The 144,179-nt window shown below is 41.5% G+C and overlaps 2 protein-coding genes and 2 pseudogenes across 2 annotated transcripts; 2 read left to right on the forward strand and 2 right to left on the reverse strand.

Annotated features, from left to right (window-relative positions):
• Nucleotides 1–23,586: 23,586 nt before the first annotated feature.
• LOC147895847 (putative glutathione S-transferase) lies at nt 23,587–24,478 on the reverse strand (annotated as a pseudogene).
• A 23,848-nt stretch (nt 24,479–48,326) lies between these two features.
• Nucleotides 48,327–89,331, forward strand: NHL8 (NDR1/HIN1-like 8). The gene is made up of 7 exons (XM_087383131.1): nt 48,327–48,986; nt 50,528–50,605; nt 50,753–51,326; nt 64,847–65,232; nt 88,039–88,265; nt 88,401–88,563; nt 88,816–89,331. The coding sequence occupies exons 1-7, from the start codon at nt 48,459–48,461 to the stop codon at nt 88,948–88,950; spliced, it is 2,091 nt and encodes a 696-aa protein (XP_087239257.1). The 5' UTR covers nt 48,327–48,458; the 3' UTR covers nt 88,951–89,331.
• Nucleotides 89,332–100,043: 10,712 nt separating this feature from the next.
• On the reverse strand, nt 100,044–100,599 carry LOC147895849 (MFS-type transporter clz9-like; annotated as a pseudogene).
• A 16,281-nt stretch (nt 100,600–116,880) lies between these two features.
• Nucleotides 116,881–117,749, forward strand: LOC147895850 (uncharacterized). The gene is made up of 2 exons (XM_087383198.1): nt 116,881–117,114; nt 117,205–117,749. Exons 1-2 carry the CDS (start codon nt 116,937–116,939, stop codon nt 117,489–117,491), a joined length of 465 nt encoding a protein of 154 aa, XP_087239324.1. The 5' UTR covers nt 116,881–116,936; the 3' UTR covers nt 117,492–117,749.
• The last annotated feature ends 26,430 nt before the right edge of the window (nt 117,750–144,179 follow it).

The raw sequence follows: 144,179 nt of genomic DNA on the forward strand, positions 1-144,179 counted from the left end.
CTGACTTAGAGAATAGGATCCAGCTTTGTAGTGGCTAGTAGAATGGTATGAGAGCATGAGGCTGGACCTTTAGACCATGTAAATCCAATGACTTGAGTTCTCCTATCACTCCTCTAGGGCTTGGTTGGTACAAGAGGATGCCAGGATGACTTGATAGTTCTTCTAGACTATCAAACCACACTTGGTAGTAGGGAGACAGCTTCATCATTTAAGGGATGAGGGTGGGCAAATGCACTCAGATCCATAGGAGATTTTGGATATAAACACAAATTTCTATTTGTAGTCCCCATTATTTACCTTGCTAAGCATAGCTTTTCCACTTCCTTATAGTTAGGTAGTTGGTGCTCTCCCAATAAAAGGATGATGAAAAACACTAATAAGAAGCCTCATAATAGTGATATGCTCTAGCAAGGGTAGCTCCTTAAAGACTCTCCAAGTTCCCATTGCAGAGCTAGGTTCCCTCTCCCATGTGGAGTATTGCATGTATCTCAAGAAGCTTAGTGGATGTGCGAAGTCATAAAAAAGGAGATCATTTCACATAATGGGCTATCTATCCCTCTCACCACCTTGATTCTAAGCAAGGACACATGTGAGGGTTGCTCTGAGCTATCATTAGATGATCCTTGCCATGAGGCTTGGGGGGATGAAGGAAGTTAGATATAGGAATTTGTGAATATGCTTGACAACCAACCCCTCTCATATTCTTAGAAGCCCATATGCCTATGTACACTCAAACCAAATACACCATGGAAAGAGTGAGTGGGGCTTACAGAAACGTTTATATCTAAGGTTTCTCATAAGTACTACTAACTAAGTTCATAGGGGTAGAACAAAACTAATTAGATCTTGTGTCAATATCTATCTCTAAGGATGATCAGCTTTGTAAGTGGATAGGGTGGAAGAAACTCGATAATTCAAAGTAATAGAGTATTAGGGTGCACATATTATCATGATCACTCATGACTAGAGTGACAAGTTTTAGGGCTCCCTTGAGAATGAGAATGGACCTATCCAAATTTTCTCTATCACATAGAGGATCTATGGACTTGTCTAAGTAAGGCAAGATGCCAATCCCCAATTGATGTAACAAGTGTCTCCCATCTTTCCAAGCAAGAGTGGAATATCTGTCAGGTTCTTTGGGCCTCTTTGCATCCTCAAATAATGTAACATGGACCTCTCATCCTACCAAACATGCCAAGTAAGGCTAGAGTGGAAATTAACCATAGAGCCAAAGGAACCAAGGTAGGCCCATGACAATTGATGGAATTGGAATTGGGTCTATCCATCCTCATCCAATCACAATTGATAGAATTGGAATTGGGTCTACCCATGACAATTGATGGAATTGGGTCTATCTATCCTCATCCAATCACTAAAACAAACCAATCAAATCAAATGATGAGAAACATCTTCAATTGGATCTTACTATAGTAGTGTAATTAGTCTCCAACCTTATGCTACCTCATAAAGAATTGTCTCCTCCTCCTTGGTTCCAAATAATGCAAATGATCTATAGAGGAACACTTATGCCTAAGAACACACTATTGTACTTGTGGTTCTAGATAATATAGATGACCTATAGAGAAACACTTGTTCCTAATAATGCACTATTGTTTTCTTTCCTTACACAAATGCCAAGCCCCCTCTATCAACCTAACTTTGGAAATCATTGCCAAACTTACCACTTAGTGTATTTGGAGATCCAAATGCACAAGGGCCCTTGATGGGACCTAGACCTTTGCTCCTTAGTCACTCTTAGTGATCTTGCAAGATATTATGCACACCCTCATGGCCACTTGGGGCATAGCTACAAGCTGTGAGTTGAGACTTGGCACACAAAGCCAACCCTAGGAGAGGGTCCAACATGAGAGAGTAGGACCATGGTTTATTTTTCACTTTTGCCATAGCAACCTCATGGCATTTCCACTCTTCCAATTAGTCATAATAGCCTCAGATTTTCTCTACTAAATGTATGAGAGGTTTTTCTCTCATAGGATCTTCTTCCATGTATTTTTGTCATACTTAATATTTCATTTTTTGCAAAAAACAAAAAGAATATGAGGGAGCACCTTTTGCAACTTGTGACATGTGTAGCATTAGGTAGATATACCCATCCTTACTCATGAGACCTTTGGATAGGTTTTCCACTCTTGTTATGCTAGGATACTCAACCTCACTAGAGCAATAGGAATAGACTTTTCAAAATATGACAATTTGTAATATTTGCAAGTCATATAGAAAACTTACCCTAATGCTATGCTTTTTATTTTGTTATGAAATGCATAATCTCCCTTATAGTTTTTCATTCTCTATTGGGATGAAATAATGTGACAATTACCTTTGGTTTTAAAATACTTATTAAGAATTACTTGGCATTAGTAGTAGTTCATCATCATGTATTATTTTCCTTATGAAAAAATGATGCTCTATTAGTTTGTGTCAAACAATGCTTTGTATGGTGTTATTCTAAAGAAAGTTTGCTATTACAATAAACTAGCCTTGCACTTATCTTGGTGAACTTGGCTTGATGCAAAACTAAACCCTTGTCATCATGCACTATATCATATAGCCAACTATTGTGTAGTGGTAATGTTGAAAGGACTAATCTTTTACATTAACTCGGGTGTCATAAAGCTAGTTTACTAGAAGATGGTGCATGGTGTGTAACCTTGAATGGTTGGGAATGTACTCTAAACAAACCTATACTACTCTATGAGGACAAATGTACTAGTCAAATTATTATTATTGGATGATTTTTGGTTAAGGCAGCGAAGGGGTGATGGAGATGGATGATGGGAATGGTGATGGCTTGTCACATCCTCTTCCCAAGCCTCCTCTACGTCTTGAGTACGAAGCTATAGAGGTCACTTTGGCCCCTTTTGATTGGAACCTTACTGCTGAGATAAGATATATTCTTGCTCTTGGGAGACAGAAAGATACTTTTACGGACAAAGAGTTTGCTTTGATTGAATTTCAAGATTCTCGTCTACCAACACTCAAGAATGGCCTCACTAGGTCAGGTATCTGTGAGAGAAGAGAAGTGTGCATGCATCTTACTTGGCGATGGCTATGTAGATGTTTAGAGGTGGGTTTTTCTCTCTTCCCACATGAAAGAACACTCCTCACTTTGTCAACTCCAAGAGATCAAAGGCAATGGGGGGAACATCTCAAGGTCAAAACCTTTAGCTTCAAGGGACTGCCCAAGAAGTGAAAAAGATGAAAGTCAAGGAGGCAAACAAGGAGATCCAAGGTGAATTCCATGCAGTAGTGGTCAAGAAGGAGGTCGAGCAAGTGTGGAGCAGGACCCTCATAGGATGCAGAGGGAATGCACGCATGAAGCGAGCCTATCGACGGTGATGAGAAAGGAGGAGGACCTTTTGAGATGTCTCGCGAAGATTCTAGAACTGTAGAAGGAGGCCAAAAGAGGTCTCTTGAAGCTCAGAGACCAAAGATGCACAGGCACATGCCATCTTTTCTAGAAAGGCAATGGGAGGAGGAGGAAAGAAGGTAGAGGGAGCGCAGAGTATTCCAAGAGAGAGCAAAAGCCCTCCTCTAGGTATGGATGTCACCATGACCATTGATGAGAATATTTTGTCTGCTAACTCAATAGAGTGGTTTAGTACACATGCTCTTATTGGCCATCCCCCTGGTACCAGACCTTGCAGTCATAGAGAATTGGGTCAAGACAAATTGGGTGAGGAAAGGGCTCAATATTACCAATGTGAGATTCTTGAGAAAAGTACTCTTTGTCTTTTTATTTGAGAAACCTGTTATGGCTGCTAGTGTACTTCAGGTTGGTCTTTGGACTATCAAGCATCAACCTTTATATTTAGACATGACTTATCTCTTGATCTTCCCAAGTCTACCAAGACCCCTATCTAGGTAGAATGACACGATTTACCTCTTTCCCTCTACAATTAGTTGCCATCCTTGTGTAGTGGTCTTGGAGAGGTCTTAGGTGTGAATAAAGAGAATTTCATAAATCCTAGAGGAAATCGTCATATTTGCATTAATATGGACATAGCAAAATAACTACCAAGCACTCTTGTAAACCTCAATTGGAATGGTAGTGTTTTCAGAGAGCAACAACTCCTTTGCAAGAATCTTCCAAATTCTTGTTTTCTTTGTGGGTTGTCTAGTCATGTTGTTAAACATTTCCCTTAGAAGAGAGCCAACCAAAGTTTCCCCTTCCCCCAAGGAAGGATCCTAGAGTCACAGAAAAGTGGAAGCCTAAGCCTCCTAGCACCTCAGAAAAGGCTAGTCCTCAAGTGGGAACTAAACCCACTGTAAGGAAAGATGTCTCCTTCTATTATTTCAAAAAATGTTTTTGAGGCTCTTGTGGGCAAAGAAGCTAAAGAGTGGATTAAGGAAAATCAAAGATCTGATATGGAAATTCAGGTTGAAGCAGTCTGGTCTAAGGACTTTGATGATGATATCAACAGAGATGATGCTGACTTCTAAAGATTAAATTGATGATGAGCAGGATGTTTTGAATGTAGGGGGAAATGATATTTCAGTACAAGGTAAAGCTTTCACCCTTGTTGAGAATAAGAGAAGAATGTCTCAGACCAAGGATTCCTCACCTCAGTTGAACAACCCAAACCCTAGGGCAAAAAAGGGGTTAAGAAAGAATGTCAAATAAATATATATATTTTCTATCTCTGAAAGTTAGAGGTCTTACTAACCCTAGTAGAGGACATGAATTGGCTTATTGGCTCCAAGTTAATAATACTAGGACAAAAGTCCTCTTCCTAGTTTAAAGCTAACCCCAAGCTTTTTTAGATTAAAAAGTGTACAAGAGAGTGTAAAGAATATCTAGTAGAGTCTTTTTTAAAGGCTAAATCTACTTCTAATTCTTGGCTAACTGTAGTTGAACAAACTCAAGGGATGTTTTAAAAAGCTAGAAAGGAAAGGGAAAAAATCAGAGCTAAAAGGATTGGCATTATTCAAGATAAAATAATCAGCTTAGAAAAGCTAGCCAGACATGGTGACTTTCAGGCTGAGGCAAATCTTGTTATTAAAAGAAATGAGTTGAGGAGACAAGAAAAAAGTATTCTCAATGAATAAAAAATTTACTTTACAGACTGGTGGGCAGGGAAGGTAGACATACCTACCAGAGAATATTTCAAGCTTATAAGAAGGAAAAGGTCAAATGAAGAAGTACCTTTTATTAGAAAAGTAGATAGCACTCGAATCTCTTCCTCTCGGAAGAGAATGGTGAGATTATTCAAATTCATTTCAAAGCTCTGCTATCTACCTCAATAATTCCTGATAATGAGGTCAACAGAGCTGAAGAGATTCGCAGACTTGCTAGAGAGAGGACTGTTCACAACTTTGACAATGTCTACCTAGAAATGCCCCTAACTTGGAGGAGCTCAAGGAGGCAATGAAAGTGATGGCAAATAGAAAAACTCTTGGGGAAGAGGGGCTCCCCATTGAATTTTATAAAATGTTTTGGGACATTGTGGGACCTTACTTGCTACTTCTTGGCAAGAGAGTGTTAAGGATGAGGCTCTTCCTCCTCATGCCAATGGTGGTGTCATTAAATTGATATCTCAGGAGGGATCTAAGGAGGAGTTAAGAAATTGGAGGCCTCTCACTTTGCTTAATTGCAATTATAAGATATTTTCCAAGGCCCTTGCCCTCAGAATTCAAAAAAGAAAGGATACTTGGATCCTTCAAGAGTAGAGATGTTTCATCAAAGGTAGACACTTACTAGAAGCCATAATCAATATCTAGGAGGGATGTGAATATGCAAGCAAGATATTTATTTCCTTAAATTTTATTTTGACAAGGCTTATGATAGACTGGAGTGGGTATTTATTATTCAAACACTCACTGGCATGGGCCTGGGTCCTATGTATATTTCTTAATTAAGCTGCTACTACTCACTAATGCTTCAACTAAGATCTATGTGAATGGAGCTATGAGTCAACCTTTCACCCTTAAAAGGTCCATTAGACAAGGCTTCCCCATAGCACCCCTACTGTTTGCAATAGCTCTTCTAGTTCTTTGGATTGGCTTCTTTAGAGTCATAGCAAAGGAGGAAATTTGAAGGGCATAGAGTTGCCTTTTGGAAAGCAACTGATATGTCAAGTGCTTGCTGAGATCACACCAATCTTACTCCTAGAAACAATGAGTGGGATATTAAAAGGGTTATGGATTGTTTAGATACTTTTTGCAAGGCCTTTAGATCCAAGATCAACCACACTAAGGCTGGTATGCCACTCTCAGATGATAAGAGTAAGAAGTGCTCAAGGAGGTCAGATGCCATAGAATCAAGCAAGGTACTAGTTTCAAGTTACTTGGGATACCTATGGGTTTTGACAAATCTATGAAACAAAGGTGGGGCTGGTTCATGGACAGTTTCCAAGCAAAGGTTGAAGGGTTTCAAGCTAACCTAGCTGGTAGAAGACTTGACCCTAACCATTGCACTTATTCCATTGTAATTTTTTACCTCACTTGATGGTCTCCTTCTAAAACAAGACGATAGATTCATTAGAATCTATAGATCTTTTCTCTAGGGTAAGAGCAAGAGAATTGCTAAAGTCAAATGGAGTTTTGGTATAAAGCCTAAAGAGGAAGGTGGTTTAGGGATCATTGATATAGAACAAGATGCTAGGAAGCTCTCTTCCACCTAGGTCATTAAAGCTACTCTGCATCCTCAAGGTGATTGGGCTCAGCTCTTTCTCAGAAATGTCATCCATCTCAGACCTATTAGAGCCCCCAAATGGAAAAACTACCTTACCTTGTCTACCATTTGCAATCATGAACCTTGTAAAGCAAAAGCTATTCTATAAGGCTGTGCACCAAATGCATGATTGGCTCAATGCCCTTCTTCAAAGACCAATGCAACATCAAAGAGACCTCGGCATCCAACCAACAAGTGCACTACTTAAAGTGCTTCATGATTGACCTAAGACAGCTCTCAACTAGAATTTTGGACCCCTACCCTAGGACGAGTCTGTAGATATGAACAAGAAGAAATCCCAACTACTATGATAAGCAATCGTTCGCCTATTGGTGACCCATAAATCTCTACCCTTAGGACCTAGCCACTCTTCCATCATATGGCACATTTGATCTCTCATTCAGATCAAACAACAATGAGTTCCATTGCTCCTCCCAAGTGGTAGCAAAGTTGAAGCCCCAAAAGGAATGGGTGGGAAAACTAACTACCCTGATGCAACGGCCTTTGATGGGGATGAAGAATGAGCACCATCGTCTCTAGGGTGAGTGGATAATCATTTGAGACATTGAGTTAATTCTAGGTTCCTAGCCTCCTGGATGGCCATGGGCAAGGGCTACTTTGGATGAGGTTTCAAACTTGCAAGTTGAGCAAAAGGGCCATCTCCCACTAGCTACTTTGTAGGAGCTATGCCCTATGCTAAGAGAGGTTCATATTGGGGCTGCAAAGAAGTGGCCTCAGACTGAGAAGGGGAAGTCTTAGCCTTGCCTTTGCCAAAGACTTGGGCATGGAAGGAGGCTAAGACTTTAGAAGGGGGGGTTGGTGAGATGACGAAGATATAGGGACCACTACAAAGGAGAGGGAGAAGGGGGCAAAGAGGGGGGGGGGGGGGGCAAAGAAGAGGAGGCGGAGGGAAGGTGGTGAGAATGACTATAGTAGGGAAAGGGAGAAGAGGAGGGAGGAGGGAGGAGGGGAAGGGGGGGAAGGAGAGATCCAAGAGGGGCAAGGGGGGAGGGGGGGCAGTGGGGGAGGCCAAAGGGACTAGGAGAGGGGGAGGTGGGGCTGGAGAAGGATCTAGATGCGGTGGGGAAGGAGGAAGGGGGATAGGGGGAATTAGACTAGGTGACTCTCTTGAGGCTTGTCATGGTGCGAAAGCCACCATAAGGCCTGCCTACCATAATGCAAAATTGGAGTAGAGGCATCCCTTGGGGCCTACCATGGTGCATAATCTTGGGAGGTCCTACCCTTTATCACTGACAAGTTGTTTCAATCTAAGGAGTCCCCTTACATCCTTGTAGCTTGAGAGGTATTTTGGGCTCAAGTTCTGGGCTCAAGTTCTACCAATGGTCTCGCTAATATGAGTAGGCAGTTGGAAGCACCTTTCATTGAGGAGCTCTAGGAGGCCCTTAAGGCCCTACCACCCTAGAAATGCCTAGAGGAGGATGGATTGATCCCGTCTTTCTTAGGTGTTTATAGGACCACATCCACACCCCCCCTTTAGCATCTTTTTAAGAGATATCAAAATGAGGCTCCATCTCACTCTTGTGTCCATAGGCAATTATTTTGTGCCAATGGCCTAGCACTCAAATATTTCTCCTCCTCCTTGAAATATTCCTATAGTGTTTTAGGCCAAGAAGCTTGAATAATCTCAACAATTTAAATCAAAATGTTGCATTTGTTTTGTGACATTATAGGAGAAAAGACCCATGGCACATAGTTGATGCTCAATTGGACAAAGCAGTGGCTCATGTAACCATCCATGTAGTCAATGACATCCATGAACACATCACAAATTGTTCATGCCACATTGATCTCTCAATCAAACACTTTCGAATTTCATCCTTTCTACTTGCACAAGGGATGCTAGCTAGGAAGGGTTGGTAAAGTAAACCTATAGTGGACATCTTAGTGTGGTGGTGTGAAGGTAGTCTCATAGAAGGTGAGGAGGCAATCTTGGTCAGTGAAGGTGGGAAGGAAAGCTCACAAAAGTGAAATCAAGCAAGTCTATAAAGGAAAGCATGTGTTATTCTTTAAAAAAGACCCCAATAGTGACTACATTAACCTCAATAGCCACATTTGCCAAGGTTGTGGCCGAGTTGGGTGAGTGGAGTGGCATGGCAGTAGACAAGAAGGGAGAAAAAGTAAGGTATATGGGTCCACCGTGAGAGGCCATTATAAAAAACCAAGAAGATCAAGAAGTGATGAACATGCTAACACAATCACTTATATAAGGCCCAATGACAAAGAAGACAAGTTGGTGTAGATAGTAGAGCAAGGGTGAGAGCTAGTTGTGAGAGCATGAGTTATAGGGTCATCGCATGGGGTTACGTCTTCATCATGGAGAGGCAACATAGGAAGGACTAGGGCATCACTTAGAGCAGCTGGGAGGAAGATGGCATCTTGTGTTTTCTACCTTGAGATTGGTTGCCTCATCATGTACTCCTTGTAGGGTTTGTTGGTCATCTCGTGCCTTTTGTGCGGTCTCAAGCATCATTTGTAGCTGAGCAACTTTGATTGCCACATCTAGGAAGCCTGGAGCCTAGAGCTAGCAACATGCAACTTCTCAACCTCACATTGTATGTTGCCATAATCCCAATGTAGCTCAGTGTGAGTGTGTTAAAGCTAGTTGTGCGTCTGCACCAATTTATCATACACATTCTTTCTGTTATTTTGTAGCTCTTGTAGGAGATCCCGTTCTATGCCAAGGGCAGTTTGTGCTTGTTGGGAATTGACCATGTTCTCCTCTAAGAACTTCATGTACTACTACTCCTGGTATTGTGTCTAAAGGAAAAGATTATGATTGAGTACCTGGGAGGGAGCCAACCAACTAATCGAGGACATGGGCTGCCACAAGCACATTTTCCCTTAGGCAATGCCACTTTCTCTCAATGGCATACCTTTTCCAATGATTGTCCTTGAGAAAAAGAGGATCAAGGGAAAATGGTTCAAGCAAAGGTCTGAGGATGTTGGGAAGCATGGGTAATGTAGCTGAGCTGGCCAAGGCTATGGTAACCACTTCGTCTGATGTTTTTGGCTTGCATTGTGGGCCTGCTTCCCATGTCTTCTGTTGGGGCACCCTGCACTGTTTGACTCAAAACTTAGGGACTGGGAGGAGCCCTCATCATTGTTGTCACCCGGGGCCTTCTCCTACTTTGGATCACTGTCTTTCTCCTCAAACACTTGCACATTGCCTTTCTCCTCAGACCCCTCCTTGCTGTCTCTCTCCTTAGTGTAGAATCTTCTAGGATAGAATAGATGCATCTTAAAAGAGGTGTGAGAGCACAATGAAACAAAATGGTAGTTCTCTATTATGGATTGTGAGAGAGAGGACTCTCTCTTATAGAAAGGGGGAGAAGGTAGTACCTTCCCTACATAAGTGGCAATCAGCCCCTACATCAGTGGGAATCAGTCCCTACATCAGTGGGATTGCCTTTGGCTTACATCATCACTTAGGTCACACACTAGACACATCATAGCACTTGATGTGCCTTTACAACACACACAGACACACATGTGACTCCCCTAGATGCACATATGCACCATAGAGCAAGCCCTTGATCATACTTATCCCAACATACCTCCCCTCAAGGGGTTGCCTCTTGCAGTGTCAAGGATACATCTGGTCTCATAGTTTCTCATGCCATCTCATGGTGGTCAAGGACAAATCTATGGCTAGGATCTCATGCTAGCAAGGGTTCCCAAGGGTGTGAGGTTCACAGAAATGGGACAGTCAAAAAACATGGTCTACATCATATGGTGACTAGAGGTGATTTACAAAAGACATAACATATGATATTCTTTTTGGAGTACTACTCCAGGCAGAGAACCTCAAAATTTGACCAAGTGATGATAAACACAAAAGTGCTTAAAAAGCATAGTCTTCATAGGAGGCCTCATCTTGTGGAGGCACATCAACTGAAAGTAAATTGGCAGTTTCTGGCTTTGTAGTTGCTTCCTTTTTGGCTTTACAATACTTTTCATGGTGATTGTTTTTGCCACAATGTTTGCAAGGATTGATCTTAAAGCAATCTTTTGAGAGGTGATTAGTCTTCCCACAATGTCTGCAAGGTGAAAACTTGCCCTTTTGAGTTTTTATGGCATAGGCTGTGTCATTGCCTCTCCGGAGTTCCATGTGCCTTTCTTCTTCTTGAAGAGCAGTAATAAGACCTTCAAGAGTAGGATTAGGAATATTTTTCAAAGTGGTAACAACATGATCATAATCTTGAGGCATACTTTTGAGCAACACTACCATTGCATCATCTGTAGTTATTGGAGAGTTGATAGAAGCAAGTTGAGTCATGAGACTCCACATGTGATTGACACGAGCAACCAAAGGAGTGCCACTAGCCATCTTCAATTCAAAGAAAGCAATCTTAAGTGACAATTTTGAGATGTGAGAGCTAGCACCAAAAATAATATCAAGCTTCTGCTAAGCTTCATAAGGAGACTCCAAATCAGAAATGTGATGAATATAGTCATCTCCTAAGCCAAGAGCAATGATGCCATAGGCTTTCTCCTCTCTAGCAAGATCTTGTGCCGGGCGTGTCGGAGCTGAGGATTCTCCAGCATTAGAGGCTATTGAAGAAGAAGTTGAAGCAGGTTTGACAAGCCCCCAGAGGTTTTCCCTCATCAATGCAAACTTAACTTTCATCTGCCATGTGTGAAAGCCTTTACCATTGAACTTATCCATATTCAAGAAGGTAGCCATGAGAGGGTCTAACCCAAAATGGGCAGTGTCTACTCTCTTACAAGGCTAGAAAGAGTTAAAAAACTTCAAAGTATAAGCATTTAGTGTAGCAAAGACTTGTAACCAAATTCCATACTACAAATCATAATGGAAATGATGCTTCAACTTGCATGCTTCATAGAGGTGGCTAAATGAAAGTATTCCAAGCAAATACAGGTATAGCAACTTGAAGGAAAGCTGTAGCCACAGTTGTACTGATGCTATTCAACACTTTAAAACATCAAAAATGCTAAAGTAGCATCTAATGTAGCATCAAACTCACAACATTGTCAAAACTGTCCAAAACAGAGGCCTGAACTTGAAGGGTGCAATTCTCATAGCTCATGGCTCTAGTCAAGGGGATTTTTATGTAGACGAAAGGCCTTATACCAAAGAAGGTCCTCCATTAAGGAAGGGCGCAATGTTGCGCCAGGTTGCCATAGCCAAGCTTGAGAAAACCGACTGGTTTTTTGTCTGTTGCACCTCCATTTCTTGACCAAACGAGCTCAGATTTTAACAGCAAGTTGCCTGTAGTGTCGTGCAGCTCGGGCTCAGGCTTAGAGGGATTTGCAAATAGGTAAGCACAGAGGCGGCATTGCGCGATTTATCGACGAGCAGTCTTCGTGTTGGCGTTGCACGTATAGAGGAGAACTTTCTAATTGCTTACAGCTAGAAGGTCGCCCATACGTGAGGAGTTTACAGCTCAAAGGGTTTGAGCAATGGTCGCTTGTAGGTAGAGAACAGAGCTCTCATAGATTTGGGGAAGAAGGAGGAAAATGAAGAAGATGAAGAAGCTTTGAAAAACTAGTAGTTTATGCTAGAGAAAGCATCTAATGCTAGGCTAGGCTAGATCTAGAACCTAAAGCTCTGATACCAAATGTAGAATCCCGTAGGATAGAATAGATGCATCTTGAAAGAGGTGTGAGAGCACAATGAAACAAAATGGTAGTTCTCTATTATGGATTGTGAGAGAGAGGACTCTCTCTTATAGAAAGGGGGAGAAGGTAGTACCTTCCCTACATAAGTGGCAATCAGCCCCTACATCAGTGGGAATCAGTCCCTACATCAGTGGGATTGCCTTTGGCTTACATCATCACTTAGGTCACACACTAGACACATCATAGCACTTGATGTGCCTTTACAACACACACAAACACACATGTGACTCCCCTAGATGCACATATGCACCATAGAGCAAGCCCTTGATCATACTTATCCCAACACTTAGCATTGTAGTTGTCGAATGGTCTTGCTCCAGTGCTAGGTGTGGGGAGGGTGTTCAGCCATTGCACTTCACCTAAAATCAACCTACAGTGCAGCATGTAGAGATGTGGCCCAAGCTTGCAGTGTGCCTGGCCCCTGATAACAGCCTTGAGCAATTTCTCAAATTTTGTATTAATGCTAGTCAAAGGTAGTAATCATCTGCCTAATGTATTGTCAAGACACATAGCCGACATTTGTCTTCAAACCTATAAACTCAAAGAGGAAACAGCAGACCACTCGGAGACCTTGATGTGGGGCTTTACTAATTAGTTATCCCTATGGCGATGAGTAACTGTCTGCCTCAAAATATTTGTCACATCTATCATTTGCTACCAATGGGCATGGTACCATTGGAGTATTCAACTAGAAGACTTCCCCCAACAAGGTTGTGGGCAATCAAACATGAACATCCTGAATAGAGACACCATGAGACACCATGGTCTTCTTCATCATAGGAATCCAAAATCTCCTCTACAAGGCCCTCATCCTAGACTTTCACCCATGGAAGCCTAGCAAACTTTAGCAAACGATTGTGCTTCAAGATACTATTGATGACTTCATTTGTAAACTTTGTGATCAAACGAGGGGGTGCAACCCATGAAGGTGCCCTACGCCTCTTTTGGTGTGGACAGTGTGGGCTATGCATTCCTTCATGATGAAGAGGATGGTATAGACTGCAACAGACAAAGGTGAAGATGAGAGCAAGGGCAAGAAAATCTCAAAGGGAGATGAGAGAAACCATCAATATGATGCAGAGGAGAATAGGAGACGAATGTAGTTGTGAGTGACAAAGATGACGAATGACCAAAGTTAAGTGTAGACAACAAATGGCAGAAGATGGACATCTTGTCACTTGAGTGGTTACATGATTTAATAAAACACCCCCTTCTTCGGTCTCATAAGTTGAATTTATTGCCCTTGTAATCCCCAAACTATCACTTGGCTGCATACAAGTCACTATCTCTGCTATAACTAATCAACTTGTTGGCATACTTTTCCTGATACACAAGGCTCAATCAAGGCACTCTCAACCGAGTGACCTACATCCGAGCCATGTGGTACTGAGGAACTATTTCTTGGTAGGATTTAACTTTTCTCCCATTTTACTACTCAAGAAAGACTCTTCCTTGAAAATCCTTGAGTTGTACTATCTCATTAGGAAAAACTTCAGTTCACCTATAAGGCACATTCCATCCAAGTTTGAGCTTTGTTTTGAGGGGTCCCAACTTGGCACTATACATTAAGATTAACATACCTTTTTCCAAGTGTTTAGGAACAATATGCCAACCATGCCATGCTGTCCTTCTCCTCTGAATGACCTACTATGACTATTTCAAACACAAATTGAGTTGTGCTCCGCCGAGCTGGGTTATCCCGGAGTGCCTTAATTTCTACCCACTTGGGAGCATAATTTGTAGCAACCACAATATACTTATTTTGCATAAACCTGGCAGGTCTGAAAGAACCAACAAAGTCCAATCCCCATCTTTGAAATGCTTCCCAAGGATGAGTAGGTTGCAATGGCATGGCATACGTCAAACTACATACATTTTATTTGAGCATCCTTGAATAAAGTTCCCCAACATAATCCTATTTGCAATTCCTTCCAAGCTATCAAATCACCCTAGAAGTGTCCACCAGATGGGCTTGAGTGAGCTTCCTATAAGTATATAGCACGTTCACATGGAAAGACCCATCGACACATAACACCATCTGCACATTGTCACTAAAGATGCCCACCGATCAAGGTGAATTTGCAAGCCTTCAAGTCTAATTGCCTTAGTTTATCTCTCGGCATACTATCAAGAAATTTTCCATGAGATAAATAGTCTATCAATTTGGCATACTCATTTTCATAATAGTCAATTGCAAAGAGCTCAACTTTTGGAAGCTTAATAACAACCCCTTGAGTTTCTTATGGTGTGCACATAGCCAAGACAAGCGATTGGCCCCCACATGCATTTTATCAGCCATATGAAATCATGTAAAAGAAGCATCCAAGCATCCTTGAATGACAGTCTTATTGATCAAGTACAGCAAAGCCTGATAATCAACATAGAAAATAAATGGTTTGCTAAGCGAATAGTGCTTTATTTTTTGCACAATAAGTATCATGCCCATAGCTTCATGCTCATAGTGCTATAATTAGATTTTTTAGGTGTTAACTAACTGGCATAATACACTGGGTAATGTAATCCACCATTTGGTTGTGCCAATATAATCCCTAATGCATATCTAGAGGCATGCGATCGAGGTTGCCTCGAAATGGGTGGACGCAACTTGAGTTTTCAAGTCATGAAATACAACAGACAGTTGAGAATTCCATTCAAACTTGGCATCCTTCTTAGTTAATTCATATAGCAGAGCTGTAATCTTGGCAAAATATTTTATTAAACTCCTATAACTAGTATTGCACAAGGCGTGGTCCCAATCAGTAGGTGGTATTGACATAGAGCAAGCTATTTCACGTCTGTTTGAATTAGCACTTGAGACCCATTTAAATACTATAAGAAAAGGTGATAGAACAACACCTTTTTAATATTCACACAACAAAAGAGAATGCATTTGTGTTTCTATATAGTCTATATCAAGGTTTGCATTTATGTAGTTGCAAAATTCAACGATAAAAGAAAACCTTTTTTATGTTCCCACAATAAAAACGATATACTTGCCAAAATAGGTCACCCGCCAAAATGACATAGATATAGGTCACCCGCCAATATTTCTATATTATTTTTTTTTTTTCAAGAAATCATATTCATTAAATGACCCCGAGTTCGCTTGAACATCAATCGTTATATCGTTTATTCATGAACCTGAGCTGCTTTTGGATCCTAACACCAGGTAATGAAATTCAAAGGTGCAAAGCTTGTAAAGCAAGAAAAGTTGGAAAGCAATAAGAAAAGAAAAAACCGGATCCAAAATAGCAAAGACAAATAATAACCAGTAGGTTGTACGCTAGTTGTAGCTATTTCACTTAAATCCTAGTTCTATATGATCTAAGGCCTCCAAGCGCAGAGTAGGAATCAATTTTCATTGTTGATTTTTTGTCCACTTTTCATCAATTCTAGGTGATTCACTCGTGACTTGCATCATCCCAAATATGCAGCTCATCTTCACTCAAGATATCAGCACAACAAGCTCAACATCCCCAATGTTGCATTCTGAACTCAAAATGTAGCCAATTTTACAGTGCATCTGATGGGCTTGAGCAAGGAAGATAAACCACAGCTATTGAGGTGCCATTGAACAACGAGGCAGCCAAGGTGATCTTGAACAGTGAGGATGGATTTGTAGTTAAGAGATGAGGATTTGCAGCTGAGAGGTGAGTTTGAATAGTGAGGGAGACGATGGATCCCAGACAGGATCCCAGACAGATTGAGGATGAAAAGATGCCTAAATGAGCTTTAGTGTATGCCTATTGTGCAAGAAAATTATACGACATTAACATAGTACCTGGGAAAGGAAAAATCAAAAAGCTCCTCTATGCTTTTGAGCTTAGATCCACACCATTAGATTTGTACAAAATCAATGTGCATCACTGTGACAAGTGGCTTCATGAGGATTGAGAAAACCCAGAACCTTCTATAGGGTGCCTTGCGTAAAAAATGATAAAAGCCCAAAAAAGAACCTAATTAAGTCAAATTTTTTGGCTCTGGCATTTATTGAATGGCATGACTCAGCATCCCATGTGTTGCATTCTAAACTCAAAATGCAGCCAATTTTGTAGTGCAACTGATGGGCCTGACTAGCAAGGAAGACAAACTGCAGCCATTGAGGAACAATGAGGCGGCCAAGGTGATCTTGAATAGTGAGGATGGATTTGCAACTGAGAGACAAGGATTTGCAGCAACTGAGAGGCAAGCTTGAACAGTGAGAGAGACAATGGATCACATACACAAATTGAGGACGAATAGATGCCTAACTGAGCTTTAGTGTATACTTATTGTGTGCAAGAAAAGTATATGACATTAACATAGTACCTGGGAAAGAAAAACTCAAAAAGATCCTCTATGATTTAGATCCACACCATTAGATTTGTACAAAATCAATGTGTATGATTGTGACAAGTAGCTTCATGAGGATTGAGAAAACCAAAAACCTTCTATAGCCTGCCTTGTGTAAAAACTGATAAAGCCCACAAAAGAATGTAATCAAGCCAAATTTTCTGGCTCTGGCATTTATTGAATGACATTAATTTTACCTAACTCCGTTCGGATACCATCTTGTGAAATCACATGCCCAAGCAAGATACCAAGTCAAACACTAAATGCACTCTTGGTGAGATTAGGTGAAATGCCTGCTTGCCTGCAATGCTGAAAACACTTTTTCCGAAAAGAATAGATGATCTTTATCTATAGAGTACACACAAAAAACATCCAAATAAATGGCTATGAATTCCACAGTCTCTAAAACTCTCAACGATAAACTTCTAAAATGTTGATGGTGCATTTCTCAAGCCAAAAGGCATAACTTGGGTTGCATAAGCACTACATCTGTAATAAAGGTTGTCTTAGATTGATCATCTGGAGCTATAGTGATTTGATTATAACCACTATAACCATCCTTAAATGAATGCATTTTGGAACCTAATCAAGATCCCATCTGTAAATGGTATTGGAAATGGGTCAGGAACAATTTGAGCATTCAATCCACACATACTCAGAGTTTACCATTTTTCTTTGGCACTACCACGATGGGAAATAACCAATCTTGCACTCAATAGCATAAATGAATCCTACTCGCAGAAGTTGATCTAATTCAGCTTTCAACTGCTTAGCATAATTTGGATTCATTTTCTATCTTTGTTGCCAAAGGGGCTTGGCATCTAGTATCAAGGGAATTCTATAAAAAAAAACCTTTGTACCTGGTGAAAAGTTCTTTGATAATCTAAAGTTGCTCAAAAGAAAGATTAGCACTGACCACCACAGTTGTAGGCTTGTCATGTATGCCAAGGTTGAGTTCTTGTGTTGGCTCTAGCACCACCTGATCAGTTCGAGGTGGGTAATAGTGACTGGGGTCTCTGCCATTTCTCTTTCCCCTTCAATATCTTCAGTGAAGTTGCTTAAAAATAGATCTTTCTCTTTTGCAATTTGCTTGACTTCAAGTTTTGCTTAATATCAACACAACCACTTGGAAAATGTCGATTACACTATAGGAAGGATTTGTAATTCCATTAAGCATGACTCTATATCTTGAGGAAATGGGTCTGCAACTTCCAAATCCTTAGGCTGGTAGCTGCTCAATACCTTTTATGGGTTAGAACGAATGCACACTTCCTTGCTATCAGTCTTGATGATCCTTTCCTCTGATCCCCAATTGTGCAGCACCTTAGCACTTTTAAGCCAAGGCCATCCCAGCAAAATAGGATAGGCATTTTGCTCCAAGGTAATGACAATAAGACTAACTGTGTAATGAAAACCTCCTATAGAAATAACAACTTGTAGCATACCATTGGGGTCAACTAGTTGTTGATCTGCCTTTTGCACTTGGAAAGGAGATGGCTTAAATGTCTTAAACTGCAGTCATTTTGCAATATCTTCATAAAATAATCGTAACTCCTGAACCACCCTCTATGAGCACACCTAGCATAGTCTATTTCTTGATTTTAATAGTAATAATTAGTACCTATTTATCCACTATAGGTGCATCCGTGATATGATTAGTAATCAAAGAATCAACCTCCTATGATTGCTTTTTCGATTCCTTGATTTGCTGGGCAAAAAATTCACGGCAATATGGGGCTTTTCGCATCAATTTAGCAAATGTAAGGGTTATTTTCATGCTCTTGAACATTTTCCATTCGTGGGCTAGCTCTATTCTAGAAATTGATGGAGTACTTGGTTGCTGGTCCATACTTTGTTTGTTGGACTTTGAGGACTCGTCTAGTTGAGTTGAAAGTGGTTGAACTACTTGGATGGCATTTTGACTGCGGATGCCTTTCCCTTCCATTCTCTAGAAATTTTAGCAACTACCTCCTTTTGTGCTTGTCAATTAATATCTTGGATTGATGAACCACTATCTATAGAGGTTGCAACCGAACCCTTTGACATGGTGATCACTTGGTCCTCTATTGTGTTGTCTGGTAGCTCAGCTACAATTGCTCGGCACTCTAGATCCACTTCCTTCCGTTCCATATTGTCTTTAAGGAAATTTAGATATTCAGCCTAGCTTGGACACTAAGATCAAAGGTGATTCTCTCCACAACAAAAACATCGGATCTTTGATGGATCTATATTCTTCCCCCTACCATTCTTTATTTTGCTCGGAGTCTGGCAGTTTGCTACTTGTGGGGCGGGTGTTAATTGTCACTTGGTTTGGCAAATACTTGGTGTTTTTTGCCATTGAACCAACACTCGGATTCACTATGCCCAAATTTGGTGCAGGTATTGCAATAGTAGTTTTTTCAATCATCCTCAATGTGTTTGCTCCTAGAACACTTATTACACTATTTCTCATTCTACCTAGTTTCCCACAAATGCCTAGTTTCTTCGGTGCTTTTTTTTGCTCAGATTTGAGCTTGTCCTTCTTTGCTGGTAATTCTTCAGTGTCACTGTTCCTCTTTGTTTTTCTCCTAAGGCCTTCACTCTTTTCCAAAGCTATGGCTCGATCAAGAAACTACTCATTAGTTGGATTTACTATTTCTGGCTTGTGTACTTGTCATCTGGGTGCATCCCATACTCAACTAGGCTCTCATGGACTTATCAACTAGTATAATAGTCAACTAGTCGATAAGAGCCCGCATCTGAAGCATAAAGTCTTGAAGAGACTTACCCTTGCTTTGTTTGAGTTCACTAAGCTTGGTGCGAACATCTTCCTCATTAATTTTCTATCTGAACTGATGCAAGAATGCTTTAGACATAGCATACCAATCACGAAAATACCCAATTGAGAATTGGTTAAACCATCTCTATGCATTTTTTACCAAGATACATGAAAAATAGTCCATATATTCTAAATCTATGGTAGCACCATTTATATGACACACCCGCAATAAAACTTTAAAGATGATTGTATGAGTCTTCATCATCGGTACCTTTGAATTTCTAGAATTTTGCCTTAATATTTGGTGTGGCCTTAGGTTTTCCTATCCACTTAGTCAGCTCCATAACCCGAGTAAGCAACCCGGGTATGATAAATGGGTAAGCAATTTCTTTGATTCAATAACTCTTCGCGCCTAGCTGTGTACACATCTACATCTTCTTTCTAAGCATGTATTAGACATTGTCTAAGTTGTGAATTAGTTGATTTGCTATCTAGATTCTTTTTGTAGTCCACACTCTGGTCTTCAAGCACGTCACCAGACTGCAACACTTGTCTATAGATACTCAAAGGTATTTCTTGTAGTAGATCATAACGCCTAGCAACTACTTCAACTCATTTTGTTGGTCAGCATGAACCTCTCTCAATCAGTATGCACTCAATCCTAAGCTTGCTAAACTCAATCCACTCAATTTCCCTAACTAATAGCACTCAACTCAACCCTTCCCTGGCAAGATCGCCAAATGTTGACGGTCTGATTTGCTCAATTCCCAATGGTTAACTTAGGGGTGTTCGGTGCTCATGAACCATTAGTCCAATCCGTGGAGTGCTCATATGAAGATGCTTGCTCTTGAAGTCCTGGGTGAGTTGTTTATGCATGTGTGCTTAGGTGTGTTGAAAGTAGATGTCGATAAAAACAACTCGTAGGTCAGGTTTGCTATTGAAAGGGAAAACTGTATGATGATGAGGGTTCGAGCTCTTAATAATTCAATAGAACATAACAATACAAATAAGATGAAGAAAAACCACACACTTGTATTCAAAATGTTTGTATACAACCAAGCTGCCTTGGCTTGAACTAAGCACTCAGTCAAGAAATCTCCTATCCTAGCAAGCTAGGTGAGAGAGAGATTGTGACCACAATAAATGTGACTCCTCCCTTTTCCTTGTTACAATGCTTCTTTCTACTAAGTAGAGTAACTACAAAACTTACCTCTATTACTGACACACTCAGTTTGCTAGACCACTGCTCACCATTAGTATACCGCCCTTAACTTCGGGATGACTCACCAATTGCTCACAGACTCGTGCTTATGTTGGCAAGTCTACCTATGTTGGATTGACCCAAGGGCTCTCTCTCTCTCTCTCTCTCTCTCTCTCTAACATAACTTATCTCTCTCAAAGTCTCCTCAAAGTCCATTAGTTAGTGTGTCCTAATCTCTTTCCCCTCAATTACATTTCTCTATGTCCTTTTTTTAACCCTCAATGTCTCCATCCCTTTTTGTATGCCTCTCACACTCTGAATCTATCTCTACATATGTATAGATTATAATGTGTCCTTGTCTCTTTCCTGTCAATTAGCTATGTCTATGTCTCTCTTCACACCCTCAATGTCTCCATCTCTTTCCTTACCCTGTATTAATCTATCTCTATGACTATATATATCATAATCTTAGAGATGACCTGTTGCATGTGTGCCTCAAATGAGGAGGACAACGAGGTAGGTGATAAATGGTATTCGTTTTATTAAGACAATTAGAAAGAGGTATTTGGACTTCTCAAGAAAGCTAAAGTACGAAGATGTATTTCATATTCTCAACAAAGCTAAAATACCATTGAGCATTGAGGACTATCTTCTCAAAATAGGAGTTGTAGATTGGGCTAAGAAGATAGGTTAAGGACTATGTTCTTGAAGATAGGAGTAATAGATTGGACTAAAAAGATAGGTAACCCTGCTGACAAGCTGGATGATGAATTTGAGTATTGATTTAGGGGTTGTCAACTAGAAATCAAGAGCGAATCTCCATCGTTTCTAGGATAGACTTGGGGCATTAGTCTCAATTTTGCTACTAGGAGAGGCTTGGGCTTACCCATCATGGTTTTGCATGGAAGGATATACCATGAAGGAATTTTCTATCCACCCCTATAGTGGAATGTCAATTGTTTCCCACAACTGATCCCCTAAGGATGTATTTTCAATTTTGAGGTTTACATGCCTTGATGTAGGTTGTCCTACCAGAATTTATTCCCAATACCTTATGGGGTTGTCTTGATTATATCCCACATGCAATGTTTATTGACCATTTAGTGATGCCTCACTTTACAAGAAATCGTTATTTAATGTTTCCTTATAGAGTTTGTTTTTTCCAAATACGTACATTTTATCATAAGAAAAATGACACTATACACGAGCAAAGAAAAATGTATCTATTTGATGGGCATTTTTAAATGGAGTGTAAATGGAATGAGAAATGTCAATGCTAGAAAAAAGGGGAAATTCCTAGGCTAACAATTAATTTGAGAAGAATATACTTGGAAGATTATGTAAATGACTTAAGGTCTTCAAAGATCCTGGCTCTTACCAGAACATCAGTTTGGACATCTGGGGACAACACTTCCCAATTGTAGTGCAAGTGTGGAAAACTGATAAAGGAATTGTAGGGACAACATGTCCCAATTGTACACTTAGTGGGGAAAGTGATGAGAAGGAATTGTAGGAGAAACAAAAGGTGAGCCTTTGGAAGAAATAAAAGGGTGGATTAAATGGGAGAGAGAAGGGAGTCATTAAATGCGGCTATGATGTTTCAAAAGGAGGCCTTGAATAAGACAATAATTCTAGGGCAAGGTAATGTAACACCTACTTTTCTAATGCAACCCTGATTTTTCATGCCTTTATTTTCGAGCACAATCAAGATTTACAATTTGTTTTTGAGTAATTGGTGCAAGAAATGATGTATTTTATTTAGGTTCACATTGTTCAAGTTTATAGAGAAATTATTGAACTATAACCCAAAATGCACTTACAAAATTCAAAAAAGTACATGGTCAAGCGTAACCTCTATTATTTGGATCCACCCACCCACCTTCTATATTGTTAACCCCACCCACTTTGCATACATTTTCTTGAACCCCACCTTCTATATTGTTAACCCCACCACCTTGTATATATTTGATGTAACCTCACCCACCTTCAATGAGCCTTCAATATAAGTTACCCCTTCCTCCTTCCCAAAAAACCTCAAAAAGGAAAATTCCCCTACTATAATTTCACATGTATATTCATATTCTCTCTCACAAGGGCATGCACACAATTTGAGGGGGTATGCATTGTGGTGGGGAGAAATGATGGGTGGAAATAAAAAGGACTTTTTTTAACATTTTAGGATCGACATTCATTTACGCTACGGCATAATTTTTTGTGATTACGGTCACAACATTATAACTATGATAAATATTCCATTAATAACTTTCTTAAACCTACATCAAAGAAACAACTAGATGGGCAAGGAGGCAAAGCCCTATAGTTTAATACATTTGTATGAGCGGTTACAAGTTTTGAAGCATTAGGAGAACTTTGGACTCAAAAAGGCCTCATAAGGGGAGAGTAAGAAAAAGGCTAATTCAAGGTTGTGGTGGTAAAGAGAGATTTGATATGTAAATGAGGTAATGTGATTTTGGAGGCATTGTTGGACAGCTAAGATGCAAGTTTGGGTGGCTAAGATGCAAGTTTTGGGGATCTAATGGCCCACTTCTCCACCATGGATCTACATTTAAATCTAATGGGTTGCACGTGCACTTTTTCTATGATGTTGGATCATGTCTTCATCTCACGGTTCACCAAAGCCTTTGTAGATCTATGCATGGAGCCACCACAATAACAAATCTGTCGTGTCACTTCTCCTCCCAAGATCTAGATTTACATCCAATGGATCACATATCACGCCTTTCTTATCACGCCTTTCTTGGAGCATTTTGGTGTGGCCATAGTTACAGTTGTGTTATTGCCACGAAAGCACTCACGCTAACAGGATCAAACCTTACATACAAGCAGCACACCAAAACAAACAAGAACAATCAGAAAGCATTCCAACCCACTCTAGCAGCCATGCAAAGAGTCTTTGGCAAAGAGTTCATGGGCAACTTCTTCCTATGCCTGAGAACCCAGAAACTTCTTCCTGAGCTTCTTCCCAAACTCCAGCAGCTTCTCTGGATCTGATAAAACCTTGTTTACACTCGGATACTCCGCCACCCTCTCCATCCATGCCCTCAAATGAGGACACTGCTTCTCATCGGGTAGCTTGAAGTTGCCCAACACTTCGTACGCATGAAACCAGCACACGAAAGGTGCGAATGCTATATCCGCAAACCCAATCTTGTCCCCTCCGAAGAATGGCTTTTCCCCGGCTATTTCCTTGTGTGCCGTGTCCATCATGATAAAACTTTCTATAAAATCTCGCTTTGCCTTGGCGGATTTTTTATGATTCGCGCCCCAGCATCGTAAAAGTGAGAGCAGCACAAGATGCAACCACTTCAAAAATTGATTCCAAGCGATGCAAAGCTCTTCTATGGTGATTCAAGAAAGAATTGCCATTCGATTTTTTAATTGCGCCTACACTTTCAAATGTTGGTCGTCGATGCCCTGGCCTTCACAGAAATAGAAAGCCCTTGCGACGTTGCAGCCAAGGAATACTAATGCGACGATCATGAGAACTCACCTTCTTGTCAACAAAATCTGCCCAGAAGCGAGCAACTGCTCGGTCGTAAGGTGCCTTAGGCAGAAACCATCGATTGTTCGCGCAAGGCCACGCTTCGTCAATGTATTGAACTATGATGAGCGATTCGCAGACAGGCTTTCCGTTATGAATAAGAACCGGAACCTTCTTGTAGACAGGATTCATCTGAAGAAGCAGATTGCTTTTGTGCTCCAAGTCCTCCTCTTGGTATTCATACGGGATGGCTTTCTCCTCTAGAGCAATAAGCACGCGTTTTCCGAACATGCTAACCCACTGGCTGAGCACCTTGACGTAATCTGAAGCCATACTGGCGGGTAGGGATGAAGCTGAATGAGCAAACAATATTGTAGCAGTGGTAGCACTGGTGCAAGATATGAGGTGATCCAAAAAATTACGAACGAGGTGATAGATATATAAGGAACGTTCATGAGCGAATTATCTACACAACCATGCCAAAGGGTCCAATCGCCCAAATAGCAAGTTCCTCAACAAGAACAGGCCCTATAACTATTTTGGCGCTAGTTATTCTAGATGTTGGGGTGGTGATTGCTTAAGTTCACTTCTTCTTAGTGGGTAATCTCGCTCCACAGCAATATAGGCTCGAGCCACAATGCCCCTATTAGTTAATATAAGTCGCCACTTTCTTTTTTCTCTATCTTTTTGGCCTCGCTAAGGAAGCTTTTTGGCCCTGCTAAGGGTCTATGGAGAGATCGAGAGTTTTTTTGCTAAATCATGCTCATTGTTTACAAGTTACTTCATTTGGTCGAGTTGACCATGTTAATGGGATGTTTAGTGTTAGGATTAGTGGTAGTGTAGGCCATTGTAATGAGTTTTAAGTTTAGGCTTTTGACTTTTTGTGAGGGTCCTAAATGATTTTTAGCTTCTATGATACCACCTTTATTAAAAGCATGTGAAATAAGGGTCTCTTTCCACCAAAATGGCCACATCCCTTCTCATATCTAATGGCTATCCCCTCTTTTATTTCTTTTCTCTCCTCTCTTTTCACTCATCTACCTTTCCCCATATTCATTCACCTTTACTTGCATTTTCTCTTTCCCATTTCTCTACATTGGGACTTAGTGATGTTGAAAGCAAGGCCATGGTGGTGACTTCAACATAGATACTTCTCAAAAGACACCATAATCAACAAATCTACAAACCATGATGGAGTACTTTCGCTTCAGCTTAGAATTCAAAGAACCAATAACTTACTCATTCACATACTCGATAGACCATTGCATTGCATACATTTACGCATAATGCGCACTAACACTTACACCTACAATAACATTCCAAAAGGCATGGCCTTAGTGGGATTCCCGCCTTCTTTTGCTAATCAGATTCATTGTTTAGAAGTTAGTTCATTTGGTCAAGTTGAGCATATTAATGGCATGTTAATGTGTGTCTAGTGTTAGGATTAGTGGTAGTTCACGCCATTGTAATGAGTTTTCGGTTTAGGCTTTTGTCTTTTTTGTGAGGGTCCTGAATGAGTATGGATTAAGTTTTTGGCCTTACATGAGAGGTAGTGAATTATTTTGTCATTTAGCTTCTAGGACACCACCTTTATTAAAAGCATGTAAAATGAGGGTCTCTTGCCAAAAGGGCCAAGTCCCCACTCAAATTTAATGGCCTATCCCCTCTATTGTCTCTTCTCTCCTCTCTTTTCAATCATCTCCTTTCAAATTTAATGGCCTATCCCCTCTATCATCTCTTTTCTCTCCTCTCTTTTCAATCATCTACTTTTCCCCATATTCATTCACCTTTACTTGCATTTTTCTCTTTCCCTTTTGTACATGTTTCATTTCCCTTTAATAAGTTATTGGAAATTTTTATTTAATATATATCCAAGCTACTTTACATTTCCTCTAAATGGGGACTTAGTGATTGTGCCTGGACCATGTTGAAAGCAAGGACATAGTGGTGACTTCAGCATAGATACCTCTCAAAAAAACACCACAATCAGCAAATCTACGAACCAAGATGGACTACATTTTCTTCAACTTAAAATTAAAAGAACCAACAACTTACTCATTCGCATAATGGAGAGACCATTGCATTGCATACATTTATGCATAAACCTACACCTACAATTACATTCCAAAAGGCAGGGCCTTAGTGGGATTCCCACTTCTTTTTTTCAAAGTTTGCTCATGAATAGAACACTAATCCTTGTGTGTGTGCACACGTGTGCGCATGTGTGTGTGACCTGCCCACAGGGTCTTTATCTTATCCACCCACATTCCTCGACTGTAGTACCACACATGCATGCCTCCTTGAGAACTCTTGAGTGTAACTCTTCTCATCATTATGAAGAACTAGTGTAGCTTAGGTGTAATGCACGATCATTGTGTTGCATTTCTTTGAGCTTAATGAGTAATGCAAAGGGTCCTTAGTGTTTAGTTGATATAAAGTATAGTTAGTTTTACTTTAATTTATAGTTGCAAACTTTTCAAGAGATGTAAACCTTGCATATTTAGCACTATGAGTGAACAAAATCATCGACATGAGACATCACACAAGGTCCATAAAGTAATGATCTTTACATCTTTAAGAACTCTAGATTTTTCCTAAGCATAATTGACACCTCCATGATGCCCAATTCAATTAGTTTTGACACAATTAACTCATTACATCTTTAAGAAAACTCTTGATTTTTCCTAAGCACAATTGACACCTCCATGATGCCCAATTAATTTTCTAATTTAGAATCAAATTTTGATCTTGAATATTGATGCCAAAGAGGATTAAAAAGCATAATGTAACATAATGGTATTTTCTTCCCATTCGAATAGTTTTCTAGTGATGCCTTTGTCAAATAGATTTATCTTGGTCAAATAGATTGATCATGGTCAAGAAAACTATCAAATGATTTTGTCTTGAAATAATTATTTTTTTCTATGTTCCCTAATATAAATCCTCACTATACCAACCTGTATATATCATGATGTAGCCATATTTTTTTCCACTCTCGTAAAAGGAGATTGAGCATGGACAATGAAATCCCAAAATAATTTTTTTGTGAGAGATTGTTTTTTTCCAAATGTTTAAAGGGCATCTTCATGTCCTATAGTATTAGGAAACTAATGTTAATGAATTATGATGTCCAAATCTTGACACTTTTGTAAAACTTCATAACGAATACACATGAGTACGGTATTGGTCAAATATATTCCTCAACTCAAATCTTTGAATTGGTGTTGCAAGGAAGATCAAATCCTATTAGTTTCAAAGTGCATCCATCGTGCTCATCCCATTTCATTCCTAGATCACACTCTTGCACACAACAACATGCACCATAAAAGATGGCACATAAGATTGTGAAGGCACAAATTTACTTTGAAAGTTTAGTAAAGTAAAAGAAAATTGAAATATATTTTATTAATATTTTCAAATATAACTTCACAAATATAAAAATAAATTTGAGTATAAATACAAAGATAGATTTATACATATATAGCATTAGGAGAGATTAGCGCTCTCAAAGGGTCCCCAAATTTGTGTTTCCTAAACTTTAGGGATTAGGGAGATACAAAAATATAAATATAAATATAAAAAACTTTGCAAATATTAAAAGAAATGTAAGTATAAATACAAAGATAGATCTATACATACATAGCATTAGGAGAGATTAGGGCTCTTAAAAGGGGCCCAAATTAGTGTTTCCTAAACTTTAGGGATTAGGTATGCACAATATCAATTTCATTGCCCCTTCAATATTATAGATAGTAAACAATGTCATTAGGGGAATTTTGGACTCAAAAAGGGCCTCTAACGGTGGCGAGTCATGAAAAACGACAACAAGTCATGAGTTATCATTTGCAACAGGCTATTATAATTTTTCACTAGTCTTAAATATTGATAAATTTTACAATCTTTTGGAGACATTAATGAGAACTCTTTTTATAACTTTTACAAAATAACCATAGTTTCATACTTCTTTTAAAAAATGTACATATTGCTAATTTAAAGATGAAAAAGTTTCTACTTTTCACATCAAATGACAAATTGGAAAAAAAAAGACCAATAATATGATCTAATATTCTTTGAAACTACTAATAATTCATGCATGTCTAAGTAAAGTATAATACATTATTTACTTAGAATTACAAAAATGTGTTTTTTCTTCTACGAAAACTTCATCCCAATCATTAAAGTTCATCCCAGTCATTGAATTAAAGCATATATTTGGTGTTAAGATAGAAGATTCCCCATGGGCAAATATTCAGGCTACCATGTATCCCTATAGGATTCAATGTCAAGATGAAAGATAGATGGGAGTGGTTCCTAGAAAAGCTCAAAAAGAGATTAAACAGTATCAGGGGACTCCAAGCAAACCTAGCAGGGAGAAGGGTAGTGCTAAATCATTGTATGTATCCAATTGCCATCTTTTATCTCTCTTGCTGGTGTCCCTCTAGAACAGGGTTAGAAAAGTTAATAAGGATCTACAGATCCTTCTAATGGGGTGGGAGTGACAACAAAAGAAGGATAGCCAAAGTTAAATGGGCTTTCTGCACTATACCAAGAAAGGAAGGAGGACTAGGTGTCATAAATATCCAACTGGCAGCATACAAATTAGCAGCTACATGGATAATAAAAGCCATCACTAATCCTGAAATTGATTGGGCTAACCTTCTTCTCAGGAACTTCAAACATGTCAGACCTCTCAGAGCTCCTAGATGGAAGGACTATCCCCTATTAGCAGCCATTGGGAACCCAGAACCTTACACTACCAAAGCGAGCCAGTTGTGGAAATCCTTGTGGGGGGCCTTTGAACAGATTAAATGCCACATGACTCTCTCTGGGAAAGGAAGCTTCATGACTTTAGATTCCATATGGGTATCTACCTTCTTTACAAAACAACAACTAAGTGACAATGACTTTCTGAGAGCATGTCACTTGGTGAAGAAGGGGATTTCTTGTTAGGGGGACCTATGGGACAAGACTAATATTAGATAGAAGAATTGGATGGAGATAAGAAGAGAATTTGGACTGCATAATGTAGACCAAGAGCTGATTATGGGAAGAATCCAATTGTGGGATGGAAACATCACTTGGAAGGGGGGCAAAATTCTTAATTACACTAGAGAGTTTGGATGGGTTGGTAGCTCATCTCTCTTACCTATACCCACACCATCTAAAGGTATAGAGGAGATTGTTACCAAACTAAACTTTAGGTGGAACAGCTCTAATAATGAAAGAAAATGGACACTCAGATTTGAGCTGATATGTGGATTTTGGAATCCCAAATTTCATCGACATAAAAGGAAATTTTTTCCCATCGATGAAATTGGATTCTAGAATCACGCTAGAATCCCAATTTTCATTGAAGAAAAATGGAAACCTTTTTCCGTCAATGAAATTTGGGATTCTAGAATTTGGGAATCCCAAATTTCATTGATGGAAAAAATTTCCGTTGACAAATTGAAATTTCCATCGACGAAAAAAAAATCGTCGACAGAAATTTTGAGCAATGGAATTTTAACAAGACAAATTTTTTTGCCCGATATTTTAATTCATTCATGAATCCAAATTCATCTTTTTTTGGATGAAGATTTTATTCTATTGATAAAAGTTTCCTTTTTTCAGACAAATTTTTGACGACCGTTTACAATTTGACCATTTAAATCATTGAGCTTCTATCTCAATCTAAGGACAATATCCTAATGATACTGGGAAGGCCGTGGCTAAAGGGGGTACATGACTACGGAGGTGATACACTCACCATTGCAAATGAAGGAAATAGGACACCATCCTCAAATAGGAAATGCCTAGAAGTGAAGGAAGTGTATGTCATAGATAAGCTACTCACACTAAAGGTTGTGACTATAGCAAACATTAATACCATGCGGGTAGCAACAAAGGTTCCAATGGATGACAAAGAGCCAAAAATGGCTTTTCCAAAGGGTTCATCGAAGGACAAAGAGTGATTCAAAAAGAGTTTGCATATTGCATCAACCAAATAATCGATGGCAATGGCTGAAGCACCAAGGGACAAGTGTTAAAAATCAATGTGGTTATGCAAGAACCTAAGATGATAGAAATCAATAAGGAATTGCCCAACAAATTTCTAGTGCAAGACTAGGAACTCTTTTTACAATACAAAGATATATTCACATGGAAGTATAGAGATTTGGAGGATGTTCCACCAACTTGTGCAACATGAATTCCTTTGACTTTGAATATGAATCCATTTTGGTAGCAAAGACACCAAATGAATCCCAACTATGCAATGTTGTTGAAGTTTGAGATTGATCCACTTCTACTAAGGGTAGGATTCATTTATGAGTGGATAGAAGAAATTGCCTATTTCCACTTATCATCATGCAAATAAGAATTGGAACTTGAGAGTCTATATAGACTATGAAAAATTGAGCAAACAAACAATTAAAGACACATTCCCACTATCATTCATCAATAGAATCCTTGACAAAGTATAGGATAAATGTGATAAAATATGCACATACCCATTTACATAGACATATACACATGCCGATGTATACAGAGTGTATACACACATTTTCATAGATGCCTACATATCAAAATTCACATACATCATGTTGGTTGATGCTCATAGAGGACTTTGTTACAAGGATGTTTTGTGTGCCCTTAGATTATTGTGAGCATGGGTGGCCATGCATGCAACGTGGCAGATCATCATGCCTGAGAGGACATTGTGGACATGGCCTTCCAATTAGTAAGGAGAGTCTTCAATTTTTAAAGAGATGTTCCAATGTTAAAGCCCCTTTTTAGTAGCTGCATCTGTGCAATGAATTTTGTAGAGAATATCACATGAGAGTTGATTTTTGAAGTCTAGCTTTATAGCACTTTTTTATGTTGATTGTTGGTAGTAGATAGTGTTGTAGGTACCCATGTCTGGTCTTTGTCTTGGGTCTATGCACTGGCAAAAAACTTATTAGAAGTGAGCCATTTTATTGAAATTTAATACATGGTCTATTTCATAGTTTATATTGCATCATGAAATCATTCTACAAGATTTTCATGGCTAACTGAGAGAGATTGAGTTATGATAGAACGTTCGAATTTATTCTCTAAAATCTAACAGTGTTATTGGAGCCATATTTATGAGGATCTACTAAAGATTTTTGAGAGTTGCATCATGGTCTTTGTGAGAAGATTGTGAAGAGAGTACATAAAAAATTTGATGTTGAGATGTGGCTTGAGCCATAACTTCACAAGGAGATTGCTTAGGTGAAGGTGTGGCATGAGCCATATGTGGAGAGGATTTAAGAATTTAAGTATTGCTTAGTTTTGCATTTTTACTTGAAATGAGCCACATATTAAATCAAATTTGAGACGTGGCGTATGCCATATCTTCCACAATTTTACCTTTATTTTGGATTTTTTTGAGAATCAAGCCCTATGTTAGAATCCTTTCTTCACAAACAGTCCGAGAAGAATGAGGAAGAGTATCATTCCTCTTTTCATATTAGTAAGCCCTAGCTTTTACATATTAGTTGCCCTAGCTTTTATTAATTTTTAGCTCTTCCCTCCAATCCTCCTCATCATTTCATTTCCTCTCCTCTTTATTCCACTCTCCTTTTGCCTCTCCGCATCTTCCGTAAGTTTCCCCTCCCCTTTGCCTAGCCCTCCTCTCCATTGCTCTTGCTTTCACCCCCCTCCTAGCCTCTCCCTATTGCTTCTCTCCCCTCCCTCGCTCTAGCTTTTCCTCTTGCTTTTCCCCTCCCCTCCCTCCTCTTCCTTCCCTCGCTTTCTTCCTCGTTTCTCTCCTTGCTCCTCTCCTCTCCCTCTCCCCTTAAGCTTGCAGCCTCCCGTCCCTTGCTCTAGCTTTTCCTCTCCCCTCCCTCCTCTTCTTTCCATCGCTCTCTCCCTGTGATTTCTCTCCTTGCTCCTCCCCTCTCCCTCTCCCCCCATGCTCGACCCTCCTCCTCACTCCCTCCTCTCCCTCTCTTGCTCCCTAGCCTCCCTCCTCTCCCTCTTCGGCTCCCTCAAGCTCGCCCCTTCCCCTTGCTCCCTCACCTCTCTTCTCTCCCTCCCTCGCTCCCTCCTCTCCCTCACTCCCTCTCTTCTATTTCTATTTAGAATTAAGAATTAAAATAGATTAAATTAATAGAGTTAAAATAATATGTCATGTTAATTTAAATAAATCTTAAATTTATTATTATTATTATTATATTACTTTAAATAAAGTTATTTAAATTATGTAAGATATGTAAGTAAATTTAAAATACATAAAAATAAATATAAATTTTATTATATTTAAAATTAAAGGAATATTTATTTAAATTTATATAAGGTATATAATTTTGAATATAGCTTATATTAATTTTAAATATTATAAAATTAACATAAGATATATTAATACAAGTAATCTAGTTATAAATTAGATTGAAATTAATAATGTATTAATTTAAAATATAGAGTATGTAATTATTTAAATTAATATAAGAAATATAAGTAAATTTGAAGTATATTCAATTAGTATAAAATACATTAGAGCTAATTTAATAAGATATATGAATTTAAAATATAAGGTGTAAATGATAAGTATATTTAATTGTAAGTATATCAAAATATTTTAGAGAATTCATGAGTGTGGCCTCAAAATATTATATTCTAAATTTGATTTGAATATTTAAATCTAAATTTAAGTTGACTAAAAGATTTTTGTCGTCCTTGGCTTTTATTGTTCTTGTTTGGGCTTGGACTACCATGTTGTGCATTCTTCTGAGGCTTCTTGCCTCTGAACTACATCTTACATATCTTTTTCAATAGTGCACCTTCAACATGATTGTCCCTCAATACTTTTCTCTAATCCTCCTCTTGGATCAATAGACTTATCAGTTCATCTGACTTGATAGCTATGCCTCTAGCAATCACTGCCACCCTGAGGCCTTCATAGGATGGGGGTAAACTTTAGAGTATTCGTTCAACAAACTCTGGGCCTTCCATTTCAAAGCTATTCTTTGTCAATCTCTCGTTGATGATCTTCATCTTGTTCAGATGATCCAACAATGCATCACCTTCATCCATATGAAGATTTGCCAAATGTGTCTTGAGATTAAGGTAGGTGACTAACATTTTGCCCTCCTAAATGGATGTCGGCATAGTCCACACATCAAACGCATTTGTCAAATGCATCACCTAGGCAAACAATGTATTATTTATCCATATCATAAAGATATCCATTTCTTTGGCATTCAACTCATTATAGGCATCCTTGTATGCTTTCGTGGCATTCTACCCTAGGGGTGTCCCTTTTCCATCAATAAATGTCCACAACTTCCTACTGCTACTAACAAATAAATTCTTGATGCAGCATTTCTAGATGTGGAAGTTGTTTTAATCAAACACAAGAGTGTTTGGCACAAGAAATTCTCCCATAGATGTCATCCTGGTGATGAATCAAACACAAAGTGTAGAGGGAGTTAGGCTCTCTGATTTGGTTTAAAAAGCTCAAAATTTGGAGTTCTGAGCAGAAAATTATGCTCCTCCAAAAAATTTGATGCCAAAAGTGCGTGGATGGTCACAAAAAAAAAAATCCTTAAAAAATGAGATGAGAGCCCTGAAAATAATGTGAAGAACACATTTGGAGACTTTGTGAAAAGATATAGGAGAAATCACTTTTGTAGACTTCAAGAGAAACCATCGAGACTCTGTAACAAAATAATTACCTCAATGCTCTAGTGGAGAGTAGGTAAAGACTTACCATTGATATAAGATACCTTGCATAAATTCTATAGAGGAGAAATAGTTTATAAATAATAATTGGCCTTGGAATCTGAGAGAAGACACATGGTAAAAGAAAATCCTTAAACATTGAAAAATATGCGACTTCTCTTAACGTTTCACTGCCAATGTTTCTTCTACTGATTAGGACTGCCTTTGATTTGTTCCACCACTCCTTCACGCTTCTACTGCCTCTCCTCCAAGTTCTTTCTACTATTAGGCTTGGAATCCTAGCCTAGTGGTCAAAACACGTGTGTGTGTTGGAGGTGTGTGTGGGTTTGACCATCGCCATGGACCCTGGCCAACACTCTGGCCAACTGCCTCAGGTCCTAGGCAGTTGGCCCATACTGGACCGCCTTTGCACATGAGTGTGAGTGGAGTGAGCAGGGTTAATAGGGTGGGGTGGCAGGAGGTTTTTTATTCCTTTTTATTCTTTCTTTTTTAAAGTTACTATCTCTTCATCTACTCCCTTCGCTTTTGCTCTCCTTCAACAGATCCAATTGAGCCGCCTCTACACACTTGTAGATCCTCTTCAACACTTACCTCTCCTCTTTGATAGCGGATGGCTAGAAGAGAATTCTAGCCGTCCGATCACATCATCTTCTTTTTTGAAGGATGTATATGAGTGCGTGAGCTATCACATCAATCTTCTCAGGTTGTCAAGTCACCATTGAGGCTAGAAGATGGTGCAAAATCTGATTTGGCACATAGAAGATCGACGTCTTATTGCTTTCAATGTCAGGCCACCTGGACCTTGACGCATGAGAAATCCCCTTGTTTGCATTTTCATGTAAAGGGAAATGGCTCGTGGCTGACTTCACTCATCATTTCCCTTTATAGGAGAATGCTCTCACAAGCATTTCCCTCAAAGCCACTCGATCGCTACCGAGCACTTCCAAGCTCTTCTCAAATGGAGCTCCTTACACTTCTCCATGGGCTTCCAAGCTCTTCTCCAATGAAGGTCCTTTGTTTGTCACTACTTGGCCACTTGAGACCACACATGGCTCTCCTAGAGCATCTTCTTCTACATGACCCTTTTGGAGTTGTTCTCCTTTGTGTTCACCAGATACTTTCCAAGATTTCTTCATGAGTCATTGTAGCTTTCTTATCTTTCAATGTCTTTGTTTGAGCCCTTTGCTCCAACCACAGGATTGCATGTAGTTTCCTTGATACTAGTGGGTTGAACTCCATAGAAGACTTTTTCCCCATAGCTTCTACTTGGACTTGTTCATTGGTCAAACTACACAAGCTCCTCATCTGCGACTGGTTGAATGAGCTCAGCCATGACGTTTTGTGCAACAACTCCAATAGTTTGTTTTGCTACCCCTCTCTAAGCTCTCTTCAAGCTTCTTCTGGCCGCCTTCATGTAGCTACTCCCTTTAGGTGTGGGTTCCTTGTAAGCAAGTGATTCTTGCTTTACAGAATCTTTTGTTGAAGTTACTAGTGGAGCTCTTTAGAGTTCTTGTTCTAAGTTCTTTGCTTAGTAGCTCATCACAAGCTGACATAGCTGCCCTCAAACTCTACTTTCTCCCCTTTCTGAAGCTTCTTACAAGTCTTCTACAAGCTCTTCTCTCCTTGAGAGCTTCTTTGTTGGTTGCGGCCTTCTCCTTTGAAGTTCCTTGTTGTGCAAGGTCCTCTGTAATTGTTGTAGTCTCAAGTTGCAGGTCTTCTTGGAATTTCCTTTCCAAAACCTTCTGAAGGCATACAAAGTCCTTGATCTCTTCACCTTCAAAACTCCAAGTGACTTAACCTTTACTTGGGAGACACACTCCCAAACAATTTCAAGCACTAAGCATGCCTTGCATGCAACCTTACATAGCAACCCTCACACAAGATTTCAAAATGTGAGCCAATGCGGAAGGTGGAAACACATTCCCTGACACACACTTTCCATCTTCCATGACACACACAATTAGTCCCAAGCATAGTGTGGATGTACTAGCTTCAAGAATCCAAGAGTCAATGACACACAATCAGAACGCTCACCTACTAGGCAAGAACTTTCATTGCTCTGCTATGATTTGAAGGAGCACACAACTCTAAATGAGGTCACATAGACCAACACTTAATGCACAAAGCAAAGAGAGGATGAGAGAGATCACACACACAATTGGCTATACAAAATGTACACTCTCACATAAACCAAAAAAGAGAAAGATGATACAAGATATACACAACCCTATGTGGGTTGCCCTAAGTTCATAAGGACTATTCGCATAGGGATGTAGGCCTGGTTACACATCGCCAAGGGGTGCCCAAATAGAGCCCAAAGCGTGGGCACCCCAAAAGAGTGATGGGCAATCTATACTGGGCACCCCCCATTACACAATAAGTGCCCATTGTGAGGTTATTAAAAATTAAGTGCCCACCGATGGGCACCCACTTTACACACCGCCTAAGTAAACATCCTCATTTCTTTCATAGAGCTTTGTTCGCATTCCTCATTTCTTTGTTTGCCTTCTCCTTCTTGAAATGGGCAATTTTATCCTCCTCTAATCTTCCACCCTCCTCGCGTCAACCCTCCTCCAACACCTTCCTCATGGACCCTCCTGTAACCTGTACTACTACACCCGTTGCAATATGTATACATCTTCAACAAGTATAGACAAGCTCACATTCTGAGATGCATTAACACTTACTCAGCAATAGTTTGCTACTGCTCAATGATTTGGCATCTTCATCCCCCAAAAAAGTTTGCTACTACTCAACAACAATTTGCTGTTGCTTAAACATTTGGCATCTTCATCCCTAAAAGTTCGCTTCCTACGTTTGTTGCTTTTCAACAAAGCTTGTAAACCTATTCACTAGCAATAAATTTGCTACTAAATACATGTTTGCTGCTACTCAACATAAGGTTACCTATAACAACAATTTGCTACACTCAACAAAAGGTACAATAGCAATTAATTGTTGCTCGACATAACGTCACATGTAACAACAGTTACCTAATGGCCAATATAAGGTTACCAAACTGATCCTCCTAATCATTGACAGTGAGTTACAAAAGAGTGGGGAGTCAAACCCCATCACCATATTAAATATGGCTATACCAACCTCTCCTAGGGGGGGAGAGAGAAAGAGACACCCCCTCTCCTCCCCCAATCTGCCAAAAGAAACAAGTACATCATTATGTAAATGAAAATTACACAACCCATTAACATGATGAGTGCCACTATTAAATAATAACCATCCATTTTTGTGCCTACATCTTTGACCATGTCCTATGTGACATCGCCAACCTCTAATCTATCATATGAAACTTTAAAGGTATGGCTTCAATATATTCAACTTGGGCCACTGTGGACTTCTTCTAAGATGATGCTGGCAATTGATCCTCCATTAACGAGGACTCTTTTAACAATATGGTTTTGAATCTTTGCATTGATCATGGGTATTTCTTTGCCCCAATTTTCCTTTTTAGTTACTTCCACCTTGAAGGCCGTTGGTTATGTTGTGGGTTGCTAACTAGTTAAGGGATTTTGGTAGAACTTTGTGCAAAGGGGAGTGATTTTAATTCCCAAAATTTATCCCATGCTGTATAGATTTAGTTCTTCTCCACTAGGCTACATTCCCTATCCCAATTTGTCCCTACTTTGGTCCTTTGTCTAATTGAAGTATGTCTCGTCATGCTCGTGTTTGCAGTTTGAGTGCATTGGAATTCTTTGCCTGGATCTATAAGAGGCTGTATTTGCTTAACTACATGGTTGTTTCCTTTTCTATATTCTTTTCTTATTTCTTGTGAATCCTTAGCTCATTTAGCTTTGTTTGATTTGTCATTTGGTCCCTTGTAGAGCTCTTATGACCTCATGGTCACCTTTGCTTCTACTTTTGCCAACACCGCTCCTATGATTGGTGCACGGTCATCTTGGTCACATGCTATGTTCATGCATTGGCACATCCCCAGTAGAATTACCAAAATGTTAACTCCAAATCACAGCTAGCAATGAACTCATTCCTCTGGTCATGGTTCAATTTGTCTATGTTCTAGATCTATGAGGTAGAGTGCCATTTCCAACACTCTAATGAAGCTTTCACTTAACGTGGAATGCAAGTAGTGAATTAGTGAATGAGCATGTGTAGGGTGGTGGACAAATTTGAATGGAAAAAGGAAACAAAGGATATAAACAATTACTCAGCTTTTGCATAGTGAATGGAAAAAATGGGGTTTCATTCATTAGTTGCTTTTTGGTCAAAGGAAAACAAATAGCTCAATGTCTGAACTCAACACACCCTTATTTCTAATGGACTTTCCATTACCCTAATCACCACAACATTATTTCCAATGGTTTTTCCATTCCCTGGTCACAACAGAAATGAACAACCCTTATTACATCATGCAGTGTGTCTTTTATAACATTTTCTTCTAACAAAGCTTGATAGGAACTACTCGCTAAGCATTTACATTGATTACACTGACCTATTAGTGGGGTAGGTGCCTTTCCTACAATTGCCAAAATTCCAATTAACATTGTGGCTCCACCTTTTGGCTCGGTGCACTAGTTCTTGCTTTACTTGGGGCTGGTCTAGATGACATGCACATTTGTGGATGGATCACTTTGTGCTTCATTGCATACTTTGCTTAGACCCCAACTGCACCCCATCCTTCATTTACTCCTTTTTCTTATTGAAGCGCTTAATTTGGGGGATTCAACACATAAATCCTAGATAGCTCATGGAACCATTCTAATTTTTTATGCACAATAGGATACCTTGTGTAAGCATGTAGATGGTCAAGCTCATGGGTGATCCATGAAAGGTCTAATTGATGGAACCATCTCTAGAGCTTGTTCAAGTCTTTGACACCTGTCATCATCAAAAGACCACCAGACTTGCTTAGATCTAGTGGAGGAGTATTGGAAGGGAAAGTGCCACCATGCAAAAAGCCAGTCTATATTCAAGAAAGGAGAAGTGGGCCAAGCTTTTGGGGGGTTCACCAAAAATCTATAAGTATACCATATGGGTTCAAATGAAGGGATTTTTTAATTAAAAAATTTAAGGTAAATTTATAGAATGTATTTACATGTGGTTTTTAAAAATTGTAACTTTAACAAAAAAATATTAAGTTTGTATACAAAAAGGGGCGTTTTATCCATTCCAAATTTACAAATAAGGATTTTTTAAAATACCCTTAAATGCATGTCATATCTAGGGTTTCTTAGTACTGTGCCCCTTTGGCTTCCAACTACACACTAACATCCAATATTGATGACAGGTTGCAAGGTGGTCACAAATAACTTGGCTCTTGCAAAGGCTCATTGACCCCCATGAAGAGATGCAATCACATGAGGAGCCTAAGAGGAGAGGAGATGAAGATAGTTCCAAGCTCCATCCATGCATTAAATGATAGAGAGAAAGATCCACTAGACTGTTGTCTTTAAGCATTTGCACTGAATGAAAATGGGAGATTCACTAGCCCTTAACATCTTGATCCATTTCTACATCTAAATTCATTGTGTTGATTAGTGTGTGGTTCTTCGATTCATCTTATGGATTTGGTCGTTGTTTTTAATTCAATTCTTTGTTTTGTCCTATACTTCATTTGATTAGTTTCAACCATCCCTTCTTCACTCCATTGATTCTTCATTTCAATCGATGGCTTCATTTGATCTAACTATCCGTCATTCACCTATTTATTTGATCGATGGCTTCATTGATCCGACTATCCATCATTCATCTATTTGATTCTTTGTCTATTCCTAGCCTTAGTCGGCATGTGTCTTTGATAGTGAGAGTTTGTTCAACAACTTGCTCTCTCTTTTACTAGTGTAGATGCTTCAATTCAGTCTTCATGACATTTGTCAACTTACACAAAAGGGCCATTCCCATGACCCTAATGCTTTTTAATTTATAGCCTATCTACCTTAATGCAATAGTTTGAAATACTATTTATTTGTGGACCTGATGCTTTTTTATTTAAAGCCTATCTGCCTTAATGCAATAGTATGGAATATCATTCACATTTATGTTATTCATTGTTGCCCCCTTCCAATCAGCCTAACCAACCCATCCCCCTCTACTCAACCCAGGCAGCACCCCCCTCATCCGTCACCCTTCTTCTACTCAACTAACCCCCTCTGCTTGGCCCAACCCATCACCAGCTCTTTTCATCCTAGTGACCAATTTTTCCCTTAGTTGATAAAAAGGGGTGGATAATGAATTCTATGCAACCTAAACATTATGGAAATAAGGGCACTGAGATAGAATATTATAGAATGGAGCCTATGCGATAGAAAATTGTGGGGTGTGGAAGCTTCAAATATGGAGGAGAGGAGGAAAGGACCAAGGTTGTTAGAGTGGTAGAGGCTAGAAGGATTTGAATTTCAATCACAGTACTGTCAAGAATATTGAGCATATGATAGAGTTCCTAGGGTAGCTGATAAGCTATCTGTTGAAAAACCATCTCAACATCATGTGTTGAATATTGTGCATAGTACTAACACATAGAGTGCTATAAAGGAAAGGGTTACATGCCCTAACCCTAACCCAAAAAGGGTTTGTATATATTCTACATTTTCAACTAAATCTAGTGTACCATTAGTCATTTGTGGTGTGCTCTCTAGCTGTGTTCTCTCTCCTCATCTCCACTCTTCTCCTCTCCCCCCTTCATATTTTGTCATGGTATTAGAGCTCCCTTGCCTTGAGGCATTGAGATCATTGTGAGAGAGATTGAGTGATTGACAGTTCTCTTCCGTTTGAGAGAATTCCGTCCATTCCTTCGTTCATTCTTCTGTGAGAATGATTGGTTCTTTGATTCTTTGTGAGAGAGATATGAGAAAAGTCTATGTGAGATCCGATTGAGAAAAAGAAAAAGTTTATGTCCACTATTCTTTCTTTGTGTGAGAGAGAGAAGTTGTTCATTCATTCTTTGTGTGAGAAAGATAAGTTTCATTGAGTTTTGAGAGAAGAGAGAGAGAGAGAGAGACTTTTAGGTCTCAGCAACACAAGGCAAGCACGCTTGCTCAGCCGACTAGAAGCAACGTGCATCATCAACTGGACTATCAACAAATTCTTCATCAATGAGCCCTGAAGCACGACGACTTCAATGCGCAGCAGCTAAGGTGCACCTAAACAAACTCCTACGTTTGTGATCACCACTAGGAGCCACTCATAGTGCCCCTTATTCACTCCTCCCACCTTGTCAAAGCCTTGCAACAACAACCTCATCGACTTAGTAGAGCTCTCCTCTTACATGGTAGCTCCATAGAGACGAGAGCCACAGCTCGGTTAACTCGCAAAAAGGAACTGCAGCACGGCTCCTCCTAGCACCTGACTCTCCAAACCTGAGGGCCAATAGACCTTCATGCTCTTGCATGTCCCCACGCCCAATCGCCATATCTCTAGCTCCATCGATGGATCTACACATGGGTAGCCAGCTGACCACATCTACGCTTCCAGCCCTCAAGCAAACTACCTAAAGCCTCATCCCCGGTGAGCTTCACACAGCCGCTAAGTTAAGCTCTCTCCTTTCCTCTGATAGCAGCAATAGCCTCCATTCGCATGCAATAAAATGAGCTCCTGGCTCCAGCCTCACATCATACCATTGAAGGCTCCCACTAAGCTCCACATCGCTTTGCCTCTACAGCACACTTGCGCCATCAACGACCTTCTACCAATGTCTATCTCAAAATGCCTCATCCACAAGTTGCTCCATGGCAAGCCTTGCCATCTTCAACTCGGCCAGCAAATTTTTAGTGGGCTATCCTCACGAGCCTGTAATCCCTTATCACAAGGCTGGTCCAATGCCTCCACACATGGCTCCAATGTCTTCCACAATGAGCCAACGACATCAATCGATGTATCTATCTATGACTGTAACAATACGTAGGCAATCATCTCCGTCGTAGCTGAACGACTGCCTACACGACGCCATCGATGAAAATCTACATTCTAATGGAATCTTACAAAGATTCCATGGAATCACAAAAGATTCCATGGAATCACAAAAGATTCTAGCTAGTGGATCTTATATTGGCCACACAATTGACATGTGGTGCACCCGCGAGGTGGCACGTGGCACCTTATCGATCCACCCACGTCATCATCGACTAAAATCTACCACATCGTACTCTTATCCTGACCGAGTAACCCTATCCAATTGCCATGTCACTAGTCGATACACTTCAGCCCAATCTAACATGTAGGCACCACATCACTCCAGTCTACCATGTCAGCATAGTTGACCCTTGTGCCATGTCAACATCCCATCTATCTTGCCATGTCACTGGCCACATCATCCTACCATGTCAATAGTGACTCACCATTGCCATGTCATCATGTGGCACATAGAGCCTCTCCACAGGCACAATAATCTCTTACTAGGCACTACATGTGAACCAAGGCTTACCACCACCTCATCAGTGCCATGCTGGCACACCTCTCCACAGGCATTGTTTTTGCATGTGACTTTGAGTGCCACATCATCAATTTGCACCCTTTTTGCCCCTCCACCTAGATCAAGGTGTATCTCTTGATCCGGGAAGAATTTGAGGATGCTCCAAAAAGAAAAATCGCTCGATTTTCCATGCTCTACATGCTCATCATATCATGTGCACATTTTGGCGCAAGTATCACATACTTTTGAGCCTCGGCGTGACAAATCCACTTCTTGCACACACATCAACCTCTACATCAACACATCTAACCCATCACCTAAAACGAACAAAGACAAGGAATTATTTGCTGCTTTTATATCGCTCGATGATTGGTCTAGATCTAGTTCAGAGTATATTAGATCATCCATGCTCCAAAGCATCCAATCGAAGCCATGCCAAAAAATTCCTAAATAGTTCCTACTCGGAGTCAATTCCTTCACTCACATGCGGTTTCACATCATTACATCTCGTGAAACCTGACGTTCCACAGTTCGTTGAGCAGACTTCAGAGTGTTTAGAGATATTGAATGGCTAATCAGAGAGCAAATAGCACATGATTTGATTTCACACACACATGCCATCATTGTAACGCCTATTTGGCTATTTTTTGGCATTATGCACTTTATTTAAGCCTTGTAAAGCCTTCTAGTCAGATTTCACTTGATTTTGTAGTTGATTCAAACAATGATTTCACAGACGCTTTGAGTACATTTCTTGCACCAAGTCTACAACTAGCAATCTCAATTTTGAGGCATCTCTAAGTTAGACAACTCCAATAATAGCACATGGAAATACCAAATGGAGACCATTATTGTACTTAAAGACAAATGGGAGTATGTCAATGGATCTATACCTAGACCATTGGACGATCCAACCACAATAGTAGCTCTACTCCACCTATTGCCACAACACAAGTAGTGATGGGCTCTACATCGGGATCTACAGCTGGATCTACAACTACACCAATAGTGTTCGCACTAGTAGCAGATCCTGCCATTGCCCGAGCACAGGCAAAATGGGACAAGAAAGACAAATATGCATATCATTTGATCAAGCAGAATGTACAAGATATCTTGCTAGGATAGCTCAACACAGTGAAGACATCAAAAGAAGCATGGGATATGTTCGCAGCTCTTTATGAGTCCAAGAATACTTCTATGATTTTCACACTGAGAAACTAGATCAACCAAAGTTTTTGCAACAACAGTGAAACCAGTCATGCTTACGTACTCAAAATCAAGGATTACAACAATCAACTCGCAGTAGTAGAAGAGACCATGAATCTCATAGAAATGGTTCAAGTAATCATGAATGGACTAGGAGAGGGATATGAGAATCTAGTCCAGAGTATTGCTATTCAATGGCAAATTTCGACACTGGAATAGCTCGAGTCAGTTTTACTTGGTGAAGAACTCAGGATGCAAGCCATTCATGCATGCAAAGGTCATTCGAATGATCAAGTATTCATAGCTTCAGATAGAAGCAGAGGTAGAGGTAGATCATTCCAGCGAAGTTGTTATCATCATCAACAACAAAGTCAGTATCAAAGTCAGAATCACAATCAGCATCATCCTCAGCAACATTAGCCTCAATGAAGAGGAAATCATTCTAACCGAGGAAGATTCCAAGGATGAGGGAATGCATCCACCAACATGTCAAACATTCAATGCAATTACTATCATAAGTTTGGACACTATGAAAAGATTGTCGTCACGAGAAGCAGTACGACCAAGGCGGTCAATCCAGCAGCAATTGAGGGAATTTTCGAGGAAGAGGAAATCATCATGGTGAACATTCAAGTCACAGTCATTATGCAAATGAACTTGAGGACATGTTTCTACCAACTACACTACAAATAACACATCAAATCCAGCTCACGGGAAAGGCATTGTCCCTATGAACAATTTCACTAGTACAAAAGGATTGGTGAAAGATGCACTCTATGTTTCGAAGCTCAACAACCTCTTGTCAATTGGTTAAATGACTAAACACAATTATCGAGTCATCTTTAATGGAGATGAATGCACGATCAGATACAAATCCAAAGGATATCACCTAGTAGGAATAGCAGTCAAGGAAGGACGCTTGTTATGTCAGCTCAACCGCACCAGATGCCACTTTGCAAAAAATGGCACAAGAGATATGGACACGTCAAATTCAAAAGCTTGATAGAGCTCAAAAATTAGAATATGGCAATTGGAATTCCTAAGCTTCAGTTTCTTGGAAAAGTTTGTGAAGCATGCTGCTAAGCAAACCAATTTCGGTAGAAGCACCTCTCAAGCACAAGGTATTCTTGATTTGATTCACACAGATGTATGGGGTTATGCCCAAACCCGCAGCGGCAATGGTTCACTTTACTACTTCACTTTCATCAATGACTACAACAGATATTGTTGGGTCTACTTTCTGAAGGAGAAATCTGAAGTCTTTTCTAGATTTCAAGAACTCAAAGCCATGGTCGAGAATCAGAGAGGCATAATGATAAAGTCATGAGATCAGACAGAAGAGGTGAATACATGTCTTCTGCATTCATGAACTTTTGCAGAAGTAATGGCATTCGAAGACAGTTCACTTGTGCAGATACTCCTCAACAGAATGCAAGAGCTGAAAGGAAGAATGGTACTTTAGCAAATAGTGCTAGAGCAATGCTTAGTGAGAAGCATCTTTCGAATCAGTATTTGGTAGAAGAAATTGCCACTACAAACTACTTACTTAATCGGCGGCTTCCAACTGAACCGATACAAGGTTTGACACCTTATGAAGCATTCACTGGACACAAGCCACGCATTGGGCATCTTCGCATATTTGGTTGTATAGCATATGCCCACATACATGACAATCATCGCACTGAAAATTGGATGCAAAATCACGCAGATACATCATGGTTAGCTACAGTGAAGAAAGCAAAGCATACAAGTTGTATGATCCCATTAGCCGCAACATCATTATCTCCAGAGATGTAATATTTGATGAGGAATTAGAATGGAAAACCTCAAATACACAAGAGATAGACACGCCAATTACTCAGTCACCTAAAAAAAGGTTGATAAAGAAGAGCAATGAAAGCTTTGTACAAGAATAACACGTGGGAATTATGCGACCTTCCACCAGGAAAGAAGGCCATAGCAAACAAATGGTTTTACAAAGTGAAGTATGATTCAAATGGAAGCATTGAAAGATACAAAGCCAGACTAGTTGTAAAGGGATTTGCACAGCAATATGGTCAGGATTATGATGAGACTTATGCTCTAGTCGCAAAGATGGATTCCATATGGTTCTTGATATCACTAGCGACACGCATCAGATGGAATGTGTGCCAACCTGATGTCAAGAATGCTTTTCTCAATGGTTACTTAGACAAGGAAGTCTACATGCAACAACTAGCAGGTTATGTTGAACCAGGAAAAGAGAATCAGGTTTTCCATCTCAAGAAAAGTCTCTACGGCTTAAACAATCACCCAAAAGTTGGTTCAATAGAATTGACAAGTATTTTGCTAATCTGGCATACATGAAGTCCAATGCAGATCATACTCTCTACTACAAAGTTCAAGGGAAAGACATTACTATTGCACTTTTATACGTAGATGATTTGATTGAGAGATTCAGATAGCACCTTCATGAGTCAACTAAAATATGTTGACAGTCTCCTGAAGAAGTTTCATATAGCAAATTGCAAGATTGTAGCCACTCCCATGGAACATAGTTTGAAACTTACAAAAGATTCAAAAAAGCCGACTGTCGATGACAGGTACTATCCGTAGCTCATCGGATCTCTTATATATCTGACTATCATATGACCATATATTTGTTATGCAGTAAGTTCACTTGCACAATTTATGGCAAATCCAAAACAATCTCACTGGAATGTAGCCAAAAGAGTCTTGAGATACATCAGAGGTACAAGACAGTTCGGAATGGAATACAGAGGAAGTCATCCAAGGTTGCATGGATACTGTAACAGTGACTATGCAGGAGATCATGAGACTAGAAGATCCACACAGGGATATGCATTTTTCCTTGGTCAAGGTACTATATCATGGTTGTCAAATAAATAGCCAATTGTTTCTTTGTCTTCAGCAGAATCACAATATAGGGCACTCACAACAGGTGCATGTGAGGCTATATGGCTCAAAGTATTGCCAGAAACAGGTTACTTTAATGAATCAAAGCCAACAACAATATACTGTGACAATCAATCGACTCAAGCATTGGCCAAGTATCCAGTATATCACTCCTGGACAAAGCACATTAATCTCAGAGAGCACTTCATCAGAGAAAGAGTGTTACTTGGTGACATCACACTGCAACATTGTGATAGCAAAGAGAATGTTGCAGATATCTTTACCAAAAGAGCTTTTTGAGAAGTACCGACAAGCTCTTGGTTTGACGTAGAGGAAGGACATTCCCATTGAAGGGGTGTGATGGAATGTAATGTTCAATCCTTCTTTGATTTCCCAAAATCATCATCTTGAGGGAAGGCCCACTTCATGATGTTGATCTTGAGGGAAGGTGTTGAGAAACCATCTCAACATGATGTGTTGAATATTGTGCATAGCACTAACACATAGAGTGCTATAAAGGAAAGGTTTAGATGCCCTAACCCTAACCCTAACCCTAAAAGGGCTTGTATATATTCTACATTTTCAACTAAATCTAGTGTACAGTTAGTCATTTGTAGTGTGCTCTCTAGCTGTGCCCTCTCTCCTCATCTCCGCTCTTCTCCTCTCCCCTCTTCATATCTTGTCACTATCTATGCTAGAAACAAATAGCAACTCAAGTGCATCCAATCATAAGAGTGTTTCATGGAGACATAGATTGGAGTGAGTTTAGTGACTCTCCTAGCAATACTATTTTATGTCACTATATAATCTAGCTTGGATCTTTAAAAGTATTGCTAAACATAATCATTGGGATTATGCCACTAAATGCAGTTTGCTACAAGTCTCATGCCTTGTTGTGTACACATACAAGATAGGTATTATGAGAAAACACCCTAGAATCAAAGGAGTGTAAAACATCCAAAATACCTAATAATAACAAGTTTACCACCAAGATAGTAGATATGCCATAGATTAAGTATTATTTACCACTAGTATTCTACTTTTTATCGTTAGTACCAGTGGTTTCATCCATGGCAAAAGTTCTATAAAAACCAGTGGAGGTGAGCTCCTCACCTCCTCATCTTGGGTGCCTTTGCCCATAGTGCTTGTGGTTAGGCTTTGATGCTTAACATCTAGCCTAGAGATGGGCTAGGATTGCGAGGGTATCAAGGAGATGGTGGTTAAAATATAGTAGATATACCATAGATTAAATATTATTTGTCACTAGTATTCTACTTTTTATCGTTAGTGCCAGTGGTTTCATCCATGGCAAAAGTTCTATAAAAACCAGTTGACATGAGCTCCTCCCCTCCTCACCTTGGGTGCATTTGCTCGTATGCTTGTGCCTAGGCTTTGATGTAGACTAGAGATGGGCTAGGATTGTCAGGGTATCAGTGAGAGGGTGGTTAAATATTGCTCTTATCAGTAAAATTCTTGATGTTATCGTTTATTTATAGTTGCAATATCCAAGCTTTAAGGGAGGTGTTTTGCTAATATCCAACCTTTGAGGGGGGGTGTATTGCCAATATGTCAATTGGTGGTTTTTTTCATTGAGAATATATTCCTCACATCATTGCCGTGGGGCTATCCAAGGGGTATCACAACATAGCCTTTTATTAGTCTCTTACCTTTCCATTTATAATCTAAATGAAGCAATGCTAGGACGTAGAATGGAACATTCAGGCCGGTTACACACCGCTGCCCAAGCGAGAAAAGGGGATGGGTGGGTGTGCTTATTATACACCAAATAAACACAATATTAAAAAAAGATGGACATCTAGTGCAAGGTATTAAAAATGGCTTTGTGGCCAAGTCAATAGAAGTCTTAAATTGGCGTCGCGTGTTCAGGTCTGTTTGTATACTTCTGGGCAGGGGCGCTGCAGTACGCAGGCGCATGCCGGGGGGTCGGTCGGTGTGTAAGCGCTCTCAATCTCAATTGCTTTTATAAAATTGGTTAGGGGATTCTTGGGTCAGCGCAGATGTAATCGTTTTGTCAATTACGTTTTGCTTTCGATCTTCATCAGATTATTATCCGATCAGAATCACGTGTGTGACCATTGATGCCAACCCAATCGTAATTTTTCACGCCCAACGGCTCGTTGCAAGATGTTGAGCACCCGGAAGGATACAGGACGCCCAGTACAGCTTGACACCGAAACCTTTGCCAGTCCAGCTGAAAGCTATTCCGGTCTTCCTTCTCCAGATCGAGCAGATGAACAAAAAGGCAGACCAGCTCAGCTTGACTCTTTGGCAGGAGCAAGTTCCTTACCATTGGCTAGCGCAAGTCCCGAAGATTCGATTCTCAAAGGTAAAGGAAGGAAAGGCAATCGTAGAAAGACAGTTTGGAAACCGCTTGGTGAAGGTTCTCAAGCAGAGAGTCCCCATGCTAAATTTAAAAACATCGACGCCCAAGAACGATGCACCACAGATTTTGTGCAACCTGAAGAAAATCTTGGCTTTTGTGGACAAGTAACAAACGTTGCATCAGGCAGCACAAACAAAAAGATGGAGGATGAGGACTCTGAAGATGAAAAAGCCATCATGAAACGACTACTGGATCTTGAGCTATCAACTATAGAGTCTAATACATCGCAGCACGAACAAGATATCAACAGGCAGGAACGGTCAGATGAGGTAATCCAAATACAATTTGAAGAAGACTTACAATATATTGGAAGAAGTTTGCCCATCTTCCCCCAACCTTGTTGACTGATTGTGTGAGTGTGTCTGTGTCTCTCTCTCAACCATGAGGCAAGATCTCAAGATAAACCAGCTCTTGAAGTCCTTCTCGAATCTTCTTCGTCTTGTCGTTACGATTTTCCTTTGGACCCCCTCAAATGTTGCTATATGCTGTTTGGTTTATAAAATTTCTCCCACAAAGTTTGCTTGCAACTAAGATTTGCCAACTGATGTCCTTTAATATGTGGTGAAATCTGTTTATCTGTGCATTGCATGAAGGATAACATGGCCTGGCAAAAATTATGGAGTGTTTGATGTGATGGGTTTTGGTCCTCCATGTAAACAAAATAGATGTGTGGTGTGGGCAATGAGGGGAGGAATCTTAGAGATTTCACTCTGTTTCGTTGGTGACTTTGTGTTGAAGTCAAATGGTCATCTTGTTGTCAACATTCTCATGTAACTTCAGCCAATCGAGGTTCATTCTACGAGCTGTAAGTTTCCATAAGCCCTGGATTTTAGCAAATGGACTGTCCTGGCTTATGGCGTTCTCTTGAAAGCTACGTGTGCCCATACACAGTTCCTTGTAAGCATGATTTCATACAGCAAGTAAATTTCTTAGGACTTAAAGAAGCATGGTTTTCGTTACACCCATGGCATCATGTAGTAGCTCAGGTTGGCCTCAAAGGTATAGTTAATTGCAAATTTTCTCTAGTGCTCGCTTGCTCATATCTGGGGATTCTGCATTCTCGAATTAGCCTCATTGCAGTGCTACCACTATTGGTAGGATTTCTGCATTATCAAATTAGTAGGGCTTTCATTGCAGTGCTGCCACCATTGGTTATCAAATGCATGGGGTTTGGCTTTTATTATGGCTGTATTTGCTACTCCTTGCTTTAGCTGACAGAACCTTGCCAAGTTGCTTGCTATGAAATGGCTCAATCCTAAGGCTGCTTACCCAGCAGAAGATTGGTCATAGGTTCTGCAATCTGGAGGTATCTTGGATGAGCTTTGTAAATACTATAAAATCTGCAAAAGTGCTGTAAAGGCTTCAAATCTTGGATCAATGACTGGCTAAGGATAACCGTTTCTTTCTTAGGGGCCACCATCACTTGTAAAGATCGTAAGGAATGAGCCAGCTATGTGCATGTAAGATAATGGTTGAAGTGGACATTCTTGCCGAGATGTCAATAATCCCACTTTACTTTGGAGAAAGTCTTGCAATATCAAATGAAAGAGATCAGAATGACTCATGCAACTGTGTGTATGTATAGCGCCTATGTGCATACATGCATGCACATGTGTGGGTACGTGCGTGCATGCATGTGTGTGTGTGTGTGCGCGTGCACGTGAGAGAGAGAGAGAGAGAGAGAGAGAGAGAGAGGGGGGGGGGGGGGGGGGGGGCTCTGAGACCATAGAGATTGCAAACCTTTTTCTATTCTTGGAGAATCCTATCACTATGAATGTAGATCTTATCTAAAAGACATTTTACTACACAGGTGCTTGCTTTGGAAGCAATATTTGGAGAGAACTTAATTACTTTGGATGCAAACAATAGTGCAGCTCAAACTTATATGGTATGAGCTTTACTATTATAATTTGTAGTATAAGATCTTTACTGTACCACTGTGGGTGATTTCTGACTTGGTCAGTCTCACTATGTTTTCTTGTGTCCCAAATAAAGTTCTTTGTTGAAGGCTTTCTATTTTTATGGGTTTGTGCAGGTATGCATTCATGTTGAACTTTCAACTAGTTTAAATGTTATGGTGAAGCTAGATGGTTACTCAGGCAGATCTCAAGAAGATGTTTCTGAGGTTCATGCACAAGCAGAGGCAGCTAGCAACAATAATTCAAGTCCAAGCTTGGGGGGATTTGTTGGCAGGCTTCATGCATGTACATTGCAATTCTTGCCTCCTATCCACTTGGTGTGTAGGTTGCCAATATCTTATCCTTCTCATTCTCCTCCAGCTTTTGTTCTTTCTGCGCGCTGGTTGACTCAGGGAATGCTTTCAAGTCTTTGCCAAGGTTTGGATGATTTATGGGAGCAGCAAGTAGGGGAAGTGGTGATCTATTCATGGGCTGAGTGGCTTCGAACCAACTGTCTTTCACATTTGAGAATAACTGACGAGTTGGAGCTGCACATAAACAGCAAGGGGACTGTAGACAGGCGGGCATTATCTGGGTTTTCAACCCCTGATATGGACATCCCATGGTTGATCCGGTACAACGAGGACCAGAAAAGTAATGAATTTATCAATGCTCTCCATACTTGCTTCATTTGCTTCACCGACCAATTAGGTAACCTCTTTTTTCTTTACTGACTGCTTGTTTTGCTTTTACAATAGAATAAAGAAGGGAGTTTTGTTAATGTTGTGAATGTTAGAACTACCTAAAATAGTAAAGCTATTTAGTGATATTCCCCAAAGCATCCACACTTCCCTTCTCCTCACCCTCTTTCTTCTCCACATTGGCAAGGTAGGGTTAATTGGCTTACAGAGAGCTCCCGCACTTGGGAAGAGACCTTGGGTTTCCAAGGGATCAGATGGCACGGTACTTGAGATGTTGGGTTGGGATCGACATCTCAATGGGGCTGGCCCTAGAGAATTTTCGCCATGAGCATTTGTATTCCAGCTTTGCAAGCTCTTTCTTGCAAGTAGAGCTATTGTGGTGGACCATGTCTTGTTGCCTATTGCTTGTTACATTGCGTCATGTTGGTGCTTCCATAGAGGATGCATGAGATAGCTTTGCGATTGGTTTGCATTCAAGCCTTTGGGGTCTTGGAACAAAGTAGCATGGGAGCTACTTACTTATTCTTCACACTTTAGAGGCAATTGACTGGGCTTCAGTGACCAAGAAATTTTCTTGTGGCAAAGATATTTCCCATGGAGTATAATGATGTATGTGATCGGCCCTATTAGGCGAGGCTAGGCTACCAAGCACTGGGCACATGGTGGCGCACCTCCCATTTGCTCTACAGTGTCTACTGCTGAAAGCTTGGGCAATACGCCAAGGATTTTTAGAACAAACAGTAGATAACGCAAAAAAGTCCAAGTTTATTCTAACAAAACCAAAGGAAGAGTTGAAGAACGTTGTGAAGGATGAGTTACTCTTCACAGAGGTCCATGAGGTTTCACTTGTATCTACTTCAGATGACACATGAATATGTTGATATTGGAGCGACTCCCCACATGACCCAGCTTAAGGAGTGGTTCTCCTAGCTTGAACCTGTAGCTCAAGAGTTGGTAGTCACCATCAGTGATGATTTGAAGTGCTAGGTAAAAGGCAAAGGTTTTGTTTCTCTCTATTCATGATGGTGTACACAAAACTTTATCTAATGTGCCACCTCTTGCAAAGGATTTTCTTTTAGTCTCTGCCATGACTAGAGAAGGTGGAGTTTGATGACAAGAAGTGCCAGTGAGAAAATGCCCGAGCAATGGTGTTGTGGCACAAGCGCTTCGGGCATGTACCACTCACCACATTGGTGGAGATGCATGAGAAGAATATGGTGACAGGACTTCCAAAGCTTTACCCATATTCTTCCATGTGCACAGCTTGTCTTGGGGGTAAGCAACATCAATAGCCCTTTCCACAAAACCAGAAGAGGAGCACCACACCCTTAGAGCTGGTACACTCTGTGGGCGCATGCCCACAAGATCCTTTGGTGGCTATCTGTATATTCTCACATTTCTAGACGACTATAGCTGGAAGGTGTGAGTGTACTTTCTAAATAGAAGTCAGATGCTTTTGGGAAGTTTAAAGAATGGCCTGCTAAAATGGAGTAGGAGAGCAAGCACTGATTGAAAACCCTTCACACTGATAGAGGTGGGTATGAAGGAGTTCGCAGCATTCTGGAAGCAGAGGAAGATGAAGAGATAGATGAGAGTTGCTCTCACTCCTCAACAAAATGGTGTAGCAGAGCGGAAGAACAGATTCATTATGGAGATGGAAGAACTTGATGAGGATGGGCTTGGCTAAGGCTATTCAGAGAATGGTTCACATCATCAACAGAACAAAGACAAGAACACTTTATGGAGTTACGCCAGAGGTGGCTTATTCAGGTAAAAAGACTTTTGTTGAGCATTTTTTGTGTTTTGGTTCTAAAGCCCATGTTCATATCCTAGATTAGAAGTGGATCTTCATTCGGTAGAGCATGGATACCAAGGGGTATAAGCTATATGATCTAGCTACTATGAAGACATCGTTGTGAGCAGAGATACCGTTGTCAAGGAGGAAAAGCCAATGAAGAGTGTCCAAGCACCCCTCTCTCCACATACAAAGGGGGCTCATAGGATAATGAAGCTCCAGTTCTTTTTACCCTGCCTCCCTCCAAGAATGTGCCCAAATGGTATATCCAGACAGTGCAGGAATCCAAAATGACAGACATTCATGAGTCCAGTGATAAGGTACGAGTCTTTCTCAATGCATTCAGAATCTAGTCCAGGCACATGTTGGATATTTAGATTTGGTATCACATAATGCGAAGCCTTGCACTTTTGAGGATGCAGCCGGGCATTTAGCATGGATGGCAGCCATTGAGTCAGAGTCCATTCAAAGGAATCTGACTTGGGACCTCTTGCCATGCCCACCGAAGCTGAAGATCATATTTACCAAGTGGATTTTTAGGGCTGAAGTACAAGTCCAATGGCATCGTGGACAAGTACGAGGCCAAGTTGGAGGCAAAGGGTATGCTCAGGTTGAGGGGCTGGACTATAAGATAACCATTCGGGATGGTGTTGTCCCTATCATGGTTGGCCACTATTGCAGATGGACGTGGAGTCTGCATTCCTCAACAGGGAGATTCAGGAGGTTGAGCAGCCTCCAAGCCTTAAGGTTAAGGGGAAGCAGTTGGTGTGCAGGTGGAAGAAGGCGTTGTACAGGCCTAATTCTTTTTGGAGTTGATTTTAGGGCTGTGAAACCTTATGGTGGTGCAGCTAAGGCTGCTGGGGGCTGCAGTACAGCAGCAGCCCCCACTGGTCTTTTACAAATGGCCAAGAAGAACATACACGAGGTCTACGCAATTCAATGAAGGGGATTATGAAACCATTCGTTGGTAAGAATGTGCAGGTTTTTTTCAGAGTTGCCTCCTATGGACGAGGAGAGTACTTAAAGCACATTATGAATTCAAAGATCCGTTCATTCAAAATAGTCTAAATAGAGTATTCAAACCATGGAAAGGCTTGCTAGATATGAGGATCTTAGCAGGTGGGGAGCATCCCACATGAATATATCCCAATTATTGCATAGTGCAGATGCCAGGAATACCCTCATTAGGCAAGATGCTCAAAATATGAATACTTTCTTTTTTGAAGAAGAGGAGCGCAGGAAGGTGCGCAGCAGGATAGGGCTAGATCACGATCTAGGTCGGGTGCTTTTTGGGGGGGCCTTGAGGCTTAAAAAAGCACCATCCCTCCAAGTTTGGAGGGTAGGCTTTTGAAAAGCAGGGCTTTACTAAAAGCTTGCTCACCTGTTTATTATATTCGGCCACCTTGCCTTCTACCCTAGCCTGTGGACTATGCAAGCTTCCAGCCCCTCTACGTCCTCACGTTCGGCAGCTAGATACATTGTACGGCCTGCTGCAGAAATCCGTACGGACAGCCAAGAGCGGGAGTCCCGGGTCTAGGAATCTGAGCTGATCGTCAGCTCGGACCAGCCTACCTTCTTCATTGGCCAGCCTTCCCTTCTTCCGTCATCTCATCCCTCTCCAACTTTCACTTCGTCTCTACCTCCTAGCTCCGAGGCCACCTGATTGTTTCTCTTCTCTAGCCTATCTTCTTTTTCAGATCAGATTTCAGTCATGACTGATTCCGTAGACCCCGGGCTTGTGATGGGAGACTAGGATATGAACTACCATGCGGATGATGACCAGGGCCTCTACGATGATTTGATTACGAAGACAACCTTCAGTGAATTTATCACTGCTCTTGATGAAAAGTTCGAGCGAGTTAATACGAATCAAACGGACACAACAACTCCAAGGGATTCAGACTTCACTCTCACTTTTGACTAGCACTGTTCAGGCGCTCACGCATGTGGATGCTTTGGCTTCAGTGTTAGGTCCGAATATTACTCCAGATCCTTTTCTCGGAGATCAGAAGTCTCGTACCAAGGAGGTGGTTGACACTTGGTTGCACAAGTGGCAAGTACACTTTCAGTTTCACCCTTACCCAGATGACAAGAAAAATGTAGCTTGCAAAAGGGTATATGTCCAGGAAGGCTTTATTGTGGTGGAAGGAACTCCGACCCAAGCCTGTAACATGGATAGAATTCGAAGAGGTCTTCAGGAAAGAGTTTTTGAAGGAGGAGGAAGATTACGATATCGTGGGCAAGCTGAAAGCCCTCGATATGTCCAAGCTGCTATATTCGCCCAAGTAAATCACCTTGGGGAGCACCTGTCCTCTTAAGAAAGAAGAAAGATAGTTCGTGGAGAACGTGTATATATTATAAACGATTGAATAAAGTGACAATTAAGAATCGATACCCTCTTCCTTGTTCCGATGATTTGATAGACCGCTTGGCCGGAGCGAAGTATTTCACTAAGTTTGATTTGCGTACGGGTTATCACCAAATCTGTATCTATGCTAAACACATAGATAGAACCGCATTCCGCACTAGGTATGGCCACTACGAGTTTCTCGTATTACCTTTTGGTTTGACCAATGCGCCTGCTACCTTCCAGCAAATGATGAACTATTTGTTTCGAGATTTTCTCGGCAAATTCGTTGTTGTGTTCTTAGATGACATCTTGGTATATAGCCGAACGCTAGAGGATCACATTGGACACCTCCGGATTGTCTTAGTTATATTAAGACAGCATAAACTCTATGCCAAGATGAGTAAATGTGACTTCTTTATGAAGGAGATCATTTACTTAGGACACAAGATTTCTTATGAAGGTATTAGCATTGATCTAGATCGTATCCAGAACGTTTTGAAATGGCCTATCCCTCAGACTGTGAAACAACTTCGTTCTTTCTTAGGATTCACGGTTTTTCTACGGAAGTCTATGAGTGATTATTCACACATCACGGCACCCCTGACCAACATATTGAAAGGTTGTGGATGTAGGTCTACCCAGCTGATCTCTTGGAATGATGCATTGAACAAGGCTTTTGAAACCTTGCAGTTAACTATTAAGGAAGCACCCGTTCTTGCATTACCCGATCCTACCCGGCCTTATGTTTTAGAGGCTGATGCGAGTGATTTTGCGATTGGGCCAGCTTTATTTAGAGAGGGCAGGCCTGTAGCTTTTGAGAATAAAAAGCTAGATGACACCCAGTATTGTTGGCCCACACTAGAAAAAGAACTCTATGCAGTTGTGTATGCTCTGAAGGTTTGGAGACACTACTTGTATGGTTCGAAGTTTCTTGTATTGACCAATCATCAGTCAATCAAGTATGTGTGTGACGGGTCTGAATTAAGAGGAAGAAAGGCTAGATGGGCAAAGTTAATGCTAGATTTTGATTTTGAAATACATTATCGGAAGGGTTCCATGAATAGTGTGGCGGATGCCTTAAGTCGAGTCAAGTTTGTAAATGCTATGTAATTTACGAAAATATCCTCGGACCTATTTCAATCCTTGAGAGGGCTTTGCGCAACTGATAGTCATTTCAGTTCTTATTGGCAGAAAGTCCAGGATGGGAGCTCCATGGTTGACCAAGACTCAGGGATTGTGCCACCTATGGTATAGGCGGCGGGAGGTTAGTGGATGATTAGAAACCGCTTGCTGTTCCGAAATGGAAAGATATGTGTGCCAGATGTTTCGGATCTTTGATCCAAGATTCTCTGGGAGCGTCATGATGCTCCTAGTGCTAGAGATCCAGGTATACATCGGACTCTGTCTCTTGTGAAGCATACCTTTTATTGGCCTAAGATGCGTGCATTTATCGAAAACTATGTGGTAGGTTGCCGGGTTTGTCAGGTTACTAAGGCAGAACGCCTTAGAAGTGCGGGTTTATTACAGCCATTGCAAATCCTGGGTAATAAATGGGAAAGTATTTCTATGGATTTTATTATCGGTTTGCCTAGAACGCGTAAGGGTCATGACTCCATTTGGGTCATAGTGGACCGTCTAACAAAAATGGCTAGATTCTTACCTACTAGAACAACCATCTCAACTGTTTAGCTAGCTCACGAGTTTGTGGAACACTTGTTTAAGTTGTATGGTTTGCCGTCTGACATAGTCACCGATAGGACTCGAAGTTTACAAGTAACTTCTGGACACTTGTTTTTGAGAAGTTAAAAACTACTCTAAGTATGAGTTCTTTCGATTATGCACAATCTGATGGCAGTGCAGAGAAGGTCAACCAATTGGTTGAAGATATGCTTTGGGCATATGTTTCTAAGAGATAGTCTTCATGGGAAGATTATCTACCTATGATAGAATTTGCTTATAATAGTGCAAAGCATTCGAGTACTGGTTAGAGTCCTTTTATGCTTATGTACGGGTTTCAACCTAAGTCACTAGTTATGGTTGGGTTAAAGGGAATCCAAAATGATGCTGCAAAGACATTCTTGCAAGACATGCAAGAAATGTTGCAGTTTGCCAAGGAGTCTATTAGAAGTGCCCAAAATCGGGATAGATTTTATGCTAATACACATCGTTCACCTAGAGAGTTCTCTAAAGGAACGATGGTATATTTGCGTATTCCCAAGGAATCCAAGAGCCCAAGTACTGGTTTGGTTCCAAAGTTATCCCCCAGACAGTGTGGTCCGTTCAAGGTTATTAAAAGAATTGGACCAGTTGCATATAAACTAGAATTGCCTCATGATGTTAAAGTACATCTAGTATTTCATGTCAGTAGACTGAAAGAGGAACTGGGTGCAGATGATCAACTTGTTTCTCCTTAAGAAATAATATAAGTTACAGATTTGACTTTTATTCCACACGAGCCTGAGAGTATTCTTGAATTTCGTGAAAGACAGGTTCATAATAGAACTATCACGGAATACAAGATCAAGTGGAAGGGATGGTTGAGGAGGATGCAACATGGGAGACATTACAGAACCTCCAGAGGACATTCCCGGGTTTTTTAGTGAACTCAGGAGTGAGTTCTTAGAGGAGGGGAAGTATGTCATATGCATGGATTGGTATTTGACGTGTACTGGGTACACAAGACTAGCTCAGGTAGCCTGGGAAGGCTTAGGGCTAGGCAGGCTTGATTCTCGGGTTGAGTGGCAAGGGTACAAACCAGCTAGAGGTCTTGAGGTCTTCGCTATTTTTGGCGCTTGGGGCCTGAGTCTATATAAGGGGCCCATAGGTTCAGTTCTTAGGGAGCCGATGGGAGCAAGTCTGCGCTTGCATCATAGCGTAGCCCAAGGCCCAGCAGCAGATCCCAGGCTTCACAGTGCCACTTGGTGGTATGGGACACCAGGCTGGTTAGGATCTGGTTGGGAGTTCGTGCCAGTAGCTCAGCTCGTGGCTCGGAGGGGACAGCTCTTGATTCGGGATCGCATCCCGTAGATGTCATGGTTGGGTGGTGAGCAGCCTGCTCAGTTTCCTCACATTTGATGTGTTCTTGTGTTTGCTTGCAGATAAGAGGTTTCAGGAGTGCTGGGGTCGTGTCAAGGAGTCAGGGATCTCAAGGAGGAGGTGTTTTTGCTGGGCGCCTGCACGGCCTGTTTTGTGGCTGCATAGGCTGCTCTGAAGCAGCCTATCAAAGAGTCTGACTGCCCTGCCTTGGCAGCAGCACAAGGACCTAGTTAAGGCCCTTTAGGTGAGCAGCGGAGGGGTGATCAGGGGGCAGCAGTAGCCATGGTGAAGGCTTTCAAAAGCCTACCACCGGTACCCTTTCGTAGCAACACGAGAGACTATTAATTGCATCTCTTATGCATGGACAGCATAGACACTCAATTGGATACATAAGAAGTCTTGAAAAAGGAGAACAATGCTATGAGGAAGTCACAAGTCTCATGCTTTAAGGATTTAAACTAGAGATTCAGGAGCTATGAAATTGAGCTAGATTTTAATGACTTCACAGCCCTCAAATCTGACAATGAAGTCTTGAAAATGAATCTAGAAGAGCTCAAAACCAGTCATGGAAACATCTTGAAAGACTCCAAGAAGATAGAGGCCGAAATTGAGGCTACCAAGGAAGCCCATGCCAAGGATGCCCAATTGTGGACGCATTTTGAGAGACTACAGGTCATGAGGCTATCTCGTATGATCCCGGGGAAGAGATGTACTCCCACGATTTCATTCTAGTGCAGTTTGCTGCTGCAAGAACCCTCCTTTCAAATGCCTCATTCCATATCATTGCCTATTTGGAACGAGTCCAGTGTTTTGGCTGAACGGATATAGGCCGTCAAAGACTACCACGGAGGTCCCTATTATCATCTATACAACTTGTAGTTGAGGCCCGAGGGAGATGAGCAATGCTTGTATCCACAAGTCTCTGATGATTCCAACCACTGGCCATTTACAGCCATACCAAGACTCACTAGATGCACAATTCCTATGTCTAATACAGCACAAGACTCATTAGATGATCTGGGATGACCTATTGAAGGTGTATATACATCCATAGGACATGGATATCTCCCGTGGAGCCCATAGTCACAAGAATTGTTTTAAAACTAAATGTTTCAGGGTTCTGAAACATTTCAAAACGTTTCAAAAATAGGACCAGCCCATGCCAAGGATGCCCAATTGTGGACGCATTTTGAGAGACTACAGGTCATGAGGCTATCTCGTATGATCCCGGGGAAGAGATGTACTCCCACGATTTCATTCTAGTGCAGTTTGCTGCTCCAAGAACCCTCCTTTCAAATGCCTCATTCCATATCATTGCCTATTTGGAACGAGTCCAGTGTTTTGGCTGAACGGATATAGGCCGTCAAAGACTACCACGGAGGTCCCTATTATCATCTATACAACTTGTAGTTGAGGGAGATGAGCAATGCTTGTATCCACAAGTCTCTGATGATTCCAACCACTGGCCATTTACAGCCATACCAAGACTCACTAGATGCACATTTCCTATGTGTAATACAGCACAAGACTCATTAGATGATCTGGGATGACCTATGGAAGGTGTATATACATCCATAAGACATGGATATCTCCCGTGGAGCCCATAGTCACAAGAATTGTTTTAAAACTAAATGTTTCAGGGTTCTGAGACATTTCAAAACGTTTCAAAAATAGGACCAGATACACACCTCATATCCCATAGGCATATAAGAGACTGAAACATGCAAAAAAGCATGGTTGTAGGTTGAAACTTCAGATAGAAAGTTCAAAGTTGAGACTTGGCAAGTTTGGTAGCAGATCGTGTTTCTTTGGCAATGAAACATTTCGAAGCTTTTAGAGACATTTTGATGTTTCAACTTCAATGAAACAAGTTCTTTTCCCTCATATGGCCCACCCTTATGGGACCAAGATGGTCTTTCACAGAGAGCATTTCCTCCACTTGAATGAGGAAAGCTTTATCCAGGCACCGGAAAACTTACAGATCCATTTCTCCCCTGTTGTACCGATCACCATGGGCCAGCTTAGGAGCTCATCTCAAGCCACATGACACCATAGAGATTTGTAGGCTTTGCACCCTTCGTGATATATGAGCAGTGTCATTGGCTATCCATACCATAGGTGCTGCACTCTTCGTACAAGAGCTCACCCAACTTAGGTCGAGACTCGTGAGAGCCACCATGGGATAAAAGCCCAAGATAGTAGGGGATCATAGACTTTTTCACAAGAGAAGAAGTGGATGGGAGACATTGAGACCAATACCTTGACTTCAAACAAGCCAGCTCAATAGGAGCACCCACCCCATCAGAGGGACAATCATTGTGACATCCCAATGTCAGACTGCCTCACGTTGCCCATGAGTACATCCTATAGAGAGGAGCAGAGGATGCCAGCAGGAGATCACAAACATGTTCCAAAAACACCAGGACTCTACATGGGACCCTAGTCACCTACGCAGAACTCAGGTTACTCATGCCTGATACATGACATATGACACATGATAGGACATGGCAGGAACTCCTTGCAACACATGGAGTGTCCTCCTGCAGTTTCTAGTTTTATCGAGTGTTTTTTTTGGAGGTGTGTAGGACATCTCTAGGTCTGCCCATGGGGGCTGTACTCTCATGAGGGTTTCAGTTTTTGTGGTCTCATAGGCCTTTTAGGCACATGCCATATAATCTTTCTTTCGTTCTTTCATTTGCTTCTCCCTCCCCCCCCCCCCCTTTTCCGCCCCCCCTCTCTCTCTCTCTCTCTCTCTCATTCCATCTTGCTGTCTGTCCCTCTCGCCAAGTATACCCCTCCACCTCTCTACATGACAAGCAAATTGGCTTGTCCTTATTTTTTTTTTGCCGAAAAAACAGTGCTAATTATATTACTTCGAGAACAAGATACAAGAGGTCAGCTTATAGCTGACGAAATTGGCTTGTCCTTAAGAAGAATCATGTCGATCTTACCAGCATTGGATGTCGGTTTGGATTAGATCCACCACTAATTCATTTGCTTTTTATACCAATGATGAAAATTTTGGCATTTGTTTGCAAATTAAAGAGCTTTATGTCTTCCAAGAGTTTTTTTAATTCATAGTTCTCTTCAAATTGCAGGCCTTGTTGTTTTCAAGTTGTGTTTATTTTCCAAATGTTGTTGTTTTGCAACTAAAAGGGCTTTTTTGTCGTACTAGAGTTCTTCCCTGTACACTTGCCTTCCATTCGGGCATGGATAGGTGAGCAGGATAGAGGGGGCCTCAACACTATACTGGAATGGGGTTAGCCTATCTATATTGAGCCCAAGGCTCTCAAACCATCCACGAGTACGGCCATACCAACACATCTGGTCTCCCTCTGCTGCCAGTGTGATGGAGGAGTAAAAAGCCAACCAAGGAAGCCTATGTCGCCTTGTGGTGCAAGATTCATACTGCCGAATGTGGAAGAGATATCTAATGACCTGGAGTGTTGCATCGTGGAGTGGGGATGTCCCAAACTCAGCCAGAACTATCTAATGTGGAACGAAAGGCTTACTGCGTATCATCCGTGAAAGCATAAGAACCTGCAGCTGCTCAACTCGAGCCACTCCGTCTCTGATAGATCAGGCTCCCAACAAGGGCTGCCATACATACTTGCGGGTCGAATGAGAGAGTCAAAGAGGAAGCACTGTTGATCGCGTTTGGCAAGTGCAGCGTACCCCTTGCTCAGTTGAGCCTGTAGTGCTGGTAGCATCGTAAAGACCGGGCCAGAGAATAGGCCCCCAGGTAGGATGAAACTACCTCCATTGGTAACCCATCCAAAGTAAAATGTTCTCTGTGCTTGGCTGCCCGAGATGTGTTGAAGATCATGACCTTGGTTTTACCAAGGTTGACCTTCAAGTCATGTGTCTCACAGAAAGTATATTGTGCGTCTAGGTGTGATGGAGTCCCTCTGCTGAGGAAGATAGCAGGACCAGATCATCTAGTATCTGGATCAAGCATCTGGCTAGAGAGCAACCAGTTCCCCCTAGGGTCTTGATAAAGTTCTCAAGCTTATCTATGGAGACGCCGAACAAGGCCGGTAACAAAGGACAACCTTGTTTGATCCCAATGGTGCTCATGGTCTCCTCTGTCCACCTTGCATGAGCCCGAACCCTCCCTGAGACTCTCATGAAGTGCCATGACTGCCCAGATGATCTCGTGATCGTATCCCAACTCTCGTATGAGAGAGAGAGAGAGAGAGAGAGAGAGAGAGAGAGAGAGAGATTAATGCCTTCAGAAGCCCTTGCGGGACTATGAGACAAAGCACACACACCCAAAAGCTAAACACAAAACATCAGTTATAGACTGAGAGTCTCTGGGGAGTGCATATAACCACTTCCAAAGTTATTATAGATAAGCTACATGATACTAGGTGAGATAGTCAGCTTGTATTACATCAGTTTAAGACTGAGAGTCCTTGGGTTTGGATTTAAAATCTTTGATAAGTGCTTTTCCGTCTCTGTAGACAGCCCATTTCCCTTCTTTGCGAGCGTCCTTCACTTTGTTCAATTCTATGGACTTCATCTTGAGCTGAATCGGGGTGAGCTCCTCTGATATCCATACCTTGGTGCCTCTCAACTTATTTGTTTGCATGAGAATCTTGGTTCTTGCTTTCCTGTCATTCAGTACCACTTTAGCTTGTGTCCCAATAGGAGCCACAATGGTTATATCCTTTAGGTCCCATTCAATCTAAGGGGTTGCTGCTATGATATTGTCAATTTTTTATGCCAGGCTCCCTTCATGTCGATCTTCAGGTAATCCTCCAGTGCATAGACATCGAGCATTAGCCGCCCTCTTTTCTTGTTCTTCCACCTCTCCATATACCTCACTTTTGTTGATTTTGTTGTCCATTGTTGCTAAGATTTCCTCTTTGATTGATTTGACATCATTGGTAACCTTGTCATGGACTTTGGTTACCAACTGTGGTGTAGGTTCAGCTTCCATGTGTATCTGTAGTACTTCCTGTATGATGTCTTGTTTGCCATTGTTCTCCACTGAGAGAGAGGGAGAAAAGAAAGAAAGATATATTAAAGTCCGCAGGAGGCCTCGCGGGCCTATGGGACAAGGTGACACCAAAGGGGAAAAACTCATACAGGCCACAAGGGGCTGAGGCAAAGAGCGCGCTAAGACACTTCGCTGAGGACTGTGCTGAAATAAAAAGAGCTCAATGGCTCAAGCAAAATTAAGTATAAAAATATATATCGTATCATGTGCTATCTGCTATCTGGAGCAGGTTGGGAACTGGAACTGGAACTGGAACTAGAAACCAAAAACTCAGAAACCAAAGCCCGGCATTGTGGTGGCTCGTCTATGAGTGGCGAAAATGTCTTGAATCTGAGTCTGTCTGACTGTCTCATGCTGTGGTATCGGAGGCGGACATGGTCTACTCGATCTCTGAACCCATTGGGCTATGTTCAGAGTGACCCCTTGTCTCGGGCGGTCTCCTCTGAGGAAAGCTGTGATAGGGCAAACCTCAATGTGCTCTGAGGAAAGCTGTGATAGGGCGAACCTCAAAGCTGTGATAGAGCGGTCTCCTCTGAGGAAAGCTGTGTGCTCTGGGTGCTCTCCGTGTCGTGGATGGCCTCTGCAATCCTCCCTCGAAGATCCACACTGCTCGCATAGCAGCTAGCTCCTCCTCCTCCACCCCACTGCATCCTGGAGCTGACTCGAATGCATAGAAATCTATGACGTGCCGTTGTGTGTGGTCAGCCTTTGCATCCTGTGGTGTGGTCGCCTCTTGCTGCTGTCTGATCTGAAGTAGCAGGGTCTCCCTGTGTCGGCGCATCTCAAGTAGATAGAGCCCAATGCAAACCTGGTCATGGAAGTGGATCAATCGTGACAGTGGGCCGAAGCCACTCCCATCTTGATAGAGGCAGTGGTATCGCCCTTGGATCTCGTAGTAGGCTGGGCAGGTGCAAAGAAAGTGTTCCTTTGTCTCAACCACTCCTAGTGTGCATAGCGTGCAGGTCCGCTGCTCTCTAAGTATACGTGCTGCTCTCTCTGTCTCAATCCTCAGCTGATGGGATGAGACCCGCATCTGTCCAATGGCGATCCTCAATGCCTGTGAGACGCTTCTGTCCTCGAGATATAGGGGTCTGACGATGAATCCCTCCTCTGAGACATTCAGGAAATGATCATGGTAGAACTATGTCTCATGATCGTATCCCAACTCCCGTGAGAGAGAGAGAGAGAGAGAGAGAGAGAGAGAGAGAGAGAGAGAGAGAGAGAGATTTGAATTTTTTTTGGAACATTTAAAGCCAAATGTTTGCTTTCTCTTCTATAAAAACCACAAGAGATCAGGCAGTTAATATTGTATTATCTCTTGATTGTGCTGATTGCTTTTGAAACCAGGTAAAGATATGGTTAGACTCCCATGTAAGCACATGTTTTGTGGTGGATGCTTGAAACAATATGCAAAAATCATTGTGAAGGAAGGAACTGTTAAGAAACTACGGTGTCCGGACACAAGTTGTAGGGACTCTATACCTCCAACTATTCTGAAGGAGCTGCTCGAAGAGGATGACTTCTCGAGATGGGAGTCCTTACTACTTCAAAAAACATTAGATTCAATGGTGGATGTTGTATATTGCCCTCGTTGTGAAACAGTATGCATTGAGGATGAAGACCATTATGCACAGTGCGCAGGCTGTTTGTTCAGCTTTTGCAGCCTTTGCAGGGGACCGCGACATGTTGGACAAGAATGCATGCCAGCAGAAACAAGACTTCGCATTCTTCAGGTGCATTTCTATGAGAGAGAGAGAGAGAGAGAGAGAGAGAGAGAGAGAGTTTATTAAAGTCTTTGAAAGGCTGAAGGTTCTATGAGACTGAAAAAACTAGATACGATGAGCTGAATGGGTAGTGCAACATAAACATAAAAACACTAGTACAAAATGTCTGAGCCCATGGAGAGGATGGAAGCTGTGGTGTGGCATCACGGCGGCGGTCCTCTAGATGCTAGTGGAGTCAAGTCCATGTGAGGTCCTAGTGTATACAGGGCTGCGGCAGCATAAAACCCATGATAGAACACTGGCAATAATCAGTTTGTGTGGTCCACTGTGGTCTCCTAGCTGCAGCCCACCATTGAACAAGTGCCACTGTCACACTCGTCGGCCATGCCTCTTGTTTGGTGAACATGGAGGAAAGATCCCCGACCCTGATCTGTGCATCGACACACTGACAGGTTTGTCTTATCTCTCACTCTGGGCCTTGGCTACACTGTCTCCTTGGGGCCTACTGGTCTGTGCTATCTAGCTGAAAATACTCAGCTAGTGGAATCTAGCTGAGCACCATGATCTTGTCTATATGTCCATTTGGTATCTGTGCCGTATGGCCTCATGAATAAAATCGCCAAGCATCTTTGATCCAGTGAGATAGGAGGCTGGAGAGGAATCTGAATCCATCCTTGAAAGGTAGCGACCTTGGATCTCATAATACACAGGGCATCCAAAAGTAGAGTGTTTTGACCCAATCTCTTGTTGATCACATAGGGTGCAGATGTGACCCACTCTACGTATGCCCTTAGTGTGTCCACTCAATGCGTAATTAGTGTGATGAAACATAGAACTGCTTGACCGATATCTATAAAGAATGACGGAGGTGTATATGTGTGTAGCTTAGTGGGTTGATGAATACCTCTTCTAATATCCGTAAGCAGTGATCTTTGTAGAAGCTGAACTTCATAGGAAGCTGGCTAGGGGCTAACCAGGTCTTGAATGTGTGTAGCTGTACAAGATCGTCCCAGATAACTTGGTTAGCCTCGTGGTGGTAAGTGAGCGGAATAGAAGGGGGGTAATCTATCTATACAGAGCCCCAAACTTTCAAACCATCTGCGTGTATGGACATACCAGCACCTCTAATCGCCCTCAGCCGCTAAAGTCATGGATGAGGATAAGGCTAGCCATTGTAACCTGTGTCTGCTTGAGGTCGAGGAACCATAATCCGTGACTCGCTAGAGTTATGTGATCACATGGAATGTTGTGTCAAGTTGTAATAGAGGTGCCCCAATCTCAGCCAGAATGATCTCATGTGGGACCAACGTGGGCTCAGTCTACTCAGTCCCTCTAAGAAGAGGACTATGTCATCCGCATACAACAGTTTCTATATCATCAAATGTGCTAGCAATGATTCCTTGCCTCCTAGGCGGTCAATAAAGGATGTGATCTCGTCAATGTAAAGTCCGAAGAGAGTCAGTGAAAGGGGGCATCCCTGCTTCACTCCGATCGTGCTCTCAACCAATCTGATAGGCCTCCTAGGGCACATACCTTTGATGGACTCATATAGGCTCATCACCTTCCAAATCATGACCTCTGGGATTTGCATCTCTTGAAGACTCCTAATCATATGAGATTGTGGGACAGTGTTGAAGGCTTTCCGGAAGTCTACAAATCAAGTGTAGACTTTCTGGGATCTCAACTACGCCTTCTCAATGATTGCGGAGTGTTGTCTCCGGAATTGTGCCTGTCCTAGAGCCCGCTGCCCATGTGCCTTCGTATAGCCATTGGTCTCACCGATGTGTAAATATTGGCCAAGGTATGACTAATCATCAAAGTGTGGTAGTTCCTGGTGTCCTTGGGGTTTCTTGCTTTGTATATGGCACAATGGTGGTAGTGTTCCAAGCAAGGGGGAAGCCGTGTTGAACATCTCCGCTAAAATCGGAGCCTGGACCTCCTGCCCTTGTGCAAAATGCTCCGTCCATAACCCCTCATGATTATGAGATCCTGGTTATGGAGCCGATTGCACATTTTGTGCCGTGAACAAGTGACAAGTAGTGGGCCTGAGCATAGCGGACATATCAGGTGTTCCTTGCATTGGGACGTCATAGATTGAGCTCGCATATGTGTGCCGAACATTCGGATCTGTGATGGGAATAGACGGCTTTCCCTCAGATAGAAGCTCCCATCCAATGGCAGGATCTCCCCGTCAAAATGATTGGATCACCTCATCCATCCTGTGTGTGAGGAAAGCCTGCCTCTTATGATGTGTCAATTGCCACAAGATCTGCTGTCCTCGGATGTCATCAGATGGCCCAATGCTCGCTCACATGTGAGTTGGGATCTCAAACCTGGAGTTTTGAGACATCTTCCCCGTAGGACATGTGCTGCGGATCAAGTCATAGGAAAAGATCTAGTAGCAGTGTCCTGTACCACTGAGACAAGGGTATCCGGTGAGGTCTGCATCATCTCGAAAAGCTCCCAAGCCAAGTGGCTCACATTTACTGGATCTAGAGCATGGTCAAAGTGGACTCGAGGGGCATAGATGTCCTTTTCAAATCACACGTGAGACCACTCATATTTGTGATACAAAGACAGGAGCATGCACGACATATGTGGATACAAGTCTAGCTACCAAATGCTCAATTGATCTTCATTGCGGTGTGCCATTTTCCCCCAGATACATTATCCTATCTGTATGAGGTCACTACATAGGGACACAGCCATATGAGACGATGTATGATGGCATCACGAAGTTCTTCTAGCAAGGAGATACCCTACTTCTTGGTGACTTCAATGCACACACAAGCGATAGACATGTGGGCTTGCTAGAATTTGCATCTGATTCCCTGATAGTACCGGAGCTAGATGTAGTTGAGCTTGGGATAGTGAGGCACTCGGAAGATGCACCGCATGTGACAATGTATGGACGACATCTACTTGAGTTGGAAGTCATGATTTGATCATATATAACGGCCTCCACAGATGGCCATCATCAGCAAGCTTACTTGTTTTCCACATGGCGGGTGGACAAGTACAATGGACTATCTAATGGGTCCCCTAGCCTTTGCTTCATGGATACACAACATTATTGTGCCTCCTCCCCCAATCGGCGCTGACCACTCATACCTAGCCGTTTGCATATCTGCTACTACGCCAGCCACAGGGAGAGCACATCCCACGGCCGCTCGTATCTAGGCCCCCTGTCCCATTGTCTCTCCTCATCTCCCTCCTATGGGCTGACTCCCAAGTATATGGCAACCCTCTTTCCGGACTCTCATGTTTCTCAGTGTAGAAAATCATGTCTTTGTCGGTGTTGTGTCTTTGAGAAACCCCCCTCGGATCAGACTAGAGGGTACCATTGCAGTTCCACACTGCCATTTTCAATCTATTTTGTGCACTCATCTCAAGGGCTCGACACCGTCATGTGCTGTCCTTCTCCCCATCTTTCTTTTCTTCCTTGTCTACTCTCTCTTGGATGTCACTTGACCATCCCTGTAGGCTGCCCATTTCCCTGCTTCTCTTGCTGCCATCAACGTACCATTCCCTCCCTCCTATGCTCTTGCTGTAAGGGAGTGAGTTAGTCATCCAAGTATATCCTAGCCCCTTTCAAAGTTGCCCTCATGCTCATGAGAGTAGACCTGTCCTTTGCAGCCCAGAGTTTCATCACCAATGGCCACGTTGGTATCTCCGCCTTGCCTACTCTCCAAGCTGCCTCGCTTTGACACCCATCTTGGTGAACAAGCCTTTGGCATTTGCCATTGGTGTCTCCCACTTGTAGGCCTCTTGCCAAAACATTTAATGCTTTGCTGGTCCTCTTTTCTTCTTCCAAGGCCTCACAGTTAAACTACTCCTTGGGGTCTATCGATCCCTTTTTCACTAGTGCTGTCCATTCAAGCATCTCCTCCTTCCTCTTGGTGAGGTGTTGTGTAAATACAGCATGCTTTCCATTCATGGTGGCATGCATGGCTGCCATCTCTTTCTTGAATGCTGCATTCTCTGCTTTGAGCACCTCAATGGCTTTGCAATCCCCCTTTGAAGTCACTTTCATGTCTTTTAGTTGCTGCAACCTTGTCTTGGAGGCTGGTTTTCATAGTTTCCCATCTTGCTTTTTCCTTCTCCCAATCCTCTCTCTTGGTCTTGTCTTTCCGCCATTCTTCAAAGTTTGTGACTACCTAAAACTTCTAGATTACTATAGATTCTACAAGAAAACACACACACACACACACGCACACACACACACACTTTTTTTTGGTGGGATCCATTTGTCATTATATTACAAAAAGCAGTCCCAAAGAAAGGGACAGCCAATTACAAACATTAAAAGATCTCATTATATGACAAGAAGGCAGGATATTCAAGGTCCCGTGTCTGAAGACAATCATAAATGATTGCCGGAGAGAAGTGCGGAAGTAGTGATATATAACAAGGGGGGGACCACCAAAGACCCGATGATTGCGATCCTTCCATAGGGTCCATAGTGCCTAGTACCGCCAAACCTAGTAAAAGAACAAGTCATATCCATGCCTCTGAGGATGAAAGCCAAACAACCAAAAAAGCTTGCCGAAGCAAGCACTCGAAAAACAAGCATGAAGCCTTAGCTGCAAGAGAAGTAAGAATACCTAGATACAGGGCAATGCCAGAACAGATGAGGTAGAGATTCCCGCTATGTGAGGAGCAAGATGACGACGAGCTAGAAGCTGTCCAACAAGAAGCACCCCAAGCAAAACCCGCTAGAAGAAAAACTTTTTCCGTAGCGGAAGCTTTGAAGCCCAAATATGCTGCAAACGATATGTCCACTAACGAGTGGAATGCGCCATGGACCTAATGCGATTGGCATGTGGAGCAACCTAGGGAGAAGGTAACAATACCTTTTACACAGATGCAACCGTGATATTTGCCAACGGCAATGCAAGGCGCATAATATTATCTGATTGAAGCACCTAGTGTTTGAGACGGTTAGAGATCTCAAGACAAGGCATCGGCCCCCCCCCCCCACCCACCCACCCCCCACCCACGCACGCACGCACGTACGCACGCACGCACGTACGCACGCACACACAGAGTTTATTAAAGTCCTTGAAAGATGGAAGGGTCTATGAGAGAGAAAAAACTAGATACAATGAGCTGAATGAGTGGAGGGAAACTGTACCCAAGATAAGTACAAATACCAATGCTAAATATCGGAACCCAAGGGGAGAAAGATAGATCTATAGAATAAAGCTGAGTCATGAAAAAATTACATTTTGCAGCTCTAAAAATAGCTGTCGACGACAAGAGTTGATGTGTTTGTTTCCCTGAATTAAGCATGTGTACTTTGTGTGGTGTGCCAATATCTCCTTGATGTAAGCTCCTATTCTCTTCGGTTGCAGGTCAAAGAGGATGTGCAAGTTCGTGTGTACTAACTCCATTAAGAGCAGGCCCCAGCTTTACATTATGAGGCTCCTCCTTGAATATTGGAGAGATGCTCTCATTGAGATAATATTGTCCCCATAGGCCGCATTAGATTGATTTTTCTTTTGTAGAAGGACATCTTCCTTTTCTGGGTCTTGCCATAGTTTCCCTGTGATTTTTTTAGTTAACAATTCTGTGATGTCAATGTTGGTGTCTAGTAGTTTAGATGCATCAATCGCCCAATATCCCAGCCACTATATTTCTGTTTTATTGCATTTGGTTGCTTCCATTTCTTTGTGAGGGAGCTTGTCCTTTGTGATATTGAGATATCTATTGTGTTGGGATAGGGCTTCCGAGAGAGAGAGAGAGAGAGAGAGAGAGAGAGAGAGAGATGTATTAACGTCCGCGGAAGACCTCATGGACCTGTGGGACAAGGTACAAAGTACACCAAAAGGATGATCTCATACAAGCCTCAGTGGGCTGGAGCAAAGGGCACACTAAGGCCCTTCCTAGGTGCTAAGACTACTAAACTGAAAAATTGAAAAACCGATAAACTGATAAGCTGATAAACTGATAGCCTGATAACTTGATAACTCTTTAGAGCTCAATAGCTCGAGCAAAATCAGATATAACCTAGAGGCTAGCAACTCTCTGAGAGTTGTAGCATGTTGAGATATGAGACTTGGGCTCAGAAGCCAAAGCTTGGCACCATGGTGGCTTGCTTGTGAGCGGTGAAAATGTCTCAGATCTTCGTCTGTCAGGCTGTGTCATGTTGTGATGGCGGAGGGGGACGTGGTCTCCTCGACCTCTGAACCCACTGGGCTATGTTCAGAGTAACCTCTCGCCTCGGGCGGTCTCCTTTGAGGAAAGCTGTGATAGGACAGACCTCAATAGATTGTGCTCTGGTCACTCTCCGTGTTGCACGTGGTCTTTGCATCCCTCTCTTAGTAATCCAGGTTGTCCGCATGTCAGCAATCTCCACCTCCATCTCGATGTGTCCTAGAGCTGACTCAAATGCATAGAAGTCTGTGACGTGACGCTATGCTCTGTTAGCCTCTCTGTCCTATGGCCTGATCGCCTCCTGCTGCTCTCTAATCTATTGTAGTAGGTCTCCCTGTGTCGGTGCATCTCAAGTAGATATAGCCCAATGCAAAACCTGATCCTGGAAGTGGATCAATCATGAGTGGACCGAAGCCACTCCTCTCTTGGTAGAGGCAATGGTATCGTCCCATGATGGGCAGATACATAGGAAATGCTCCTCTGTCTCAGTCACTCCTAATGTGCGAAGCATACATAGCGGCTGCTCCCACGAGAGACATCGATCCAAAGCTCCTTCAATGCTCGATTCGCACACATCACAAGCCCTTGCGAAGATCCCTGCAGATCGAACACCACGACCTGCTCTGATACCAGTTGTGGGAGAGGAGAGCCCAAAAGTGGTGGAGCAAAAGCTACTCTAGCTTATTCCTCTATTATATATATATGAGTATACATGGGCACTGTACAAGTGGGTGGGCACACTGTCCTTTACCCCAACAATCCCTCTCTTCTTTCCCCTCTCCCAGCTGCCAGTTCCTCCTGTTGGCCTCAACACTGGATGTGTTGCTTCTGGAGGTGTTTCGGAGCTAGATTAAAGACAGTTGAAGCTGGTTTGTGTTCTCTTGTCGCTATCCCTTTAATGTGATTGCATTTGGTGGTTTGAGTTCTCTTGTCGCTATCCCTTTCATGTGATTGCATTTGGTGGTTTTTGGAAGCTTGTTGTTGCTCCATTTGTTGTTTGGAGCTTCCTCTGGACCTTTTAGGCTTAAGTAGACACTCAGTTACAGAGGGTGTGCTTGGGAGAGTGCCAGAGGGGCAGTGTATTGCATTTGGAATCCTTGAGGCTGCTTGAGCATTTCGGGAAGTGTCTGGATGCCTTGTCAGTAACAATTGGTTACAGTCTTTGTGAAATGCTTGGATACCTTTACAATTGGTCATGGACAAATGGTGACTGCCTTAGCTTTGCCTTGGCACTTGGGTACTAGTGTGTGCATTAGGATGGAATGCAGGTTATAGCCAAGGTTTGGCTTGGATAGTGGAATAGCCCGTGGGGCAGAGCACAAGGGTAAGCCCTTGTTGTATGTACCAATTTCATTCCTAAAGAAACAAATAAATACCGGAAGGGGCGCCAAGTGTTTGGGGCCAGTGTGGTGTCTTGTACTTGGTTTCATTGAGCAGGGGCACTCTAGCCTCCATCCAGTTATTTCTCAAATTGTTTTCTAAGTGGTGTTGTTTAAGTTAAGTGGTTGGATTTGATGCAATGAGGCTGTGAATAATGAATATGCAATGCAAGTTATGGTCTACTGCCCTTTAGGAAACTGAAGGCCGGTTATAGAGTAGATAAGATTAGATGTCACATAAAAAAGTACATAGTAGGGGGTGGATGGAGACTTATATAGTCCCTTCACATTTTCCACCTAAAGGGCCTCTAACTTGGCCTCTTTTCTCCTTCATTACACGTATGGGTGAGAGAGAGAGAGAGAGAGAGAGAGAGAGAGAGAGATCAACGTCCATGGGAGACCTCACGGGCCTATGGGACAAAGTACACAGAAAAGCGAACTCATACAAGCCTTAGTGGGCTGAAGCAAAGGGTACGCTAGGACCCTTGCTGAGTACTAGTCTATGCTAATAGAATCATAATCATAATCATAGACAAAAAAAGTCAACTACGGCTGCAGAGTGGGCCATATCAATCAATCTATCCAGTGCTGGACGAAACCGAAGCCTGGTACAGTGGTGGCTCTCTGGTGGGCTGCGAAGATGTCTTGTATCTGCATCTGTCGAGCTGTCTCGCGCTGCGGTGGGGGACGCGGTCTCAGAGAGAGAGAGAGAGAGAGAGAGAGAGAGAGAGAGAGAGAGAGAGTCTTCATAGTCATTAATTGCCTAAAGCATCCCTTCAAGATTAAAAGTACTATAGATCCTATAGAACATGGAGAACAGGTAAAATGCACACCAGTAAATGACATTTGCCTCGTGACAAATTTAAGAAGGTGCATATATACCTCTGTATTAGATCCCAAAATTATACCGGTTTGTAGAGGAGGGGGGCCAATTCATCATCAACTACAGTTCAATCTCTTCCAGAATGTGAAGGAGTTTTGTCATGTTTTCTTCTTCTAAAGGGTCATCCTAAATAAAGTGGTGAAATTACAATATATGGTGTGTGTGTGTGTGAAAACCACTTGCTCTCATGCAAGAGAGATGGTCTTGCATTTGTTTTGGACCTATCCTTTTGCATGGGATTTCTTTTTCCGATTGATGACAAGGCTTTGAGTTTGTTTTCCATCCACTTCCTTTGGAAAGAAGTTTTGGTTGTTTGGAAGATATACTTCTATCCCAAAGTATGATAATTTCTTCTCCAGGTGTCGATATTGGGATCTTTTGTCATTGTATTGTGCTCGTACTATTCGATTGTATGAGCACTCTTTATTGAATGTTTTTCCATACTTTCGAAGCTCTTTGCTTAGGTCTCTGTAGAATGCTCATTCCTTTGGAGACCTTCCTCAGGCTCAGTTGGAAGTTTTTAACTACTATTTTAGTTGTGAGTATTAGCTGTCCCACTCGAGGATAGCTATGAATGTAAATGCTTTCTTAATGCAAAATTTCTTCTACAAAAAAAAAAAGAAGTGTGTGTGAACCCTTAACACCATCACTCTCATTGACAAGGCTGGGGATTCAATGACCTCGGAAAACTATAGGACCATTATGACTGGGTGTGTCATGTCCAAGATCAATGCATCAGTGCTTGACACACACATTAGCTAATTTGCAGAGCCGAGGGACAGGCAGGCTTCTAGGCTGCTCATGTGACTCTAGATCACATACATACACTCAAAGCTGTCATTAAGCAGGCTAGAGCACAGAGACAAAGGGTTTATTGCTGCTTTGTGGATATCCGTAAGACTTTTGACACAATGCCAAGGCTTCACCCAATCGGACACTTGCAAGATCTGGGGTATGGTCAAGAGATCATTTGGGCATCTATGAGAGGGTCTCGGGCAGGGTTCACATGGCTATGGGGTGGATAGAGGAGATCATAAGCACTATCAGGGTCAAACACAATTGTCCATTATCACCAACCCTGTACTATACATCGATGAGCTTGAGACTTGGGGGGCAGGCTGCTCTCTCACCAACTACTTAATCTAGATTTTCGTCTATGCACATGATGTGGTCCTCTTCAACGAAGGACTTCTACAACACTCGGATACACTCCATATCTTATGTGAGATACATGATCTGAAGCTCAACCTTGGGAAGGTCACGATCTTAAGCACATCTCGAGCAGCCATGCACAGAGAGCAGTCCACACTAGATAGATTATCGGTGGAGGTCATCACATCCTACATATATTTGGGGATTCTTTTCTTTGGCCCGATTTTCACAATGCTACTGAGGAGTGGATATACTGCACATGCTAAACTTGAGAGGCAATGCTTTCATCTCATCTCCAAGAGCGTTGGATCGAGTCTCTTCTCTTTGACTCCTTGGGTGTCTGGGAGTTCTGATGCATCACTCGTCCAATATCCCACGCCACTGTAGTTCTGTTTTGTTGTTTCGCCCAAATCCTGAAATAATTTTTAAAATAAAAAATTTCTGTTTTTTCAATGATTCAATGTTCATATATCTAGATTCTAGAATACATGTGCTTTTCAATCCTTAAAGATTGATTTATCTGAAGTTGAAACTTGAGAATCAAGATTGAAAGCTTGAAATAAATTTGAAGAATGTGTTGGTGTTTTAAATATCCTTTTTGGGTGTCTTGACTTATATTCCTCTTTGCTAACTCTAAACTTGAGTTTAACATATCTTAGTAGCCACTATCCTTGAATATATATATATATATATATATATTATCATTTCGGAACCTATCCGTTTTGTCTGACAACATGAATGAGAGATTGAGAGGGAGAGAGATTTGGAGTAGGGAGTGAAGGAGACACACTCACCGTAGTCACACACCAGTGGGTGGGGATAAAACAATAAGTGGTACCTCCCCAAGTACACACACTAGTATATATCTATGGATAAGACTAGGGCCACTAAGTAAGTACAATGTGTACTTAGTGTACTTAGTAGTACTAGACGAAAACTGTTACAAGGGTGGCCAGTGCCTTTACCCCAACAACCTCCCACTTAAAGGCAGTGTGCCCATAAGAGAGAGTAAAGAAAAAAAAAAACAGCAATATACATCATCATGTACAAGACCAATTGGTCTGCTTATCCTATACCCATAAGCCGTCTGCAGTGTGCAAACCGCTCAGCAGCCAATCCTTTGGTCAACAGATCTGCTGGATTGTCATCAGTGTGAACTTTCACAAGCTGAAGTTGCTTGTTCTCAAGCACCTCCCTGATAAAATGATACTTCACGTCGATGTGCTTCGTCTTTGCATGAAAAACAGGATTTCGTGCCAACTGTATGGCACTCTGACTGTCACAATGCAACAATGGAGTATCACTAGAGTAGCCCAAATCTGCCACTAGCCGAGATAGCCATATAGCTTCCTTGCACGCCTCAGTGGCTGCAATATATTCAGCTTCTGTAGTAGACAATGCAACGCATTGCTGCATTCTAGATACCCACGACACTGCACCTCCAGTGAAAGTGAAAACGTATCCGGTAGTAGACTTCCGGGTATCAGGGTGACCGGCATAATCAGAGTCTGTATAACCTTGCACTTTTGCATCTTGACTGCCGAAACATATACACAAGTCCTGTGTACCCTTCAGGTATCTCATGACACCTTTTACTGCATTCCAATGCTTTTTGCCAGGTTTAGCCATGTATCTGCTAACCACTCCCACTGCAAACGCAATATCGGGCCTGGTTGCAACCATAGCATACATGAGACTGCCACACGCTGATGCATACGGGATCTTTGACATCTCAGCTCTCTCAGCATCTGTCTGAGGGCTGTCCAAAGCACTGATTTTCACATAAGGAGGCAATGGAGTACTAATACTCTTCCCCCCCTCCATGTGAAATCTCTGCAAGACCTTGCCAATATATTCCTTCTGAGACAAGTATAGCAACCGCTTTTCCCTATCCCGAAGTATCCGCATACCCAATATATGGTTGGCATCACCAAGATCTTTCATATCAAAGGTCTGGTGCAATCTCTTTTTCAAGGCATTCATCTCATTATGAGATTTTCCAGCAATTAACATGTCATCCACATACAAAATGAGGATAAGTAAACTGCCATCTGAAGCTTTCTTGGTATACAAGCAGTGATCAATGTCACTTCTCCTGTAACCCTGGGTTCGCATGAATGTATCAAACTTATGATACCATTCCCTGGGTGCCTGCTTTAGACCATAAAGACTTTTCTTTAGTTTGCATACAAGCTTCTCTTTGCCCTTCACTGTAAAACCCTCTGGCTGCTGCATAAAAATTTCCTCATGTAAATCACCATGAAGAAATGCTGTCTTGACATCCATTTGGACCAAGTCCATATCTGCATGTGCAACCAATGCTAATACAGTTCTGAGTGTTGTCATCTTAACAACAGGAGAGAATATCTCGTCAAAGTCAACACCATATTCCTGCTTGAACCCCTTGGCAACCAGTCTGGCTTTATGCCTTGGCTTTTCACCAGGTGTGACCTTAAGTCGATAAACCCATTTGCATGGCAGTACCTTCTTACCAGTAGGCAAGGATACCAATTCCCAAGTGCCATTCTTGTGAAGGCTGTCCATTTCAGCCTTCATAGCAAGATCCCATTGAACCTTGTCTGCCCTCTGCCTAGCCTCTCTGTAGCATGAAGGCTCTCCACAATCAGTGAGCATCAAATAATCAATGCCTGGAACAAATCTTTCTGGCTGCCGCGTCGGTCTAGTTGACCTTCTAACCCAATGACCATCGTCTTGAGCTGGCTGTCCAGCCTGTTCATCACCCAGATAAGGTGGCTGTCCCATGTCTCCTGGCTGCATTTGCATGTCAGGAAGATCACCTAACTGTGCTTCATCCATTGGGATGTCTTCTGCCATACCTGGCTGTCCATTAGGACCTGCTGCAGCATCATTTAATGGCTGGTTATGCTGCTGTTGTGGCTGATTTACAGCCTGTTCGTGTTGCCCATGATGCCTGTTATCATCAATAGTTACTTTTAAAGGTCCCTGCTGTACAACAGGTTCCTTGAACATGATGGTTTCATCAAACACGACATCATTGCTGCGTATAAGTTTTCTGTTCTTGGGATCCCAAATCCTGTAGCCCATCTCACCTTTGTCACCGTAACCTAGGAATATGCATTTAAGAGACTTTGGATCCAGTTTAGTTCTGTCCTCCCTGCGTACATGCACATACGCGACACAACCAAAGACCCGTAGGTGTTTGTAAGACGGAGGCTTACCCGTCCATGCCTGTTCAGGAACACCGCCACATAGTCTCTTGTTTGGTGACCTGTTAATAAGGTGCACAGCTGTCTTTACAGCTTCAGCCCAAAATGTGTGGGGCAATGCAGCATGTGACAACATGGATCTGACTTTCTCTTGAATGGTCCTGAACATTTTTTCAGCTGTACCATTCTGTGGAGGATCATATGGTGCAGACAACACCCTTTGAATACCCTTTGCCTCACAGAATTCTTGAAATTCTTTGGACAAATACTCTCCACCATTGTCAGATCGTAAGGCTTTCAGTTTTTTGCCTGTCTCATTTTCGACCAGTGCAACAAACTTAGTGAAAGCCTTGAACGTATCACTCTTCTTTCTGAGAGTGTAAACCCACACTTTGCGGGTGGCGTCATCTATGAATGACAGTATGTACTTTGAACCTCCTAAAGAGAGTGTAGGCATCTCACACACATCTGTATGTACTAGCTCCAAGAGCTGTAATTTCTGATCTGACCTTCTCTTATGAGGTATTTGTACTTGACGACCGTAGAGACAAAATTCACATTTCTTTAAATCTGAATATTTTAGACTCGGCAAGTAACCAAAATGAGCCAATTGCTCCATTCCCTTAATACTCATATGGCCAAGCCGGCTATGCCACAATGAAATCTTTGGCAGCTCGGTGGCATTTACATCAGAATGCGGACAATGTCCAGCATGAAGTGAGTACAAAGTATCAACCTTAGGACCCCTGGCAATAGCCATTGCCCCTTTGCTGATTTTCCATTTCTGACTGCCAAAGGTGGTATGATAACCATCGTCATCCAACAACCCTGTGGAAATCAAGTTTTTCTTCACCTCAGGAACATGCCTGACCCCTTTGAGCATTAATTGCTGGCCATTTTCAAGCACAAGCCTGACATCACCTATGCCAATGATAGAACATGCATGGTTATCACCAAGAAAGACCACTCCCTTTTGCCCTCCTGCATATCTGACAAACAGATTTCTGTAGGATGTCACATGAAAGGAAGCACCTGAATCTATAATCCAGGAAAACATATCTGATCCATCACCAGCATGAAGTGTATGAGCCTCCAGTGAAGAGGTGAAACATATCTCATGTCCACTGTCACTGTCACTAACATAAGTAACATTCAGCTCCTCTTTTTCTTTACCCTTAGACTTGCCTTGAGCCTTGCCTTCTTTGGCTTTCTGGTCATTTTTCTTTTGAAAACACTTTTTCTCAATATGTCCCTTCTTACCACAATAGTTGCAGACAAGATCACTCTTAGAGCGGGACTTGCTCCTCTCTCTTTCTTTGTCTTTTCCACGTGTTTTGGACCTGCTGCGTGCATTCAAAGCATTTGACTTCCCAATAGCATTGTTCTTTCTGTTCATCTCTTCCTGTAGAAGAGCACTCTCCACATCTGCAAATAATAGAATGGCTTTTGAGTTGCTGGTAGAAGTCCTGAATGTCCCATGACTCAGGTAGAGAACATAGGATGAGTGTAGCTTTCAGCTCATCATCGAGCTTCAACCCCTGGTTGATCACCTGGCTGAATATGCTGTTAAACTCAATAATATGAGTGGACATAGCTGTCCCCTCCTTCATTTGAAGACCAACAAGCTTTTTTAGCCAGTAAGCTTTTCCCGTGGCACTTTTCTTGGCATAAGTATCCTCAAGACGTTGCCACATCTCCCACGCAGTAGGTTCATCCCTGATGCCTACAACCAGTGAATCAACAACTGTAAGCATAATGGTCGACCTGGCCAAGCCGTCCATCTTCTCCCACTGCTCATCAGTAACGTTGGAGGGCTTAACACCCTTCTCCTTTATAGGCTTGTACTGGTCCTTCTGCATCAACACATTGTAGCATTGTGTCCTCCATATGTCGTAGTTTTTAGCTCCTTCGAGCTTCTTTATCTGGAACAAGGACGACACGTCGCTGCCGGAACTCATGGTAAAGAAAGTAGAGTTTGACTCCCTGTAGTCGTGCAATTAAGCACTAGTCACTCCAAGAAAAATTCTCCCGCAGCGGAAGTACGATCAAGAGTGAACTTGGTACTGTTTCAGTGGCATAAAACCAACTGAAAGTCTTTCTCCCACTTGCTGCAGAAACAGTACAGCAAACTGTTCCTGTGTTTTTCGCTGGCGAAAGTGCGGTACGGCTGCGTCAAATCGCTCCAGAAAAATCCCAGAACTGATATAATAGAAAACAGCAGTATTTTTGATTTCGTTGATAGCCAAACCTGATGTTTGACAGTCCCGGACTGTCAAAAAAAAGGAACTGTAAATCTCTGATTTTTGATGAAAATCCCTGATTTTAGACCTCCATATGCTTCATAAACTTCCCCCCCAACTGAATTTGCAGTTTGGAAGTAAGGTGGCTCAAAAGCCCTTTGAATGCATGAAGAAAAATCAGGGATGTGACCTCCAATTTGAGAGATTGACCTTTGACCAAACACTGTAAGTCAAATTTGCACTTTCAAAGCATAGTAGTGCTCCACAAGATAGCCTGATGCATGTAGAGTGCTCCCACTTGACAAATTGCCGGTCAGGCTACAAAAGCCCCAAATTTGACTAAAGTCAAAACTTGGTCAAAATCGACCAAATCTGTACCAAATGTGATTGTACTTTCAGCAACAAGCTAAAGCATTTGTCACAAGCATAATAGCATCAAAAGCCCCTTGAATTGGCAGCACATTCCGTGCATTGACACAGTAAATGGCATCAACTGCTACTGCTCACACAAGGCGTTTGACTGCAAATCCATTGAGTTGCATCCAACAAAGCATACACTGCAAGTATCAAGTACAGATTTGTCCAATGCATACTCTCAGTGCCACCACTGTGTACAATCACTGGCCAAGTGATGAGACCTGTCTCAACACTGTTTGCGGCATAATGCCTCAGTGTGAGTGTAAGCCGTGAGTGTAAGCCCTGCCCCAAGTAGAACACCTTGGCTCAAATGCCAGTGGCAAAAAACAATGTTTTTCCCGTGAAAACAGATAAACAGAAAAGAAATGTGCCTCGATCTGTGGTACCCTGACTGTTGGCTGTACGTGAAAGTCAAGTACAGCAGTGCTGTACCAGATTTCGAGAGAAAAGGGGGGGAACTGGAGCTCGACAGCGCCCAGCTGGAGCTCGACGGCGCCTTCGCCTATGCCTCTTGCTGCTTCTGCAGCTTAGCTCGCCCGCGCCCGTGCCTAGCAGCCGCGCCTTGCAGCCCTTGCCTGCGCCCTACAGCCCTGGCCTGCGTCGTTGCAGCCGCGCCTTGCAGCCCTTGCATCCGCGCCCTGCGCCCTTGCAGCCGCCGTTGCAGCCGCGCCTTCGCGCGTTGCCTGCGCCTTGCAGTCGCGCCCTGCGCCCTTGCAGCCGCCGTTGCAGCCGCGCCTTCGCGATCCGTCCGTACGGTCGTACGGACGTCGTACGGCCGTACGGATCGGTCCGTACGGAAGGGGTAGGCTAGGGAGAGGAGGGAGTGGAAGAGGAGGGAGAGAGAGCCAGTTTAGCTCTGATACCAGTTGAGAGATTGAGAGGGAGAGAGATTTGGAGTAGGGAGTGAAGGAGACACACTCACCGTAGTCACACACCAGTGGGTGGGGATAAAACAATAAGTGGTACCTCCCCAAGTACACACACTAGTATATATCTATGGATAAGACTAGGGCCACTAAGTACCTAAGTACAATGTGTACTTAGTAGTACTAGACGAAAACTGTTACAAGGGTGGCCAGTGCCTTTACCCCAACAATGAAACGAAACAAAATTTGTTGAAACGACAAAATGACAAAACAAACGAAGCGTTCCTGTGGTTGTCCGTTGACCTAAGGATATAACTCTTGCAGTTATGGGCTGAGAGCTTGAGGCGAGAGCGATGAGATGAGGGCTTGAGGCGACGGGCCTGACATTGACGTTATGAGGCGATGGCCTTAAGCGACGGCGACGGGCTGGGGGCTGAAACTTCAATTCGCATACCACACATAAAATATGTTTTGCTCCACTTGATTGGGGTCAATATCGAAGTGAGGAATTTACTCTCCCAGCAAAACCCTAGCAATGAAATGTCGGGGATTCACTTGGCATTGGTGGATCGACGATGCCTGAGCATCTTCATAGTCATAATTGCCTAAAGCATCCCTTCAAGATTAGAAGTACTATAGACCCTACAAGAACACTGAGAAAAGGTAAAATGTGCACCAGTAAATGACATTTTTCTAATGACATATTTAAGAAGGTGCGTGTATACCTCTGTAGTAGATCCCAAAATTATCCTAGTTTGTGGAGGAGGGAGGCCAGTTCATCATCAACAAAAGTTCAATCTCTTGCAGAATGTGAATGAGTTTTGTCATGTTTTCTTCATCTGAAGGGTCATCCTAAATAAAGTGGTGAAATTACAATATATGGTGTGTGTGTGTGTGTGTGTGTGTGTGTGTGTGAAGGAGAGCAAGTCGGTGCCTTCCCCCTTCTTTCTTTTTTGTTGCTAGTCAGGCCGCCCCCTTTGAGGGTTCTTTGCCTTTTCATTCACCTTCACAAGCCCTCGTGTGGCCTCTTCTAGGGTTCGAATGCTATCGTTCTTGCTTCTTGGGGCATAGTATTTCGAGCTCTTTCAGAGCGTTTTCGGGTTGTGTGCACGTTTGTTGCAGCCTCTATAGATTTCGTCACTTGTTGCTCTCTTGTCTCTCCTCATTTCGTGTGCTTTTTGGGGTTTTTCAGTTCGTCTCTGAGTGCTTAGTGCAATCGTCTATCAATACATTCGTTTTGCCTTCTCTTTCTCCAGCGGTGGATTCTCTATTCTCCGTTTTTTCATCTCTGCTCATTTCGCCTTTTTGTGTAAGGATTTTGTGTTTTCTCTTCTTTTTTTGACCTCTACCTCGGAAACAATCTCAACTTCTGTTCTCTCCATCTCTGGCCTGTCTTTTTGGGTTTTGCTGTCCTTAGTTTGCCCGTTACTTTACCTTCGTTTGTAATTTCAGTTTTTCTCACCTTTCTTTCATAGTTTGCTCTGAGTTTTTCTTCTCTCCTTGCCTACAATGGCGGGTTATGCATTTGAAAAGACTTTTAACAAAGACAGATTGGCTCAAAACAAGAAGCAGAAGCAGGCTTTGGGTCAGGATGACCGTGTCTATTCCTCTCAAGAAGCGCAGTTGGTATTTGATGTTATACATGAAGGTTTTGAAGACACATGTAAGGATTGGAAAGATGCTCCTCCCATTGTTGGAATTATGATGGAAGTTGATAAAATAGTAGAGCTAGTTTGTGAATATGCTGAGCATGTTGTCATTATCTTTTTCCTGGGTCGTATGCCTGTTGCGGCTGATGTGGGTAACTGATTGATGAGGACTTGGGGAGGTTGTTTTGTCCGCAAGGTACATTATGTAGCAAAGGGTTTTTTTGAAGTTATCATGGCAGAAGAGCAGCATTAGCAAATGCTCTTGGAGGATTCTCTGCTTTTTAATGGGCAGCAAATGGTGCATGTCTTACCTTGGTCACCTACTCGGGACTACCAAGCATTGATTAGGCATTGTTACCTGGTTTGGGTGGAGGAGGTGGATTTTCCTCAATGCTTGGCTTCACTTTTGCCAAAAAGTGCAGCGTCATTGGGAAAGGTGGTATGTCCACCTCGCCCAAATGGAAATTCTAACAGGTTTTCCATTCTTTGGGACACAGATATGCCCACTCCAAAATCTTACTCTGTCACAGTTAACAATGTGTGTATGGGAAGTGCCTTTTATAGGCTGAATTGGGTTCTTTTTGCAGCTGCATGCTTTTAGTGCAAAAAGGTTGGGCACGTGGCTTCGCAATGTCCCTTGGTTTTCATAAAATGCCCTCGGATGCCATGCCTTCTCCAACGTATAATAAATAAGGATACCCTTGGGCCATGTCTTTTATGTCTCAGCCTAAAGCTAAGGAAAAGAATGCTTCTGAAACTCGGCAGACTCGGAGGAAAATTGTCTTAGCTAGGAGACCTTTACTCCTCGAACATGGAATAGTGGTTCTTCCAATAGTCATACGCCTATAGAAAACTCAGGAATTGGGATTACCTGGGCTGCTGTAACACCAGCCGTACTGTGTTCCTAGAAGAAGAAGTTGCTGGTTTGTTGTTTACCCATCAGGCTATTGTGACACCTTAGGGACGAGGTCCAAACCCTGAGGTAGACATGCAGACTTAATGTTATATAGTTGTATAAAACATATGTAAATATGCTTGAACAAATCAAGTGTTTGACCTTCAATGTACAGGGTCTGTGTGACACTCTGAAATGGAAGCTTGCGTGGGCATATGTCAATGAGTTACAGCCTGATATAATGGCACTACAAGAGCACAATCAGCATATGTATGCTTGCAGGACAGGTCATTATGCTGGTTATGAAATAGGTGAACACTCCTTTTCAAGTGTGGCTTTTCCTGTCAAGCATGCTCTTCACCCAATTGTGGCTTTAAATGATAAAGAAGGCAGGTGGATCATCATTCAGTGTCTCATCCAAGGCAAAATACTTGAATTTGCATCTGTTTATGCTCCTCAATCTTTCCAACCACTTTGCCCTCGGGGAACACGGAGTTTCTCCGCTGCCCTCAACAAGTCCTGTGTGCGCCGGATCCGGCGAACTCCAAGAGCTGTAATTTGGGAGGATATGCAGCAATACCCTTGGAGGCAACATGCATTTCTTTGTGGGAATTTTAATCATGCACCCCAGCAAGGGGATCATACTTCAGGTATTATTCGTATGCTGGCTTTGGAATGTCAACATTGGTCTCATTTGATCTCTGAGCTTGGTCTTGTAGATCTTTAGAGAGAGTTGAAGCCTACACTTTCGGGATATACTTTTTAGCATAATGCCCACTCTGTATATCGGGCCAGGTTGGACGGTTGGTACATGATAAATTTGCAGCAATATGATGCTCTTATCACATGTGGGTGGATTATGCCTTCCCTCATTTGGATCATGCTCTACAATGTCTTTTCATGAGATGCCACATGACAGGCTGCCGGATAAAAGACTTCTTATTGTCAATAATAGCATGATGAGTACAAGCAAATGGTTGGTCATGCCATTGCACTCCTTCGGGAACACTGCCAGATTGATCTTGACTATGCTTGGAATGCCTTTGCTTCTCACATGCAATCTGTTATTCGTGATTATGGCAGCATTATTTGTATGAGTTGAGGAAAGCGGTTGTAGATGCTAAAGTCAACTGTCAAAAGTTGACAAAACTCAGCCATGTCAGGGATTTAACTCAGCTGGAGCTTGACTACCTATGCAAATTACAGAAGAATGATCATAGGAAAATTGTCAAATGGAAACTAGGGGCAGGCAGAAGGCTCTTTTGGATAAAGGTAGCTCTTCTAAATAGTTTAGCAAGTTTGGAATATTTGTTGGGTTTTGACATTTGATGGTCTCTGGACTTCCTCACGGGCACACCTTGCTCAAGAGTGCGTTGATAATTTTGCCCGATGATTTGTGAATTTAGAGTACTCTTCGCAAGAAGTTCTGTTCTCCCATAATTGCTCTTGATGAGGCTTAGCAGCTCGAGTCACCTTTCACGGAAAGGGAGCTCCTTGATGCTTTAAAGACATATGGTAAATGGAAGTCCCTGGGTTGGGATGGTCTTATAGTGGAGTTCTTTCTAGCTTACTAGGATGCTCTTTATTGTATATGATTAAGAGTTTTTGGCAAAATCAGCAAATGTTACTTGCTTGGAAGAAAGGGTTGGTTAAGTTGACTTCAAAAAAACATCTTTGTGAATGGTTTGCTAAGTGGAGGCCTATTACACTTATGCCCATCATTTATAAAAGGTGGTCAAAATGGTGGTTGATAGAATAAAAGGTTTTTTGCATGATGGTTTACATCCTACATAATATGGCTTTATTCCTCGTTTGCAGACAATCATTGATAAGATTGCAAATGCCTATGTTGGGATAGAATATGCAAAGTATACTCAGCAGGATGTACTCTTACTGCAAGTGGACATCGCCAAAGCATTTGATACTGTGCAATGGGATTTTATCTCGTAGACCATGCAATCCTTAGGATTTGGGCATCGAATGCAACATGCGATCTGTTGGCTCTACAGTGATAGTAAAGCTACATGCATTTTATCAGGAGATCTTTCTAATCAGTGAACTTTACATCATTAAGTGAGACATGGATGTCTTATTAGTGCTTTCCTTTATGCAATCGCTACTCATCCAATGCTTTGCTATATTGATCATCTTGTGGCTACTGATGTCTTGCGCTTTATCCTTGTATGGAATAGCGGCTGGCTTACAGGGAAACTTTCAAAAGTCCAAGCTTCTGCCTTTGCATGCTAAGGATTGGCATAGCTCTCTGTGGCCTGGGGAAATTGTTTTGCCCAATTAGCTTGTTCGTCATTGGGTCTATCCTTTGGGGTGGAATATTAGACTGGGTACTTGCAAAGCTCAAGAACAAACTAGAATATTGGAAGTTAGCCACTTGGCCTCTTCATGTTTGACTTCAAATTGTGCAATCAATTTTGGTGGCTTATATTCAGTTTCTCTTGCCTTTGATGATGTTTGACAAAAAAGACATTTTTTCTTCCTTGTCCACTCTCATGGAGACCTTTTGGTGCTCAAAACATGGCCGTAAGAGTATTAGATTACTCTTTATGGAGCATCTATGTTTCCCAAAGATGCATGGTGGCTTAAACATCTTGAATATTCACATCCATATTTTGGTTCACAAGGGAAAGATGATGCTGCAATTTTTGCAGGGTGATCAGCCTTGGGCTGCCATGATGTGTCATCTACTCTCGCAGTTGACTATTACTGCTTTTGGGCATTGGCATCCCACTCCATGGGATTTTGTTATGGGTTTTATTGATGGCACGATTAAAGGCTGTCCTTTTGTTTCCAAAATTTTATTGGCATGGAAGGAGATCTTTCCCATCCTAAATGGCATGGTTGTGACTCTCTAGATGGGAATTCCTTGCGCACTGAGAACCTGCACTGGTCAAAGGCATTTGATCCACCCCTGCTTTGCAGGAACCCAGGCGCTCATATTTTATTTCATCCAAGGGAATTGCTCTTGTTGATGATGTACTTTGTGATGATGGTACTTTATTGCCTTTTCCTTTGGCGGTCAGACAATATGGATTGGGGATGCATTATTGACCCCTCTGGCACTATCTTTCTCAGATGCTTCATTGGTTTTTACCGGTACCGAGGTTGGAGACTATGTATCGCCTTTCTGACTAGACCTTCTACTACTCACCCCTAACGCCTGGTAGATATCTCTGTGGCCAGTTTGTACATGGTTTTGATGCCTCCTCCTTCGATATCACATCATGCAAAATCAGCTTTGGTCTTTGCATTGTAATGCCAAATGGTGGCATAAAATATTGTAGCAGCTCTGGTCCTACAAACTTCTGCTTTGTCAACAAGTATTTTTATGGCGAGTGATACTTGGTGTTATTCCTTTTGGCCAACTCTTGGCACGTACACATATTGCTCCTGCTCTATGTCACAGATGCTTGGCTCACAGCAGGGAATCCTTGGTCCATGTTTTTTGGAATTGCTGTGTCACCCGTGACTTCCTGCTAGTTCTTCAGCAGCGCACCCCAGGCCCGCTTTCCTGCTGCTTGCTTTGGCAAGCTCTTTTGGATCCTTGGCATTCATCCACTGACATCGGTTTTTGATTTATTTTTCACATGGGTTCGATACTAGGCACTTTGGACTTTGTGGAGCGACAGGAACCACTGAGTCTTTCGAGAGCCTACTTCTTCCATGTTCTACTATTCCCGGATGTCATTTAGGCAATCCTTTTATGATTGCCTGTCAATTCGTCAGATAGATTACACTCTCTACTGGTCTTATAATGAAAATTTCTGAGCTTGTATTTGCTGATCTCCACTTTGGGGACAGCTTCTTGTAACACAGATATACATGGATTTCATCACACATAAAAAAATGTGTGTGTGTGTGTGTGCGCGCGCGTGCGCGTGCCCACGTGCATGCATTCAAGGGTGGGTGTAGAGCACATGCATATACACTTGCAATCTTTCTCATAACATTATTGTTTATCTTGGGATTTGTTAGGAGCGTCAAGAAAAGTCTCATGGTGGAAAAGAAAGGAGAAGAAAGGAGGAGGAGCTTCTTAATGAGCTCTTGAGCATGAGATATGTGCAAAAGGAAGCAAAGCAATGCCCGGCTTGTAAAATGGCTATATCCAAGATCGAGGGTTGTAATAAAGTAACTTGTGGGAATTGTGGTCAATACTTTTGCTACCTGTGCAATAAAGGAATTGAAGGTTATGATCATTTCCGGTAATGTGCATTCACAACTTCTTTTGGCCAAAACAATCGCTTAGTATGATGAAACCAGTGCTTTGCAGGTTGCTTAGGTTTCAATTTTTTTACTTCATGACAAAAATGAAAAATAAATACCTCTGATTTTTGCAGGGAAGGTTGTGTTCTCTTTGACCAGAATGAGATTGAACATTGGGAATATGTAATGAATATTCGTCAAGGTGCACACGGGGCTGGGTTCGCCAATCAAGGTGCACAAGGGGTTGGGGCTCACCTTTGGCGACCGTGTCCCAATTGTCGGCAGCCAAACCCAAAGGTAATGCGACCTACTGGGAAAATAACATCCCTTATAATACAATTTTGTACAAATATCACTTTTTTATCTTCCTTTCTGATTGCTGTGATCATATAAATGCGCATGCTGGTCCTGTTGCTGTGAGAATGTTTTCTGTATCCCGGTCAGCTTTGTGTTTCGAGTCGCCTTTCTTGTTTTTTTAAAATTTTAGTTTACTATGAATGTCTAATTGGGAGAATTGCTGTCTAATCATGTTGAGCTTACCGTCAACAGGAAGGGAACAACAATCATATATTCTGTGTTTCATGCCAGAAACACTATTGTGCTCTTTGTAGAAAGATGGTGCGTCGCAGTTCCGAACACTATGGTACTGGGCCAAATAAGTGCAGGCAGCATACAACTGACTGATATACCCTCAAAATATAGGGTGGGTAAAGCAAAATGCCTGTTCATTTCCAGGAGCTGATGGCTCATAGTAAGTTGGAGCCTCTGTATGTGTGGGGATCACTCACCCTCTCCCTTATTATAGTGTGGGGACACAGCCATTCTTCCCCCACCGGCCTCCTCTTCCCAAAATAGAGAATTCAAAATTTGTAGTCTCTCTCTCTCTGTTATTCACCATTTATATGAAATTCCTTGTCTTTGAGTGTAATATTAGGTAAACATTCTTTCATAGGAAGCTATTTCTGAACACTTTTTCCTTATGAAGGTATTTCAAAGAGGACTACTTTCAACATAATTTAATCTTATCCAGCCTTTCAATCTGTTGTGAGTCGCTGATTTGACGTAGTGGACATGAAGATGTCACGACGTCAAATCCCATTGTAGAGCTTTTACTTGACATGTTTGGTCCTATGTATCCATTGCTTCTCATTTAATGTTAGAATCTCTCTCTCTCTCTCTCTCCCCGTGGTGCATGCATGCCCAGGTGCCAAGGTGCATGGGGCACGGGTTCCAAGGTGTGTAAGCATGCACTCGTGGCTTGAATGCGTGTGTGCAATTGTGTGGCTTGCACGTGCATATACGTACATGTGGGTGTGTGCACCAACCCATGTCACTAGCGTGTAAATTGAGTTGCAATAAGACAAAGGCATCTCTAACACTTCTATCCGCCAGTACTGGACAAAGTTGATGATTTGTTGAAAATTATATTGCAGATTTCTAAGTTCTCAATTCAAATATGTGCATAACTGTGAGCATTTTTGTAGAGTGTTTTCTAAAGAATGTTGAGTGAAACAAGAAAATTGGGTGGTTGCAAAACAATCCTTTCTATAAAATCTGTAATTTGCTTCGGTGACTAAATAATAAAGTTAAACTTGGGCTAATATAGGGGTTGTCATCTATAGGGTTTTAGGATTTCAATTTGTCAAAAGGATGCTGAAAAGGGGAGGCATAAAATTGTTGAAATGAGATGTGTGGAAGTTGGAGGGGCAAGGGGGAGTGGAGGACATAAAATTGGGTATTCTTGTTGGGGGGCTCTCCTTTTCCGAGCCTAAACCCTTGAGCTTCGAGCTTGCATTGCCAAGATAGCCTCAAAAAACCACCACCCAAACAATATATGTCCTTTGAAGGAAGTACTCAACCATGTGCAATGTGAGTCTTGAAGTCTTGGAGTCTTATCCAAGTCCAAGAGTCACCCTTTACTATTGAAATTATCATAGGATGTCTTTGAAATAAGATGAGTCCTAAACTCAAATCGCGTACTCAAATTTATGTGTGTGCGTGTCGCACAAACATATGCATGCGCGCACGCACGCACGTACACACACACACACAATAGTTTTGCATACTGCCTACATCTTTGGATGAAAGGATATTATTTTACACATGTATTATACTTTTGTATAGTACCTATAACTTATAATAAAAGGAACACACACGAGAGAGAGAGAGAGAGAGAGAGAGAGAGAGAGAGGACTTAGATTAATACTCTTAGGTCACAAGGGACAACAACATTGTGTTAATTTTCCATGGTTTTAGAAAGAGACCTTGGAGACATGCAACCCTTAGCACTCGTTTTTCTAACAAAGGGGTTTATTAACCCTTGAAATCCCTCTTGTTGGGCTTCATCATCATGACTTGTATTGGTTGGGTGGATGAACCCTTTGCCACCTCTTTTTTTAGTGAAAGGGATGTTGAACACTTCATTAAGCTTGTAGTGACAAGGGTACTTTATGAGCCTATTGGAATGTACTAATGGTAGGATATGTTTCACCATAAAATCCTTGGTAGCATACCATCAAGGGAAATAATTATAATGCACATGAGTCTCTTGGAATCCAATGGTTGTAGGAAATGCATGCTCTCAGATGAACGCCACCATGATCCCTTTTACACTAACAAAGGGGTGCAATGCACCTTGTATATAGTATCTATCTTTTTCATTATGTATATACTTAGCGCACCATGCATATGCTCATATTTGGAATGTAATGCTCTCTAGCTCTTTTTTTGTGTTGGAAGGTAATTTTTTTCCTATAAGATTATTTTAACCATTTGGTTGGATCGATTTTTATAAATATATCTTTTTACATCTCATCAATTTGAGATATGGTTTGAGCGGTATGGCCATTTTCTATTCTCATCACATCTCCACGGACCCTTTCATTGGCGAAAGGATACTAGAAGGATGTAAAGACTTAATTTTGATTTCATGGCTAGATAGAAAAAAAAAATAACATAATTTTTCTTTAGTCAAAAACTTACTTTTGATTGCATGGTTAGATAGAGCATAAAAATTCAATCTTTTTTTCTTTTTATAGCTCGTCAATTCGAGCTACGTTTTGAGAATTATGACCATTTTTTCACCATCATCACATCTCCATGGATCCTTTCTTTGGCAAAAGGGTCTTAGAAGGATGAAAAATATTATTTTTAACTGCATGGTTAGATGAAGCACAAAAATTTTTCTTTTTACAGCTCAGCAATTCGAGCTACGGTTTAAGAGTTATGACCCATTTTTTACATTCATCACATCACTATGGACCCTTTAGCGAAAGGGTCCTAGAAAGATGCAAAAACTTACTTTTGATTGCACGGTTAGATAGAGAAAAACATTAAATCACTTTTCCTTTTTACACCTCATCATTCCGAGCTATGGTTTCAAAGTTATGACAAATTTTTCACCACCATCACGTCTCCATGGATCCTTTCACTGGCTGTCTCAAAGAAATATTATATTTGATTGCACTGTTGGATCACAAAAATTACATCACTTTTTCTTTTTATATCTTACCAAATCTAAGCTATAGTTTGAAGCTCGTCACATATCCATGGGCCCTTTCACTGGCAAAAGGGTCCTAGAAGGATGCAAAATACTACTTTATAAGTTTTTTAGGCTCTAGTAAAAAATGAGCTTTAGTAAAAAATAAGCTCATAGGATCCTTGTACTAGCAGAAGGGTCATTTGAGCTTTTTTTGGATGCATTCAAATTGAAAATAAATAAATGAATTTTGGTCTTTAAAAAGCCCATGAGATTGGATGAAAGAATCTTATGAGAATTTTTTTGTTGAATTCAAATTAAAAAAAAGTCACTAAATATAATTTCTTAAAGTGGTCCAAGTGAACCTTTAGCCAATGGAAGGGTCCTATGAGCAATTTCTTTTTAATAATTTGAGGCATAATGCAACAAAAAAAGGACAAAGGACCTTTTGTCGACCAAATGGTCCTATGGTCTTTTTCCAAACCAAACTTGATTTAATTTCTTGAGGCTCAATACAATAAAGAAAAAGTCCAGGAGACAGTCCTATGGGTATTTTTAAGACTTTAATTTAACATCAACTCTCTATGTATTACTAGCCCTTCTCCATTGTAACTTGCGTCACTTCTCTTTTGGAGGATCCACTTCACCCCCCCTTTTAACCTTCACCTAATCATCTCCCCTCTATTAAGGGGAGGTATGATAAATGGAGGTGACCTTTCAAAAACCATTGAAAGTTATCATGATGATGGTTAACAGAAGTGCTCATAACTCTCTAACCGTAGCTTGGATTGATGAGATATAAAAATAAAATATGATGTACTTTTTGTGTTGTATCTGACTATGTGCTCAAAAATAAAATTTGGCATCTTTCTAAGACCCTTTCACTAGCAAAAGGGTTCATGGAGATGTGATGATGGTCATAACGCTCAAACTATAGCCCAAATTGATGAACTATAAAAAGGACAAGTGATGTATTTATAAACTCTATCAAGCCAAATGATCAATATAATTTTATAAAAAAAATTGGTCCTCCCAACATTATGAGAGAGAGAGAGAGAGAGAGAGAGAGAGAGAGAGAGAGAGAGAGAGAGAGAGAATTACCATGCCAAACATGAGTATAATCATGATGCAATGCACCAAAAGAGACTCTTCCTCCAGAGGAATAGAAAGAGGAGGAAATACTACATTTTCTAATAACAGTGGAGGCAAGAGAAATTCAACTAGCCAAGATGTTAGAGTCGAGAGATTTAGTGGGACATATGAAGAGCTTTTCCATGATATTGTGGGGGAAGATTGACATCATGATGAGGAGGAGAGCAAGACTCAAGTATGTAGATGATAGTGAGAGAGGTGGGGATCACATTGGTTTAGAGGCCAATAATGCCAACTTTGAATTGGCAAGTGGGGGAGATATCATTAGCAAATGGAGGGTTTTAGTTCAAATTAATATCCTTGAATACTCTTATGCACACCAATCATTCATTCAAGGGTTAGGTGGTATGTAGTAGTCCTTAAGGTGTGTGGGGACTCCATACCCTACGGTACATCTCTAATGTTATGGCTTTATGATATTTTCAATTGACCAATGTAGTGGTTAGATTGCATGTTGTCGGAAGCACTTTGATTATGGCATGTTTGTTTTTGAAGCATGGATATGATCATGACTACAACATGCAGTTTTACATCTTTGGTATATTCTTGAAGGAATGTACTTGTGGTATGACAAGAATAACATCATATTTGTAGTGTTTTGTGGTTTGTGGTTTGGGTGCACATTCTATGTTGGTATTGTATTTTTGGTGCTACGTGGTTGGTAAGTATTTGTGCGGACCTTAGAGACACAATCCTAGAGGGTATGGGGTGGAAGCATCAAAAGGGTGCATAACACCATTTCTCTAGGAAAGGATATATCATGAAAGGTCATTGGAATCAAGCTCGGAACTATAGCTCATGGGTTTGAACTCGGGAAAAAATCATACTCTTCTTATTGTATGTGTAATCATGCATGCTTGTGTAGGTCTACTTACGACCAACATGTAAGTTTTTGTTTTCTAATTAAGTATTTCTTTCTTTAACTATGGAAACCTTACTTTAAGAATGCTAGGGAACTCAAACTCTTGGGAAATCTCATGACAATGACAAATAACCAAAGCCTTGAAATTTGCACTCAAAATTTGGTAGCTTTAGATGTCTTTAATATAGGCAAATGCTTTCTAAAAATGGCATCTACCTAAATCGACCTTAAAAGTATCTCCATTGCATTAATCCATGATCTCATGTTGAGTGCTATGTAGCAATCCATATGTACAATACATTATGCAAATGGATTCACTATTAAATGATTTACAGGATTGGAATCTTACACTCCTAAACAAACCCTTATGTGCCTCAAATTTCATGTTCTATCACAAAGCTTGAACTTCCTCGGTGCCAACCAGGTCAGAATTGTGTGTAGCTGTAAATGATCCTCTCGGATGATCGGGTTGAACTCATTGCCTCGAAACAGACAAATGGCATGTCATTGCTATACTGGAAGGTGGTAGCCAGTAGTCTATGTGGAATCCCAATCCCCCGAACCAAGTGCATGTGTGTGCATACCAACATCTCTGATTGCGCTAAGGCCACAGAAGAGGACAATGCCAACCATGGTAGTCTGTGTCGCCTTGCAGTGCAAGAGCCACATAGTCTTGTCCGATGTACATGGCCAAGAATGTCGCATCTAAGTACAATGCCAATGCCTCGAACTCAGCATGAATGATCTGATGGGGATCCGATGGCTTACTATGGATCATCCATGATAGCAAGAGAACATGTAAAATCGCTCCATGCAAGCTCACTCTGTATCTGGGAGGTCTGGCTCCCAACAAGGATGCCATACATGCTTGCTAGTCGGACCAAGGAATTGAAGAGTAGAGCCTTGGTCCATGGGTCTTGAAAGTGTGAGTGGAAGCATTGTCTCTCCAGTCGAGCAAGAGAGGCATATTCTCTACTTGCATCGCCGGTCTCATCATGAAGATCAAGTATGTGTATGACAAGATAATATCAACCGATAGGACCAAAAAGAGAACCCCCAAGTATGTGTATGATGAGAGCAAAGTAACTAACTTATTTTGTTGGAGAAAGTCGAACCTTAGGAATCAAGGGTGCTACCATGTCATCCCCTCTTACTAAACCAAACCAAAACAAACACAAACGATGCACTTTCTAAAGGGAAAAAGGGAGTGGACAAAAAGTTAAGGAAAGGCTAAAGAGGATTAAGATCCTCACAAAGGCTGGCTGGAAAAGCAACAAAGCAAGAGAAGAACTTGCACTAGACGAAAGAAGTCTCAGTCCTTCGAAACCACTACCGAACGAGCTGGAAAAGGAGCACAGCCAACCTCAAGAGAGCCCTAGGCAACGGGGGGTTACTCTCCAGACAGTAGAACGACTGGGGCACCAAGACCACCCAGATGACGTCAACAAACACCAAGAAATCCAAGAGTAGGCTACATCCATTAATTTTAGCTCTCGATCTACACTTCTATAGGGATCACTGCTTGCGCATCTCTGAGGAGGGTTTCATTGACTCGCTAGAGTACACTCAAATCCACCTACCACAGTCGTCGAGGATTGCTATTAGACAGTTTCGTGTTTCATCACATTGACTCCGTATCGAGAGAGGACGAGCTAAGGGGATACCTAGGGACTTGGGGCTCCAACTCCCTTTAGTAATAAAACCTATCAAAATCTTGAGTATGAGATGAATTTAACAATATGCCATGAGTAGAAATTATTCAAATTAACAAGGTTGTGTTGTACACTAAAAGAGCTTCAAATATGTTTTTACACCTTGAAATTTAGGTAACACGTGTAAAAGTTACATTGATTTAAAAGGAGATGGGTTTTGATATTTTAGTGTACTTTTTGTTTTACCCCCCCTCATCCAAGAGACCCCCTCCCTTGGGCCCCACATATTATGAAAAATATGTACAAACTAAAAGTCTTGCATATTTTTCAAGATAAATACCTTATATTTTGTTGGAGGGGGGACATGAAATTTTCATATTTTTCCCTTGCATATTTGAAAATTTTAAAGGAAATCCATGCATATTATATATGGAGCTTGTACCCTGGATTTAGCTGACATTTCATCCATGTTCAGACCCGAGGTGGCACAGTTGACATGGGTCATAGTGGCACTTGTCAAATGTAGAGCCGTTGCTAGGAGTTCAGACATCTCACATTGTGTGTGTGTGTTTTGTACTTGGTTAGGTTATATCTGCTACTAGGATGATGATGTTAGTGAGGACTATGATTATGGTGGTGATGATGACATTAACTATGTCCTATATAATTTTCTCACATGGGTTAGGATGATCAGTTAGTAGCTCCATCCCTTTGGTTTATTGTAGCAGGTTTTCTATTAGTCTCATAGACCCATCAGTCTTCAATAGACTTTAATAAAATTTCTTTCTTTCTTTTTTTATTTCTCAAGGGAGTATCGGCCCATCTCCCTTTCATTCGAGGTGCTTTTGGCACAATATTAGATTCCCCATTGGCTTCAGTGGCCTTGGTTGTGGCAGATAATCGGGTTTCCTCGACTCAGGAGATCGTTGTAGAGAGTCCAAAGCCCTTCTAGAGCAACTATACCTTGAGACCCTTGATTGGGGAGAGGTCCGCAAAGGATTGAGGTCTTTGGATTGCTAGGTCAGTACCTCCATTGTAGGCAGATGGGTCATTTTACATGGAATTGCCCTAGGGGACAGAGACGAGCTCATAGAGTAGTGAGGGAGCCTTGGGATAGGAGCTCACCATCTTCCTAGGCTACAAGACTCCCAAATTCCCTACGTGGAGCCCTCCGAGGGGGCATGGACTAGGGTGGAATGAAAGAAGGCTAGCAATAAGGCCACAAAGAACCATAGGTGGGGCACTAGACTCAAACACAATAGATGATAGTAGAGTAAGCAGTAGCACTCCCCCTGAAAGGGAGAGGCAAAATGCCCCCCCCTTGTACTATGGTTTCCTTCAACCTTCCAGCGGACCTACCAGAGATAAGAGACATATAGCTGTGTGTAGCTATTGCTTCAAATTACAAGGAGGAAGCATTTACATAATCTAAAATAGACTCTTGAGGGTCTTCGTCCTTTTAGCGGACCTACTAGAGACAGAGGTCTACACAAAGGCAGGCCTCAAAGGAAGCCACAACCTCCCCTTACCCCCCTCTCATGGATCCCTCTCTACTCCCCCTCCCCCTTGCCTTCCTCCACTCCCTCCCCCTCTCGTTGTACTCACCTGCCCCTCGCTCTCCTCTTCTCCACCTTTCCCTCCACTCCCTATTACAACCATCTCCCCTTCCTACTCTTCTCCCCCTCCCCCCCTTCCCAAAGTCTCAACCTCCAAAAATGCCCAAGCCTTTGGGCAAAGGCAAGGTGGAGGCTTCCTCATCTCAGTCTCAGGCTTCTCCTTAGCATTAGAGCCGGCTCCCACCACAGAGGATGCAGCTTCTATGGAGCAAGCAAAGGTAGATGTCCCATTTTCTCATCTTTCTGGTTTGAGGCCTCATCCAGGATAGTAGCCCCTCCTGAGTGAGTTCTAGAGGCTTGGTCTTGGGAATTACCTTGATGTTCTAGATGATTACCTTATGCCTTGGAAGGGATGATAGTGATCTTGCAGTCCCCCAGAAAGGGGTTTCTATTGCAGTGATTGTGGCTCCTCACCCAATCCCTTTTGGGCTTCAAGTTCACCACTTCTAGAGGAGAGGAGAAGTGGACTCCCATGGTCTTTGGTTGGATGAGTCCAAGATTAGGATCCTAAATGTGTACACCCCTACTTGTAGACAAGATCATCTTGGGGTGGCTAACAAAGAGCCTTTTGGATGTTGATTTTTGGGTTGTAGGATGGGAATTCAACAATCTTAAGTTTGAGGAGGAAAAGAAGAGAGGAGCCTCTTTCTCAGAGATGCGCATAGGAAAAAAATGTACACAGGAGTAGTTCATCTTCACGATCAATGGTCGGGATCCATGAAGAGAGGAAGAGTTCTCCAAACTTCCTGGAAGCCTTCATTGTCTTCATGAGCACTTTGACAGGTTCTATGTAGGAGATTAGGCGATGTAGAGGTGGAGCCATGAGTATTTTGACAGGCACCACAATGTCTCATCACTCCTGATTGTGCTTCACTTAGAGAAACCTCATCGCGGACTCCTCCTGAAATGCTTTACTCCAGGAGGAGATGTAGCATGGCATGGTGGCTAAGATTTGGCAGAAGTCGATGGGCCACATGGATGGTAGACGCAATCTAGAGAAGTAGTGAGGAGCTTTAGTTCCATGCTCTTCATCCATGGCAATCTTTGCAAGAGCACAAGAAAGGCATTGAGATGTGACAGAGGGGGTCATTCTTTCTCCATCAATCCAGCTTCGCCATCCTATAGGATTTTGAGATAGTAGGTACTCAAGATAGAGGCACATGATGCGATGACTCCTTCTCGACCATGCCCTTTGCCTTCATCGAAGGATAGTGTTTGGGAGACGGTGTCCAGTATCATTGCCTAAAAAATCTGGGTTGCCTGCCATAGTTTTGTGATGGGGGGCCATCCAATCCCCCTAGTAACCAACCTTGTCTCACCATTTGGTAGGATATTATGTACACCTTGTGCGTCGCTTGGGAGTGTAGGACTTCATCTTCTAGGGGGACCATCGAAAGGCGGGTGCATTTTCACAAGGCTTGGCCTGTGGGTATATTTTATATTATTACTGCTAGAGGTATTTATTGTGGTTGTGTAGAACTTCACCCTGTTTGGTAGCCCTATTGAAAAAATAATGGTTTGTAGAACACTCCCTAGAGGTTGAGGGTGAGTGTGTACATGAATCAAACATGGTCATATAGGGTAAAGCGGTCGGTATTGTGCACCCTTAACTTCTAGGCCTCCGCAAATTCACAGCATATGCTTGTAAAAAAAATTGGAGCCAGGATCAACATCACATTGCCTCCATCACTTCCCACAAAAGTTTTCCTCTGATTAACGGACTCTAAGGGTTGCACCTACAAGGAATGGCGAAACAGTTGTGAGAAAAAGAGCTGTGTTTTAAATCGATTCCTCCCAATCTACAAACGATTTATGTTTGTATTTGTACTTGTAATATCAAAATTATGAGGTAATGTCAAGATTGCAGCACTTGATCTCTTGTTAGCTACTTGTTGCTACAAATAGTGAGTGGCTCTATTATGCATACTTGTTGCTACAAATAGTGATACATGCTCTTCAAATATGAGTGGGTTAAAAATTGATGATTATTATGTTTGTGAACAAAAATTAGAATTTCTAGGTCAAGGTATGGAAGCTTAAAAGTGGGAAATTCCCTACACAGACAAATGGCAACATGACAAGAAACTGAAATGAGAAAATTCAATGCACCAAATCATATTGAGATGGAGACTCAAATACACTATGAGCTTAGTTGTAGAATTGCATTCCCAGACGAGCATTCAAAAAAAGCAAAATTCCATTTTCAAAGGTGCGGGGGAGCATACATGGTGGGTTGATTATGTGGCCTCTTCATCCTCATAGCTTGAAGCTGATGGGCACAAGCCATGTGCTACTCTACAGTGGGCACATGCAAAGGGATAGGTCTCTCAATGTGTAGAGGAACACCTTCCCAAAGGACACACCTCAAGGTCACCTCGAATTGGGCTTGTTGAATCTCCCATGCCTTTTTCCTTGTTTGGGCCTACCGCTCCTCAACTTTGAGCTTTTCCTCAACAGTCTTATTATCTCTAACTCCATCTTCTTCAACTCTTTTTGCCTCCTCCTTGACTGTTTTATTCTCTCCACCTCCTCTTTCTTGGCATTCTTGGCCCACACCATATTGATATATTGATTAGATGCCAGAATAAGTGAATGGTTGTAATTTATGTATGCCCCTCCCTACACCCTTGCAATGGTCACATTCTCATGAGGGATTTTTAGAAGCTCGACCACCTCTGTATTTAGGGTCTCACACTCTCGTGGAGGTATTGTTGTGCCCATGCTGCTGCGAGCTACAACTGTTGCTCCCTCCAAATTTCCAATCCCTAGTATGCATGGAACTTGAGTCATGTCCTCCTCTAACAATGCTTGCTGTCCCTCAAAGTCTCTAGCCCCTAGTGTGCATGGAACTTGACCAATATCCTCCTCTAATAGTACTTGGTCTTCCTCGGGCCCTGATTGTTAGTCTGAAGCTCTCTGTAGTTGCTCTAAAATAGTAACTTGAATGCTCCTACATGGCATGTGATCAAAACATAGAGCTTCTCTATTGAAGGGCCATATTCGAGTGGCATGAAAACCTACCTTGAGTTTGAATCTATGAGAGTGGTGGTTAGAGCTCAGGATGATATGCCAGCAAGATCCGTTTTTGAAACCTGGGGGCAAAAATTGTTCATCAACCAAATAGATCTCTCCTTGTTGAAGTTACTCTAAAATACTTGAAGATTGATACATCAAGGGGCTAGAGCTTGTGATGAGTATGGGCTGGCAATGTCACGATATTGATACCCCATTCTACTACCTTGGCTACAAGATTTAGGCCAGTGTGGCTGCCATGTCCATCAATTATGAGTAAGTGCCTATTGTTGGTGTGACCCCATTTGGGATGGAGGCACTAAAATATTCAAGCCATGTAGTAAACAATTGGCCTATCATCCAAATCTTGTTCTGCATTTTGACAGCTCCCTCCTCGCATTGGCTAAGGTAATTTTGCATGGCTCTTTTACCTTTGAAAACGTAATATCTTGGAAGGGGAAATCCAGCTACATTCAGAGAGGAAAGAATTGTACACCACTCTCTTAAATCAGGTCTTAGTCCATACACTTGCCTGGAGCCTTTCCTAGCAAGCACTTTCATTCCTCCGTCTTTCAAGCCTTGCAAACCTGTCTCATTGGCATTCCATATGTTATGAGGTAGGTATCGGTCCCTTTCATATGTGCTGGTCCCTTTCATTTCTTTGTTGTTCATCTTTCTAACCATGCAGATAGGGAAAACCATCTCATGCCCCATCATTTCGAATAAGCTTGCATTGACAACCCATTTTGGTATGCCTCCATTGTAGCATGCATGTCCTCTTCAGTCTAATCTTGCTCATTTTGGCATTCCATATGTTATGAGGCAGGTATCGATCCCTTCCATATGTGCTGGTCCCTTTCATTTCTTTGTTGTTCATCTTTCTAACCATGCAGATAGGGAAAATCATCTCATGCCCCATCATTTCGAACAAGCTTGCATTGACAACCCATTTTGGTATGCCTCCATTGTAGCATGCATGTCCTCTTCAGTCCAATCTTCCTCTACTATTTTCTTGGAGTGCGCCGGTCTTGCTCGTATGGGTGCACATGCAGACGATTTGCAACCAATGTGGAGCTAGCCATTCGTGGGGGAGCAAGCACTTGTGGGGGATTAGGTAGCACTCTTGGCCCTCTAAATTGGCAATGGGAAGTCTGGCTCCTCCCATAGCCAGAAGATCGATTGCTTCTGGTTTTCATGTGACGAATGCAATATGTTTGGTGTTATGTGTTCAAAAACACAAATCAGTACGCTATACTGTGTGAAAAACAAAAAAAGACACTATGTGGCATTGTTGTGTTGAGAAACACAAAACAATGCGTGGCCTTGTGTGACAGACACACACAAAATAGTGTGTGGAGTTGTCCTATCTAGATAACAAGAGGGTCAACTTATCCCCACCATATGTAGAAATGAAATTTAGTTTCATAATTTAATAACACCCCAAATCCACATGTTACACTACATCTGTTCCCCCCAATTCACCATGAAATTCAAAACACCCCAAATTTGTAGGTTACACTATATTTGATCACCACAAAACTGATTAAACCTACCAACATGAATTTGATCAACGTTTTTTTAAACCGTGAATCTAAGCAACATGTTTCAAATAGACAACTGACCATTGAATCTATTGTACTAGGTAGTCATATTCCCTAACAGAAAACTTGCACTTCTTTTGCATTGGAGTGATGCTTGACTTGACAAGAGACACTATCGGCTAAGATAGTTTCACTTAGAAATATGCAAATTATTTGTGTGTGTGTATCTGTGTGTGTGTGTGTGTGTGTGCATGCTTGTTTTATATACAAATATTCACATGAATATTTGGGAATGGTGAGTACACAATGGGATGGCTTTTGAAGAAACCCACATGTAGAGTAGACTTCTCAATGAAAATTCCCTTATGATCCTTCTTACAACTTTTACTTAATAGGGGGTGACATTGAAAACCCTCTCTCAACCTAGCTTCATGAAAGGTTTTCTCCAAAGAAACCTCATTGAAGTAAACCATCAAGGTAGTTTCGCTAGCGAAACCCCTTTGAAATAAGTCTTCCAAGGTAGTTTCGCTGGTGAAACTACCATGGACAACACTTTTAAAAGTGGCATAACTTTCACATCCGATGTCCAAATATAGTCATTCAACCACTCAAATTGATCGAGAAACCCCATTTGAGCACATCTATGTGGTTATATTTTGCATATATAGTATTAAATATTACATGTATTTTATGAGAGTGATATATAAGCTCAAGTTAATACTTATTTATAGTAATTTAAACTTCTTTAGAAACATATCCATAAATATCTTGTTATTTATGCTATTAAAACACTAGAAAGCTCTTGTAATATTGATATAAATGTGTTTAATAAGTAATTATATATGTATAATATTATTACATTGAGAGTGATTATGAGGGATGTTTCTTAAAGGAATTATTTTTAAACACTTTTTAAAGGTAATAATAGGGGTACAAAGGATGTCTATGAATAAGAAAATTTACGTTATGTAAAAATGAATGAGTGACTATTCTATATATTTTTATGATAAAGAGATCTAGTTCTAATGAAAATAAAAGTGTAAAAACCATGTTTCCTAAAGAAACACAATTTGTTAAACCTCTTTAAAAACACGTTCAGATAAACCTTCTCATAGGTTTTTACTCGTAAAATTGATGCATCCAAATAGGGGAGGCACCACAAGATGGTCTACTCCCCAATCATAAGCTACCTAGCTCACTCTCAACTAAGGCAAACCATTGAGTAGGGGGTAATCTTGCTAAGGTCTTTTCATTTCCATCACCACAAAGCTCATCATGAAGATCAAAACATTTATATGCACTCGTGCACCCTTATACAACCCTAGGGGTTGCATTGATCATTGTGCTACAACCTTAGGGCTTGCTCTAATCACTAATCTAAAAGCCTAAGAAACAAAGGGGATAGATTAATGATGGGAAGTCGAATCTGTTCCTTGGTTACTTCTAGGAATATTTTTACTATAGATCCACTATCCACAATAACTCCTTTGATGCAAACCCCTTTCAAAATGACCAACTTGAGGGCAAAAACATCCACCAACTTTGGTCCCAAGAAGCAAACCCCATGCTTTCTTGAGGAGGGACCATTTCCCTATCAGCTAGCTCTAAAGCCTTGACATTCCTTATTTCTTGGCTAATCAAGACAAGATAACCTTCAGATTCAATGCACAAATCTCAAGAAGGGAAATTTGCACATGGATATTGCCTAGGGCTTACTCCACATTATAGCCTCAATATAGCTCTCATTTTTCTCTTGGGCTAGCCTTCTTATATTGGCACTCCGGCATTGAGCATTGCATTCACCTATCACAAGGTGGGGTGGAGGGCCCTCCTCTATGCAAGGAATCTCTTCCTATTATGGTCCTTGGAATTGGTGTCGCTAATTAGGGTTGGCCATAGCACACAAGAATGGGTCTCCCTAATTATGGTTGGCCACAGCCCACAAGAATGGGGCTATCATGTGAGGTGTAATGTATGAGGAAGAGAATGACTTCTTGAATCTCTATGGCTACCCACAAGAAGGAATGCTCTACCATTCATTAATGAATCATTTGGGAGGTGGGAGATGAAGGGCTATAGTCTTGGTGAGCCCTTTCTTGGCTTCTAGTGATTGTTGCTATCAAGGGGAATTGGGAAGTTCCTCCTTCACCACTCCCACAAAATTGGTTGAAGGGTTGGATGGAATAGGGGTGCAAGGAGAAACTATATGGCTACTTGATGTTGCTCTTTTTCATGTAGTGACCCTTGCTATGCGGTCAAATTCAGGTAAGGAGGAGTTCTTTAGGAATGGGGCATTTGCTTTGGAAATGTCAATACTCTCCATACTCGAAGAATATGATGGGCCTATTATTGCAAGGCTGACGAGGAGATAATGTCTCTAATGTAAACACTTGAGGGGTAGAAGTGGGGGGATAGGCTTGGGAAGCTTGCTGGCATACATGGAAGGGAGGAACGAGATAGGTGGGCGTGACAAAAAATACATTTAGAGTATAGAAAGGGGTGGATGCGGTAGTATCAACCACTAATGTCATGGACTAAGTGTTTGCAAAGGAGTAGTACTTCTTATTGAGGCAGCCCAAAGTCAAATGAACAATTGTCATGAAGGAACCAATTGTCCTGGAAGAATAGAAAGTCATGACACTCTTATCCTTCCTGAGTTTCTTGAAAACCTTTTGTGACTTAAGCACCTCTATTGGCAAAGCTTCTCCATTGGAATCTTTCTCATCCCCCTATTGGCATAGCTCCTTCATATCCTCCTCCATATCCCTCTAAGATCTTTTGCAATTCATGGCATGTGCCATCTTTTCCCATAATTAAAATTAGCAATGAAGCTTCCTACACATTGTAAGCCAATGATAGATTAAGCTAGCATAATTAGCTCCACAATAATTCCACGTAATCATCTTTAAAACCTTATTCTTTGCAATATTTGTCTCTAGGTAAATGATGGTACATTTAGTCTATTTACTAAGATTATGTTTAAAAAAGAATTAGGCTCATCCAAATATGATGTCTCTATCCACTCCATTATTTGGATCTCACTATGCTAGCATAATTAGCTCCACAATAATCCCACATAATCATCTTTAAAATCTTATTCTCTGCAATATTTGTTTATAGATAAATGATAGTACATTTACTCTATTTACTAAGATTATATTTAGAAAAGGATTAGGCTCATCCAAATATGATGTCTCTATCCACTCCATTATTTGGATCTCACTACACTACTACCATTGACCCGCCCTTTAAATCTCAATGTTGAGCCCTAATGTATCTACATGTGTGTAAGTATAGGCCTTGCTTAACAAACTAGCATGAAAAAATCATCCATGATTGGGATAAATGATGTTATACATGGGGTTATTAAATGTCAACCCAACCATCTAGTATTTTGATGTAAATTGTATCTAGAGCTACCACCATAAATACTCACACAAATACTGATGCGAATACCTATAAAATATTCTAGCTATAATTTTTTGATAGTCTTCTATTTTATTTGATGCTTTAGTTTTTAGAAACAAAAAAATCTAAGTATGGCTGAATCTGTTAACATCCACAGAGTACAGTTGCCAAATGCAGGGTAATCAGTGATTAGAGGTGATCAACATGCATGATCTACTTCAATGCACAAGCTCAAGGAGTTTGACCTCCAAATACCCCAAGGCCAGTGATTACAAGCAATGTGCACATTGAAGGAGTATAGCTCAAACTCAGGGAGTTTGATCCCCAAATGCCCAAAGTCAAAGGATTCCAAGCACATGTCTGTTCTAGCTAACACCCAAGACCAAAGATGTAGGCAACGTGCACATTTCATGTCTACATCCACGAAAATAGCCACACCAACGAAAATATCCATGAAAGTAGTACAGCTCAAACTCAAGGAGTTTGATCCCCAAATATCCCAAGGCAAAAGCGCCCAAGCAACCTGTAGGGTTGTTGTTGAGTGTCTCACAGAAGCTAAGCCTCGCTACTCCAAGTTTTCAGCCGCGTTCATGAGGTTCATGTGGGGGTTAAAGGTCACTGTGCCTTTACCTCGGTTATGTACAATACTCAAACACATATATAAATGAATGAAAAAGAAGATTGGGGTGGTTCTGCACCCACCAAAACTTGTGTGGCTCTCTATTTCTCTCTCCCTCTCTTTCGTTCTTGCTTCTGTTGAGAGCACTCTCAACTGGTATCAGAGCCCGGGTGATCTAGCTGAGCGTGCGTGAATGCCTAGAAGCTCAACAGCTCTGTGGGAGGAAGAAGAAGCTCTATGGGAAGCTTTGTGGGTGACTTTACTGGCATCGGAGTGTGCAGAGACCTTGGAGGAACCTTTGGAAAAGTCACTTTGGTTTTGCGAAGTGGTTTTGAAAGCTTGTTAAGTGTTTTCAAAGAAAAAGTCGTTTTTTAAGCTTTTCCCTGTTCCGTTCGATGACAGAGATCTGTATTGACTTGTAGAGGCAACTATTGCTTGCTTTTGGTGTCCACTTCACTTCAGGAGCTTGGAAACACCTTCGTTCTTAAATCTGGGATCATTTCATTGGATTTTTGACTCATTGTGTCAGTTCTTGCGTTTTTCTGCCCGGGTGTTGGAACTCAAGTTTAGAGCAACCATTTGCAAATCTGTCAGTTCCGGTGGACTCAGGAGGTCAAAACCTTCAAAAAATCCTCAAAAATCAGTGGCGATACTGTGTTTCACTATCTCGTCGACCAAATATCCCACCGGTCGGCATTAGCCATATCCCATTGGTTAAAGCCTGTTGACTTGGTGCCATAGAGCTACCCCGCCGACCTAACTTTTGACCACAGCCTAACCCGTCGCCTCGATTAAATGCATGTTAGAGTTACTATCCCACCGACCTGACAGCCATTGACCCGTGGCTTTAGAGCTATCCTGCTACTCCGCCGTCGGTGCAGTGAACCCACCCCCATGCCCATGGTCATATTCATATCCCTCTACTTGTCGCATTATGCCGATCATGCCACCCATCACTATTTTCATTCCATCAATTGTTGCATTACACTTATTCCTCTGTCAATCGTTGCTATTTTTATCATGCCGCCTGTAGTTATATGCTTTCTTTGTCGATCATCACACTATTGCGTCGCTTGTTGCGGTTGTCGATCCCCATGCCCATCGTGATAACTATACCGTTGCCCAGCACGCTATCCGTATTCCATGGACTTGTGATCCCACTATAGAAGTGGCAAGATCTATCCTGTCGATCGTCGCATTACGTCGATCCCACCGCCCATTGTTATTTTTACTCCATCGTCATCACGATACGCTTACACTGCCACCCATCGCTATACTCGTATCCCATTGCTTGATGCAGTAACCTATCCCTTCGACTGTCGGAGCTATTCCGCTGATCGTCTCGATACCTCTGAGGTAGTCAAAGAATTAAAAAAATTCAAGAACCTCAGTTCAGCCTAAGGGTGCTCAGCGAGAGGCCTCTCACATGCACTTGAGATCCGTAAGAATTTCGCCAAAGGATCCCGTGCCGAAAGAGAGTGTGCTTAGAGCTACGCTCAGCCCACCCTCTGCCCTAATTGGGAATCCGGAATCTTGATCCCTAGCCTTTACTCATTAGTAGGCCCCTGACTAGAAACTCTATCTAGCTCCAACGAAACAGAGAGATTGGACGAAGCAATGCAAGACCCCTCGGGTCCAAGGGCATCTGAAGCTCCATTCACAAGTGTAGCCTCTCCCAACTTGCCTGCACCTGCGGGTGCATCTAGGCTTAGAGGTACATTCTCCAACATGTTCGGCCGCTTAGGCCGAACAAAGTCGACAGACATGGAGAACCCCTTCGCCGGCATGTTTGCAGGGAGGAAAGGTCAGCAACATCTAACTCCCGAACCATAGACCGGGATGAAAACCACCTTCATCGGATCCAGGACCCTCCTCCTATGCTAAACCTTCCCAATGGGAGCACATGGATGATGAAGATCCATGGATGAGGGAATTCCGAAGGCAAGACCCCAGCCGAGGGGATACAAAAAAACTTCCAAGGCAGAGTGCCTTATGAACCCCGAATAGTCCAAGTGCCGCCAACCTTCGCCAACTATGGGGTACCACAGTTTCCACCCTATTACCCATTGCATGGAACTAACGTTCCCATGCCCCAGGACCCACCTCCTCCGGCAGTACGTCCCTTCTCATCCATACTGGTTGCATCGATGAATGTAGGCCTTGGCACATCTGTTCCAATGCTGGTACTAGCAACTATGTGGATACCACCACTTGGGCCAGTAGCTCTATGCCCCATCAGGCCCACAATAACACCACCTCTGCTAGCTGCTCAAACAATGTTAACTTATGAGGCGATGTGCATCTTGGTGAACGCCCTAGGAAGGGGGGCCACACCACCTCCACCCACCCTAGTGTTTTCCCACAGGGATTGCAAATCCCTCAAGGAGCCAACCCATAGGCATCTCCAAGCTAATGACCAAGTTCCTTAGAGAAGGAAACCCGATCTCCCACGTGGAGCGATTTGAACAAATTTGCAAAGCTTTTGGTGCTCCCGAAGACCTAGAGATGGCCAATGCATTTGGTCTCAGCTTGGATGGCAAAGCAGGCCAATGGTAGAGGGCTCTCACCCCAGAAGAAAAGATCAACTGGGAGACATTAAGAAAGGCCTTTATTGTGGGGTTCATCCCCAGTGGCCATAAATGGATCCCAATCAACCAATTGTATGGTGTAAAGCAAAGTGATAAGGAATCCCTAAGGGATTACATTGCCAGGATCAAGCACCTCAATGCTTGCTGTGAACCGTCCAAGCGGCCAAACGACTGTTGCCCCACTTCCTTATCGGATTGGTAGACCCGAAGCTGCATGACCACCTCATGGTGATGAATCCTACCTCCTTCGATTTATGCAACAAGGTGGCCATCCACATATGTGACAACATGATGGACAAGGAGAATTTGGATAAAGCCCTGGACCCCTCAAAAATAGCTCCATTGGTTAGGTCTTCGAGTGTAGAAACGATCAAGATGGAGGCTAACGAGCCCAAGGGCTTGGATATGAGTGAGTTGGCCTCCAATCTGTTAGATCAGCTAGGCCAGTAGTGGAGGACAGGAACCTCCAAGGAGGCGCCGAGCAACCCCCCCACTTGTTTCCATGGAGAGACAATGTCTGGTGTGGGGTATGCAATGGCAACCACCCCTCCAATGAGTGCCTATGCTTAACGGCAAGGCCGGCACTCTACTGTGCACACTGCCATAGGTGGGAAACCATGATACCTCCCAATGTTGATTTTTGAGGTCCCTTCCCCAACCCATGTATCAAATGAGACCCCCATTAGCCCTAATGGCCTGCCTAACCCCTTGATCACTCAAGGTGGTCCCATGGCTAGTTATAGCCAGTACAAAACTCAACCAGCTCCGTTACCACCACAAATATTCGGTCCATAGCCCCCACTACCTTGTATAACCCCGGTCAATCAAGTGTTGGTAGAAGAAGTGCCCAACGACTGGGAGGAGACGGCGGATCCTGATCATGGACCTCACGATTACTACTCCTATGAGGAGGGAAGTGGCACCCTGATCCACTACCTCTCGCTAGAGGATTAGCAGGTTCCCATATTCTAGACTGCCGCCCCCATGAACGCAAGGGCGAGAAAACTAAACTCAATTGCTCGAAGACCCTCGCTCCAATGTTACACTTGCCAGGGTCCCCATAGAGCAAGCAAATGCCCCTACCGAGGTACTTCAAACCCTCCGGTGTTCTGTTTCAAATGCCAGGGCCCACAATTCTTAAAGGACTATCCATACAGGGATTGCACCCCTACCACTCCAACCACGACCAAACCCCATACCCTTGTGTGTGGGGTGTGGAACCAAGCATATGTTCCAGGGCTATCCCACGAGGAGACCAACCACCCCAATCCTCCCACCAAAGAGGACCAGCCTTCTGCTTAGCATCGAGCAAGGCCATGTGGCCGCAGTGCCCCTACAAGTCATCACGACGAGGATGCAAGCCAAGGAATTAGTCAAGGCAATGAGGAAGCTCACAAGGAAGGGTAAAGGATCCCTATCACCCGGCCCCGAGATTCCCCCACATCCCTTAACCCAATCTAAGAAGGCCATTTGAGTAGGTGATGGCTCTGAAAGCAATACATAAAAGATGCCCAGAAAGGCCAGTAGAGGTTCAGATACTATTCATCTAGCCCACTTGATGGGCCACCAAGGGGCGAAAGCACTCAAGGTGTCAAAGAGGGTGGAGGAAGAGGAACACCTTAGCTTCGAGCAGTCAGAAGCTCCAGATTTGATGCAGAAGATGTTCCAAGAAGACCCAATGTTGTAGAACCTCTAGGAGGAAGGAGACCTATATGGCTTCAAGGACATGTTGTTTCTGGGAGAAGAAGCTTCACAAGAACCCTGCGACAGTTTCGGGTTGGCTACCTTTCTATTGACAGAGGTGAAAATGTCGATCGCTTCCCTACTAAGAGCAAATCCCATCCTATGATGCAATCTATCCAATTGGATGAATAGACCTCTCTTACCTCTAGCCCCTGCCAGCCCTAAGCCCAACCAATCATCACCAGAAAAGGGGCAGAATCTACCTAAGGTTCCCATCAACAAGCTAGGCCAGTACTTTGAGGATGATGACACGAACGCCACTATCCCCATAGTTTATCAAAACCAAAAGGTTGAAGCCAGCCTAGATGGGGGAGCGAGAGTGAGTGTCTACACCAAGGAATGCTGGGTGAAATGGGGAAAACCCGCACTCGAGCAAACCCATCTGGTAGTAAAGTTAGCTGATGGGGGAACTACTGAACCCCTGGGAGTGCTTACTAGCATAAACATTAAGGTATTTGGATTCACATACCCCATCAGGTTCGTAGTCATGGACTTCACTTGACAATCGGGATATGAAGCTATCCTAGGCAGGCCCTTCTTGCAAATGTCCATACTCGTGCATGACTAGCATAATGATAAATCCACTTGCGGCACGAGGAGCAAACCATGAGAGTGGGCTTGCACACCTACACGGACACCTCTTTGCCTACAGAATCCGACACCACCTCTTGAGCCACCTCTGTAAAGCTATTCCAACCTTGTGACAAGGAAGAGGATGAGAAGGAGTTTGATGACTTCTGGTATGCACCTCTCCCGAGCCAGAATTCTTGTAGAACTGGATGCACATCTTGGCCAATATAGATGTCCTAGAAAGAGTAGGGTTTCAGATCACCACTCTAGAGGTCGAGGGTCTGACTCAGGTGGTTCCCCTAAGAATGTTTAACATGCTCAAACCCTGAGAGGTAAGCAAGGGAACCGTAAGGGTAAAACCAGATCTTCACTGGCTGTCCTATGTAGGTGCCACAACTGCTCAGCACGAGTTCTCCTCCGATTGGGGAAATCGGGCGAGTAAGGTAACCTCCCCTGTAGGTTCTATAAGCACAATGGAAGAGCCCCCTTCAGGTCCCAACCCAGCATGGCTAAGGCAAGCAAGGCTAAGGCCAAAAGGACCATTGCTTCGGTAGAAATAGAGGAGGAAACTGAAGAGAAAGAGGACCTATGATAGGTACCAGCCCATTACAAGGCCTACACAATTCAAGATCGTAAGATCTTATACCAACAAGCCAAAAGGTCTCAGGAAGACGGATGTTTTCAAGGGTATGATGGGCCAGCCCCAGTCAAGGAGGTAAACCTAGCCCCATAAGGGCAGGACCCCCAACCCGTATTTGTTGCAATGACCTCACCCCCAATGAGGAGAATGCCTTAATAGCTCTCCTACAAGAGTACAAGGGCTACATGGCCTAAAAGTACACTGACATGAAAGGGGTGCATGCCGCAATAGTGCAGCACAGAATTCCCATGCTAGATGATGCCAAGCTGGTACGTCAACACCCCTACCCTATGAATAATAAGAAATCTAGAAACTCATAGATGCAGGATTCATCTATGAGATTGAGCATACGGACTGGGCATCACCCATCATAATAGTCCTAAAGAAAAATGGAAAAATTAGAGTATGCGTGGATTTGAAAAAAGTTAATGCTGCCACTAGACATGACCACTACCCCTTGCCATTCACGGAACGTGTTCTAGAAAGAGTAGCTGGAAAGGAAGCGTATAGCTTCCTAGACGGATTTTCAAGTTACAACCAAGTGTCGATCCCCCGCAAGATCAACATAAGACTGCCATTGCAATCGAATGGGGTGCGTATGCAGCCAAGGTAATGAAATTCGGATTAACCAATGCCCCTGCTACCTTCCAATGATTGATGATCACGGTATTTAAAGAGTATTTGAGAGACTTTGTGGAAGTCTTCTTGGATGACATCTACGTGAACTTAGAGTGGGATGACCATCTGAAGTACCTAAGGCTTGTCCTCGAGAAATGCCACTTATATTGCATATCCCTCAATCCTCTTAAGTGCTAGTTTTGGGTCAAACATGGTGTTAGCCTAGGCCACATAGTGTCTCAGAATGGAATCTCTATAGACCATAATAAAATCAAACTCATCTTGGAGTCCCCCACCAATGCTAAGGGAGTCCAACGATTTACTGGCCACACAGGCTATTATAGGAGATTCATGTTGTTCTATGTGAACATAGCCTGCCCATTATACAAACGACTAGTATCCTTTGAGTGGACCGAGACGGTCATTGGTGAAAAGTACTCCAAGAAGAAGAAATTGGATGCCCTAGGAATAGTCTATCACTATGACCGTAAGAAGATTAAGGGCCGCCTCTAGTTCATAGCCATCCACAAGCCCGAGGTGGAAAGACTAGCAAGAGCCTTGCAATGGCTCACACAAGTCAAGCATACAGACCACCATCAGCCCGTCATGCCAAATATCCTGTTGCACATGTTGGAGCCCCAAGAGACCAATTGGGCTGACTACTTCTACAGCCAAATGAGGGATGACCTCAACACATACGGGAAATTAATCGGCAATCCCGTGCTATACATGCCAATTCTCTACTACTTTCTGTGTCATCATCCACCAGTCGACTTCGGGCTAGCTGAAAAATCCACCATAGGGCCAGTACAGAGAGAGCCCAAGGAGACAGAGATCAAGTCCAAGAGAGCGAGGACAACTCCCAGTACCACTCCGGCCATTCATGTGCAACTAGACCCCAGTCAGCTGCTCGCACAATATGAGGACCACTAGATGCAAGAATTCATGCGGCAACAACTGCGCCTCCAACAGGCGGATTCTCATAATAAAGACAAATGGGTTCAGGAGGAGCCCATCCTCATCGAAGACCTCTAGGGTGACAAAACACATTCCCCTAGGAGACCACATCCTTCACCACTGGCACGTCTTCCTCTCCATGGGCAGGACTAACAGAGGCCTTACAGTTTTGTAGCTCACCCCAATATAGGGCAGCAAGTGGCTATAGCCACATGTCGGCGGAGCAGTTATCACATGCGGACCTGATGGAATAGAACCTCTTTGAATCCATGGTGTAGTTCCCACGGGTTGCCCACACCATTTTGCAGAGGAGGTAGAAACAAGACTCACAACTCTCAGCTAGTCTCCTTCAAACATAGCTCTCTACACATGATAGCCAATCCCTAATGGTTGCAGCCCGAGATAGCTCTTACAAAGCTCAAAGACAACCTCGCCACAAGCAAATCCTTGGTCCAAATGCTCATGGACTAGGTTGATAAGGCTACTACTGCAGTGCCCACGTCGATCAACGCATCCACCCAGTATATATGCCAATGGAACGACGATGGACTTGGCCCAAATTCAGAGAACTCTTGCAAAAAGACCCAAATATGTTGTACAACTTTCCAAAGTACAACTTCCCCAAAGACATGACTCAAGAGGGATTTTGCTTCTGCCTCTAGTCATTCAATGACATGTACGGCTCAGTTCCAGATCCGACCATCGTAGCAGCAATACACTTTAACTGCCTCCTCCTCTTACTCCTCTGCGATCTCCCCGCCCACAGTCGCCCCTTTGACGACCGCCTCAACAATTTGAACAACTAGATTGTCTTCACTTTTGACATCGGTCCTACGTAGTTCCAGGACCTTCGCCTCTACCTCCGCATCTGCAATCTCCACGAAAATGACATCCACACATACGAGGACATGCACGCCACCCATTCTTGGAAGTATCTCTCATACCTCGCTCGCCTCACTCCACAATTGCTGGACTGCTACGCAATCCTACAGACAATACTAGTGCGATTGACCCGAGGATGGATAAGCAACAGGAAAGGGGACATGTTAACATCCACGGAGTACGATTACCGAATGCAGGGTAATCAGTGAGATTAGAGGTGTTCAAGATGCATGATCTACTTCAACAGACAAGCTCAAGGAGTTTGACCCCCAAATACCCTAAGGCCAGTGATTGCAAGCAATGTGCACATGGAAGGAGTATAGCTCAAACTCAAGGAGTTTGATCCCCAAATACCCAAAGTCCAAGGATTCCAGGCACAGGTTGTATGTTCCAACTAACACCCAAGACCAAAGATTGCAGGCAATTTCAAGTCTACGTCCATGGAAATGGCCATGCCAACAAAAATAGCCATGAAAGAAATCACGAGTTTGATCCCCAAATATCCTGACGTAAAAGCGTCCAGGCAACATGCAGGGTTGCCGTTGAGTGTCTCGTAGAAGCTAAGCCTCACTACTCTAGGTTTTGAGCTGCGTTCATGGGGTTCGAGCCCTGAATGGCTTAAGGCATGAGGGCACTCAAGGAGTTTGAGCCCCAAATCACCTAAGCCTAGGAGGCACGAGGCTAACACAAGCGCTATTTGGGAACTGGTTAGGACCACCTCCTAATTCCAGGATTGTTGTCCCAATTGCTTTAATATGGTTAGCACAAGTGCTACTTCCACCAGTAGGGAGAGATGGAAAGAATAGTAATATGCCTTGGCACCCTATGGGCCCAAGAGCCTTTGGTTGTAAAGAGAAGGAGAGTGCTAAAAAGGAAAAGGGTTGGCCCTCCCTTCAAAACGTGAATTGTATAAAAGGCCAAAGAGTTGACTTTCATCTTCATTGTTGTTTGCACAAGTTTGACTACAAGCTCCCTCTTCTCTTCCAAGAGAGTGTTTTGGGTGTTCCCATGTTTCCATTGTAGTGCCCTTGTGTCTGCCACTCCATCCCCCTTTACTCTCCTCTTCCCTTGTCCTTCTCCCTCCCTTCTCCCCTCTCTTCTCGCTTCTTCCCCTTCCCCCTTTCTTGCGTGGAGACACGTTGCAACAATCCGGAGGCCTCTTGAGTGACACTTGCAAACGACTCCTACCTTTCATTGCTTCCACAAGGAGTAGCTTGCAGTGGAGGCTCCATTGGCATCTCTTCAACATCCCCACGACACGTGAGTCACCACTGAGACCCACATAGAATCTTAGTAAGAAAGCAATAGAAGTGAGCCCTTGGGTAATAGTGCCAGTACATGCATGTTCATTGTGTGGAATAAACCCATTCTCCTAGTTCTGTCACCTGTCTCTCTTCGTGCTACATTGCCTAGCAAACTCTCTCTCTTCTCTCTCTCTCTCTCTCTCTCTCTCTCTCTCTCTCTCTCTCTCTCTCTCTCTCTCTCGCTCGCTCGCTCGCTCACTCGCTCTCTCTCTCTCCCCCCTCTCTCCCTCTCCCCCTCTCCCTCTCTCTCTTTCTCCCTCTCCCCCCCCCCTTCTCTCTCTCTCTCTCTCTCTCTCTCTCTCTCTCTCTCTCTCTCTCTCTCTCTCTCTCTCTCTCTTTGAGTGAGATCATCATTGGGGAGGATTCCATTGAGGTTGCCCACCTTGAGAGAGAGTCTTATTCAAATACAATACAATCATTCTCCACTTGGGTAGCCAATTTTTAGAGTTGCTCATACGTGGTCATTTGTGGAAGGGTCTACCAAATCTTTTGTTGACTAGGAGGTGGTAGTACTCTCATGATCCAAGCTTCATTTAATGAGTATTGGGCCCAAATGGTAACCAAGCTACAAGAAGTTTTACTCTCATGGCCAACTCTATCATTGTCTTTATTGGGCACAACTTGACCAAAGTGAGTTCTTACTTAATGAAGTCATCAAAGTTGTCCACTCAAAAAGTCCTCAAGAAAGCTTCCTTGAGATGATTCCAAGTGACAAATTGTGCAACCACAAATTGATTATACCCCTTGTCGACACCTTCCTCTAAATGGAGGGAAAGAGTACAAGACAAGTATCCCGTCATTCCAATTTGCATTGCATACAAGAATGTTCAAACATGATCATTAGCATCCTCTATCAAAGCACCTTTAAAATTGGGAGCCTTGATAGCAACCTTTGTAAGAAGCTAAGGTAATAATCTACATGCTTAAGGGTATATTAAATTCACTCATGAAGAGAAGGTAAGCTTTTTCTACAAGAAATAATTAAGGACCCATATGTAAGTCAAGGTATGATTATTACCAATATATTGTTATGCCATAGGCATGATGCCTTTGTCCACATGTTGACTTTAAAACGCACATATCTCCCATTTTGGTACAATTGAGAACAATGAGCTACCTCACACGTATCTCTCTTTATCCTCATATACAATCTTGATATAACTCTCTTATGTGGTATACAAATGTATAAGCTAGGAAACATAGGTTGCTAGGTCTATTAGGTATGTTGTTGAATGCTTTATGCATGTTAAAAAATCCAAAGCATTGAGCCACTTAAAATCGCTCGGGTTGATCATATGGGCATGTAAGGGGGAGTACTCTTGGATGGAAAGGTTGAAGTCTACAATAGCCACCATTTCGTACTCTATTGCACTTGTGATTGGATTGCTTCGTCCTTTTTGTAGGAAGTGAAGTGAGGAGGGTTCACATTTCGATTATTAAGTAATGAATAAAAGGTGGACTTCAAATGCTCACGAGATCTTATTAATTTTGGGGTAAAATTTGTGGACAAATTTTCATCTTGTAAATTAAGCATATTTGACACTTGAGCTAAGGTTGATCCGATTGCTTTGCCACTTGGCCCAAATGACCCACTTGTCCATATGCAAAGCAGCAGAAAGCAAGTCAATTATATCCCAAAGGGTAGGTGAGGTAGGAGTTTTGTGAGTTTTTTTCTTTGTGATTGTGTTTTCATTTTCAAAAGTGGCATGTCAAAGGGTTGGCTTTTCTAATGTTTCGGCTAGTGGACCTATTTCAAAACTGTTCTAGGTGGAGAAGCGACACAAGTGAGCCATGTGAAGGCTAGAAAATTGAGAGGTTTAGAAGGGCATGTAATAAGATGCGAGTCAAACACGTTAAGGAGTTCTAGAAGAAGGAATTAGTCTTTGGGAGGAGAGAAAAATATGAGGAAAATTGCGCACAGGATACCAAACTTCTTGTCACCGTACATGTTTTGCTTTCCCTTCATATACATGTTTTGCTTTCTTCAACGTCTTCAACGTCGCCCACTTTCTCCTTACATCTACCGCCATGCCTCCCTCCGTTTCCTTCGACATCCCCGTCAATGTTTCCGTCCAAAAGCTCTGGCTCGTTCTAGTCAAAGAATCCCCCACGCATTACCCCGAGTTTTTGCCTGCAGAACACCCAGCTACCGTCGAATGCTCCGAAGCCAAAACGGGCGCTATCCGTATCATCGAGTCAGCCTCCGGTACCCCTCCCAGCTCCGCCTCCAAAACTTTCACCAAGGTAGCAATGGGAGCCTTGTCTAATTCGCAGCCTCTTGATGCTTTTTTTGCAGGAGACGGCTCTTACATAAAGGAGCAGTTCGAAGAGGTCGACGAGGCCAACTATTCAACCACTGCAAAGATAATTGAAGCGAAGGGGACGGCGCAGGTGTTCGTGGGTCGAACGTACAAGATCAAGTTCAGCCCAGGGGATGACGAATGCAGCACAATCGCAAGCTGGGATGTTGAGTTGGAGGAGAATGCAGGGGAGAGCGAAGCCGAAAAGAGCAAGGAGAGGATCAGAAGATTCATGGAGCGAGTAGAGGCCTACGTTTTAGCCAACGACATTATTGTTGAGTGAATTTGAGGGCAAGTCCTGAAAAGCGTGAAGCTCGATACGAGCACGCATCACAGAGCTATAGTGTGTGTGCTTATTAAACAATTATGTACTAAGAGTGTGAGGAAGACGAAGATACCTTCCTCATTCTCATTGGGTTAAATAGGAATGAAAAAGGCAAAATGCGTTCTACATTTTTCATCATGCTTAGGGGTTAGACAGCCCTCAGGCTAGAGTTTGATTCTCATAAGGAAAAAGGAGACCTTTCTAAAATTTCATGTGATTTAGACGTCGGTGTAGCCGAAAGGATAAATGTGGTTCGCCTCCATCCTAAGGGTATTTAACAATTGCTTATGGATACTAAAAGTTCTTTGGCCAACCAATAAAGGGTTCGAGAGGGATCATGCACGTTCAAAAGAGGGATCATGCACGTTCAAAATAAATTCCAAAGGAATCATATCCCTGTGTTTATCAGGCTTCATACTCATAACCATCACGTATTAAAATATTACACCTTTAAAACACATTCCGAATGAATCATATTCGTTTGTTTATTTATGACCTTTTGAATAATGGCAAGCCGATGGTAGAACCAAGGCATGTGGGGGTTCTCTCTCTCTCTCTCTCTCTCTCTCTCTCTCTCTCTCTCCTTCTCCTCCCCCAATTTCACCTCTCTAATCTATTTTGCCTCCCCCCCTATCATAATACAAGATCAATCATTGCGAAACTCATCAAGTCATTGAATTGTCGAACACAAACACATAAAATCTAAAGGTCCTTATGTACAAAGTGGTCATAACCGTTTTGTGTGCTTAATAGATCAATCTAGACTAATAAATGTGCGCACGTGCATGTTTAGATATATAATCCCATCAATAAATGAGCTATATAATTAATTCCATCAATTGGATTAAAAAGTTATATATGGGACAAGGGAAGAGATTTGAGACAACTAAGTTGAAAATTATAATAAAATGAGATATTTTTATAGAGTTTGCATTTTTTTGACAAAATTGAGAATTTTTACTAATATTGAGTTTTCAAAAAAAAAACCACAAGATTGGTAAAAAAAGTGTCCAATCCATTAGGTAGTCCAGGTTCGGAGGTCGGGGTCCACTTACCATGTACAATGCTAAGAGGCGATAGAGGCCCTAGTTGTGAAAAGAGGCTAATGTGAGTAACTAAGAGTCGAAAGAGAGACATGAAGAAAAGCAAACGAGAGGAAGCAAGTCCAAACTGAGCGGTAGAGGTCATGAAGGAGGTTTGCAAAAGCTAGAGCGGTTGTGAATGAAAGAGAGAAAAGAGATATTTTTTGTGAACATTGATTTATTATGTACACAAAGATTTCAATGACGAAGATATCAATTTTAATAGAATGTAAAGATTTCAAAACTCTTTATGTTCTCAAAATGTGCAAAGCCCAATATATACAAATCTATATATTAACAATTGTTGGCACAAGCCCAATATAAGAGAGCCAAAGGAAGTGAGTATGAGAAGAGAGCCTATTCATTCTACAAGGCCAGGGCATAAGAATTGAGGGTATTATTTAGGTGCAACTAAAAGGAAATCTGCCATATATTTTCTCACTGCTTCATCCATATTGGCAAAAAGTCCATACAAGGTTGTCAAAATTATGCCATGACGGTCTGATTTGTATATATGTGACATGTTCATCTCACATGGGAAAGCCCCTTGCCATTAAAATCAATATACAATTATAGAAATACACCCATCATGGAGATGTAGAGCTAATACCTTTTGGGTTCTTGCGGATACAGTAGGGATTGCACAAGTGTTGACCTAAAAGAACAAGGAAGAGAGGCATCGGACTAAAACAATAGAAGACAAAGTAAGGAAATGAACCTACATAGAGCCAATACCTTTTGGGTTCTTGTGGATATAATAGGGATTGCACAAGGGTTGACCTAAAGGAACAAGGAAGAGAGGCATGGGCCTAAAATAATAGAACACAAAATAGGGGAATGAACCTATATCATACATGTGTGCAAGGATCTACATTGTCATGACAAGAACTTAGAAGAGTAGGCCTAGAGCCTGGAAGACAAGGGTGAGCTAAAGATGAGGGCAAAGCTGAACACAAGGGGTGCATCTTGAAGATGAGGGTGGAGCTTGAAGATGAGGGAGAGCTAGAGAATGAGTGTGGCAAAAAAAAGTTTTTGAATTGCATTCAAAGTCCTAGTTAACTCCTAGTGGGTCAGTGCCCATCATGATTGTAGTATACAAACCATTAGGGACTCTAACATAAATCATTACTCAAAATTAAATTGTAATTCATGAGAGAATCATTGTGGACCACCAAGCTTCCATGCATGCATACGATCCATGTGGAATCCTTATTGTTTACATCATATTTTGAGACATATCCTTTCACATTTATGTGCCATGCTTGTAATGCAAAGGAGCCTAGTCTAGATTCACTCACCACCATGGCCTTACGCTACATTACTTGGAACCCTTGTGGACCACCTTGCTTGTGTATTACCATGAATCCTTGTGAACCACTGGGTTTGTGGACCATTTGACTTGTATAAATGCATGCATTACATGCAGTCAATACGCTTATTATCATCATATTTTGAGCCATCTCCTTTCAATTAACGCACATGCTTTCTTTGAAGTAGCCAAATGGCTCACGTAGCCAACACGGTGCCTGATGAGAAGAAAATTGTCCATTGTTCTAGACACTTATTCAAGTCTCCCATTCCAAGTGGACATTATCCATGTCATTTTCTAGAGTTCAATTCATCCTCACATTCATGCTAGCATGTAATTCAAACCAACACACTAGCCCATGTCCTCCAATGTGGTGGCTAGAATTAGACAAGTCCTCCATTGCAACAACCCACCTCAAGTATTGTGGTGGACCCCAGCTACATCTAGTTGTCCATCTAATGGATTGATTGGCATATGCATGATTGTGTAGTATCAATGGATGTTCTTCTTGGGGTATTTCATGAAAGTGTTGAAAGGGTTTGTGAGGAAAAAGGCATGACCGAAAGGCAACATGGAGAAGGTTTGTGGTACAAGAATTGATGTCTTATGTCAGATAGTTTCTCATGCACTGAATCCCTCTAGACCTCAACTTTGGGATGATAGGGATGATCCAGGAGGTTGACAGAAGCACAAGGGAAAGGCATGAAGAGAAAGATGATTGCTGATTGGAGTTAAAGATAAACACAATTTGTCTTTATAATTATGAGGGAATGGAGAAATGAATTGAAACATACAAAGTGGCAAAAATAAAATGAGAGGAAGTTAGAAGAGATTTTTAGAAGAAGTAATAGAGGGGCTAAGTATACAAAAGACTTGTCAGCTTCTTGTATGCTAAAGGTTTCACACACAATTTCCATGCAATACAGTATGAAAACTGACAACGTATTTTATCACAACGAGGCATGGGAAAACTTGCAAGTACGAAAGAATGTAGTTTAGAATAGGCAGTTTCAATACTATGTTTTGCTTTGTGTGTGTGTGTGTGTGTGTTTGTCCTATCAAACATCTATCCTACTATAATATTGGACCAGTTTTCAATGTCAAAGTAAATCAATTTCAAACATCTACTATTGCCCTTTTTAAACACCTAGTGAGAGTAGTCCATTAATAACCAACCTGTCAATACCACATAAGTGAGAATAATCCATATCATACCATTCCTCTTAACAAGGTGTCAAAGTGAGACTCAATTATTATACTCACATTTATGTCAGTACGTTGCAGAAAGTACAACAATATTGATGCCTAGTCTCCACTAGAGTTCAATCTTATCTAGCAGTACTTGGAGAAAATCCGCTGTAGAGAGCTCCTCAAAGTTGCCAACACCGTGTCTTCATGCCTTAGATTTTCTAATGCAAACCTGATGGAGAGGTATGCTGACTCACCTGGCACCATCACAACAAAAATGAAAGTTAGGACAATACATTTTTGAAGTGGTAGCCAGGCTTTAATGCCAACACACAGTGTTATCCCTATCACTCAATCAAGATTAGCATTAATAAAATCTTGGCATCCTTGAAGCAGTTGGCATTTATAACATTAAAGAAGTGTTTATAAAATGGTTGATGATTCCAAGTAAAGAAATGTTTATAAAATGCTAGAGTAATCCAAGGAATAACTCGAAGTCTTAAGTGAATCATAAAATTGTGTGTTTCAACCAAGTCCAAGGGAATGTCCAAGGTCAAAAAATCCAATTAAAACCTCACTGTACGTATAGCTTCCCTTGATCTCCTGTTGGGAGTTTCCAATTCTCTTGTTTGGATTTTCTATTTCTCAACATTACAATTAACTCTAAGTACACATCAAAGTCAGGTAAAGTTCATGAGAGGGTCAACAGTTAGCATTTTATAATGAATAACCACTTAGCAAATGTTCTAAGAGAAATTCCCCAAGGAGTGCTAATGGGAACCTCAAAATAATGACCCTTAAAACTTGCCCATGGAGAATGGCATAAAGCAAACAAGTAAGATGTACAAGGAGTTAATGACCAAGAGACCATAGTTACATATCCTCACAAAGGAAATTTTCCAACATTGCCAAGAAATCATAAGATCATACCCTTAGTAATTTCTCTATTAGAAGAAGGTTCCCCATGAAACCCTTAAAGATATATCACTATATCAAGGAGGATTAATGAAGACACTCCTTTTGCATTAGCCTAGCTCATGGGTAATCAATGAAAATGCTCCTTTCTATTAGGCTAGCCAATGTGCCACCTTTTCTGCAAGAACCATAGAAAGTGCATCCCTGCATAAAATGCATACAAGGGTGCCTAACAAATAAAGGGACTATCCAAGGTTATCCTAATGCAATCCTAATGCAGTAGAAACTGAGTGGCAAATGGCCCAAAGGGTCTCCATTCAAAGATTATATAGGAAGACTCCATCTTTTTCTATTCTAAGTCTTAAACAAAACATAGATTTCTACCTCATATGCCTGCTATGCCATTAGCCATTTCTCAATATTCAATGATGAGGATGCACCTCTATTTAATCAAACCATTAAAAAATACTTGAACATACTTATACATACTTTTATAAGATAAAAAGCATCCTTATTAAACATAGTCCTCCCAAAATCCATGGTTTGAGCTACAAAATGCTCTGGGCGACCTGAAATGCAGTGGAGGCAGAGTATTATCACGATATAAATGTCGCAATAGTTTACATGATATGTAGCAAGTGTAGCTCTATCCCCAAGGTGCTAGCCTAGCTCCTATTCTCTGACAAATAGAAAATCGTAATTCAGCATGGGGCACTCCTGGTTCCCTAGCGCAATGTATAGTATGTTCTAATGCTCTTGAATGCTTCCAAGAAACAAACACAGAGAGCATTGCCAACACAGAGATGACCCAAACACGGAGAGTGTTAAGAAACAAGCATCACTCCCTCCCATAAGTCTTCCAATGGGAGCTTGATGGTCATATTTTCAAATGACCTACGTGATGAGCTCGCCTCCACTGATATAAACTCTCCCACACAGTCTGATAGCTTTGTATATAGGTGATAACCATGAAATCGTCTAGTGGTAGGCAGTCTTCCACTAAAATCTGAGTCGCAAGGGAGTTCCTAGGTAATAGTGGGTGACTTATAGACCAGGCGTGAACAGTAGTAAGCCAGCAGCCAAGAATTGCACCTGGAAGTCGTTCATGGTCCATCCATTTTCACACCGTCAGACCATCCTGGTAGAAGAAGAACGTGAGAGTGAGACCACCATGAGCGCTAGCTTGAGTCCATCACTGTAGGTAGCACACAACCCTCAGTTTTTTACTCATGCGGACACCCTTCTAGCTCTTCTTCCAAAAAAAAATTCTCCTCCAAGTCACGAGTAAAGCGTGGCACTACACCATTCTTTCAAAGAGCAAGGATTGGTACCTTGCTGGGTATCCTCCTCCATATCTCACAAAAATAAAGTGTCAAGGATTGGTACCTTGGTGGGTATCCTCCTCCATATCTCGAGTCTTGAGAATGTGTCCACCCAAACTAGGGGAAGGGGGGAATATGTACTTCCCAATGTACTTTGTAAGCAATTAAGTGAGTGGTTGTAGTGGGATTATCATGTAGTCCAAGGGATGTCTCATATGGGAGTGACATGATACAGGGAAAAATCCCTAGGGCCAAAGCATCGCACCTCCTCCTTCATGATCTCCCATCTTCTAATACACAAATTATAATACATTACTATATATAAGTAAAAGAGTGTGATTATGTTACAATAATAAACAACATTTTCAAGTACTAGAGGATGCAATAACCTCCAAGGAACCGAGTGTGTTTCTGTGGGGCATCATTTACTTTATGAAAGAATCCACTATGATTTCCTTGTCCATCAGTATCTCGACAAGCCTGAATCACACAAGGGTCCCTAAAGGGATGTATGTGTGTGTGTGTGTGTGTAATACATGTGCAAACCAATTCTCTATTATGTTGAACTTAAAATCAACATATTGATTTAATACAAACCAAATTCTAGGCATTACTTTGTAAAATAATATAATGCTTTAAATTGTCATGTGATATTTCAATCGATTTGTGAATTTCTTTTTTAGTACTATCTTTAAAGAAATCTAAATATCAATGGAAATAATGCTCTTGATGTAAATACCCTAGTATAATCATCAAACTTTGTGAAATTTGTCATCCTTAATTGAAGGAGAGATACTAACCTACCACCATCCAACATAGCATTTTGTTAGAACAATGCATGTTAAGGAAGGTTTAGAGCGTGTCCCTCCAGTTGTTATCCATGTCACAAAACTAAGTAAAACAAAACTTCACAATTAATGATGTTATATCTAGCGTACATCTGTTCAAATTTTGTCTTGTCATTTGTTTTGAAATTGCAATGAAATATTACTCCGTCTGCCCAATTATATGTACCTTGTCCAATTGCCATTTTGTTGTTTAGTTTGAAGTAGAATTTGTTGAAGACTGTAGTTGTCATCCTTGGTCAAGATGTATTTCCCAATATGACAACACATCTCTTTCTTAGTAAATGATTAAAGTTCCAATCCATTAATTGCTCATGTTATATCATGGCTATGTGCTATAATCAATTACTTCTTGACGTGTAAGACATGTATTGAAAATCAAGGAAAAGAAATCTAACATATAAAAGAAAGGCTAAGCTTTTTACACACACACACACACACACACATATCTATCTATATATTTATATATAAGGCTATATATATGTATATATACATTTATATTTAAAATAAAAGCATGAAGAGTATTTCTATCGACCAATAATAACAAAGACAAATTTATAAACTATTAAAATGATAACTCTGTACGATGATCCTAATTGCTTACTTAAACTTGACCATATAGAAATATAAAGAATCCTAAACTTATATACTTAGCATTACCAAAGCATTAGTAAACATGGACTATGCTCCCATATCAAAAGAGAACCAAGAAGAGTCACACTCCAAAGACCAATCCCAGAGAATGAAAGAAACCTTAAAGAAAAGTCTCAAGTCTATCCATGTTAGCGCTTAGATTTTAACTTAATACCAAAGGCATAGATGAGCACTTTTTAGAAAAACTTCTTTCCAATAACTAAGACTATATATATATATATATATATATATATGCACACATGTGCATGTGCATACATGTGTGTGTGTGCGCGCATGCACGTATGTGCATGTGTGCATGTGTGTGTGTGTGTGTGCTTGTTATCACTTTACCTAGGAATATAGACAACCATATGGATTCTTAGATAATTAAAAAAACAATTTAGCCACAAGTGAAGTTTAAGTCACAAGTGGAGTAAGGAGCGAATGAGTGCATGGGTTAAGAAGGGATTAGAGGAGGTATGGGATGATTAGTGGGCTTGGTATGTGGGGTGGTTAAAAAGAAAGTGTAAAGGGAAGATTTCATGGGGGTACATAAAAGAATAATTCATAGTTAGGAAAGTATTCATGTGTGTGTGTGTGTGTGTGTGTAAAGAAATAAGTGTCTTTGTGTGTGAGATACATTTAGTAATCTTTTTTTTTTCGTGTGTGTGTGTGTGTATGTGGCCCACCCCCAACCCAGAGGGTAAGACCACATGGTGGGGAGTAAGGCCACTGTGTGGAACTTACTCCCCATCTACTAATAATAAGTGAATCTATATGATAAGTGTCAAAATGAAAAAATAATATGCATGAACTACTTCTGCAAAATAGATATAAAAGTTAGTAAAAAATAAGGTGGATCACAACATGACTAGGGATTATCCATGCTGAAGAATTATCCAATGGATGTGAATAAATTGTATGGCACTAGCCCACCAACCAAAGGCTAGTTGGGAAATCAAAGAGTGTATTTAGATTAAAAAGTCCCATCAATAATTGAGCCATACAATTAATTCCATAAATTGAATAAAAAGTTAAAAAAGGGAAACATATAAGGGAAAAATGTTTGAGACATCTAAGTTGAAAAATGCAACTAGAGTTTCCAAAAATTTTGATCAAAATTAAGAACTTTTACTAATATTGAGTTTGACAAACATAATATTGAAAAAAGGTATCGAATCCTCAGGCAATCTAGGTTCCGAGGTCAAGGTCCACTTACCTACCACCATCCAAACAAACTAGGTGTTAGAACATCATAGTTACGTTTGGGTAGATAGGTAATGCCTATTTTCTCCCACTTGTTATCGCTTTACCTAGGAATATAGACAACCATATGAATTCTTAGATAACTAAAAAAACAATTTAGCCACAAGTGGAGTAAGGAGCCACAAGTAGTAAGGAGTGAATGAGTGCATGGGTTAAGGAGGGATTAGAGGAGGTATGAGACGATTAGTGGGCTTGGTATGTGGGGTGGTTTGAAAGGAAATGTAAAAGGAAGATTTCACGGGAGTACATAAAAGAATAATTCATAGTTAGGAAAGTATTCATGTATGTGTGTGTGTGTGTGTGTGTGTGTGTGTAATTAAATATCTTTATTTAAGACAAAGTATAACTAACTCTATATATTATATATATATATATATATATATATATAATCACAACCATCTATAACTAACTAAAAGGATCAAAATCACATCGCATAAAAATGTTTAAAAAACACTCGAGAACTAAAGAGGAAACTTCTATAAACTTAAATGATTTAATAACCTTCTCTTTGCTACACCTTGAAAGCAACTAATCAACCGCTAATGAAATTGATCGACCTCCAAAGGCTAACCCATGACAAAAGATTAAAAAATCGAACCTCTTTTATTAATGAAGAGGGAAATGCAAGTTAATCTAATTTTTTTTAAAAAAAGAACAATCAATGTGTGTGTGTGTGTGTACACACACACACACACTTTTACTCCTGGAGATTCACATCTAAAAAAGTATTTAACCATTTAAGAAATCTTACACCTATAGAGTGCTATAAAAGTCTATAAAGAGATAAGCATATATATAATAAAGATAGAAACTTCAAACCAACAATATGTCAATATAAATATATAAATAAAAGCACCATTAAAACTAAAACTCTTCCAAAAACTACTTTATATATATGTGTGTGTGTGTGTGTGTGTGTGTGTGTGTGTGTGTGCAATCCTTGCATAATTTGTACCGGTTAGCCAAAGATGTAGAAACAAGTTTTGCATATATATATATATATATATACATATACATATACATCTACATATACATATACATATATATACATATACATACATACATACATACACATATATATGTATGTATGTATGTATATGTATATGTATATGTATATGTATATGTATATGTATATGTATATGTATATGTATATATATATATATATATATATATGTATGTATGTATATGCATGTATATATGTATGTATGTATGTCTATATGTAAGTATGTATGAATGTAGAGAGAGAGAGAGAGAGAGAGAGAGAGAGACAAAGCTTTAATTTTTTTCTTAAATGTTTCCTTAACTTCTTCCTTTATGTAGTTGGATGGCCTTTAGTTTCTAAGGTTTGCTTTTGGTTATAATACAAATATATATGTGCATGCGCGCATGCGTGCACGTGTGTGCAAAGCTTTGATTTTTTTCTTAAAAGTTTCCTTAACTTCTTCCTTTATGTAGTTGGACGGCCTTTATTTTCTAAGGTTTGCTCTTGATATTTTACTTAACTATGTGTGTCTGTTGCATTGTCTTTTCTACTTGATGGCAGCCTCTGGGATATTGCGTTAGCATCGGACGACATACATTCCGCGAGCATTTGGTTGAGCTGTCCATCAAGAAAAGATTAATAGCATTTTTAAACGCATTGTATTCTACCTCTTGAACGATTCAGTGGACTTGTGTTTAAGCTTATCGAACTCCTCATATAGTTTCGCCAACAAAACTATAGTTTCTCTGCTTCTAGTGAACTTGCAAACTCTAGTTTTAAATGGCCTCCGGTGTAGTTTCACCAGTGAAACTATAGTTTTACTACTTCTAGCAAACTCAACATGAGATGTTTCTTGTTACCTCCCACATAGTTTCGCCAGCGAAACTATAGTTTTGCTACTTCTTGTTACCTCCCACATAGTTTCGCCAGCAAAACTATAGTTTGAACTCCAAATGAAATGGTCTCCAATAGTGTTTCGCCAGTGAAACTATGATGTCTCTACTTTTTGCTACCACCTTCAATCCATTAACCTTCTTGAGCTCTATTATTTCATTAGATCTAATGATGGCATCATGTCCATGATTTTTCTCTCCCAACTATTCCATCCTTTGGTATGATTGTTTTTAGAGTAAAAATTATACTAGGGATACACACCCATTTAAGGCCTCTTCAGCAAAGGTATCCTAAAGATGATGTTTTCCATTGTTTAAAGTAAAGTACTGACATTGTGATATTTTTCATTGCTCAAAACATTGGGCATGGCATTTCAAAATATTATATGATTGAGAGCCCTAATTCGGCCTTTATTCCTTTGGGCATTGGATACTACTCGGTGCATCTAGTACTTGTCAATCTCAAAGAGTCATTAGCCTTAGCATGATTTGGAATTGTTAAAGATGCAACACTAATGACTGTTGCCTACACGATCTATTAACATAATTGATTAGAACACACATAGCATACATCCCTTTAGTGCTATTCTAAATGGTAAAAAAAATGCCCATAGTGTACTACTAAAATTTTGTCGTCGAAACTGTAAGAGATATAAGCAACAGCTCCCATCTATTCTTGAAACTTGCTAGTGTAGTGAAATTGACAAACCCTCCATCCAAGCTTCCGTCAGTACCTCCCATCCATTCTTTGAGCTAGTTGCATCTGCTAATATAGTTTCGCCAGCGAAACTAATTTGTAGTGGTACTTTTTCGTGTGCATTAGTCTTGGAAAGCTCAACCTTGAGTAACATGACTTTTATGACTCCCCATCCTCTCCATCCTAGAGAAAGTTTCAATGAATGATAAATGGGGTGCCAAGTTGAGTGCTTGGAACGTGGACGGCAGTCAGACTGAATGTTGTGAATTGATTATATGAGTAGATTCTCGTGAATTGGTGGTTACAAGGACTTGTGTGCTTGGGATGTGGCGGTGGCAATGAATGTGGTTATATTATGAGTTTGATCTTCTAGTTGATTTAGTATCAAAGAACAATGATGGCCTCTTTCTATGCTTTTGCACTGCAAGTGCAGAGTTGGTCAGTATAGAGTTCGAAACGAGATGAGTGCGTGAACTATATTTGCTCACATGCTTACACATAGAATATTCAAACTCGGCTACTCACTTGTGCCTCATTTGCTAGCAATAGATCTCAACATTGGTAATGACTAATTTTCCTTTCACTTGAAGGAAGGGAGACCGTGTTCCACAAGTTCCATGGATTTTGCAATTGTGTCCAATGACAATAGGTCGAAGACACTGCAGGTTGCAACAACTAATGGTGTTGCACGCATTAGTAGGGAATACCTTCACTTAGCATTTGGACTTTCACTGAGCTCAATCTCTTTGCATCAACTACTTGATAGCAAGTGTGACGACTTGTTCTTCGAGGTTCCCTTTGTAGGTGAGGAGTCCTTGTTTCATCTTGACACTCAGTTTGGAACCACCTTCATTGCTAGAGGTGTAAAGCTTTTGACAAGAATCAGTAAGGAAGTGTCAGATAAAAAACAAGTAGATGAACAATCCGATAAGACCATGAGTTTGGTTCCTCTCTTGAAAAACCTTCCTTCAAGAAGTGCACTCAAAAAAGCTATGGAAATTGTAACAACAATACAAGAAGTTGATGCACTTCTAGTAAAGTATGATGGCAATATTTTTTTTGAGCTTCCCACTTCGGACCTCCCTAACCGTGCTGAGGGACAGAAAGCAAATACGACTGCCATGTTTGGATGGATGATATAACAAGTAATATGACAAGATTTGATGGTTTAGTTAGAATTCGAAGATGTGGTGGGCATCTGCAATGCAAAAATATATTTTGTCCTCACTTAGAGAGAACCAAAGAGGCCAATGAGAAGCATTGGCAAGGGAGACTTTCACGAGTGTGTCCTCAAAGATCATATGTTGGCGAAAATAGTACTCTTAAGTGTTTGCATTGTGGAGCTCGTCCTTTCTACGAGCAAGAGTGCCCATGTAGGCTATTCTTATGTTACCCACACCCCAAGGGTGATACACAATTTAAGAGGTGTGTTATACACTCAGGGTATCATTTGCATCCTGTTGGTGAAGGAAGTTCTAGAGGTGCTATGAAGGAAGTCAAGGTTAGGTTGACTAAGCTCATACAAAGAGATGGGATGGGAAGACCTAAAGCCTTGCAAAAAACTTTAGCAAAAAAAAAAATATTGGATGCCATTGTTCAAGATGATCCGAAAGCCATAAGTGATGTTGAATTGACATCATTACTAGAGAAGATTACTCCAACTTTGGACAAGAGAAGGTATGTGCATACTTGTCCTTTTAATGTGATTAAAAGTACTCAAGTTTTTATGAAAAATAAGTAATGGGATTTTGATGCTACATGTTCTTAACTGTAGGCTTGCACGTTGGAAAAGGGAGGCTCAAATTGAAAGTGGATCCTTTGCAGATGGCTATGATGCTCTTTAACAACTGAAAAGAAAGTGTGTATATGATTATTTTCGAAGCATGGTGTTCTCTAGACAACTTGAATTTCTTCATTTTCGAAGCATGGTGTTTTCAAGATGTCTACCAAGGGACGTGGTAGTGGTGTTGATCTAGTGAACAAGATGAGGCCAGGTGGAGAGTTAGGATCGTGCTGGGTTTGCTTTGATTTTCTCAAGCGTATGCATGATTGGAATACAATGGCATGCCATGTTTACAACCCTTTTGTTTAAGAGCTACAAACTATTGCTATTGGGGATTTCAAGGTTGAGGATACAGAAGCCCAGATCCTTTTTTGGGAACTATTAAATAGAGTCATGGAGAAGGAGGGATTCCCAAAGCCTCAATTTAAAGGGTTTATGGCTAATGAGGCACAAGCAAATTGGCATGCAATTAGAATGGTATTCAATGGTGATGCCAATAAGGTGCTCGGAGAAAAAGAGAGATCTTGCTTATTTCCTCGCGAGCAAAGGTTGGAAAACCATGCTAAGTTCCTTCCATCATTTGATCGTGAGGAGTTCAAGCTAAGGTGTAGACAGTGGAAGAATGCTCCATCTCAAGAAGCTGCAGACATTGAGTTGAAAAACCTCCGTTCGTGGTTCAAGCATCATGCACATAAGAAGGACATCTCCATTTTAGAAACATGGATTATGTGGTGGCATGCAAGAGTGGCTCATTGGGAAGAATACATTCTCAAGGTAGGTCTATTGTTATTTCATTCACAACTTTATTGTTTTTTGTTTATTGGAAACTAATCTATGCTGTGACATAGGGCATGGAGGGATCTGACCAGTTTTTAGTTCCTAGAGCCAACCTTGCAGAGTCAGTCCATGGAAGTTGGTTGGCATCGAATGATGGAGTGAAATATGTCACACTAAAAAATGCTTGAGAGATGGATATGATGAGTGCTTTGCTGCAAACTGCAAGATACACAGAATATCTAAAGGGACTACACTTGGGTTGTGGACCTAGTTTGGAAAAGCTATCTCGAAGGCACTCTTATGGGGACATAGGGAGCAACTCATGCAAGTTCATTGATCTCAGTAATGAGGTGGCTAGCAAGGTGGATGCAACTATTGGAGGTCAAGATTGTATGGGTGATTTGAAGACTGTGAGAAGGAAGCGGTCAAAATCTCTCTCAAAAGCAATGTATGCAAATGATTCACATCATCCAGAATACGAGTATGTAAATCAGCCAAGAAAGAGAAAACAAAATACCACACCAATCTTGAAAACAAATCAATATGCTGAAGACACAAGACTATGAGGGATATAAGAAGAACTAATGCATGTAGTGAGGTGAGGTGTCAAGGATACTTAGAGGACAAAGGAATCAAATGCCACAAATTGATAGATCACAAGGGTAGGACGGGAAAGAGAGGTGTTCCTGCACCTAGCTTTTTTGGGAGAATCAACACCAAAGCAGGCATTCGAAGACATTTGTAGGGATAACATGGACCACACATGGACACCATCAAATTGCATTGAAGGAAAACCACCTGAGGTGCCGAGGGAGTGGCATATTGAGAAGGGGACAAGCTTGGATGAGGAAGAAATGAGGTTATTAGTAGTTGGAGGATTTAGATTAAAAAAGCAATGCACTAGGGCCAAATCTACTGATTTAACAGGTAGACCAAGCACAAGGGATGGCATGGTTGTGGAATGGGTAACTAAGGTGACATGTGAAATGAGAACAAGGATAGCTAAGTCTATTTCCTTGGAATGTGTTGTTCACAATGTTAATATAGCTATCCCTAGATTGCATGTGGAGTACCTAGTTTCCACTCTAGGATCATGTAGAAAAGGGAGCAAGTACAATGTTGTGGTTTCAGTGTTTCCTTCATGCACATGTCTGGACTTTATGGGCCATTCTCAAGGGCAAAACAGATATATCCCATGCAAACATCTGTATTACATTTATATGCAATACTTGGGTCTAGATGAGAAAATACACATGTTCATTCACCAATCTGCGCTAAGTAGGCAAGAACTCTACCAAGCTCTACCTGCTTGCTGAGAAGGGCGTTTATCTCTACTTGTGGTTATATCAAAGGAACTTGCATAGGTGCATACAAATATTGTATGACCATAGAAGCTTGTGTTGACTTTTTGGGTGCATTTTGGTAGTCATTTGCTTGACACAATATAGCTATATGTATGTAAACAGTATTTTATTGCCCACAGCTTCTTTAAGAGTTGTATATGAACAATGTATTACTTACCACACTATAGGCTTTGGTGACCTTTTGGTGTGTTTGAATGGTCCTTTTATAGAAATCTATCCATGTCTCTCAATTCAACCTTCCTGAGATTCTAGACCATTTGACTATAAATTGTTTGGAAGAAATATTATTTTTACTTTATTTTTTTGCACATGATGTTTATTGAAAAAATATATATATTGAAGGCATCAAATTAGACTTGATTAAAGGTCCACTACTCAGATCGCTCGTACGTTTTTGCTCGAAAAATGCTCATCCCCGAAGGAAAGGATGTTGGGGATGCCTTATATACTATATTCATTGGCAACCTATTGAAGCTACATTGTCAACTCAACCTCTTACGTATTACCTATCAAAGAATTGGTTAGACAACATCAATTTGAGAACCATGACAAATAGCTAAAGTTTCTTGAATTTAAAAACTTGGACAAAGTATGTTGGAGAAGTTTCTTGAATTTGAAAATTGTGACAAATATAATGGGAAAAAATTCCTAAATTAGAGGACTATGGTAAAGACTTGTTTGAGATTTTGGATCATAAATGACACTTATTGCATGTAAACACTTATTACATTACATGCTATCCTTACTGTTCCTTCAAATTTTCAAACAAAAAACTACTAAATTTTATTGAATTTGAAAACTATGACAATGTTTTTTTTTGCAAAAAAGAGTTTATCATGTATTGTATAGCAACAAAAAGAGGGAGCAGCCTCCTGAAAAGGTAGGCATTTACAAAGCATTCACTAAAAGTTTCGAGCACCAAGTGCATCGGTATGAAATTTTCCTTGTTACTATCTAAAATTGTAAAAGCGGCTCTAATTAAATCTTCAAGCTCCTGATGTGAGAATCCCATACCTCTAGTTCTCTTGTAAACTAGATTATTTCTATATTTCCAAATATGCTGAATGACTATCGCTATTACCATCTACAAACCTCCAGCAAAACTTCGTTCAAGGGATGCCCATCCACAAGTAGAGCCTGTTTTGAACGTGGAAAAAATAACAATTAGATTTGATCCAGCCATTTCAGAACTCCCATCCATATTGGATGGACAACTGCACAGGAGCTGCACACTCCCACAATATATGAAAATATGTTTCCTTCTTAGTCCTACACATCACGTAGAGCCTCCGTAGAGCAAAGAGACTCTGGGGTTCCGCTTGGCTATCCTAAACATGCAGAGTGGAGAGACTTTGGGATTCCATTGGCTATCCTAGATTTGATAGGAATTTTCCCAACCAACTCTTTCCATAGCAACACATTGCACTTATAAAAAGGAATGGCTTTCCACAACCTCACTCTATCCCTAGGTGCTTTATCAATCCATTGACTACGTGCCAAAAATGCAATCCATGGCCCTGAGATATCCTTATCCATCCTTCAAACTATAGTCCGACGTACCAGTTGCATTCACAAATCCTTTGAGATCCCCAACGTCTCTCAGGACAAAACTTGTTGGCAAGTCATCTTTCATGTTTGTCACCAAAATTTGTGTGATCCTTTTTTCTCCTCCCATTAGTTTATACTCATTCTCTAATTCTTCCATACACATCCACCTCCCTCTATCAGAATCCCAAATATCTTTAAAAGTCTACAAATCTTTAGCACACAATTTTTTTGCATACTAAGTAGCTATCAGCAAATGGCCCATAGCCATCTTTATATGCCCAATCAACCATCCAAATTGATATGCTCAGTGAGGCATCTCCATGAAAAGATCTGATACTCGACCATGTGGTATTAGGAAAAATGTCTTCCCATCCTTGAATCGATCTCGTCAACAATTCAGTTGAGGTATTTTAACATGTTGATCACACAAAACAATGTCTTGCCAAGGTCCTCTTACCCCATGAGGTCCATTTCTACTTATCTCGAGTCTTGACAACACAGCCTAGGGTTGGTGACACCACAACTTTAGAAACCACTTAACATACAATTTCTTACAATTCTATCTCATTCCTTCTAAACCTATCCCCCCTTCAGTCTGTTTTGTCACAACTAGGTTCCAATGCAAAGCGTGCCATTGTTTTTCCAAAGAAAACCCTGCATCAATCGATTAATACATACACAGCAAAAGATGACATTATATGTTTTGCTAGCACAATTCTTCTCGCAATCAAGATCTTAGTATATCTCCACTTCTTAAATTTCATAGTAAATTTACTTAAAGACCACTTCTTAAATTTACTCAAAGACCACTCAAATTTATCTCTCCACTTCTTAAATTTATTCAAAGACCACTCAAATTTATCTTTCAATGACACAACCATTCCAATAGTGTATCCTAAGTATCTCATTACTTCCCTTGCTTTGCACCACTTAAAAGCAAATTTAGACGGCCAGCTTGGAGTATCATCCCAACCTAACCACAATACCGTAATCTTGTTCTCATTGATTGTTGGATCTGAAACCACTACAAAGTCCTCAAATATTATGTTATTTTCATTGCCCAAGAGAACACTTGTAGTATTGTCTACAAAGAACTGCATGCAAAATGATAATCCATCGAGCAATACAATCCTTTAGTGCATCCAATAGGGCAACACAATTCCTTAGTGCATCTAATACTCTAGTGATAACATAATTGACATAGTATCCAATCCTTGAGTGCATCCAATACTCTGGTTATAATATAATTAACATAGTAATGGCTCTGTAACTATTGTAAACATCAATGGGGCTAATGGGCATCCCCGCCTTATGGAATGTTGCAAGGCAAAAGGCCTAAAGAGATAATCATTCAAGGCCATCCTAGCATAGGCATTTGAGAATAGTACATGTGTCATACTATAAAATCCCTTCCCAAGCCCTACCATAGGCTTTTTTAAGGTCCAAGTTCAATAAATAAACCTCTCATTTTGCAAGATTGCATGATCTATAGCCAATAGCACATTCAACATAGCATCATCAATATTTCTCCCATCGAGAAACTAACTCTATTGACCATAGCTTTTTTATAAATGCAATTCAGCATCAACAACAATGGTCTCCAATGCCTCGACAAGCATCTATTTTGATTTTTTGGAACAAGATTTAGTATACCTATATTGAGGCTTTGAGGCATCATTCCTACTCTAAAACACCAATTGATCAAGTCTGTTATATCATCTCCACAAACTTCCTAGTTGTGTTGATAGAATTCAATGGGTATGCCATTAGGGCCAAAAGTCTTGCCCTTGGCCATAGCAAAGATTGTAAATTGGATTTCTACCTTAGTAAAGAGTCTTTGTAACTGAATGGCCTCCTATGGCAATGCACTCCATTGCAAATTGCTCAAAAAGGCAACTAGTCTGCTTTTATGATTGTCACTTCTAGCCTAGATTCAATAATGCTTGATAGATGTTCAACAATCACTTCTACAACTTTGAATCCATCATGCATAGGCACATTGTCTTTGTTCATTACCATTGAAATGTCTTCTTTGAGCTTTTTATCCCTTACAGCCTTAAAGAAGAAGGTTGACTGGCAATCTTCATCTTGCAGCCATTTTAGACCAACTGAATTGTTGCAGTAGCAAGTCTGGTATGGTCCAATGGCCTAAAAAATAGCCCAACTTCACTCAACATTGGAGATATTGTGGGATCCAAGGGGCTGTCAACACTTGCCAACAATAAACGGCTCCTTACCCAATTGGCCTCTCTTTCTTGTCTTCTCATTTTTGTAGCTCTAAGTTGACAAAATCCTTATCAATCTTTGTAACTTTCTTAATACATGCATTCCACAGCACAATTGGTTGAGAGTGCGAACTAGCTTCCCCTCCCAAACATGTTGGACTATGTCATCAAATTTCTTAAGACCTAAGAAGGTCATATTTAATGTAAACGGTATAGGTCCCCTGACAGTTTGCTGCTAAATCAAAGCTTACATACAACGAAAAATGATCCGAAGATAGTTCTTTTGTTAGTTTTCCTAAATTTGAGAACTATGCCAAAATAAAGTCCTTATTATGTATATTAACTTTCAAGATGATCAATATATGCATCCAACCTCTCTAGCCACTCTTTCTACCACATCACCCAGTTCATTGCATTTAATCTTTCTCTACCCCCCCTAACTTTATAAGGGAAAAAGCTTTTGTAGCATATTTTAATCTCATGCCACTTAATCTAAGAACCATAAGAGAAGCAACACCACAACTTCCTCTTCCCAATCCATACATGAAGGAAAAAGCAATCACAATGCATTTTCCATCTCACAATCTGGAGACTAGAATGAGAAGTGACACCATGGCATACTCTTCCCAACAAATACACCCATAGACTTAACAAGTCACCATCACAATGCATTTCCCTCTTCACACCATCACACGGTGTGAAGATAAAATAATGCCTCTATGTGTAGCCTTACTACTAGTGGCTTTCATTCAAATGACAAGGCCAATGTATGCATTGATATGGGTGTCAACCAAGGGGTGCCACCTTCCTTTACATTATTTAGCCTTATTTATTAATAAACTATATGAGTAGCTAAGGGCACATTGTGGAGTAAAGGCCCAAATCCCAGCCTATATCATTTTTTTCTTGCTATACACAAATGATGTAGTCTATTGCAAGAGATAAAGTTGGTTTGCACCAAAGACAGGCACATTGTGGAGTAGAGGCCCAAATCCCAACCTATACCATTTTCTTGCTATACACATATGATGTAGTCTATTGCAAGAGATAAAGTTGGCTTGCACCAAAGACATGTGATCCCTTAAGGTTGTTTGGCTAGTTTCTACCTTGTAAGTAAGTGAACATTACCAAGCCTTGACCATTGGGACAAAATGCAAGTAAGGTGCAAACAAGATATTGTCATCAAAGAGCTTGTAACACAAAACTCCTTAGCAAAGAGGAGATGGCATGAACAAATGGAGAAGATGACCTTCCACAAAGCAAAAAATAAATCCAACTTTGGTTTTGTTCTAAATTTTAAAACTATGATAAAATAAAGTCCTTATTATATACCTCAAGACCATCAATATATGCATCCAACCTGTCTAGCCCCTCTTTTTCCCACATGACCCAGTTCATTGCATCTACTCTTCCTCTACCCCCCCCTAACTTTATAAGGGAAAAAGCTTCTGTAGCACATTTTAATCTTATGACACTTAATACAAGAAAAAGAAGAGAAGCAATACCACAACTTTTGAAAAAAGCAATCGGAATGCATTTTTCCATCTTGTAATCTGAAGATTAGAATGAGAAGTGACACCATGGCATACTCCTCCCAACAAATACACCCTTGGACTTAACAAGTCACCATCACTATCCATTTCCCCCTTCACACACTCACAATGCATTTCTCTCTTCACATAATCACACGATGTGAAGATAAAACAATGCCACCATGCATAGCCTTGACCAGCTTGATCAAGTTATTCTAGGTGGCTTTGATTCACATGAAAAGACCAATATACACATTGATATGGGTGTCAACCAAGGGTGCCCCCTCTCCTTTACATTATTTAGCCTTATTTATTAACAAACTAAATGAGCAGCTAAGGGCACATTGTGGAGTAGGGCCCCAAATCCCAACCTATACTATTCTTTTCTTGCTATACCCAGATGATGTAGTTTTATTTGCAAGACAACAGATAAAAGTGGTTTGCACCAAAGACATGTGGATGCCTTAAGGTTGTTTGGCTATTTTTCTAGCTTGTAATTGAACCTTGTAATTGAACATTACCAAGAACCAAACCTTGACCATTGAGACAAAATGCAAATAAGGTGTAACAAGGCATTGCCATCAAAGATCTTGTAACATAAAATTTCTAGCAAAGATGAGATGGCATGAACAAAGGGAGAAGATGACCTTCCACAAAGCATAGAATGAATCCAATGTTTGGTTTACGAGAAGCAAGAGTGTCCCAATGAGAACATCTCCACCTAAAAAAATGCCTAACATGCAAACTAAAGATCAACTCTCCTATTGACAAGATATGAAGAGGGGAGAGGAGAAGAGTGGAGATGAGGAGAGAGGGCACAACTAGAGAGCGCACCACAAATGACTAATTGTAGAGTAGATTTAGTTGATATCTGGCCGTGTGAGAGCACACCATAAATGACTAACTGTACACTAGATTTAGTTGAAAATGTAGAATATATACAAACCCATTTAGGGTTAAGGTTAGGGCATCTAAGCCTTTCCTTTATAGCACTCTATAAGTGTTAGTGCTATTCGCATGTAATCACATGATGTTGAGTGTGATCTTTCAACACCTTCCCTCAAGATCAACATCATGAAGTAGGCCTTCCCTCAAGATGGTGATTCTAGGGAATCAAAGAAGGACTGAGCATTACATTCCATCATAGCCCTTTAATGGGAATGTCCTTCCTCTATGTCAAACCAAGAGCTTGTTGGTGTTTCTCAAAAAGCTCTTTACCGAGTGGTGTGGTAAATATGTTTGCAACATTCTCTTTGGTATCACAATGCTGCAATGTGATGTCACCAAGGAACACTCTTTCTCTGATGAAGTGCTCTCTGACATCAATGTGCTTTGTCCTGGAGTGATATACTAGATTCTTGGCCAATGCTTGAGCCGATTGATCATCATAGTATATTGTTGTTGGCTTTGACTCATCAAAGTAATTCGTTTTTAACAATAGTCTTCTGAGCCATATAGACTGACATGCACTTATAGTGAGTGCTCCATATTTTGCTTCAGTAGAAGACGAAGAAATAGTTGGCTATTTGTTTGACAACCATGATATAGCACCTTGACCAAGGAAAAATGCATATCCCTATGTGGATCTCCTGGTCTCATGATCTCCGTCATAGTTACTGTCACAGTATCCATGCAACAGTGGATGACTTCCTCTATATTCTATCCCAAACTGTCTTGTACGTCTAATGTATCTCAAGACTCTTTTGGCTGCATTCCAGTGAGAGTGTTTTGGATTTGCCATAAACTGTGCTAGTGAACTTACTATATAACAAATATCTAGCCATGTCATAGGTATATAAGAGATCCGATGAGCTGCCTGTAGTACCTGTCATTGATTGTAGGCTTTTTTGAATATTTTGTAAGTTTCAAACTCTGTTCCATGGGAGTGGCTGCAATCTTGCAATCTGCCATATGAAACTTCTTTAGGAGACTGTCAACATATTTGAGCTCACTCATGAAGGTGTTGTCTGAATTTCTCCGGAAGTCAATACCAAGACAATAGTGCATAAGTCCAAGAGCTTTCATGTCAAACTCTACAGCAGATAAGTCTTGTTTCAATTTCTTGATGAAGCTATCCTTGCTTCCAGTCACAATCAGATCATCTATGTACAAAAGTGCAATAGTAATGTCTTCCCCTTGAACGTTGTAGTAGAGAGTATGATCTACATTGGACTTCATGTATCCCAAATCAGCAAAATGCTTGTCGATTTTGATGTACCTAACTTTGATCTTTCTGCCTGTTTGGTTTTCTACCATTCTTGAAATCTGAAAAAGACTTCAGATTTCGCTTTCAGAAAGTAGACCCAACAATATCTGCTATAGTTGTTGATGAAAGTGAAGTAGTAAAGTGAACCATTGATGATGTGGGTTTGGGCATAACCCCATACATCTGTATGAATCAAATCAAGAATACCTCGTGCTCGAGAGGTGCTTCTACCAAAGTTGGTTCGCTTTTGTTTGTCGAAGTAGCATGCTTCGCAATCTTTTTCAAGAAGCTATAGCTTTGGAATCCCAGTTGCCATATTCTGATGACTGAGATCTAACAACTCTTGAAATTGACATGACCATATCTCTTGTGCCATTTTGCAAATAGTGGCATCTGTTGCGGTTGAGCTGACATGGCATGCAAATATGGTATTGTAGCTAGCATTTTGTACAAGCATCCTTCCTTGAAACCTTTTCCTACTAGCTAAAATCTTCTAGGTTTTTCTCTGATAGTACATTCATCTCCATCAAAGATGAATCGGTAGTTGTCTTCCATCATTTGACCTACTGACAAGAGGTTCTTCCTAAGTTTTGAAACATAGAGTATATCTTTCACCAATCCTTTCATACCAGTGAAATTGTTCATAGGGATAATGTCTGTCCCTTGAACTGGATTCGGTGTATTATCTGCTGTGTAGATGATGTTCTTTTGACCTTCTAATGGTTTCAACTTTGTGAACCATTCCTAATGATTTGTCATATGAGATGATGCACGACTATTGATGTACCAAGGATCTTGATCTGCTTGGTCGACTTGATAGCTGAAATCCTCTTTTGGATTGCAATCAATGTCTAGGTACATTGTATTAGTATTCTGCATTTCCTCATTTGCAAGAAACATATTCCCATGTTCATTTGCAAAATGACTGTGACTAGAATGCCCACCATGATGATTTCCTCTTTCGTGAAAATTCCCTCAATTGCTACTGGATTGACTGCCTTGATCATACAGTTTCTTGTAGCAATCTCTTTCATAGTGTCCAAACTTATGACAGTAGTGGCACTGGATGTTTGACACGTTGATGGATGCATTCCCTCATCCTTGGAATCTTCCTCGATTGGAATGATTTCCTCTTTGCTGATTCTGATGTTGTTGAGGATGATGCTGATGCCAATGCTGACTTTGCTGATGACTTTATTGCTGATGATTACCACTTCTCTAGAATGATCTACCTCTGCCTCTACTTTTGTCTGAAGCTGTGAATGCCTGATCATTAGAATGACCTTAGCGTACATGAATGGCCTGAGTCCTGAGTTCTTCACCAAGTAAGACTGATTGAAGTTCTTCCAATATCAAAATTTGCCGTTCCAATGACAGTACTCTGGACTAGATTCTTGTATCCCTCTCCTTTTTTAATTCAGGATGACTTGAACCATTTCTACTGCATTCATTGTCTCTCCTGTTGCTTCAAGTTGATTATCGTAGTCTTTGATCCTGAGTACGTAAGCATGACTAGTTTCGCTGCTATTGCGGAAACTCTCATTGATTTGGTTTCTCAGTGTGAGAATCTTGGAAGTGTTCTTGGACTCGTAGAGAGCTGCGAACATATCCAATGCTTCTTTCGATGTCTTGATGGTGTTGAGTTGTCTAGCATGACATCCTGCACATTCTACTTGATCAAATGACATGCATACTTCTCTTTCGTATCCCATTCTGCCTATGCTTGGGCAATGGCAAGATCTGCTATAGGTGGAGAGACTGCTGGTGTAGCTGGAGATCCTGCTGCTAGTGCTGTGACAATAGGTGGAGTAGAGCTACTACTAGCTGGACCATCTAATGGTCTAGGTGTAGATCCATCGACATACTCCCATTTGTCCTAAAGTACAAGAATGGTCTCCATTCGGTATTTCCATGTGCTATAATTGGAGTTGTCTAGCTTAGTAGATGCCTCTAGATTGAGGTTGTTAGTCGTAGACATATTGCAAGAAATGTACTCAAAGTGTTGTGAAAATCACTGTCTGAATCATCTGCAAAACATTGATTGTAGCAAGTGAAATCTGAATTGTCAGTGAAGGTAGAACTGCAATATATAATCCAATCTGAATTACAAGGCTTGTGGCAAATGATGCCGATAATAGTGAAGAGGCTTTACAAAGTTGAAATAAAGTGCACAATGCTGTGAAGTAGCCGAATAGGCTTTACAATGATGGCATGTGTGTGTGAAATCCAATCATGTGCTATTTGCCCACTGATGAATCAGCAATGCCTTTGAACACTCTGAAGTCTACTCACTGAGCTGATGAACGTCAGGTTTCAGGTAATGTGATGATGTGAAACTGTATGTGAGCGTAGGGACTGCCGAGTAGAAACTAGTCGAGGACTTTGGGCATGGCTTAGATTGGAAACTTGGAGAAAGTCAAAGTGTCTCCTCTATGGTGATCTAGTCTACTCTGATCTAGATGTATACCAACTGTCGATTGATGAAAGAACAACAAACAATTTCTTTTCTTTGGTTCTTTTTATGTGTTGGGTCAGATGCATCGATGTAGAGGCTGATATGCGTGTAGGAAATGGATTTGTTGGTGAGGCTCAAAAGTGAGTGATACTTGCACCAAAATGTGCGCATGATGTGACGAGTGCTTAGAGCACAAAAAATAAATCGTTTCACCTTCTTGTAGCACCCTCAAATTCTTCCTGGATCAAGAGATATGACTTGATCTAGGTGGAGGGGCAAAAAAGGGTGCAAATGTGCTCATTGATGTGGCACTCAGAGTCACATGTAGTGGTGATGTGGCATTGTGCTTAGCAAGAGGTGTGCCAGTGGAGCACTATGGTGATGTGGGAAGTAGGTGCACATGCAGTGACTGTGTGTGCCTAGCAGGAGGTCACTGTGCTTGACAAGGGGGCGCTGCCACATGGCACTACTGAGGTGGCTTTATCTGGTCAACTATTGACTGGTCAATTGTTGATTGGTCAATTGTTGACTTGTCAATTATTGATTGATGAGGTGGCTCATCTACCATGTGTCAGTTGAGTTGGCAGAAAGATGATATGGCAGAAGGTTGACAAAACCTTATCCTTAGGTGGCCCTCACCCTTGGAGCCTTGTTGTGGTTAGGTAGGTGCCACGTGTCCTTATCCTCTGCACAACCCCAGGGTTAGATGAACTTAACCATGGTTAACTCCTATCCTCCATGTGTCTTTTCTGAGACCTTGGAGAAGAGATGGCAATTTCGTCCGTCGATGGCATCACTCGTGGAGGCTGGGAGACGGCTTGCAGAAGAGTTTGTTGCAGAAGCAGTAGTTGATGAAGCCAGGTCCGTGAGCTTTAGAGACAATTGAGGAGGTGTTGTGTTTGCGAGAAGAAGCTCTGTGGTGGTCGAAGGTGGCGGCAGCATTTTGATGCACGTGGGCTACGAGTTGCAGTAGATTGGAGCTATGGAGAGCATTGCTCAGAGCTTCTACTGCTACGAGTCTGAGGATGGCTATGGCTGTTAGAGGAGGTGCTCCTGGTCGGTGCGCTGTGAAAGAGCGTGTCCAGTTGCTATAGGGCGTTGGAGCTACCTTCGTTGGATCTACGGGAGCTTGAGTCGCAAAGAAAGCGCTTTGTTGCTTGTGCTTGTGTGTAGGAGCTCGTTGCAGAGCCACGGGTAGGTAGGCCCTTGCTGGCATTGGCTAAGGTTGGCCGTGTGTATTGCTCTGTCGAAGCCAGCTATTGAAGCAATGAAGGTTGGTGATTTGCTGCCAGGATTTGCTGGGAGCCTTCAACATTGACAGGAAGTGTGCATCGTTGGAGCCTTTGCATGGGCTTAAGGCAATGGAGCTGCGAGTGGCTGTTGTAGATAGGAGTTAATTTTGCTGAAGGTGTGGTTGTTTTCTTTGAGTAGGAGTCGCCTGTGAGCTAGGGAGCCATGGAGGTCGACCGTGGAGGCTTGAGTTAGAGTCAATGTGTTTGCAGCTAGAGCCTTGAAGCCATAGCTTTGTCGACATGTGCTTGTAGATTTGAGAGTGCATCTATTGCAGAAGACCAACGTCAAAGGGAAGAGAGCTTCTCACAAAGCAACCTTCCAAACCAACCTT

Source organism: Dipteris shenzhenensis, chromosome 12 (assembly GCF_047967505.1).
Source record: "Dipteris shenzhenensis isolate YYH24624 ecotype China chromosome 12, Dip_SZ_1.0, whole genome shotgun sequence".
Classification (NCBI taxonomy): domain Eukaryota; kingdom Viridiplantae; phylum Streptophyta; class Polypodiopsida; order Gleicheniales; family Dipteridaceae; genus Dipteris; species Dipteris shenzhenensis.

Bases quoted from the DNA above. Each gene is read 5' to 3' on its own strand.
- LOC147895850 (XM_087383198.1), top strand. From the start codon at position 116,937: ATGCCTCCCTCCGTTTCCTTCGACATCCCCGTCAATGTTTCCGTCCAA. The intron at 117,115-117,204 runs GTACCCCTCCCA...CTTTTTTTGCAG, and splicing joins TATCATCGAGTCAGCCTCCG to GAGACGGCTCTTACATAAAG.
- NHL8 (XM_087383131.1), top strand. From the start codon at position 48,459: ATGTTGAGCACCCGGAAGGATACAGGACGCCCAGTACAGCTTGACACC. The intron at 65,233-88,038 runs GTGCATTTCTAT...GGGATTTGTTAG, and splicing joins CAAGACTTCGCATTCTTCAG to GAGCGTCAAGAAAAGTCTCA. The intron at 88,266-88,400 runs GTAATGTGCATT...TGATTTTTGCAG, and splicing joins GAAGGTTATGATCATTTCCG to GGAAGGTTGTGTTCTCTTTG.